Source organism: Monodelphis domestica, chromosome 6 (genome assembly GCF_027887165.1).
Source record: "Monodelphis domestica isolate mMonDom1 chromosome 6, mMonDom1.pri, whole genome shotgun sequence".
Taxonomy (NCBI): Eukaryota; Metazoa; Chordata; class Mammalia; order Didelphimorphia; family Didelphidae; genus Monodelphis; species Monodelphis domestica.
The window spans coordinates 43920688-44064866 of NC_077232.1; the positions used below are offsets into that span (position 1 = coordinate 43920688).

General features: G+C 41.5%; 1 protein-coding gene and 1 long non-coding RNA gene across 2 annotated transcripts; one reads left to right on the top strand and one right to left on the bottom strand.

The window, feature by feature from the left end:
* Nucleotides 1–13140: 13140 nt before the first annotated feature.
* LOC103093884 (uncharacterized) lies at nucleotides 13141–21898 on the bottom strand. Its single transcript, XR_469454.3, has 2 exons — nucleotides 21673–21898; nucleotides 13141–13778 (listed from the first exon to the last, which is right to left on the bottom strand). It is a non-coding gene; the product is annotated as an uncharacterized LOC103093884 (long non-coding RNA).
* Nucleotides 21899–46215: 24317 nt separating this feature from the next.
* WT1 (WT1 transcription factor) lies at nucleotides 46216–110403 on the top strand. The gene is made up of 13 exons (XM_056803788.1): nucleotides 46216–46273; nucleotides 46331–46519; nucleotides 46618–46854; nucleotides 47132–47971; nucleotides 56361–56483; nucleotides 57572–57674; nucleotides 74645–74722; nucleotides 75645–75695; nucleotides 91760–91856; nucleotides 97268–97418; nucleotides 102330–102419; nucleotides 103000–103083; nucleotides 108981–110403. Exons 1-13 carry the CDS (start codon nucleotides 46216–46218, stop codon nucleotides 109100–109102), a joined length of 2223 nt encoding a protein of 740 aa, XP_056659766.1. The 3' UTR covers nucleotides 109103–110403.
* Nucleotides 110404–144179: the final 33776 nt, after the last annotated feature.

Genomic DNA, 144179 nt, shown 5'->3' on the forward strand with positions numbered 1-144179 from the left:
CAGTGAACTAATGCCAGAGAAAGATCTCAGGAATCCTGACTCCTGGGGCAGTGTTCTCTTGGCCGATGGGCCAATAAAACTTGGGATGCGACATAACCTGGCCCAACCAGCCACAAACTGACCTTCCTTGAGTTCTGGCCTGCCAGCTTGAGCTGAAATTTGAATTAGGGCTACTATTTTCCTGTGTGGGTACATGATGATCATTGCCTCTCTTCTCTTCTGTTCCTTAATAATTCAAGGCATTTAAAGATCCATTTGCTTTGCAGACCACTATCACCATCTTTTCGCCCTTCTTCCAGTGATGACACCTGGTTGAAAGAAATGGGATGCTCTTCTCCAGGGATGGGAATGGGAAGATTGCCAAGAGGGCAACAGAGAAGAGCATGGTAGGGATGAGAGGGATGTAATAGAAAAGCAGAATTAGAGTCAGAAGAACTGAATTTGGATTCCGGCTCTGCCTCTTATGTCTGGATGACTTTGGTCAAAGGTTTTCATTTCTCTGAGCCTTTCCCCACCCCTCAAAGGTGAGGGCTAAGGGAGATGGTCTGTAAAATCTCTTTATGAGACTTTGAGGCAACTAGGTTGCTGTAGCAGATAGTTGTGGAGCTAGAGTTAGGAAGACTCATCTTCCCGAGTTCAAATCCAGGCTCAGACACTCCCTCGCTATGTGACTCTAGACAAGTCACTTCACCTCTGTTTGCCTCAGTTTCCTCAACTACAAAGTGGAGATAATAATAACACCCACTTCCCAGGGTAGTTGTGAGAATCAAATGATATATTTGTAAAAGAAAGACAGTGCCTGACACCTAGCAGGAATTTTAAAAATGCTTGTTCCCTTTGAGTTCAAGTACCATAAAAGACACAAAACAGTAGAAAAGAATGTTCTTGAAGGACAGATTGTTTCCTTTTTTCCTTGGGTCCTCAGGGTCTTCCACATTTGTTGTTGCTGCCCGGTCTTGTACATAATAGACACTTAATCACATAATTGACACTTAATCAATGACTCTAAGTTGCTGAATTGAATGTGTAGAATTAATTTCAATAAAGAAAAAAAAACATGGAATGATAGAAGGAAGACTGGGTTTCACATCCTGCTGCTGATATGTACTAATTGCATGACTGTTGGCAAGGCACTTAAATTTCCCACTTTAAGTCACTTAAATTTATATCATTTAATTAACTCTCCAAGACCACGTTATAGAACAATCTTCCATCTGCATTGTTGGAGGAAGTTTCCACACTGGGAGTTCTAAAAAAATAGCTGAACCCCCTAAAAACAATATAGGATTTTTATTCCCTTTAGGGAGAGCAATATAAAAGTTAATTTTACCTTATTTCTTGTTCTTAATTTTAAAAATTGATTCAATCATCATTAAAATAAAAAATTATATACATTGACTAAGTAATATATCTATGGCACTGGACTTGGAGAAAGATATAATAGGCCTGAAGTCAGGAAGACCTGAGTTCAAATTCAGCCTCAGGCTCTTACAAGCTACCTGATTCTGCACAAGTCATTTAACCCCATTTGCCTCAGTTTCCTCATCTGTGAAAAGAGCTGGAGAATGAAATGGCAAGCAACACCAGCATCTTTGTAAAGAAAACCCTAAATGGGAGTAGAAACACAGAAGAAAAACAATGGCTTGAATACATGGGTCAAGGGGAAATGGCTAGGGAGGTAGACTCTAAATGAACATCCTAGTGCAAACACCAACAACATGGAAATGGGTTCTGATCAAGGACACAAGTAATAGCCAATGAAATTGTGTGTTGGCTGCAGGAAGGGTGGGTGGAGGGGAGGGAGGGAAATAATGTGATTATTGTAACCAAGGAATAATGTTCTAAATTGACTAATTAAACTAATTCAGATAAAAAAAAAAAAGAAAACCCTAAATGGAGTCATAAAGAATCAGACATGACTGAAGATGATAGAACAACAATTTTACTTTATTTCCTATTGCTAATTTAAAAAATTGATTCAATCACTAAAAATGTAAAAAGTAATCTTCAGTTATATACTTTGACTAAGTAATATATGTGTGGCACTGGACTTGAAGAAAGATATAATAGGCCTGGAGTCAGAAAGAACTGAGTTCAAATTCAGCTTCAGGGACTTACAAGTTACCTGACTCTGCACAAGTCATTTAACCCCATTTGCCTCAGTTTCCTCATCTGTCAAATGAGCTAGAGAAGGAACTAGCAACCACTCTAGCGTCTTTGCCAAGAAAACCCTAAATGGAGTCATAAAGAGTCAGATATGATTAAAGATGGCTGAACAACAATTTTGCTTTATTTTCCATTGCTAGTTTAAAAAATTGATTCAATCATTAGAAGTTAATCTTCAGTTAAACTCAGCCACTATATTTGTGGCATGGGACTTGGAGAAGGATCCAATGGGAGAAATAGAGAGGAAGAGCACTTAAGAAAGAAAAAGTGTTAGAATCAAGGAGAAGAGATAGGGAGGGGAAGTTAATTCTAATGAACTTCCTATTGTTCCCAGCTCTTTAATTTCTCTGATCCTGAAATCATTAGAGGCTTCACTTAGGCCAAAATGACCCTTGCAGACCCTGGAAATAATCTTATGAGTTTAATTGAGGTCTAGAAAAGATTCCCCACCCAGGTACAGCCCATATAAAGACTTAGAAAAACAAAGCATTCTTGGGAAATTTATTGTTCTCCAAACCATTAGTGGCCCAAGTTGGCTAACAGTCACATATATGTAATAACTGCTGGACAGAACATTTTCAGTTTCTCCTACTTTGAGGCTTCCTTTTTGCTGCAATCCCATTTGACGCTTCCTTCCAGGCAGATTTATGCAACATTTGAATAGGCTCTTGCATTCCATAAGTTACAATTTACACATTCCTTCTGGGGTCAAGGAGGGGAATGCCATGCATGCTAATAACTGGATTTTCTATATGACCTCAGATGTCACAAGATCTCTATTTGAAGTCCATCTATGCTTTCAACCTGGCTTTTATAGACGATTGTTTTTAAAGCCATAAAATAGAGACGACAATCAGACTTGCTAATATGGGCTGTCATGAGATCCCAAGTCAAGAAAAGATACCTGGAGATGGAGTGCCTTGTTTTGGCTCTCCATCTTGAGGTTGAAATTACCTTAACCATACTAGCAGATCTCCAGGAAATAAGTTTATTTGTCTGTAAAATGAGGGGAGGAGTTGGCGTACATGATCTCCGAGGCTCCTTCCAGCTCTAGAATCTATGATTCATTGAGTGTCCTTGGTGAGAGTCTCTCTAAGTTGAGGGCGGAATTCTTACTTGTCTCAAAACGATGGGGAAAAAAAAAACAAATGAAATCTATGACTTTTGTTTGAAGGAAAATATGTTTCCTCCTTTGTTTTGGTTTTAGATTACCTCCATTTAGGAATCGATCTCTCGCAGCTCCTGCACCCAGTGAACTACCCTTTGGAACAAAGATTTTAAAAGAAAGAGAAAAAACGAGCCAGTCAGCAAAACCAATGAACTGCAATGCAATCTCCATGCTTTCAAAGAAGCAGCATGATTTAGTAGGACAAGTGTTGGAGTCAGGAGAGACCTGGGTCCATGCCAGAGTTTTGAGTTCATGCCATTTGAGAATTGCTTGGAGGAAGTCAAGATGTTTAGCCTGGAGAAGAGAAGACTCAGGGGGATCAGTATTTGAAGGGCTGTCACACAGAAGAGGGATTAAATTTGTTCTATTTGGCCCCAGAGGGCAGAGCCAGGATTGATGGGTGGAAACTAGAAAGATGGAAATATAGATTCAAAGGAAACGGAACAATTAGAAGTGATAGTGCTGCCTAGAGAGGCAGTGGTTTCCCCCTTATTTTATATCTTCAAGAAAAAACTAGATGGGGCAGCTAGGTAGCACAGCGAATTGAACACCAGGCTTAGAGTTGGGAGGACCTGCATTCAAATCTGGTCTCAGGACCCTTCCTAGCTGTGTGACCCTGGGCAAGTCATTTAACCCCAACTACCTAGTCTTTACCGCCCTTCTGACTTGGAATAGTCTTAGTATTAATAGTAAGGAAATGATAATATCCATAGCACTGTACTTCCCAAAACAAGATTAGCAGAGGGGAAGTGAGGCATGGATGAAGGGGGCACAGTCAGGCAAGATAACGTATGTGCCGCATGGGTTTCAAAGCCTGGTGGTGCTACTGGAATAGATGCTGATTAGATGAGACTTTTCATTGGCGGAAAGAATCATTACTTGACCCTACAATAATAAATTGTGTACAATTTATTATAAATACAAATATTATAAATACAATGATAAATTGAAGCAAAGGGTTCTTTCTTGCTTGTGGTTTCAGAACCTCTTGGTGGGGGGGGGGGGGACTTGGAGAGAAAAGGATTGGCTCTTGGATATGTCCTTGGTTTCTCACTTGCCTAGCAAGAGACTTTGGGGAATTTCCCCTTGGATGACTCTTGGTTGACCCAGGATATCTCTCTCCAGCAGATAAATGCATTCATATCACTCATATGCATTATCAGTCTTGGGATTCACCTCATCAGTATTTCCCTGCTCCTGGGACCCCTCCAATTGAGGGCTCCTCTGAAAACCTGCATTTAAGGAGGGGTCCAGTCAACTATGTCATCATTTCCCACCAGGCTGCACTCCTTTGAGTTTCTTTATCATGTCCCAGCACCGTGTAACTTCCTCTCCTACTCCAACCCTTATTTCCCCCTCCCCACCCCTATCCCCACTTTTTTAGTTTCCTTTTAGATATTGTCTTCCTCCATTAGATGGGAAGCTCCTTGAGGGCAAGGACTATCTTTCTTTTCTTATTTGTAACTCTAGGACTTAGCATAACATCTGGTATACAGTAGGCTCTTCATAAATGCTTATTGAGTATAGTCTTATTTGTATAAATTTTCTAATGTTTGCTTAGTGAATGGACTTATTTACTACTTGCTATTTGGGATGGTCTTTTATGTAACTAGCATTTGGTGGGAAGGGATCAGACCCTATAAGCAGGGTTCTCATTCATCTTTAAGGGATAGTGACCAGGGAAGCAGCTTGAATCTGAAGGTAGCTAGGTGGCTCAGTGGATAGAGCACTGAACCTGGACTCAGGAAAACTTAAGTTCAAATCTGGCTGCAGATATTAACTAGCCATGTGACCCTGGGCAAGCACTCAACTCTTGTTTGCCTCAGTTCCCTCATTTGTAAAATAGGGTAATAATAACACCTACTTCCCCTAGTTGCAATTAAAATCCTATCTCCTAAAGGAAGCCATCGCAAACTCTTTTTCTTCTTCTTGTTTTTTTTTAAACTTTTACCTTCTGTTTTAGAATTGATAATAATTATTGGTTCCACAGCAGAAATGCAGTAAGGGCTAGGCAACCGGGGTTAAGTGACTTGCTCAGTCATATAGCTAAGAAGTATCTGAGACAAGATTTGAACCCAGGAACTCCTATCTCTAGTCCTGACTCTCTATCCACTAGCCACCTAGTTGCTCCATTGAAACCATTCTTTTTTTTTTTTAACATCTCAAGTATTTTTTTAGTTTAATTAATTAATTAAGAATATTTTTCCATGTTTACATGAATCATGCTCCTTCCCTCCCCTCCTCCAGTAGCCAACGAGCAATTCCACTGGGCATTGAAACCATTCTTAATGCCAGTGCCTTTCCTCTGTTGTTTCCTATTTATTCTGTATATAGCTTGCATGTATGTATTTATTTGCAGGTTGTCTTCTCTACTAGCTTGTAAGCTCCTTAAGAACCGGCTCCGTCTTTTGTCTCTTTGTATCCCCAAGCTCAGCACAGTGCCTGACTTGGTATAGGGATTTAATACATGTTTATTGAATTGAACTGAGATGAGATAATAAGTGTAAAGTGCTCAGCACAGTGCCTGGGACATATTAAGCCCTATATAAATATTAGTTATTGTTATTATTATCAAAAATAATTTTCCCCTAGTCTAACAAGATTTGTGTGGACAGATAGATATATTTCTAGCCTTGTGCCCCCTCTCTGAGGAAAAAAGAGCAAAGCAGACAGCCGTGGGGCCCCAATCTTTGACTCCTCTCCAGGCAGGAATCAAAGTCTCCCTTGGAGAGAAGGGGTAATATTTCAGAGGAATTTGTTCATTCTTCCTTGAGAACAACATTTAGGTAACCCATGGGGACATAAATATAACCTATGGTCAGCACACATACCTTACATCTAGAAAGTGCCTCGCAGGCCTTAAAATGGTGTCTAAATGACAGTTCCTAGTCTGGCTCTGTAAGCTCCCAAAATGGTACTGCTTTGCCAGAAAATAGTCCCCAGCCTTTCATAACCCAAGCAGCCCTTAGGCATTTGGTCAGCCCATTTGTCACCCTGGTGAAAACCTCCATGGGGTGGTACCACTTCTTGCCAAGGCAGTCTGGCCAACATTTTTCTTCCTTCTCTTTAATCTACTTTTTGACCAGCACAATCTGTCTACCTTCTCTCTTAGTTACATCCGTCAAAACACATTGTTCTTTCTCCTCACCATGGCAGCTCCATTCCATTTGTTAACCAAAAGTCAGAGCGGTCTAGTGCTGACCGCTATGGGGTTTATTGACTCTAGAAGGTTGAACTCGTAGCCAAGAGTGTCTCTCAGCTCCCTCTGTCAGGGCACAATACACCTTGGGAATTGTAGTGTGCCAACCCATTTCAGTGCCAGCAGGAGATCAGAACTCACAGAGGAGTTGCCTTCATCAATCCCATTGCCATTGGCAGTTCTGTGCTGGGGCTCTTGCCCTTGAGAGAGGATCTTTAGAACATTGCAATCTCTTTTCCTTGTAATGATGCCCTGTGGATGGGGGGAAGTAACAAATTGGCTAAGCCACAGGGAAAGAACAGGATGTATTATTTTCCTGAGAAGAACCATCAAGGCTGCTTTTTAAAGTATCTAGCATTGTCAGTGAATGATACATAGCCTCCACCTCTATCTCTGAGCTTTCATGAAGCCATCCCCAAACCTGATTTTTAAAAAAAAAACTTCTACCCTCTGTCTTAGAATTGATACTAATTATTGGTTCAGCCCTCAGAGAATCATCATGGCATGGTGGCAGGAACCCTGACCCTGAGATTAGGGACCTTGGGTTTAAATCTTACCTCTGATGCTTATTCTCTCTATCACCTTGGTCAAGTCACTTACTCTCCTTTAGTTACTCATTTGTAATATGAAGATTTGAATGAAATGGCTATTCAGGTCCCTTCTGACACTTTAAAGTTTAGGATTCTAGGATACTATGACCCTATGGATCAGAATGCTGGGAGCCATCAGGTTACTCGGTGGCCTCCTTAGCTACCACATGTGACTCTGTCAAGGTGTCATGGCCTGATAGCTCCCAACACCAGAAGGTTCTTTACAGAGGACAAAACAGATCAATAACTTGGGTACATTTTTGAGTAGAGATTATTAACCCTTTTTTGTATCATGGACCCTTTTGGATTTCTAGTGAACCCTCTGGATTCTTTTCATAGTAAATAAGTATCTAATATGTAAATATTATATAGTTATATAATATTTATGTAATTTAATATACTATTTATGATTATATACCATTATATATAAATTATACAACACACTATATTTAGGTATTATATCATGTATAAAAATAAATATATAGAATAAGATCAATAGCATGATAAAAGAAACCAATATATTGAAACAAGGTAATGTTTTCCTATCCAAATTCAAGAATCTCCTAAAATATATCTATAGACTCTTTATGGGGCTGTGAATCCCAAGTAAAGAACTGTGGAAGAGAGAAATGCTGAAGTGAATGCAAGGATTGGATTTGCAAGGTTATCTCATGAAAAAAAGAGATAGAACTCTGGCTGCCAACAGGGGATGGGAATAGAACATCCACTTAAGAAAAGGAGTGGAACAGTTGGAGATTTCTGGCTTTTCCTTTTTTTAATTGAAGAGGGAAGGAGCAAAATCCTGACTGAGCCTACTTAGCTACAAATCCCTTCTTGAGCAGAAAAACATCCAGATTAATCATCTGTGTTACAGTGATTTGATAGAAACTCCTTTCCCTCTGGGGAAGGCAATAGTTTATCCTTCAGAAGATTCCTTCAAAGTTATATCTCTGTGAAAAGATATACCATCATCTTGAACCTACAAAGATACTCAGATCATCTGGGACTTAGCCCCTAGACTTGAGCCTCAAAACCCTGAAGAAAACTATAGGAGGAAGATAGTTCAGGGACTTCCTGTTTCCTCTTTCCTAATTTTTTATACCCAACCCCTTATCTAATAAATACATATTTTAAACTTACTGAGAACTCAGACATCTTAAATGTACTAAAGGGGGATCATAAATATAATCAACTAAAGAAGAAAGAGATTGAAGGGGATTTTCTCTCACCCTTCAGCTCTGGTCAGATGTAACTCCATTTCCCAGACAGATCTGGTTGGGGGGAGGGAAGAAGTGGTGTTCCTCTTTATCTGTTCCCTCTCTCTCAATTACCTGTCAAAACTTTGGTTCCTGATTTCCCACTAGTACAGAACCCCTGTTATAGCTACAATATTCTTCTAATGATTGTTTATAGCCTAACTAAGACAGTGCATGTCATTCTATATCTGGCACATTCCCACTTCTGTGGTCACTTAAGTAGCCAAGATGCTTCTAGAACCATGATGGTGAACCTATGACATGAATGTCAGCACTGATACATGTAGCCATTTTTGATAACATGCGGATGCATGTGGGCTCAGCACACCTCAGAGCCTGGAAGCTGCCTGGGGAGCTTCCTGCCCACAGCCGTGGCCTTGGCCATACCCCAGCCTGGCCCAGGGGGAGGTCTGCTCCATGCATTGGCCTTGGGGGCAGGGGATGAGGGGCAAGCGGCAAGAGGTGGGCAAGTTGTGCTAGGCTGCTGGGGCATGTGGGGCTTCCATGGAGGCAGGGAGGAGGAGCCCATGTGCAGAAGGAGTGTACACAGGCAGGCAGGCTTGCAGGAAGCAGCTGCTGCTCTTGAGGCATCCCTGGGCCAGCTGACTGGGGAGGTGAAAGGTGGGGCAGGGCTGGGCCAGCTGAAGACTGGGAGGGGGGATCTCTGGATCACATACAATGGAAGAGTGCCTAGAAATGATTACCAGACACTTTTAGCACCCTGAAAAATATAGCAATGGCTTTACTCACAGTTTTTCTCTCTACATACTTTTGTGAGACCTTATTCTCAGTGCTAAATAATATCAAGGTCAACAAAAGAAATAGATTGACAGATGAAGTTAGTAGTGCTTTCTTGGGCTTGAAGTGTACAAAAATACCAACCTTCAATTGAAGATTTAGCCAATGAAATTCAGCAACAAAAAAGTCACTAATAGGCAGGTTAGTTAAAGAATTACCCCTCCCCCTCACTTATCTTAGTTCACAGCACCCCATACAAGTTAAATAATATCAAGACCAACAAAAGAAACTAACTGACAGATGAACAAAGAAGTCACTAAGCAAATTAGTTAAATAATTAGTTTTTTATTTATTAAATTAAGTTATATAATTATACATTTTTATTATTAAACTGTGAATATCACAAAATTATGGTTTTTTTCTCAAAGTGACACACCACCCAAGTTATGCTTGGGTTTTTGTTGAATTTTGACACACCAAGCTCAAAAGGTTGCCCATTACTGTCCTAGAGGGTTGTTCTGTCTGAGTCCATGGTCCAATTAGCATGGCTGAGTTGGTAGAGAACATAGTAGATTTGGCCATTACCATGAAGACCAATCAAGACAGGATGGAGGAAGTAAGATCAAGCAGCTATCATAAAAGACTAAAGTTTTCAGGAGAGCGGTTGAGTTAGTCAAGCAATCAGTTCCCATCACTCCAGAATCTTCTTTCCTTTTCTGGTGCCACCTTGCTGGCCTGAATCTCTGCTAATACAACTGGTTTTCCCATGGCTTTCAACCTTTTGATTTTAGCCCTCTGCACAATCCTGATGCCAGCTTGATTTGAATATTGGGTTTATACTCTCTTGGATCCTGATTTGGTCTCTGCCTCTTTCCTCCACAAGAGTACTGCTACTCCCCAGATGAAATGCTTCCCCTATTTACTCACAGGCATTATGTACCCCTTTGTCCCCCACCCCAAGCTGGAATATAACATCTTCTTTTCCCATGGACTCCATCTTGAGTTACAATATCTTGTACCAAAGACCTGATTTAATTTTCTATTTCAGAATATCCTGTGCACCATCCTTCAAAAGAAAAAAAGAACACTTCTCTATAACAATGTGCCATAATGGAAAGAGAGCTAGAAATGGGGTTAGTGACCTGGATTCAAATTTTCAACTCCAATATTTATTAGCATTGCAATCCTGAGGAAATCACTTAAACTTGTTCATCCTCATTTTGTTCACAATTTATTCAAGATTGTTGTGGGGAAAAACCTCAGGAAGCCTGAAAACACTACAGAAATGTGGATTGTTGCTAGTAACAATTATAACACTATCAACTGTCAGACCATCTTATCTGAGGATGAGCAAAATGAGATTTATGATTTAAAAAGCATTTAAGAAGATATTGAGTGGAAGTGCTATAACTAGAAATAACTGTACAATATTTCAATTCAATTTTACCAATGGTTTAAATGGGCATTACGTATTATATCCTATGCTACACTTTGGGAATATGAAGACTAAAACAAAGCAGTGAGAGAATCAGAGGTGGGAGGGATTCTACAGATCATTGGGTCCAACTCCCTTATTTAACGATTGAAGAAACTGAGATCCAAAGAAGAAAAGTGAATGACCCATAGTCACATAGTGAGTATATGTTTGAAGCAGGATTAGAATCCAGGTCTTTGTGATTCCAGACACAAAATGCTAGCCATTGCACCATGCTGACCCCAAAGAGTTTATATGCTATTGCTGGAGGAGGAAAGGAATAATAACCTATACACAGATGAGCAAATGAAAAGTATGAATGAAATATTTCCAGGAGAGGCAAGAAACAACAATAATAATAGGAGTGGAGAGGTTTGGGAAATTCTCCCTAGCCTCAAGAAGATGTCAATCATATCGTTTAAAGGATATAGTTAAAAGTTTGTGATTAAAAATTAAAAGGATGCAATTAAAATTAAACTATGTAATAAAAAGAAAACAATAATGATAACTGTTCACATTTATAAAGTGTTTTAAGTTTTCAAATCCCTTTCTCAAAACACAAAATGAGACTGGCACTAGACTTAGCATTCAATTAGACAATCTAGCCCAATTAACATGTTGTTGTTGTGTTTAGCTCTTCTTGGGTTTTCTTGGCAAAGATACTGGAGTAAAGATACTGTCATTTCCTTCTCCAGCTCACTTTATAGATGAAGAAACTGAGGCAAAAAGGATTAAGCAACTTGACCAGCAAGGGTGAGGCCAGGCAGAGGAATTACCAATTTAGAAAGATCAATAAAGGCTTCATGGAATGGGTGACAGTTGAGACTTTAAAGAGGAAGTAGGGATTCAAGAGATAAAGGATGGGGGAAGGAAAGATGCCATGCTAAACACACAGAGCAGTATGTGCAAAAGGGAATGCATGTCAAATTTTTTGAGCAGAGGATAGTTAAGTCTTAGTCCAGGGAGGAAGACTATTTTAAAATAACTCTGGATTTATTGGAATGTTAGACTTTTAATGTTACCCTTTAGGCACTAGGGAGCCACTTAAGATTTTGAAGCAAAGGAGCGACACAACCACCAGGTCTAAGAGATAGTTTGATAATGTGTTGCTGCTGAGAACAGGCAGTTTTCTGCAACCCACAGGGGAGATACCTATCTCAAATGCAATGAAAATCCAATAACATTAGGTCATAAGATAGTGATTGACAATGTGTCCATCCTGAGACCTGAATTGAACCAAAATTGAAAGTAGAAGTGAGGCAAATGGATTTCAGAGATGGAAATTTTTGTCAGATTTCAGCACTGTCCAGTGGAGAGAGACATCTGGTGGATGTTGATATCCAGCTGCTAAAAAAATGGTTTCCAAGTGGAATAGGATTAGGTTTCATTGGTCTACTACAGTCTGAATGAATTTAAAGTTAGTAGGATTCAGTCCCCTTGATAACAATTTCAGGTAGCCTTCAGTTAATTTCCAACTACAAGAGGAATTCAGGACAGGAGTAAAAGTTAAGGAAGAAAGGATATGTTCCTGAAGTGAATAGGAATATCCTCCCCTTCCTTTCTTCCTTCTTCTCTGATATTCTCTTAACATGCCACCCTAGAAAAGGTGAACACACTGAATTCTCCCAGGATACAAGAAAAGGAAACAGATCAGTTGAGTTTGTTTTTTTAAGACGCTGTCATTGCATGAAATTCTCAAATCTCATGTATTAGAACTACAGAACCACAGAATGTTAGAGCTGGAAGGGACCTTAGCATCTAGAACATTAGAATGAAAAGGGACTTCAGAACCTAGAAAGTTAGAGTTGTAAGGGACTTTAGAACACAGAACAATGAATGTGAGAGTTGGGAGAGACTTTATTATATAGAATATGGAATAAGAAAAGACTATAGAATATAGAACTTAGAACATGCACATGACGTTGGGCCTTTCTTACAAGAAATACTTCCTGTTTCTACATCCAAAATAGGAAAATGGAAGAAAATTTGTTTTTCTTAAAAAAATTAATTGGACAATTATTACAAAGGATGGTTCTCCTATAAAGGGATATATTGGGGATTGATGTGGAATAGGGGAAAGATTTAGAAATTGTTCTTGCTCTGATATAGAGATATTCTTCTATGGTCAACAATCTTAGATCAGCCCAATAGGCAACCTTTGATTATACATAAAGCAAAGATCTGGAATTAGAGAACCTAGACTCATCTAACTGCACATCTGTTGTATAAACAATAGACACGTGGAATAGCTCTGGGCTGGAAGTTAGGAGAGAAGAACTCAAATTTTGCTTACCATATTTACTAGCTATTTTACCATGACAAGTTATAGAACAGCTCTGTACCTCAATTTTCTCATCTGTAAAATGGGGATAGTAATAAGCAAGGAGGGACAGAGGTGACCCTGGGGTTTAAGAGCACCTCTTCTGTACACCTTCCTCTATATATTCTTATATGCTATCACCCTATAGGAAGGCAAATACATATTTTTTTATTCTAAACTTAAACACCAAATAAAACTAACTCTATATGCAAAATAGAACAGAAATAGATTTCGCATGAAATCATGAATTTTTATTATAGGCAACCTGTTTTCCCTCTTAAGCATACAATTAAGCCAATGTGATACTTCCAAAGCTATGTTGATTGTCTGTGTATCTTTCTGGGACTTCCATTTGATCTCTCTGTGCATTGAAAAAAGTGCTTTGATGACTCTTTTTTCCAGTCTTATCACAGAATCCCATCAATTTCTTCAAAATATTCATCAAATTGAAAAAAAAAAAACATTGAACAAATATCCATAGTTTAAAAAAAAGCTAATCCCCACATTGACTATGTCTAAAAATGCAAGAAACTCACATTTAATTCCCTCCATATAATTAGGAGGAAACAGAAACTTCATTCTGGAGCATGACTTACTCAAACCACTTACTTCATAGGGCTTGTTGTCATGATCAGTTGAGATAATACATAGAAAAATTGGTCTGCAAGCCTTTAAGTATGGGATAAATGTCAACTCTTATTTATGGACATTTTTCATTCATTTGGATTTTCCTGTCTAGATTGTTGACTCAACACTTCTGAATGGTTGTAGATCTTAGTGATGAGGTGTTGTCCTACCCTTGGGGCTTAACACAAAGGGTACAGTATCATCTATAAACAGGAGCTTGCTGCTTAATTTTTAAGATATCTGAAAAATAAGAAGATAGCAAATGATTATTTAAAAACATAGATATTATTGACTTTTAAAAAATGATCAAGAAGAGATCAATAATCATGGACCCATATGCCCATTTTCATCTCTATACAATCTGTGCAATTATGAGATTAATCTCTATATATCAAATATATTTTTTATTTTAAAAATTAAAAGGGAACAATCAGGAAAACTTTAGAAACACATTTCTAGGAACTACATCTTTTCTCCAAATTATCTATCTCTCTTATCTATCTATCTACCTATCTATCTATCTATCTATCTATCTATCTATCTATCTATCTATCTAAAACACACAGTTATCTTTTTCACATCTTGACTTTTCTCATCATGGTTTCATTATATCAAAAGGCAGAGAAATTAAATGAGAATTTGGGGGGGTGGAGTTTTGTGGAAGCCATAGGTGATATGTGAAGGCCCGTAGATACCATAGAAAAGTTTAAAACCCAGAAATGCATACTTAATCTAAAATTTATAATAAGGTACTATAAATGCCCCATAAAAGAAAAAAATATTCAGACTTCTTTTCTGGTATGAAAGGATGACCAGAAGATTTTATGTGGATTTTCTAGATCTTAGGGGCTCCATGCTCTTGACCCCTACAATGTGGAAGGAATAACTACATATATTTGTAGTAAGTAAACTCTTTGAGGACAGGGACTATTGACATTTGTCCTTCACCTAACACAGTGCCTGGTGCATTGTAGGCATTTAATAAAAATACTTGATTGATTCATTTATTGAATTATTTCCACTTTACACGTGCTGCTGCCTAGTTTCAACTCAAAGAAAGAAGATGCCCCTTCCAGGAGAAGCTCATCACTTCTAAACTCACTTCCATGCTGCTTACTCATGTCAGAGTTCTTCTCCCCTCTGTTTGGAGGGCTGGAGGCAAGCTCCTCCCAATGCCTTTCTTTATAGAGCGCAGACACTGGATTCCATTCACTTGACTTTGCATCTGCAACTCTGTCTGTTTTTGACTCCATGGAACAACATGCTCCCATGCTGAGTACCACTGGCATCCACTCCCCCACCCCATTCCTTCAACTTTTTGGCTACTTTTGTGTGTTGTCTCTTTCCTGTTAGATTGTAAACTCCTTGAACGTAGGCACTATCTTTCCTTTTATTAATTATCTTTCTAGCCCTAGAGACACAGTGTCTGATACAAAGTAGATGCCCAATAAATCTTTATCATAATGTATTAAAAGCTATAGAGAAGACGAGATTTTGCTGTTTTTAATAAACTGACAAAATTAATTGAACAAAATGCAGCCTCAAAGACTATCCTTTACCAAGGCATCTAATGTTACAACAGTGAGAGTTTTCTTGATAAACACAATCTGCCAAATGTTCTCCAACCATTATTATTAGACAGCATATCAATAGGGTTATTCAAGTCTACTAAACATGTTCGCTACTGATCAGAGAGGGAGTGAGGATGTCCTCCAGTGACCATGATCATAATAACTAGCATATGTCAGAGGAAGGACTTCAACCAAGGCATATTTAAACCAAGGTATTTGTCTCCAAGGAGAGCCCTGTTTCCACTAGGCAGCACTGCCTTTCATCATTCCAAACATTTATTAAGTGCTTACAATGTGCCAAGCCTGTTGGACCCTGGGGCACAAAGAAAAAAATGAAAGTGGCTCTGCTCTCAAGGAGCTTACCTTCTCTCATCACATGAAAATGTTTATGATACTGGAGGAAAAAGATAGTAGACTTAAGAAGGGAGATGCTGAGACTGGTCCTATGAAGTTTGCATTGCTCAAAGAGAAATATTGTCTTTATTAAGTCCACATAGGCAGTAAAGATTGGTTGCTGGCAGCTGCTTGGGAGTTTTGCCTGAAATCCCGAGTACTATCATCATGATGGTCATTGTCAGAGATAAAAGAAAACATTGACCGACAAGCCTTTCAGACCAGCTCTGGATTTTCCATGTTCTCATAAATATCATATCAACGATATATGGTTGTTTTCCTGAAGCATTCAAGCAGGCAAAACTATTTGAGTTCTTCTAGCTTTGATTTTTTTTTCTGAATGAGACATTTGACCCCTCTCTCCTAACAGCCATCTGCGGGGAAGCCTACGGTCAACTTCCAGGCTGTTCCCTTTGCAGTTTTGTCCTGGTGGCAGCTATTGCTTTATGCCAAATAGAATATATTTCATTGACAAATATGGTAAACACAGAGAAGCATAAAAAGACTTACATGAATTGATGCAAAGTGAAGTAAGCAGAGACAAGACATCGATGTAAACCATGACTACAATAATGCTTTAAAGGAGAGAATAGAACAATACCAAACAGTGTAAATGAAAAGAGCCACACCACCAAACAATGGAAAATGAATGAAATTTTGTCACAAAGGAGAAGATAAGAGAACACACTTCCTTTCCTTCTTACCTATTTAGGAGATTCATAGGTATGGAATATTATATATATTACCAGATTTTTCAATGTATTGTTAAATTTTGCTAATTTTTTGCTCTTTTAAAAAAATTATTCTTTGTTACATAAAATGCTTCTGTGGGAAGGGGGAAGGACCAGGGAAAATGTGGATGATGTAAAAACAAAAAAAGTTTATAAAATTTTATTTTGTAACAAAAACATTTTCCCTCTGCCCTGACTGTCCCAACATGCCTGAAATACTCTTCCTTCTCATTTCCATTACTAAGAGAGGTGTAATGAAGTGAGAAAACATAGCCTCTACATTTTCTCTTCTAATCACAATGTCCTGTGATTCCTTGTTCCTATGCTTGGATCAGCTTAACCAAGGAAGAAATCCCTGGCCCAGGAAAGATATCACTTTGTTTGGGTGTAAACTAAGCTGTATCCATGTGTGTATAAACACACACACATTTACATTTACACTTATATTTATTTATACATAAATGTATTTTATATATATATTATATTGTCATGTGTAATATATATTATACATATTGATATATAGAAAATATTATACATATATTAGCATATCATCTTGGGTAAGAAAACTGTCTGATCAGCACCTTCTTTGAAATTTATAATCTAGAGAATGGCCTCAAGCACTGAGTTAGTTCAGTGATTTGTCTTATACCACACAGCCAGTATGTTGCAGAAATAAGGACTTGAGTCCACGTCTTCCTTTCTTTGAGGTGAACTCTGTCCATTATAGCACACTGCCTTTTCCTTACTTATGCAGAGCAACCATAAAGAGAAATATGTGTATATATATTTTAATTACTTTCATTTTTGCATCACTCTGCCCTAACCTCTGCCCCCTTCAGTAGAACCCTTTATTGTAATAAAGAAAGATAACTAAGTCAAAGCAAAATACTTCTTGGTCATGGATGACAAAATACGCCTCATCCCAGACCCCTCGTCTTAAACCTAGAGGCAGAAGGTATGCTTCAGTGTGAGATTTCAGGGAAATCGCCACTTGGTCAGGGCATCCTTCAGTGCCCTGATGCCTTTAAGTTCGGTTTTCCTTTTCCAGTGTGTGCATGCGTTCATTTTCCAATGGATTCTAAGTACTTAACTTTAAATGCCATTAAATAAGTTGCATCATTTTTTATGAGTTTCTTTGTTTCTGAGCCCCTGCATTTCATTTGGTTTTAAATGAACAAAAATTTCGGTCTGACATCAAAAAGGATGTCAGCTGTTTTGTCTTTTTTTTTTTCTTTTGCAGGCCCTTCTATATCCTTGGTTACTGTTGTTTAATAATCACAGGGTCACTCAAAGTGCTTTTGTTCTAGGGACCTTTCAAAGCAAGCCAAGGCAGCCGTTTAGAGAACCTCTCTTGTTTGTAGACAAAAATACATTAAAACAACCAAGGGAGCTATTACTCTTCTGGATAATTATTTTTAATGTCTCGTTGGACATGTATGAAATGCCTTTCAGGCCCTAGGGAGACAAATTAGAAGAAATGCTTTGTTTTGTTTTAAATCTTGGAACTTGGTCTTTGTTACATTTATTTCTGTTCGGTTTGAGGTTGCGTAACTCTCCCTCCCAAAGATGCTGCTACATTATGGCTGATTCGAGGGAGCAGTGAGAATATGGAGAGGGTACAGGTGATAAGCAATGTCTTTGTGGATGTCCCACTATCTTCCGTTGGGCAAGGGTTCTTATTCCAGTGCAACCCCAGTTAACTACTATCCTGGACTGAAGTTGACCTTTTGCCTGATTCAGGTAAGCTGGTTCAAATACTTCTCCCAGCAGGCATCTGGCCCATCCATCTTGGACTCATTTTTCCATCCTCAGACTTCTGACCTTTCTCTTCAGGACACAGAGAGCTGGGTAGGGGCAGAGAGAGTTGAGAAGACCAGTTGAATCCATCCAACAAGCACTTGTTAATGGACAAGATAAAGTGGCGGTGTGGTACATAACGGATAGAAGGTTGGTCAGTGCTATTTCTGACACATATAGGTTCTGAGGTCATAGACATTAAACTCTTTGGTCCATCGTTGATTCCCTAAGACAGCAAACTGAAGACTAGTATTGGTGGAGGGAGATTCCACACAAGGATTTTTCTTTACACTTACAAAATCAGGATTTCACACTACCTCTCCTTCCCCAATTATACAAAGAACTGGAATACAAAGAGGAAACAGAATAAAACAAATACCAAAATCCAGCCTCACTAAAAACTTATATTCACCTTCATTCAGTGTAAACAACATTAGAGCCAAGTTTGAATCCTGATCTGACTATTTCCTACTTTTGTGACCTTGGATTTATCCCTTCATCTCTCTAGGCTTCAATTCCCTCATCTTTAAAAGGAAGGGATTATGACATGAATGAGAAAATCCATTCCAGATCTAGAACCTATGGTTGATGATCATCTCCTAGTTATTATAAACTCTTGGTGTTCATTCTCTATTTTCGGTATCTTTCTCCTGTAATGTCCTCTGTGAAGCATGTAGGTGGTCATTTAATTTTACAAACATTGAGAGTGATGTAACAGAGAGGGTGCCAGCTTTGGAGATGAGAAGCCAGGCTCAAATTCCCCTTCTGATGACTACTAAATATGTGATTGGGGCAAGTCAATAAGTCCTCAGAACATTGGGGATCATAATATTGGATGTCCTCTTCCTCCTGATGTTAGAATGAAGAAATTCCCAATTATAAGCAAAAAAAAGTGGCTAAAATGTCCATATGCAAAGGTCTCAGGGATTTTACTCCTGGGTATATACCCCAAGGAAGCCAATGATAACAAAGAAAGACTCCATATATAGACTGTTCTAAACTCCTGTGCAGTTTTAAGCTTTGTATTTATAGAAAAAATTTTTAGGCAGCAAAAAATTGAAAACAAATGAATGCCAATGAACTGGGGAGGTGGTTAAACAAACAGTGGCATATGAATGTAACAGAATATTATTGTGCCATAAGAAAGGTTGTATGGGAAAAGCACAAAGAAGCCTGGAATGACTTCAATGAACCGATGCAAGATAAAGTCAGCAGAGTCAAGAAAACATATGTAGACATATGACTACAACAATGGAAATAGAAAAAAGCAACCAACATAAAAAAAATTGAAAAGAACATTGTAAAATTACAAGCGTGGCTCCCTGCCAAATGAACAAGAATTTATAAAACACCTATTATTTGCCTAGGTACAGCTAGGTGGTACAGTGTGCAGATTTCAAGACCAGAAGCCAGGAAGACTCATCTTTCTGAATTCAAATCTGGCCTCAGACACTTATTAGTTGTGTGAAGCTGGGCAAGTCCTTTCACCCTGTTTGTCTCAGTTTCCTCCTCTGCCAAGTGGGCTGGAAATGGCAAACCCTTCCAGGATCTTTGCCAAGAATACCCCCAATGGGATACCAAAGAATTGGACATGACTGAAATGACTGAACAATAACAGCAATATGTTCAGCTCTGAGAATACAATGAAAGGCAAAGAAGCCTGCTCTCGAGTAGCTTATAGTCTAATGGGGAAACAACACGTAAACATAATGTATAAAGAAGATATAGACAGGATAAATTGGAGATAATCTCAAAGGGAAGGCACTAAGGAAGATTGGGAAGGCTTCTTGAAGGTTGAACTCTAGCCAAGAATTCAAGCAACCCAAGAAATCTAAGGAACCCAGGAAGTGAAGATAAGGAAAGATAAAGTTCAAGACATCAAGGACAACCAGGGGGAATACCCAAGTCAAGAGACTGAGGGTCTTTTTTTTTTTTTTTGAGGAACATCACAGAGATCCAATGTTACGAAATTGAAAAGTGGAGGGGAGCAAGATGTAAGAAGACTGGAAAAGTAGGAAGAAGTCAGGTTATAAGGGGTTTTGAACACCAAACAGAGGATTTGATAATTTGGTCCTGGTAGTGATAAGGAGTCGCTGGAGTCTATTGAATAGCAAGGTGACACAGTCAGACATGTGCTTTAAGTTTAGCGGCTCTGTAGAGGATGGGGAGACACTTTGGCAGAGAAGACCAGTCAGCAGGAATGAAGTGATGATGGCTTGAATCAGGATGGTAACAATGTCAGGAGTGATATATGAGAGATACTACAAAATTAGAAATGAAAGGGGACTTGGGCACTAATCAGATATAGGGGGAAGTGAGAGTGAGGAGCTGAAGAGGATTCCTAGGTTGAGAATCCCAGTGTCAGGGAAGATAACAGTGTCCACCATTGCTATTGCCATATAGGGAAGTTATTTGAGAGGGAAAGATAATGAGTTCAGCCCCAACAAAGAGATATGAGAAAAGATCTCCCCTCACTCTTTTGTAGTCAGGCAGTCAGTCAATAAGCATTTATTAAGCACCCCCTATATGCCAGCCAATATGCTAAGTTCTGGGGATACAAAGAAAAATAAAAGATGGCCATGCTTTCAAGGATCTCATGGTCTAATGGGAAAGACAATGTACAAAAATTTATAGGCAAACAAACTACATATATACAAGATAAATGAGAATTAATTAGCATTAAGGGAGATGGTATGGGGTGCTCAGGGAGGAGTAGTATCTCTGGTCTTGTCGTGCCCTCCTAGGGCAGCTCTCCAACCTCTGACCCTCACCTGACACCCAGCTCTCACTTGTGGCTCCCAGTAGCTGCAAGCATGCAGCAGCAGCCACACCCTGGGCAACAGCTTCAACAGGCCGGCTAAATCTTGTGAGGGTAGCCATCAGGTCATAGACCCCTGATGAACTAAGGCTTTGCTCACCCAGCATGTGAAGACTGCTTTGGTTGAACAGATGGAAGAAACCAACAAGAAGGTTCAACGGCTGAGAGGGCGACACAGCAAAGCACTGTGGAGTGCTTAGGGCGTGTTGGAGCACAAAAGACAACACAGCCATGCAGCTGAGTAACGATTTTTCGTGCCACTGGACCCAGGCTTCCAACGCTGAGAGAGTGGGACTGTCTCTGTGCATTGACTTTTCCACTTAAATCTTAATCCACTAAATCCACTTAAAAAAAAAAGTGTTTTTGTGCACACTCATCTACATCACAGATGAAAGCGCACAAAGACAATCGTCATCCTCAGTTACCAAGAGACTACTACTAAGGGAGATGGAGAAAGGCTCCTTGGAAAAGGCAGGATTTTAGCTGAAACTTGAAGGAAGATAAGGAAGTCAGGAGAAGAGGAGAAGGGAGAAAATCCAGGCATTAGGGACAGCCAGAGAAAATGCCTGGAGTATGGAAATGGAGTGACTTGTTTAAGAAATCAGCAATGGTGCTAAACAAATCTGTAATACTTCATATATAGTAAGCTTTTTAAAAATATACTAATCAATTTTGTGGATCTTTCTCTTTTTTCTTTTCTTTCTTCTTTCTTTTCTCTTCCTAAGGGACTCCAACATTCTTTACAAATTTGAGGGTCTAAGATTCTTTGATGCTATCATTGTCATCCAACATCATCCAACTTCATCCAACTCGGGCTTACTTACCCTTGAAGGAGCTCACCTGAGCCACTTCATCTCTTAAGGAGGAATCCTTTATATAGTAGACAGTCTTATAGGTAGGTCCTGTGCATTGAAATTTTGAAGTCCTTGAATGAGACAAAAAGAAAATTATACTGACTCAGACTGAAAATAGGGCAAAATATTCTTTATTTAGGACCTGAAAGGACCTTAGAGGTCATTTGGTCTAATGATCTTATTTCATAGATGAGAAAACTGAGTCTCTATGAACTCAAGGGCCTCAAGTTCCCCTAGATAAAAATGAGCAAAGCCAGGAACTGAATTCATGTTCTTTGGCTCCAAACTCTGATCTAGTTCTATTCTACTATTTGATCTGTTATATTTGGTCAGATCAAGGTGTTAACTAGAAGGGTCAAGCCAGATTTGGAAACTGGGGAGGGTGGAATAGATACACTCAGTGAGAGTCATTTAAGTACCTCTTCTCTTATAAGAATAATTTAAAGAATCTCAGTTTTATCTGAGGCTTTACCGACTCCATTCCTTGGAAATTACCATGTTGTCAGTGACCACAATAGTGGCTTTCTTTTTTAAAATTTATTTTTTTCAATTAACAAACATTTCTTTTCTCTCCCCATCATCAACATCCCTCTCTCCATTGGAAAAAGAAAAAGAGAATTCTTATAACAAATAAGAATAGTTGGGGACTAAACATATCCAAAAATGTATATTTTGTTCCGCATCTTGAGTCCATCACTTCTCTGTTGGAAGATAGTGCATCGTTGGTCCTCTGTAACCAGAGGACCACAAAAACGCAAAGAAAAACCAACACTGAAAGGCTTCAGAACTTTGAAGTCTTTGGTGATCTATCATGACCTCAGAGGACTGCCAGCAAAATATGCCTTTGGTCTCTTAGCAGAGAGGTGGTGGTCTATAGGGGCAGAAAGAGACATACATTTTCAGACATGGCTACTATGCTGGTTTGTTTGCTTGCCTTTATTGATTCATTACCCTATATTGAGAGCAGGCAAACCAAAGAGAAGAAAAGAGCATCAATAAAATGGTGTTTGGTTCAGGTTTTTCCTTTTTTAATTAAGTGGTTTGAAACCAAACAATTTTTCTTTTGGAGTCTTCATGAGGGAATGGTTTGGACAGGAACTCTTTTGATATAAGAGCTGAATAACGAAATCATTCCTTAAGAGGGTCGATGGCAAAAGGATCCCTTAGGGGTATCAAGCACCCTATTACTAGGTCCTCCGAGATTGAGGTTATTAGGTCTGTATTTCGATAATACCATTGTCTTCAAGGGAATAACACAATTGACCTAACAGATGTTTGAGCTTATCCAATAATAATACACTGTGTTCATTTGGAACATAACGAAACTGTTCATGCTGACTTCGATGTCCAACTGCAAAATCTGGGATTCAGATCCTGGGGATTTATCACACCCACTGGAGGACGTTGGCTTTAGAAGCCTCTGAATGGATGAGCCGTCTCCGTTAATGTAGGCTCCGTCCTCTCCAAAAGATAACATCTTGTTTCTCCAGCCTACATTTTCTGTAACTTCTTTCATAACACAATTTGGGGGTGGTGGGGGTGGTGTGGAAACAACAATGTGTGAGAACGCATCAAGCTGGGAAAGGCTCAGAGGGGATGTTGCAATAAATATGTCAGGTATCCGGAATAGCGGGTGATATTTATTTGGTCTTTGAGCAGAAATTATTGGACTGTGAGAAACTGAAGTCATTTCTCAAGATCTCAGATTTCCTGGTAGTGCATATATGTTGGCAGGCAGCTGGGGTTCATGCTAATTTATTTCTAAATCACCGAGAAAGGAGGATCAAATAATCTCTCCAATCAGACGTGCTAATGAGAAAGCTGAATTGGAGGACACAAGTATCTTCCAGTTCTTTTAAGAAATAATTTAGTGTGTTGGATGAACCCGTCAGTCAATAAACATTTATGAAGTGCCTACTACGTATCAAAGACAGTGCTAAGTCCTGGAGGTACAAAGAAAGGCAAAAGATAGTTCCCATTTTCAAGGAGCTGAGTCTAATGGAGCAAATGACATAGAAAAAAATATAAACAGACCAGCTGTATATAAGAGAAACTAGAATTAATCAGAAGAGAAAAGACATGAGCATTGAGAGAGAAAGGGAAACTTCTTGGAGTAGGTAGAAATTTGGATAAGTCTTGAAGGAAGTCAGGAAGTGGAGAAAAGGAGAGAGAATTCTAGGCATGGGGAAGGCAGGAGGTGGAGTGTCTTTCATAAGGATGAGCCATCAGTTAATGCCATTATTAAGTGTAGTGTGGGGGCTAGTGGAGTCTAGCTCATTTCTAGGACATCTACAGTCCAATTAGAGCTCCAGGATTGGGATTTGCTCTGAGACAGAAAAAACCCCAGAAAGAATACCCATGTTTTATTCCCATCTCCAAATAGAATACGAGCTCAATTCCTAATTGGTTTCCTAACCAGCTGATTAATAATTAATACATTTCTGCTGGATTGGAGTGTTTTGGATTTAAGATGGAAACTCCCATCTGAACTAAAATATCCACTGAGGCATATGTTACTGAAACAACAGGAATCCATCAATTAGGAGCTCCTAAGCAAACTGTGGTAAATAAATGCCATGGAATATTATTACACTACTAAAAAAAGAGACAAGTATAAGGAATTCAGAGAACTATCTGGGAGACTAGACATGAACTGATGCAGAATAAAGAAAAGAACCTGGAGAAATATAGACCACGATGAAAATAATGTAAAATATTAAAAGACAACAGAAGCCAAGATAAAGGAATTGGCCAATATTAGTTTCAGTTGATGAAGAAGCACAAGACTTTTCTTCTCTCTTTAGTGAAGTGGTGGATCCCAGGTATGGAATGCTACATAAGCTGTCATGTGTAACCACTGGGATGGTTTATTTTTTATGATTGTGATTTTTTTGTCACAAGGGAAGCTTCTGAATTTTCAAGGGAGGAACAATGGTCTTGGCATGAGGGAAATTGATGAGAGAAATTCCTCTAGTTTGTCAACTATAATCTCCTCCTATGCAGAATAGAGGTGGAAGTATATTACTTCTCTAAGTGTGAGCCAAGTGGCACCTTGTTGACAGCCTGGAGATGGCTCCTGATTGAATTTCTCTTTTTTTTTCTTTCTTTCTTTCTTTCTTTCTTTCTTTCTTTCTTTCTTTCTTTCTTTCTTTCTTTCTTTCTTTCTTTCTTTCTTTCTTTCTTTCTTTCTTTCTTTCTTTCTTTCTTTCTTTCTTTCTTTCTTTCTTTCTTTCTCTCTCTCTCTCTCTCTTTCTTTCTTTCTTTCTTTCTTTTTTTCTCTCTCTTTCTTTCTTTCTTTCTCTTTCTCTCTCTCTTTCCTTCCTTCCTTCCTTCCTTCTTTCCTTCCTTCCTTCCTTCCTTCCTTCCTTCCTTCCTTCCTTCCTTCCTTCCTTCCTTCCTTCCTTCCTTCCTTCCTTCCTTCCTTCCTTCCTTCCTTCCTTCCTTCCTTCCTTTCCCCTTACCTCCCATTTTGAAATTAGTACTGTGTATTGGTTCCAAGGCAGAAGAGTGGTAAGGGCTAGGCAATTGGGGTTAAGTGACTTGCCCACGGACACACAGCTAAGAAGTGTCTGAGGCCACATTTGAACCCAGGACCTCCCATATCTGCCCTAGCTCTCAATCCACTGAGTCACTTAGCTGTCACCTCCCTACTCCACCAGATTGAATGTCAAAGACTGGGGCTATCTCAGAGTTGATTGACTAGATCAACTTTTGCCTTTTCTCTTGTACCTGTCTTCCAAAGTGCAATTTAGGATGGATAGGGCAGGGAGAAGAGAAACAGTTTATAGTGTCTTGGGTTAGAGCTGAAGTATGTGGAAAAAGCAGATGTATTTGCCCATGTGGTTTGAGAGAAGAGTTCCTGAAAATAGGCATTCCTATAACAAGATAGCAACAGACAAGGCAATGATAGAGTGTGCTTATCCTCTTAGCTGAAGAAAGGAATTAATGAGATCATAGCTATAGAGCTGTCAAAGATCTTAGTGACCACATATTCCCACTTAAAATTTTTTTTTCTGATCAGGAAACCAAGTCCCATTGAAATTACATGATTTGTTTTAGGCCATTAAGGTAGATAGCATCAGAGGAGGAATTTGAATCCAGATGTTCTTATGCCACAATCCATGCTTTTTCTACTGTTCCAAAAGTTCATGGCCAATGTTTCTGAATCTAAATCTCCTGTATAGATTGAGGGGCATTTCAGTTTCCTAGGTATTGAGGCCCCGTGTTCTAGCCCTTTAGCCTTCCAATATTTCTTAAGAATCATCTGTCTTGAGAGTTACCTTGAGAGTAATCCTTCCAGAAAGAGCAGAAGAATTCTTGATGAAGCTTGTCTCTTGGACAAAGAAGGCTCCATATGGATCCAGTAAGAATAGCAATGGTTAAAGCCATTTAAAACAAGAGATCAAATTTTCTACCATACTCACTACCCCTTTTATTATAGTGAATCTACAGTGTAGATCTTATGAGAAGTGAGTTGTCTATTTAGCAGCCTAAGAATAATTTTGCCTCATAGGGGGATTCTAAACCACAGAGAGGCACAAAGAGGAGACTGTGGAGACTCTGTGGGAGAAAGAGATTTCATTATAATATAAAAAAGTTGCTCTGATGGTCACTGAAGTTCAGTTCACTTATAGAGGAAACTTTTGTGCTCTCCTGAGCTTTGTGTGTTTTCAGTATTTGTTTATAGGTGACTTGGAGTACTTTTCACCTTCAGCATTTTCTATGTGATGAAAAATGTTTTTCCCTACTCATATGCATCTACTACCTTTAGTGCTTGTATGGGAATTAGTTATCCCTTTTATTCATATTTGTGAAATATGGTGGCTCAAACTACATGAGGAAATTTTGCTAGAGTTAAACTTTAGTAGGGGCCAGCAAGGCAAAAAGAAAAATGACTCTTCTTTAGGTCATCGCCTTAGACCATATACCTGTAAGACTCTAGGGATTTGGGCAACTTTGGGTCATGAGTTATAGATCTAAAAAAAGGGCATCAACAAATATGTTCTGATCTCTACAATGGAGCAGCATCCATAAAACTACGATTACTGGGAAGACAGAGACAGAAAGTACAGTTTCCATTTACTATAGTTCATTTATTCATTAAATCACCACATATTTATTAAGCATGTGAAATGTATAGGCTACCCTTTGTGTAAAGGAACTGGGATGGGGAGATTCAAGGAAAACTAAGAATGGGTCTTGACTTCTCAAATATTCTGTCTGTGCTATCTTCAGTCTCAGAAGTTCCCTATACTCAAATTCCATGACAGATCTGGGATTTCACCATTATGGGAAATCCCACTAATGACACATCTGTGCCTGGCCTTCCCATGGGACTCTTGGTCATGTCCTCTCATGAGTTACCCTCAGAGGACCCTTCCCAATGTGCTGAGAACCTTCTCTGCTTTATTCTGATATTCCCAGGATACCAGTGGAGCATGTCAGTTATCTGTCATCTCTTGCTCTTGCTTATATTTCTTTGATGACTACCCATTTTGCTTTGATAATTCTCTATTCCTCTCATGCCATCAGCCTCTCCACTGTTGTTTGAAGGATTGTTATTTTCAATTCTTCAGACTGGTTTGATGACATCACCAGAATGATGTTTAAAAAAAAAGGTGGGTCTTTGTTTCAGGGAGAAGTTTGGGGAAAAAATGTGTTTAATGTATGCAAAACCCACTTTTATATTGGTCGTTGTTGGAAGAACAAACTCATACATAATCAAACTCCCAAAATGCAACCATAAATACATTGATGTGAAAGACGACTCCCACAGTTCTTTCTCTGGCATTGGATAGCATTCTTCATAAAAGTCTTTAGGATTTATCCTAGATCTGTGGTGGCAAACCTATAGCACGTATGACAGAGAGGAGACACTCAGAGCCCTCTCTCTGGGCACATACATTATCCCCCCAGCACAGTTTGTTACTAGAAAGTCAGAGGGATGGAGGGCTGGACTGCTCCCTTCCCTCTTGCATGAGGACATTTCTCATATCACCTAAAAGGTTTGCCATCACTGTCCCAGATCATTGCATTGCTGAAAGTAGCCAGAATCCTGGGGTCCTTAAGTTAGCTTTGCAATTGCCCAAAGGCAATCCAATCCATTCTTTTCCTTTGTTCAATTTGGGGATCACCTCCCTGACCATTTAGAATGTTTTAATAAGATACCTATTAAATATATATATATATACATATATATACATATGGCTATAGATAGATATAGCTATTTATGTATGTATACACACACATAGATATCTTGTACATCTACACATAGAGTAGGAAGGGGTTCAGAAATTGCCCTCTCAATTGGCGAATTGAGGCACAGCACAGTTGATGGCACCATGTCCCTTCTAATAATATTTGGGAGAATGTCATCACACTTCCTAAAAGACAACAGAGTTTAGACAAGTAATGAACATTTTATAGTCTCTGTTATCTGTTTCTTCTTTTCTGTGGTTGAACGAGCTAGGCTGGGCAGGGACCAAACCAAGTCCCCTCTCCCAACTAGGTAAGTAGGAGGATAAACTCAATGAGTGGTTCATCCAATGGCATAACACCATCTGCACAACAGATGTTCTTCATCCAATTGCTTTCCCCAGCTCTGTGGATATTTAAGGTAGCCTTCCTTGCTTGGCCCTTCCAGGTTCTGTTCCTGACTCTCAGAACTTCTTTTTACATCATATCATAACAGGTTTTTCCCTGGGGAAGCAATGGAGACTCCTTCCTTGGTACTTTCTCACCCTGGAAGAACCTTCTGCCCCAGGAGCCTCTTCCCTTGGTTGGTCAGTTCCTCGTAGGCTCTCCATTAAGATGGCCTTGGTCAGCCATGTTCACTCCTTCATTCCTCTCTGTCACTCCTGTCTCTTAGAACTTTTTTCTTCACCATTTCCCCTCTTGGGTGCCTTCTCTATGTGTTTTCAGCTCCCTTTTCCATGGTATCTTCTCTCCCCCATTAGAATGTGAAGTCCTTAAGGGCAGCGCCATTTTTTTTAATCCACGTTTTTGTATTAATAATGGTTAACCCAGTGCATGGCACTGAGTAAGCACCTAAAATGCTTCTTGAATTGACTTTATTATCCAAGAGATTCTGCAATATCTTTGGTCTTGAGGCAATAAGCCCGTTGTTATTTGTTACTGAGAATCCAAAAACAGCTTTTCAAAAAATGCCTAATCAAAGTTAAGGAATGACTTACCAGAACTTTGCCCTAAAGTGGGCTTCTCTCTCATTGCACTACAACACGAGTCTTCAGTTCCAGCCAAACTGACTTACCCATAGTCTGAATACTGCTCAAGCTTTCCAGCCTCATCACTTTTGCCCTGGCCATTCTACTTACCTATAATGTCTTCCCTACTTGACCTTCAAAGCTCAGTTGTTGCTAATTTCTTTCTGAAACTTGCCCTGACCACCCCAGTGAAAGTGAGCTCTTCCTTCTGTAAACTTAACAACTCTGAGTAAATTCAGTCTACTAAACTTAGTAAAGATGACGTATTCCCTCCTCCTTATTCCAGTGAGCTCCACAAGAGGCAGTGTTGTATAGGGAAGACCAGCTGGTTTTATAATCCCAAAGATCTGAGTTCAAATTCTCCACAATGCTAGTGGAGTATCTTTGATACTTACTATCACTGTAACTATGAGCAAGAAATTGAATTTCTCTGAGCATTTTCCACACCGATAAACTGGAGATAATACTAGCTGAGAGAGTTGCTATGAGGATTAAAGTAGGAAAATCATAGATAATCATTAAAATGTTATATAAATTTCAGCTTTAATTATGTGGGCACAGACCACATAATTAAAAAGGCTACAATAAGCCTTTTTTTAGGATGTAAAAGAAACTGTAGTGGGTGCTAAGGATACAAATACAAAAGTGAGATTGTCCCTGCCCTTAGGAGCTTCCATTCTATTCAGGGGCAGCATTTAGAATAAGGTCTTAACTATAATCTGTACTCTATAAATATTTGTAGAATATATGAATGAAAATTACTATTTCAAAACACATTGTTATGTATTTTCTTAAATAACCCTTACCTTCCATCTTAGAATCAATATTAAGTATTGGTTCTAAGTCAAAAGAGAGGTAAGGGCTAGGCAATGAGGATTAAGTGACTTGTCCAGGGTCACTTGGCTAGGAAGGGTCTGAGGCCAGATTTGAAGCCAAGACCTCCCCTCTCCAAGTCTGTCTATTTATTGAGCCACCTACTTATCCTCTTAAGAGATTAATATTAAAAAAGAACAAAAACACATTAAGAGGAAACTATGAGTAATATATCTGATGTTTATAGAGCATTTCCAAGTATCCAGATGGTTTTTTCATATATATTTTTTCATTTGAACATTATAATTACTCTTGATACCACTGAGGTTATCCCCATTTCACAGATGAGGAAAATGAGGCATATAGAGGTCAAATAAAGCTACCCATAGTTGCATAGATAAGAAGTGTCAGAGTCAGGATTAGAATCCACCTTCTCACTTCCTAACTGTGTGACCCTGGCCAAGTCACTTAACTCTGATTGAATATACCTTGCCCCTCTTCTGTTTTAGAATTAGATAGAATGCAAAAGTTATTTTTTAAGGCATCCAATTCCTCTTGACCAGATTGCCTCTCTATAGTAGAAAATGTTGGAGAATAAGCAAGATGCCAAGCATGTACATTTCTTCCATCACTGGACTGGTACACTGATGGAGGCTCGGTTATTGCTCTAAATTTAGAATAAAATATAACTAACATTCTTCTGTTTATCTATGAATGAATCAAAAATACCATAGCTGCTTCTCTAGCCAGGGCTAATTAAAGTTCATACTTGGGATCTCTTGGGAAGCTTTGTAATTAGCCTTTCTATCAGTAGACACATAATTTGGGCTTTCTGTGAGTCAAATAAAGAAGGAAGAGGGAAACAAATCCCACCCCTTAGATCTGGAACAGTGATCACAATGGACTGTTCATTTGTGTGTGATTTATGAAAGCTGGAATTAATGGACGATTGACCAGCATCAGATTTCTGGGGACTTTATCTTGTTTTTTCTAGGCAACTTCTCATAAACTTGGTAGTATCGAAAGTAGCAAGATGATACTGTGCATAAGTCTGTTTACAGAGCTATTAATAAATGCCATGGGGCAACTCCAGAAAGAGGGTCAACTCAAACTGCTTTTCCTTATCATTTGCTGAAAACAATCCCCAACTTAATTGGGAAAAAAGTCCAGAGTTACCAGCTCTGAGAGTCAGAGGTGAGTTTAGCAAATTGATCCAGTGAGGTGAAGGGAAAATGAAAATGATCCCCTCAAAAGACAAATGACATAAATAAGGACACTGCAGAAAAATTACAATCAGTGCTTTGTCTGGGAAAGAATTTTCTTTTTCCTGGGGGGGGAGTTCTTTTTTATGGCGTACTAAAATAGCAAGGCTTTGATAAGATATTGGCAATTAAAAAAAAGAAAATGGAAACTTTTTTGTATATGTGCTCAGAGTCAAGCTTTCAGTCTGGAGTCCTGGATTGACTGAGAGTTGGGAGAAGAGCTGTAACTATGGCAGGGCAACATGGGCTATGCATCAGGGCACTGAAAATTATAAGGCAAAAAACTTTTTAGAACTATATTTCTTTTTTCAGAGACAATAGTAGGTAGCATTTAATTAGCAAGAATAACAAATTAAGAGGCTTCTAAATAGCATATTGTTTAAAACACTCAGCATAATATGGGTTACTCTTTTTGTTGTTGTCTTTTGAGAACTTCATAATCATCAAAATCCTCAAAAATTTCAAGATACAAAGAATAGGGAAGGAAATTATCAGAAGCTGAGAAACTGCGAACTTAACTGTTGGGAAAACTGGAAATCAGTCTGGCAGAAATTAGGTTTAGACCAGTATCTCAAAGCATATAGCACAACAATCTCCAAATAAATATATGACCTAGCTATAAGGAGAGAGAGAGAGAGAGAGAGAGAGAGAGAGAGAGAGAGAGAGAGAGAGAGAGAGAGAGAGAGAGAGAGAGAGAGAGAGAGAGAGAATAAGAATATTTTCTGTGTAGCACAAGAGAATAGTTAACCTTGAAACCAAGAAGATATGGCATCAGGACAGGATCCCAACTGACACATACTGACTGAGTGACCTTGGGCAAATCACTTAATCACTCAATGCTCTAGATAATTTACTGTAACTGTAAGTTTCAGGAAATGGGTAAACCTGGATTGGGAGACAAGAGTTTCCTTTCATAGAGAGTCCCATATACCAATGAAATCATAGGTCTAGTGTCTATTCCTACTCAAAATCCTAAACAAATTCCTTCAATGAAGGAGATGTGCTTGACAATTATGTATGGGGGAGGAGTTCTTGAACAAATTAGAGATAGTGATGGAGAGCACTGATAGAGATAAAATGAATAATTTTTAAATACATAAAACCAAAAACATTTATTTAAATCTTATTTTAGTTTTGGCTACAAGTTTTCTCCCTCCTTCCTATCACCCCCAAATTGAAAACTTTTTAAAGAAACAAAATCATGCCACTGTTATAGAAAATCTTTGTAGCAAATATCTTTGATAATTAAGATATGTAGAGAATTGATCTAAATATATAAAAATAAGGGTTATTCCCTAATATATAAATAGTAGATAAATAGAAGAATAAGTAAATTATTTTTCTTAGAACAAGACAGATAAGCTATCCAAAAAACCCAAATAAAAATGCTCCAAACCACTAATAATCAGAGAAATGATAGGGGAATCTAAATTACTCTCTAATGCTCTAAATTACATTTCTCTTATTATTAATTACAGAGTATTGTTTGAAACCCTTACCTTCTGTCTTGGAATCAATACTGCGTATTGGTTCCAAGGCAGAAAGTGGTAAGGGTTAGGCAATGGGGGTTCAATGACTTGCCCAGGGTCATACAGCTAGGAAGTATCTGAGGCCAGATTGGAACCCAGGACCTACCTTCTCAAGATCTGGTTCTCAGTCCCCTATTCCTCAATTCTCTTCAATTCTGTGCTCCCACAGTTTCCTAAGAACTCTAGGTTTAGATCCAGAAGAACTGGATTTAAACCCCAGATTTACCATTTGCTGGTATGACTTTGATAAGTCACATCCCTCCTCTGAGCCTCAGTTTCCTCACTTGTAAAATGAGGAGTTTGAACTAAATGACTTCTGAGGTTCCTTCCAGTCACATTACCCTACACTCACAGTATCAAAAGGTCCTTCTGGGGACCAGAAATCACATGTAAGAGTCAGGCTTCATGTGTATGTCTGCAAAGGGACAGAAATGGGAAATGGAATTCTGAACTTGGGAAATAGGTAGTAGACTAATTCATAGATAAAATGTACTTTACAAAGCCTGTGGACTTCTATTTTCAGTCATTAAACTATTCAAAGAGGAGTAACATGAAATAAACCCAGAAAGGCATGTTATTGCCAGAGTGGATTTCTTATAAAATATCAAGCTGAATATGGTTTTTTCTCCTGGAAGTAAAGAAGAGTCACTGAAGATCTGTGAGTGGAGGAGTGATGTGGTCATTCACATGTAGGAGGAATATGATTTTGACAGCAGTGCAGAGGAGAAATTATAGAGGGGAGATATGGGAAACAAGAAGATGAAATATGAGGGTATTACAATAGCCCAAGTAATAGTTCATAAGAGCCTGAATGAAGGTAGCAACCCTGTGAGGCTCTTAATGACTCAGTTGTTCTATCTGTAAAATGGGAACATACTTGTAATATCTTTTCGTTAAGAAGTGCAGACAAGATGATGTAAATGAAGATCTCACCTAAATATATAAACTATCATATATTTCAGTCCTTATCCGATAAGTATTTTGGGGGGATCCCACTTTTCTCTTTTTATTATTTCATATTTTATTCCCCTATTACATCTAATAATAATTTTAAACATACATTTTCTGAAATCATGGGATCCAAATTATCTCCCTTCCTCCCTTCCCATACCTTTTCTTGAGATGATAAGCAATTCGACATGTATGACCAGGGAAAACATATTTCCATTTTGTTATGAGAGAATATTCATATAAAACTAAAATCCCCAAATTTAAAAAAGTGGAAAATTGTACACTTTGATCTGCCTTCAGACTCCATCAGTTCGTTCTCTGGAGGTGGATAGAGTTTTGTTGTCAGAAGTCTTTCAGAATTGGGGAGATCCATTTTCCACAAACCAATCAGACATCTTTAAGACTTCAAAGGCATGCTTGGAATGTAGCTTCTGGGTTGAGATGCTATGGGGCTTGCACACTCACAAATGCTGCCCTGATTGGACCCAAGAGGTTTATTTTGCTGTCCAGAGCTGGATGAAATTCTGCACAAAGAATGGCACAGGGATCCAGTCAAAAGACAATGGGAAATTTTCTTTTTTTTTGTATTTTTAATATGATTTATTGATATATTCTATTTCTTATAAAATCACAGTTTTTCCAAGTTACCTTTCCTCTCCCCCAATGAGAATACTGCCGACACAAATAAAGGGAAAGAAAACCCCAACCCCTGCCCTCAAGGAGCTCAAAGTCTAATTGGGACAGTGTGTGATGGAAACAACACGCTAATGACTATGTACAAACAAGACAGATACAGAATAGATTTGGAGATAATCTCAGAGGGGAGGCACTAGCATTGATTTTCTTTTTTCTCTAGTAAGAGAAACACACATAAAGGAGAAAAAACTAGAAAGATATCTAGTTTCAACTTATCTTAATGAAAATATTTCAACAAGCCAAATATCAAATTCCATTGACATCACATGGGTTTTTTCGCACTTTTGTTTCCCATTGATATTGTGTTTATCTTTACATATGTTTCAGGATTGTGAAGTTCATATGCTTTCTATACAGTCTAATCATGATTATAACCTAGAGCCAGCCAGCCAAAGCAGGGAAGGATTTTGAGACTCTCTACTCCCCTCCAATGAAAAGATTGCCCTTCAGTTTTCCCATATCCCCTTAAAAATAATTAAAAAGATAGCCTTTCATTTGTAAAAAGAAATAACCAACTGGGTCTGTGATCTCATCAATTTTGGAGTTCCCTCTAACCATTGAGCAAATCATCCATCCTGGCTGAACCCCAGGGACTCTTTTCTATAAGGTAATCATGGTGGGTAGCGAGTCTGCCCAATCTGCTCAAAGTCTTTCTTCCTTTCTTCTGACATTTCATGGAACCAACAAAGTACTTTCTCTGTTCATCCATCATCCCTCATTTTTGCCATATGATTTGTCTGACTTTTCTTCCTATCATACAATTCCTTGATGATGTCATCTATTATTATTCTTTGGAGTTCTTGATGAGTTTTATGTTGTAAACTGCTCATAAATACCACTTTTAACTTTTTGGAGGCAGTTATATTCCAAGGGTTGATGCCATAGAGTGTTGACAAACTACAATCCATGGACCAAATCTATCTTCTGTCTGATTTTGTATGACCCATGAATTAAGAATGGTTTTAAAATGTGAAAATGCACACCCACATTTTTAGTTCCTGATGGACAATAAAAGGGTGACAGGCTGGACATGACTTGAAGGTTCTGGTTTGCTTACGTCTTAGTGTAGAAAAGATGGGTCTTCTCATTTCTTAAATATGAAGAGAACTGAGTCAAATTTATAAGAATGCAGGTTATTTCCCAATTCACAAATGGGCAAAGGATGTGAACAGGTAGTTTTCAGGAGAAATCAGAGCTATTTATAATCAGATGAAAAAATGCTCCAATCACTATTGATTAGAGACATGCAAATTAAAATAACTCTGAGGAATCACTTCATACCTACAAGATTGGCTAATATGACAGAAAATGAAAAGTGCTGGAGGGGATATGGAAAATTGGGACACTAACATACTGTGTAGGTGAAGTTGTGAATTGATCCAACCACTCTGGAGAGCAATTTGGAACTATGTCCAAAGAGCTATAAAACTGCATAGCTTTTGATCCAGCAATATCACTACTAGGTCTGTATTCCAAAGAAATAATAAAAAATGGAAAGGGCCTTCTGCGGACAAGAATATTTATAGCAGCTCTTTTTGTGGTGGCAAAGAACTGAAATAGAGGGTATGTACATCAATTGGGAAATGGTTAAATAAATTATGGTATATGATTGTGATGGAATATTATCATGCTATGAGAAATGATAAGCAGGACTTTCATAAAATCCTGGGAAGACTTACATGAATTGATTCAAAGGGAAGTGAACAGAACCAGGTGAATACTATACAAAGTAACAACAATTTTGTGTGATGATCAGTTGTGAATGACAGCTATTCTGAACAATATCATGATCTAAGACAATTTCAAAGGACTTGTGATGAAAAAATGTCATATATCTCCAGAGAAATAACTGATGGAGTCTGAATGCAAATTGAAACCTACATTTTAAAACCTCCTTTATTTTTCTTGTATTTTTTTTATTTGAGTTTCTTTCACAACATGACTTATATAGAGTATGTTTTGCATGACTGCACGTATATAACCTGTATCAAATTGCTTGTCATCTCAATGAAGAGAGAAGGGTGGAAGAGAATCTGAAACTCGGTGTGGTGAAAAACAAAGATTAAAATTGTTTTTACATGTAATTGGAAAAAAGTATTTTTTAAAGTAAAGATAGGTCTTTTCTTTCATAGGCAGTTTAGGAGCAGGAAAAGAGACTTTCTATTCCCTGTTTAGCCTGTGCTTCTAGTTGACTCTGGGCCCAATTTGTTATTCATTTTTACTGTCTGTCCAGATATACATCTTGTTGAACAAATATTCATCCAAACGCTTATTTAAATATGGGCTACAAGGGGAATTAGTGGCAACTACCTAGCTACTGCCCCAGTGGATAGAGAGCTAGTCCTAGAAATTGGAGGTCTTGGGTTCAAATTTGACCTCAGACACTTCCTAGCTGTGTGGTTCTGGGAAAGTCACTTAACCCCAATTGCATAGCATTTGGTGCTCTTTTACTTTGGAATTAATACTCAGTATCGATTTTAAGACAGAAAGTAAGGGTCTAAAAAATAAAAAGAAATCAGGGCTATATACATTCTTCATCCATTTGGTCTTTCTCGTGTGGATGAACAGACGATCCTTCTTTTTGTGCTTACAGATAGATCTTTTCCATGAGTCTCCACAATACTCTGAGGCTTGATAATCAACACAATGTCAGAAAAATAGGAGCATCCAAAAGACTTTACCATCCACAAGAAATCCTTCTTTTAACTTACATTCTTTCCTAGATCTATCAAAGCATACATTTAATACTGTATGCCTCAACTAAAGTTTATTGTTATAACAATACTAAACAGCATTTTATCTGTTGTATATCTTCTAAAGAATATTGAATCATCTTGATATATAGAAGAGATTCCTTATGTTAAAAGAGATGCTATGGTAATAATTTTTTTTATTGATCTGATGTCTTTTTGTAATCAATAAACAACCATCCTAATGATATCTGACATTCCATCCATCTTTCAGCTCATTGTGAAATGGTAGAGATATTGTCTATCATTAAATATCACTTGTAAAAGCTGTCTATTTTCCACCAATATCCTCATAAAGGATTTTTGTAAAGATCGTATGTAGGTAGGAAAATAGACAGATGGGTAAGAAGTTTTTAATTTAATTTTTTAATTTAATTTTTAATTTTTAATTAAGTTTTTTTTTCTCTTTCATATTTTTGGTATTAATACATCCTGAGTTTTCCCATATCTCTTATTTTTCTTCTTTCAGATAACATATATATTAGTTGCTCAGCACCCTCATAATTTTACCTTCTCTAGCATGGATCTACTTTACATATTATTGGTCCAAAATGACTGCTTTTCTCATCTTTCTTTTATTTGGTTCTACTCCTATTCTGGTATGAGCACTTCTTGGACTGTGATTTTAAGATCCAGGTGTGGTAGTTCCAGTATCTTTAAGAGAAACATGATTTGTTAAATTGACTTTTACCATTTTCATTCTGTGCATGGTTCTTCCATTTTTATCCTTGAATGCCCCTATATGGCTTTGCCAAGTTGGATGTCTTGTTAAGCTTTTAAAAATCTGGTTTTGCCTTCCATGGTTTCTCTCTGCTTTATAAGATATTGCACATAACTGTCCATTATCCTTCTTTGTTAGATTTCACAACAAGTTTATATTCAAGTCCAGTGTTGCCTTTGGCTGGCACCTTTCTGTGTTTTGCAAGTAAACTAGATGTTTGCTGATAGGTTGTGTGGGGGCTCTTTTCATTTATTTTTTTGTGGCAATTCATTCACATTGATTACATTTCTAGTTAAAATTGTCACAATATCAATTCTGTTGCTCATTTCTTATTTTTGGTTTTCAATTACTTGTTTAAATATTTCTAGGACAAGTTGTTTCAAATGTAATATCTTTGTATCATGACAATGTCTTCTTTTTAGTAAATTCTTCTTTTAGTTCTTAGTGGTCTGACTGTACACAGACAACTAATTCAGGGATAATTGACATCAATAATTATTATCTTCCTGGCTATTTAAGTATAATCGATTTTGATCTGCACAGTGTTGTTTGGTGTTTGCCAAATCCAGACCAATGATTTTCTTTGAAAATTATTAATGAGGTAGAGGAGAATTCTCCATAATTTTCAAATCCTTTGCCTCTTTTATTCCCTCTTCTTCTTGAACCAAGCTTTCCAATATATTTCTCCCCATTCTTGCCTTTCCCCTCTCTTACATTAAAGTTAGAACTGATCAAAGTGAACATTAATTTCATTTGGATGGTCTTCTCCCATTCTTCATATAATTTTTCTTCCATTTCATTGTTGCAGCAGATTCTGATGCATAAAACACTGAGTTATTTTTTTTTTAAGATCACAAACCAGGGGGCATCTGGGTGACTCAGTGGATTGAGAGCCAAACCTAGAGATGGGAGGTCCTAGGTTCAAATCTGAACTCAGACACTTCCCAGCTGTGTGACCCTGGGCAAGTCACTTGACCCCCATTGCCTAGCCCTTACCACTCTTCTGCCTTGGAGCCAATACACAGTATTGACTCCACGATGGAAGGTAAGGGTTTAAAAAAAAAAAAGATCTTAAACCCCACAATACATGATGGCCAAAGATCCTATGAAATGATGTTTCTTGTTTCTTTTCAGCAAAATCAATTTAATTCTGCTAAATAACTTTCTTTTTTCCCTTTTTTTCTTTTTTTTTCTTTTTGCTAACTAACTTTCTTTGCTGTTCCAAAGAGTCCCTGTGAACCTTCTTTGCATTTAGGGGCAATTTTCTTCTTTCTTCTTGTTTGGTTGCAAGTGTTGAGGTTAATCTAACAAATCTAATCTAACTTTGTGCCCACTCACAGATCACTGAGCAAGGCTCTGATGTTGGAAGTACCAACAATCAGTTTATTGATGATCTAAAAACTGTGATTCTTCATACCGCCACATCCCCTCTATGCTCATCAGCCATTGTTATTGTAGAAGAGAAGAGATTTCACACAGGACAGAGTGATATTTTTCTCCTTTTTTCATGTATTAATTCCCCCTACCCCACAAAAATAAATTAATAGGAGACCAGATTTTTGATTCAGTATTTCTCTATAATAGTCTGGTTTTAAGAAACATTACATTTATTACCAGGGCCCTACTCAAAGATCATCCAGGGTGATAAGAATAAAATTGTCAAAAATACAGTGAATATGAAGAATTAGGAAAAACAAAGGAAGACTCGTTTTCTATTCCAGCTTTTTTTACAGATGAGGAAACCAGGGCAAACAGGCTTATAATGACTTGCCCAAGATCATGTAGCCAGTAAATGTCTAAGGTCAGATTTGAACTCAGGAAGATGAGTCTTCCTGACTCCAGGCCTGAAGCTCTACCTAATGTACCACCTAGCTGCCCTGCGGGTCCTCAGTTCCACTCTATCTCTTCCATCTCCATGATCCAACTGAAATAGAAAAAACTCTCTCAAGGCATGCCCCTTATATCGAAGAGATGCCAATAGTGATTCATTCTCTGGTATTTTAATATGAATCAAGGTAATGATTCTTGTTTACTTAATACTTGCTATTTTTATAGCTCTTTGAAGTTTATAGTCTTTACATACCCCACCTCATTTGAGACTCAACAGAATCCTGTGAAATAGGTGCTACAGGTATTATAAAATCCATTTTATCAATGAGGAAACTGAGATTCAGAGAGGTTAAATGATTTATCCAAGGTCACACAGTGAGTAAATATCAAAGGCAAGACAGGAATCTCGAACTTCTTGACTGTTCCCAGCACTTCATTTGTTAAAAATCCATGCTGTCTTTTCCCAAGGACCATACATGCCCATATACCCTACTGCTATGTCAGTTATATGCCAAATAGCACCCTAAAAGAAAATTCAGTTAACAAACTGAAGTACTTGGTCTAGACAGCATCCAAGAATCAGTTTGGTTTTTATTTTTTACTTCAGTGATGGAGTGCTTTGATGGTATAGAGACACAATCTGTGAGAAAACTTTTCTCCATACTGCCCATAACTCTTAGAATCTGGAACAAGGAAGGAAGTGGGGAACCCCATTTAGACCTAAAGGCAGGAAAATGGTTTTCAATCCAAGGAAAACATCAATGGGGCTGACCACTGGCAACCACCATAGACTAGAAGCCAGGCCACCTCACAGAATGCCTGGGGGAGGATTTACCAACCTGGCTAGCAGGTCCAGTTTTCACTATGAGTCTATGCTTTGAGCACGTAAGATACACCATCCCTATCAAGACTCCATGGTGGGAGAGTTACATTTACTTTGCTAAATTTAACTTTTTTGTCCTTGTATTCCTGATGCCTAGCACAAGATCTTGCCCATATTAGATACTTAATGTTTTTGTTATTTGAATTCTGCGATCTCAGTGAATTTCCTTAACCTGAAAAAAATTATCTTCTGCCCTCCCCCTCCAAGAAAGATACATGTTACATTCTCCCAGCGCTTGAAAAATGGTCTTTGGAACAATTGTTTCCAAAAGGCAAAAAAAAAAAGTTCTGTCATTTTGCTGAGATTAGGAAGACCCAAGGTTATCTACTATGTAAGCATCAATTGCAATCAATTTTATCTTACTCCTCAAACATTTCCTATGAAGGTTTATTTTTGCCTTGGGGAAATTTAGACCAGGAGCTCTTCTGGCACATCTCAGGACACCTCTCTCTCTCTCTCTCTCTCTCTCTCTCTCTCTCTCTCTCTCTCTCTCTCTCTCTCTGTCTGTCTGTCTGTCTGTCTGTCTCTCTCTCTCTCCTGCCCATCCCCTTCTTTATTCATTCATCTTTTCCATCCCTTCCTCTCTTTCCAGCTCTGGCTAACTTACAGGCATATCCTTCTCCTACAGACTAGATGTATATCCGGACTTAGAGACAGACATCCAGGTGGTTGTTCACTAATGTCTGATTTGGTTATCTATGGGGAAAACTGGTACCACTACACTTTGTTTAAATAGTTTGTGAAGTTAGAGGTATCTCTGAAAAAGAAGTTTGCAAAACTCTCTCCTTTCTCCCTCTTTCTGTCTCTCTCTTTCTCCTCATTCTCTTACTCTTTCTCTCTTTCTTTTTCTTCCTCCCACCCTCTCTTTTCTCTTTCTTTCTCTCCCTACTCCCTCCTTTTCTCTCTCTCTCCTTTCTCTCCCTCCCTCCTTCATTTTCTCTCTCTCTTTCTTTCTCTCCCTCCTCCCTCCCTTTCTCTCTCTCCTTTCTCTCCATCCCTCCTTCCCTTTCTCTCTCTCTCCTTCTTTCCCTCCCTCTCTCCCTCCCTCTTTCTTTTCTCTTCCCCCCCTCTTTCTGTCTTGACACCGCCTGTCTGTCTCTCCCAGCTGTCTCTCTCCTTGTCTCCCCTCTTTCTATCCTCTCTCTTTTTTCATTCTCTCTCCCTCAGCAATAATTCCACAAAAAAACTGTTTTCAGCATCTCTTCAAAAATCATTTCTGAACCATCCCCACAAAATGCTCAATGTTGCTGTTTTTCTCCAAGAAGGCGACATTTGGTTAGCTCCATTGCACGTACCCCCCTCTCTCTAACCAAACAATTTTGGATGCTTTTACAATAACGCACACATCCGGTATGAAAGATAATACGGATACCTTGTTTTATATGAACTTTTATACACCGGGATCTTGGCGAGGGGACTGGCTTCATTGAGATATTTTATGGCTTAATACATCGGGATGATTTATATTTACATTTTGTTTAAGCATTGCACCAATAAATTTAACCGGTTCCCCCGTACTGCCCTGGGGTTCGTTTTCTTCAGGGGGTCTGAGCAAGAGAAAAACGAAAGCAACAAGTTCTGAGGAAGAGGAAGAGGAAGAAATTGGCCCAACTGCGTTGGATCACAAATGAAAATGACGGACTTTCAGGGAAACTGAAAGCAGCCATCCACACCCCCAAGTTTCTCGTTCTAGAGAGATTCCTGCGATTAAGCTCTCTCTCACAGGGGGACTCTGGGACATGCTAAAATATGCTGCACGCCCATTTGCTTGGAGAGTATCTGCGGTGTCCTACATAATTAAATCCAACACACAGAGGCGCTGACCGTTATTAAACCCTCTCTAGCCGGGTGGAGAGACGGTGCCGAGATAAAATCCGGCCCGTAAAAGACGTGTCTTTTTAAAAACGCAGGCACACCGACACCCTCTTCCCCCAACATTTGGAAAGAATTTTATAACATCAGAGAGATTCAGAGATTGAGGATTCCTCCCCCCCCCCTCCGCCCCCTTTTCTTTTACAGGTGCAGAATAAGTAACTGTGTTTGGTTCTTTGCAAAGTTGAATTTGGGGTCAGGAGTTCTAATTGTAACCTCAGACTGGAATTCCAGATGGCGTGTTCAGGACTGGAAGCAGCTCTCAGTTCATCAATTTCACGAGCTGGAGGATCTGTTCTGGTTATGGCCTCGACTCCATTCCCAATGTGGCATTAATGCAGAACAAATTGAGACATATCCTCTATGTAATTAGTTCCAGAATTTACAAGATTTACGGTAAAATAATAGCCTGGACTGCCTGATTCTTTTATTTAGGGTTTCTCCCCGGGACCCGGGAGCGTCTTGGGGTGGCAGGACTGCAGCTTAGGAAGCCGGGGTGGCACTGACTTAAGACCCGGAAGGTTAACTCGGAGGCCTGGCTAAGAATTTTGCATCTCTCGCAAGATCCGGGGAACAATTCTCCCCTTCTATTCTGCTTCATCTCCTGCACCCCGTTAGGGCTGTCAGTTCCGCAGGGACGTGTGTGTGCGCGCGCGCGCAGCGATGTCTGGGAGCGATGGGCTCAGTCAAGAGATGGGCACAAGCATCTGGCTGGGCAGGCAGAGCCAGGGCACTGAAGCCCTTCAGCCACCTCAAAGAATAGATTGCTTTTTGCTCAGGGCTGCATTGCACCGAGCCTGGAGGAATAGTTAATTCTTTTCTAGGGGGCAGGAAGTCACTCCAGCGCTCTCTCGCTCCCAGTCTGTCTGTCTTCCCGCAGCGCGTCCCATGGTCCTGACCCTGGTGGACTCCATCCCTAGCAGGGCTGGAAGTGGGGGTGGGGTAGGGACCTCGGGGCACGGTGAGGTGGGAGCAGAAGTGGAGGCGCAGCGGTTTGGAGCCTCCCACAGCCCAAGACGCGTCGCAGCACCCAGGGCTGCCCTTTCCCTCGGCTAGGTGCTAGAAGGAGCGATTGAGCGCCGGCTCCTCAGGAGCTTTCCTTGGGGGGCAAAAGAAGGTCAAGCCCACTATTTATTACGGGCTTCAGCTCTCCGGGGCAGAAGGACAAGGTTCTTGACAGATTGCTGGGCTCCTGCGTGTTTGTTCAGTTGTCCGCCGCTCAGGAGGTTACGGAGGGAGCCGGGCCACGGCGGCTCGAGGAGGGCCGGGTTATTCCCTGGTGCCCAAGGGGCTAAGCTGGCCCTGCCCGCTCTCCGCTAGATGTGGCTGACAGCGGGTCAGAGTGGAAGGCAGGAGTCTGGGGGAGCGGGAGTTCCATCTCCCAGGAATCCTGCTCCTTTTGATCACACGATAATATATCTGTATCTATATGTATATGTGTATATATGTATATATATATGTATACACACACATATTTACGCACACGCATATATCAACACATCCCGGGTCCGAGAAGCGCTTTATCAAAGACTTTTTTGGCAGTTTTTTCCCCTGAGTTGCTCCCCGCCCCACTCCACTCCTTCCTCCTCCCCCTCTCAGTGTCGCCACTCTGGCTCCACTGAGCTCCTAGAGTACCCAGTGGAGGGGGGAGGTACCCCCAGGCTGTCCCCTCCTTCGACCCCGCTCTTTCCCATCCCTACCCCCAGAGGCTTTCTCCCACTTCAGGTTTACTTGGAGAAAGAAAGGCCGAGACCGCCAGAATGCGACTTCGGTGCTGCGTTCTGGAGGATGCGAACTAGAAGGGAGAGGGAAGTTGGCTCATTGGCCTCCTCTCCTTTCCAGACCCATGGGCACTGCTGACTCCTCGAAATCCCTAGTCCAGAAGACACAGGAGGGAGTGGAGGAGGCCCCCTAGGGAGCCTTGACTCTCTGGGTTTAGGACCCCGGGCTAGAACCGGGCCCCTGAAGAGAACCTTCTTCCTTCATCTCCCCACCGGGGCAGTGAGGGGGAGGGAGAGAAGAAGGGACCAGGGAGAGGAAGCTTGTGCGTCCGTTTCGGTGTTTTCCCCGAGGGCCTAGTTGGGGTGGAGTGGAGAAGGTCCCACACAGTAGAAGGAGGAGGAGCCTGGAATTCACCCCCAAACGTCTAATCTTGGAGGAAACAAAGCAGGTGGATATGTGGAGAGGAGTGTGGGTTGCCATAGGACTTGGGTTGCTTCTAGCCCCAGTGCTGGAAGCTAAGAAAATCTATAAGAAGAGAACCGAGCAGGCTAGACTCGTAATTAACCAACAAAATTCTCCCACGCAAAACAAAACAAAACAACAAATTCCTAACCAAACCCAAACCAAACAGCAGCAATAAAAGCCACCCTCCAAACCGGAAATCTGCGAAGGCACGGAAAATCGCAGCAATCAGGACGCATTCGTTTAGAAATTGTAATCCCCGGGTTTCCTCTCCTTTCTCTCCCACAAAGTCTTGCTCCGCTATGCACACTCCCACCTTCTGCAAAAGCAAACGAATCCTCAACCTGGGTATAGAAAGAGAGGGCGAGAAACCCCGACCCGGTGCTTCCCGGCAGAGTTAAGCTCACTAACCAGGGGACAGTTTTCTATTTTCCTCTAGAAGAACGAAACCTGTTGCCAAATCCACCCTAAGAGGAGGCAAGAGACTAATTTAGTCCAAACTAACAAACTTTAAAGATTTCAATCTGGGGCGAGGAAAGGAGGAAAGGACTGGGGGGTCTGAAGGGTGGAGATTACTGGGAAATAGGAGCTTTGAAAACGTTGCTCTTTAATAACCTAAATGGGATTGGGGAGGGAGGTGGGAGGTTGCTGCACAATGCATGTTAAAGGTGATGTACATTTATCAGAGGCTTGGGGGTGTAAGTGGGGAAGGATCCTCTGAAATAGAAAGAGGGGACGACGAGATGCGGGATTTGGGGGGGGGGTTAGTTAAATAAAAATTTCCTTTCAGGCTCCTCTGCAGAAAGGAATTAACACAATCTTTGAAAATAAAGTGATTTGCTGCACTCATTCATTCATTTATTCACTCAACAAAAACGGAGAGCTCTGCACCTAATCTGTGTTTCTGGATGTAAGAATTGACCCATCCTGACTCGCACCCCAGAGCCACTGTGATGCTTTTTTTTTTTAATTTTAATTTTTTTTGTTTTTATAAACGGATTATGTCTGTGTAAAATTATATTTCTCTAACTTTTGCGTTAAGAAACAAAATCCAGTAAACCCTCCAGGGCTCCTTAGCTAAGTGAAAAGCAACCAGGCCCTTACTTTGAGTTATTTCTCTGAAAAACCAGGTGGCTACTGCCAGTCTTGCATGGAGATACCAGGGCAGCGGGCAACCATTTCACAGATTCCCACCCAGCGGTCCTGATGGCGCCTTTCCTCCCATACAATTGCAGCAATCTTAGGGAAAGCAAGAAGCGGAAGGGGCAAGGGCTCTTCTGCCCAGGGTTGCTTTCCCAAACTGGACTTTGGCAGACCCAAAGAAATCTGTGCTCTCCCCAGGAAGCCAACAAGGAGTCTATAGGGACCAGTTGAGGAATTATGCATTAGAGAGTGGTAAAGGCGGGATACTTCTGCTTCGACTTCAACCTCAGTACAATGGGTTTCCCGGGCCCCCGAGAACGCTGTTGAGCCTCTGAGAGCACTATATTTAATCTCGCGGGTTGAACTCTGCTGGGACTTCCTCTGGGATCTTCCTACTTCATTCCTTTCTCCACCTCCCCTGACCCCCATTCCCCTCCCACAACTCCCTGGCTTGGAATTGGAACTAGTAAGAACGCTTTGGGTGTTATAGGGCGTCAATGAGTGGTGTTGGGGCGGCGTAGGTAGACGTGAGGGACAGGAAGAGAGACACCTTGTAGGGTTCATAAATTCTCAGAATCCGGGAGCGCCCCTCTCCCTGGTAAGCCACTGCCGAGGGTCTTTATTTTCCTTATTGTACCCTCAGGTGCAGGTGCAGGATGTTCCCAAGTGGAGGTGCCACCGTTACGGATTTTCGGGGGACAGGGATGAAGGAAGGCGATCATCAAAACACAGCAGATTTATTATGAGTGATATACTCTCTCACTATTCTAGGCATCTGCTCGCCTCCCGGGATCGACTCCCTCCAGCTAGCCCATCACCCAGGCCAGATTAGGTGCTTAACTGTCTACAGCCCTGATCTCCCAACTCCAGAACGCAAGCAGTGCTCAGACCCCTTCTGGTCCCTTGTTGGGGAGATCCAGAGCTACCCTCTCCCGCCCCCGCAGCAGGTGCCTCCTGCCGGTAAACCCAGAATTAACATGTCGCACTCCACCTCTCTTGATTCGGTAACGGAGCCAGAATCGCGAGCAAGGTGCTTGAGGGTTTCACGCTCCTTCCAGAGCGAAGTTTCCCAAAGTCCCGCCTCCCTTCAACCCACCCCACTTTGGCTCCCACGTCCTTCTTTACTGCATTGCTTGTTCCTCCTAGTCTCTGTGGAAACACGGCTTACCTGGAGCTCCTTTCTCTCTCTCTGGGAGACCCCGACACCCGCAAAATCTCAGAGGGGAAGCCCAAGTTTGGGGGCAGGGAGGCGGGGGTCCTCATCACCGAACAGTTGACCTCGAGCGGTGTGAAGAGTTGGGGCGGGGGATGGGGTGGGGTGTGGCGGGGAGGAGGGCGACGGTGTCTCTGTGCGAGATCCTCCCCCAAGTCCGCCCCACCCCGCCCCCGGGTAGCTCTCTCCTCCCCTCCCCGCACTCAGGTCGCCCCGGGAAGCAGCCCCTGATGCTTGGTAGGGCTCGAGCTGCGGTGTGAATGGAGCAGCTGGATATCCTAGCTCCTCCTCCTCCCCCGCCGCCAGCCCCTCTTATTTGAGCTTTGGGAAGCCGGGGGCAGCCAGGCAGCCGGGGTAAGGAGTTCAAGGCAGAGTCCACACCCAGGGGGCTCTCTCTAGCCGGACAATCAGCTCCCTCCTCTCCTCCTCCCTGCCCTCCCACCCACCCACTCATCTGCCCACCCACCCACCCACTCATCCACCCAGGACAGCAGCCCATGAGCTGGGGCCCCGCTACTGCTGCCTCCGCCTCCTTCCCGCCGCGACCCTGGACTTCCTACTGCCGCCGGAGCCGGCTTCCACGTGTGCCCCGGAGCCGGCGTCTCCCCGTGCGCTCCGCTCTGGGCCTTGGTGCCTGCAACAGGCCGAGCAGTCGGGAGCGCGGGGCCCAGGTGGCACCTGGAGCAAGTTCGCTTCGGTCGGGCAGGGAGGCGAGCGCCTTCAGGGGCGGCGGAGCCGGGGGCCGGCCAGCGGGGAACAGCCCATGGGCTCCGACGTGCGGGATCTGAACGCGCTGCTGCCCGCTGTCCCCTCTCTGGGTGGCGGCGGCGGCTGCGCCCTGCCCGTGAGCGGCGCAGCTCAGTGGGCTCCAGTGCTGGACTTTGCGCCCCCGGGAGCCTCAGCCTATGGCTCCCTGAGCGCCCCTGCGCCCCCGCCTGCCCCGCCACCGCCTCCGCCGCCTCACTCCTTTATCAAGCAGGAGCCGAGCTGGGGCGGCGCCGAGCCGCACGAGGAGCAATGCCTGAGCGCCTTCACAGTCCATTTCTCAGGCCAGTTTACCGGTACAGCAGGAGCCTGTCGCTATGGCCCCTTCGGGCCGCCTCCGCCCAGCCAGCCGCCCTCCGGCCAGGCCAGGATGTTTCCCAACGCTCCCTACCTGCCCAGCTGCCTAGAAAGCCAGCCGACCATCCGTAACCAGGGTAAGCACCGAGCGCCGCACCTTGGGGGAGTGCAGCGCAGCGCAACCCGACACCCCATTACCGAACTGGGGAAGCTCAGGCAACTGTCGCTCGCTTCTCTCTCCTCTCTCCTCTCCCCCCCCCCCCCCCCCCCACTCCCGTTTGCTATCCTCGCTCCAATTTCTGGTCCTGGCTCCCTGAATTTGATGGGTCCTGTCTAGAATATGAAGGATGAGGGTCCCTGGGGGATCCTAAAGGTGGGAGACCGTAGCGTTGTCCCCCAGGGGTCTCCTTAGGTCTGCTCGGACAGAAAACCTGGGACCAGGGCAGAGACTTCCCGCCCTCCATTTCCCCTAGCCAGGCCGGCTTCGAGAAAGTTTCTGAACTGTTCGCAGGAGCCGGGCGGGGCCAACTGTAGGGCTTTCCTAGACTTCTGCTCTAATGAGGCATCCTAGAAGCCTGGGGAGCGGCGAGCTGGTTAGGAGGGAGCGGAGCGTTGGGGCTGCCCTGGGGAGAGATGCGCAGTCGAGTCGGTAGAAGGTAGCACAGGAGGGATTTTCCCTACCATCTTCAGACCCGAGCCCGGGGCAAGGGAATGGGGAACTCAAGAACTGCCTCTTGGCTCCTCCAATCAGCCGGCTCTGCGCGGGCTCTATAGTGGCAACGATTCGGAGCCATCACAGATTCAAACGTAACTGGCTTCTTGATCGAGTAGTTCTCAGGGGCTTCATCTTCACGGTCCACCCCGACCCCTCTCCCCTTCGAGGTACTTCCGTGTGGGTTTTTAGCACTGAATTGGAGGGGGAAGGCTCGAATGGACCATTATTGGGGATCTTTCTTATGAAAAGCAGACAGGTTTTCGCCTGGTGACGACGTTATTCCAAACCGGGTGTCATTACAAATCGTGCTGTAAGCGTTGGTCCAGACTCGGAGAGCAGCCGGGTAGACGGCAGGCTCAGAACTGAGAATTGAGGCCGCCAACCTTTGGAGGGGAACCGAATTTTAGAGCTGGAAAGGAACTTGGAGGCTTTCTGGTCTAACCCTCTCATTTTACAGAATAGGAAACTGAGGCTCAGAGAGGCTAAAATGACCCCCCTCTCCTCATTGTTAGGAAATCCTTATTTTAAACGTAATTAAACGGGAAATGCCTCATTGTGTTACTGAAAACTGCTCATTGGAAGGACAGAAAAGGGAACTCGAATGAGATTTCGTTGATCTCTTTGTTCATCGAGGGTCGAATTTAGATAACCCGAGGTTAAGCAAGCGTCCTCTGTGGGCTGTATTTGCAAATAATTCCTTTGCCAGTTCTAACGGTAAATCCAGCCAGCTTGGGCTCTAGTCCCCGGGAATTCTGTCCGAAAGAAGCTACTGGTTTTCCAGGCACTGAAATCCCACCTGGGGTTGGAATTTCGTTGTTTCTGGAACTAGTGGGCCGATGGAGGCAGTCTGTGGAATATGCTAAGCTCTAACTGCCGTGTTCTCTTCCAAGCCCGCCGGGCCTGGCTTCCAGTTCCAGCTCTGCAGCCTTGCTGACCCATTAACGCGGGGAATTCTGCGCTCCTGAAACCTTCCTGCTCCACTCCACTACTCAGGCATTCTGAGAAACCGAAACTTCTTTCAGAGCGGGAACCCCAAACTCATTCGTCCTTCCTTTCTTATCCTCAACTGTTCCCCCAAAGTGGGCATGCGGATGCTCTCCCAAGGGTCCTGGGAGCCCGGGACCATCTAAACTTGGCCCTCTTCTCGGGGTGGGTGCAGAAGCCAGGGGAGACCTTCCTGGAAATCTCTTCCTTGCCTTTGGCAAGCTAAACTAGGGCCTTTTCCCCTACCAGGTTGGAGAAGGGTGGAAAGAAAAACCTCTATGCTGAAACCCCACCTGGCCAGCTAATTAGCTGTGGGGCTAGGTACTGAATTTAGTGCCTCAGCTTACTCATTTGTAAAATAAGCTCTTCTTAATGGAAGCTCCATAAACTTGTTTTAGAAAGCATTTTGGTAATTACTAACATAGAAGCGGTTTTCTTTGTAATCTCTGGATTTGATTTTACACATTTATCAGCCTCATTTGGAAAGGGAGTTTATAGGCTTTCCCAGACTGCAAAGGGGCCTTAACCCAAATAGATTAAGAAGCCCTTCACTCACTTAGCTCTAATGTTCTAAATCCTTCCAGATCTGAATCTTATGAAGATGGGAAAGCCTTATTGTGCTCAGGGTTGCCTTTGGGAGTAGGGATAGGTACCTACTCTCTCCCACAACTGAGATCACCCTCCCTTAGCCTGGCACAGTCCTCTAACTCTTTCTTGCTCAATTCATAGGCTGAGGCCTTGGGTCTCACACAATTCCAAGAGGGCCCAGAAGTCCAGGTATGCAGGGCCAGGCAGCCAAAGGCGGATATTTTCCTCCAACCACCTCAGAGTTTCTGAGAACCTGCTGCTCTGGGCTAAGCATTTGTCACAAACTACGGGACCATGGAAGACTTGGAAAAATCTTCTTTTATAGTAGGGGAGAGAGGAGAAAGAGAGGGAGACAGAGAGAGACAAGAAGAGAAGAATAGGGAAGAGAAGAGAAGAGAAGAGAAGAGAAGAGAAGAGAAGAGAAGAGAAGAGAAGAGAAGAGAAGAGAAGAGAAGAGAAGAGAAGAGAAGAGAAGAGAAGAGAAGAAGGGGGAGAAACAGGCAAAGACAGAGACAGAATCATATTTTAGAGGAGCTCCATTCTGATAGTTTTTATAATTAGAATTTAATCCCAGAACATGCATTTTACCTAAAGATGAGTCAACAACCCCCCAATGAATAAAACACAAATATAATGGGTCCTAGATAGAGTCCATTTCAGTTTTATTTTCTGGTAAGATGAGAATGTGAGGTTGGAGACAGGATCTGGATGAAAGAGGGAAGACAGGTGATTCTTTGGGAATGGAGAACATTGGACATCTGTCCCCTTGACAATTTACTTCCAAATTTCCCACAAGAAACCTAGGACAAGCCAACTGGAGCCTTTTCAGTAGCCGGACCTCCTCGAATTTCTCTGGGCCACTCCCAGATTTGCAGGTGTCTAGGAGAATGAGTTGGAGCCAGAGAAAACCTGACCCTCTCCTCAGAAGTCTGTACAAAACCTTCCTTGACTTGGATGGACCCTTTCCGTCAATGTCCCATCCCTGGGTCCCAGCCCTAGGTGCCTGAGTCCAGTGGGAAGGAGGGGGAATTGTTCTCTCTTTAGGGACTAGCTCACACCTCTCCCTCTTCCTTACCAGAACTCCCTTCTGCCATACTTTTTTTTTTCCCTAAGAGAGCTACCCCAGGTCCATGGAAGGGACTGAGCCTTTTCTAAAGTATGTGCCCTTTTCTCCACCTGGAGAGGATCTGTTCAGAATGGGAGATTGTCTCCAGGATGTCAGAACACATCCCCCTGAAGTGGTGGGGCAGGGGCTGGCTAGGAACAGGAATAAGTTCCAAGCTTCTCCCGCTATGCTGCTGTGAGGTTCCCACCGACTCATTCCTCCCCCAGTGGATATCCACAGTTCCTTGCCCTTCTCCAGGGCCAGAAAAGCAGGGCTGTCTACCATCTGGTTGCAGGAAAAAGATTTGTGTTGTCTTCCTTGTTTTTATTTCATGAAATTGCAAATCTTCCAGAGAAGGATGCTTCCCCCCCCCTTCTTGATCAGTTATTGATTATTGAGCAATTGAAGCTTCTTTAGAGATTGAAGAGTCAGGTTCAAGTGTTGCCATTAACTAGCTTTGTTGCCTGGGGCACAGGCCCAGCCTCAGTTTCCTCAACTGTAAAATTATTAAAATGGGAATCATATAGCACAGTAGAGTTAGAAGGGAATTTAGCTATAATCTAGTCCAACACTCCCATCTTGCAGAAAAGGAAATTGAGGCCCAGGGAGTCTGAAGTTTGATGTTCACCGATAGCTTCTTTCTAAATAGAAACCGTTCTTACCGAGTTTCCCCTGGGGCACCAGGTTCTTGGCATCAAACAGCTCCTTCCTCTCTCCCTTCCCCGACACAATGGCAATACGCCCCCCCAAGCCTTTGGGGTTCCCTTGGAGAGGGGGTCCTAAGGGCCAGTCCTGGCTTTTTCTCCCGCAGTAGGAGGGGAGGCGAGTGGAAGATCCACCTCTCATGAAGGCGGTCGAGGCTCCTTGGAGCTTAGAGGCCCATGCTGACCGTGGGAAAGACGCTACCTTGGCCCGCCAGTGCCTCCCTTTCTCGCCAAGAGCTGGAAAACAGAAGCTTTGCCCCTTTCCCTGCGCAGCAGCCTCCCGTTCCCCTTCCAGCTGTTCTCCAGCTCTCCCCCCTCCCCGCCCCACCAACAAAGCCGAGCGAAGGCTGCGGCGGCCGCGGCCCTGGGCTCCTCGGTGGAGTCAGCCCACTTTTGCTCTCCTTGGCTGCAGGCGCCCTCAGAACTGACGCCTCTTGTCGCCCTGGGGGCTCGGGGAAGAGCTCCACCAGGAAGTGGGGGCGTCGGCGCTCAGGATAGGGGGGCGCAGAGAGTGGCAATGGAGACTCCCCGAGTTTTCTCCTGGATCAGTCGACGACTGAAGATTATTCGATGCTCATGGAAGGCCGAGGGGGGAGAGGGAGGCAGTGAAGGGGCCACACGAACTCGGGGTCTCCAGGCCTTTGATCCCCTTCAGGGATCCAGGCCTCGGAGGTTGTGCTTCGGAAGCGGGCGATGGGGGCAGTTGAGACTGAGCTCAGACAGGGGAGGGCGAATTCTGGAGGCATGCCGGGATTTGGCCAGAACAGCCGACCTGCTGCGCGACATTTCAGGGCTGAGGGAACAACCAAAGGGTACAGCGAGGAGACCATCTTGCTCTTAGTTCTTAAAAATAAAATTTAAAAAAAATTAAAGAAAACAGAGGGGCGGGGGAAGGAATAAGAGGATCTCAAAGCTTTCCTCCGTTTCCCTCAAAACTCCGCGTGGCGATGGCCAAATGTTGCTTTGGAAGCTGCGGTCCGTGGCTGCACTTGGCCAGGCCGCTAGCGATAAAGAGAAGGGGGAATTGGGGCAAGGATGATGATGCTAACCGCAGGGCACCTTTGCAAAGCGCTGCGTGTTATTTTATTTGATTAGGACCTTGTCTTGGGATATTTAGCGCCTGCGTTTTATAGACTCGGACCCAGACCTAGAAGGCCCAAATTACTCGCTCGGGGGCATCCGACTACTCTGGGATGCTTTACTCAGGGGTACGAGGTCTCTGTTCGCCTCGAGGCAATTTCCCCCATAATTAGGATCCCTGAACGCCCACCATTCAGAGTTCATTGCAGACTTGAACGCCACGGCAAGTGAGACTTGGCTATTTGAGGCGAAAACCCAGGCTTCTCTTTGCTGATCACACCTGTTTACTGAGAGGGACCGCCACAGGAACGCGGCTGCCCAGGGTGTGGGAAAGCTTTCCGGGTAGAGTACCCCTGACTTGGCTGCTGGGGACTCTCGGGGAGACCCGAGGCTCTGAAGGACGTCCACTGGGGCGCCTCACCTGCCCAGGAGGGTAAGAGGGGGTGCGATAGGGAGGTTGGCGAAGGGTCTTCCAGGTAAACCAAATGGGCTAGCCAGCTGTTGCTTTTTCTCTTCTTGAGAGATGGAGGGAAGATTCCCGAACGTGGAATCAGGAGCCAGGGGTTCAAATCCCCAAGCCTTGGTTTTCCAGCTGTGGGACTGTGCCCAAGTCACGTTACTCCCCCAGGTGTTTTTTTTTCCTCCTCCGTAAAATGGGGACCACCACAGCCATCCTAGCTGCCTATCTCACACGATCATAAGGGGGGGACTTTGTAGGCTGCTCCAGAAGAAAGAATGGTTGCTGTTCTCTTGTCACTGAATTTCCTTAGTGCTTTAGTTAAACCAACATCCTGGCCCCAACAAGGGCCTTTGGTTGGTCAGTCTAGACCTGTTTTGAGGGCGGAGAGAACTGTAGAGTCGGAAGGGGCCTTGGAGATCCATTACTCTAGTCCTCTCATTTTACAGATGATAACACCGGGTCCCCCCAAACTGGGTCCCCAAAGGTCATTTAGTACCAGAACCTGCCATTTGCCCCACCCGTTTGCACACTGGTCCTTAGCGATGCGGTGCACTTTCTCTCGATTGTTTGTGGCCGTCACCCCTTGGCTTCTTTCCCCCTTCTCTATCTATCCATGCCCCCCGATTTCTTTGGTCCCAGATATACACAACGGAGAGACACGGGCGGGAGGGGATATAGCCAGCGGTGTTGTGAGACGGATCCCAGAGCTCCAGCAACCTTGGAAGAATGCCCTCTCTCCCTCCCTACTCCACACCCCTCCTAGATTCAGGAACTCTGGGTGAATTCTCCTATTGTCTCGGATATTCTCCCACTCAGTGTGCCCACACCGCCAACGCACACACAGATCCCCACCAAGAATCCCACAGCTCTTTCTATGGCTCCCGCCTCCCGGAAGAAAGGAAAAGGACAGGCAACCGTTAGGGCCCTCCGTTTTTAAGTGGGGAAACAAGTAATAAAAATAGAAAATAATAAAGAAGTCATAAAGATAGAAATAGCGCTCAGTGGAGAGTGCGAGATCTGGAGAGAGATGACCTCTCCCCCGGGCAAGGCGTTTCCTTTCACTGGGACTCAGTTTCCTTGTGTGGAAGATGAGGCAGTTGAATTAAGCGGCTTCCAGGATCACCTTCCTTTTTAGCTCAAAGCCTGTGCCAGACAAGGATTCTTTTCTCAAGGGTACGACGATCTTCTGGAGTAAACAAATTCGGGAGAGATGTTCTTCTCAAAACAATTCTATGGGGGTGATCAGAATTAAGTATTATTCTCCCCATTTTATCGACGAGAACACTGAATTCCCAAGAGGCACTTGACTTGCTCAGGGTCTGATACAAAATGTCTGGGGGAAATGATGGGGAGCAAAGCCGGGAGTTCTGGTCTCTCGGGCTGTGAGCTCAGGGAAAGATGGCCCCGCCCGGAGTCTACCTCGCTGCAATGGTCTCAAAGTAGAGCTGGGAGGGCCGTTCCCCTAAACAGCTCTTGGACGACAGCTAGTTTGAGGGATCAGGGGTAAACGGTGATGGAGGAGCGACAGATTGAGGAAATTTACTCGATGATTTCAAGGTTTTTGTTGTTGTTTTGTTTTAAGTCGGACTTGTTTAACTAGCTCCGAGTCGTTAATGAAAGTTGGTGCCCGGGCCATTGATTTACGGTTTGGTGTCACCGAGGGGTCAGCAGCGCGGATTCATTTCACTCTCAATCCACTTGGTCCTTGCTAGGGCCTGGCGGTTCAGTTTTGTGGGAGAAAAACTTTCTCCAGAAGGGGAAAGTTGGCTGTTAGTGGCCTACATGCGTTAAGGCTCTTCTGAGTCCTGAAGACCTGGACATCCATTAGGGAATAGATGAGAAATCGATTTTGAGTGTGTGTGTGTGTGTGTGTGTGTGTGTGTGTGTGTGTGTGTGTGTGTGTGTGACTAGGCTTCTCCCTTACTCTCCCCTTCCAGGCTTTCTCCTTCCCTTCCCTTCTCTTTCCTCTCTCATCCCCCCTTCTCTTCCCCTCCCTTCCCTTCTCCTCTCTCTTCCTTTCTACCCTCCCTTTCTTACTCCTCTCCCTTCCTTTTCTCCCTTCCCCTTCTCTCCCCTCCTCTCTTCTCTACCCCTCCCCTCCCCTCTCACTCCTTTCCCTTCCTCTTCTTCCCTTTCTCTCTCATCCCCTTCTTCTCCCCTCCTCTTCTCATTCCTCTCCCTTCCTCTTCTTCCTTCCCCTTCTCTCCCCTCCTCTCTCATCCCCTCTTCTCTACCCCTCCCCTCCCCTCTCACTCCTTTCCCTTCCTCTTCTTCCCTTTCTCTCTCATCCCCTTCTTCTCCCCTCCTCTTCTCATTCCTCTCCCTTCCTCTTCTTCCTTCCCCTTCTCTCCCCTCCTCTCTCATCCCCTCTTCTCTACCCCTCCCCTCCCCTCTCACTCCTTTCCCTTCCTCTTCTTCCCTTTCTCTCTCATCCCCTTCTTCTCCCCTTCCCTTCTCATTCCTCTCCCTTCCTCTTCTTCCTTCCCCTTCTCTCCCCTCCTCTCTCATCCCCTCTTCTCTACCCCTCCCCTCCCCTTTTCACTTCTTCCCCTTCTCCCCTCCCCTTCTCACTCCTTTCCCTTCCTCTTCCCTTTCTCTCTCATCCCCTTCTCACTCCTCTCCCTTCCCCTTCTCTCTCTTCTCCTCTCTCTTCTCTCTCTCCCCTCCCCTCCCCTCTCTTCTTCTTTCTTCTCTTCCCTTCCCAAGACCCCATGCCACTTAATGGGACAGGCATAGGACAAGTTTTGCCCAGGGTTAGTGGGGAGGAAGAGGAGCATCAGGAAGGGGCTGGGGAGGGGAAATTCAGATAGCAGCTCCCCCTAGGATGGCAGCCCCCAAGGGAAGCTGGTCCCCACTCACTAATCCCTGTGTTTCCCCTTGCTTCTCTCAGGATACAGCACTGTCACTTTTGATGGAACACCCAGCTATGGACACACACCCTCTCACCATGCAGCGCAGTTTCCCAATCACTCCTTCAAACACGAGGACCCTATTGGTCAGCAGGGCTCTCTAGGTAAGGACACAGAGAAAAAATGTGCCCCAGGCTGGGTGTGGCTTAGGGAAGGGTGGTGGAATGGGGGCAGAAAGGGGTCACTGGGACCCTTTCACATCCAGAATAGGAGCCAGTTCCTCTATTCTACGGTCCTGCTCCCCACCCTGAGAGCCAGTACCAGATGTAGGCCAGAATGGGGGGGGGCTTAGGAAGTCTCCATTGAAGATCACTGGTTTACAAACAAGTAGGTAACATCCACTGTTGGAAGAGCAGCCTAGCTACAATGTGGAAAGACCCATCATGGGAAGACTAGGCACAGGAATTCATTCCCAAGAAGACTTTGGACTTAGGATCAGGTTGTCCTGAGTTCAAGTCCTATTTCTGACACTAATTCTGTGACCATGAACAATTCACTTAAGCTCTCAATGCTCATGGAACACATGGAAACTTAAAAAAAAAATCTTACCTTGGGCCTTAGATTCAGTACTATGTATTGGTTCCAAGGAGGAAGAGCAGTAAGGGCTAGACAGTGGGAGTTAAGTGACTTGCCCAAGGTCACACAGCTAGGAAGCATCTGAGGCCATATTTGAATTCAGGACCCCTTGTCTCTGGGCCTGGCTTTCAAACCACTGGGCTACCCAGCTGCTCCCACACATGAAACTTTAATTTATCCGTGTCAATGAAGGAGATTTCCCTAAGATGATGAAACCAGAGGTTCCACTTTTTCCCCAAATCCCAACCCAACAAGGTCATGAAGAACCTTCTAGTAAGACATGGGGGCGGGGGGGGGGACGGTTAAAATATGCTGGTGGCAGGAATACCCACTTGTCGAAGTCATGAATGGGTGTCCCTCCCCCATAATGCCCAGCTGCTTATTTTGTATTAAAACAAACCAGGAGCTATTTTCTACAGAGAAGGCTCGAACCATCCGGAGTCGGGAACACCGGGTTGGGTGGTGGAGGTGGGGAGGGGGAATGTGAAGGGAAGAGTGCAATTTTCAAGGCCGGAGGGGAACCAGGACAATCTCTACGTCTTGCCTGGGTGAAGGTTCTGACCCGCACCAAAAATCGAGGCTCCGCACCTTATGCAAGCTCCGTTCTCTCCTCCAGGCGAGCAGCAGTACTCTGTGCCTCCTCCGGTCTATGGATGCCACACGCCCACCGACAGCTGCACCGGCAGCCAGGCCCTGCTGCTCCGGACTCCCTACAACAGGTAAGAAGCCTCCTCGCCTTCTCACCCTAGCAGACAGAGAAAGAACCTCTCGGCTTTCCGTCCCCAGAGTGCCCCGAGGGCAAGAGGGACCCGCGCGCTGTCCTGGGTCCTGGGACTCAACCAGGGCGGGTCTCCTGAGCAGCGCCCCGAGTGGCAGCTCCTCCGGGGAAATGCTTGGGGCGCATCCCCTAGGGGAGAGAGGGAGGAGGGCTCAGCTTATTGGCACATGTCTTTAGCGAAAACTCCGAGGCCCAAAGCAACCCGGGCCAGGCACTGGTCCACGAATGCACCCTTTTCTTCCAATTCCTACTGCCAGGCTCTCCCCCCTTTTTTTCTTAGCGTCCCCCGTTAGGTTGTTCTAAACACTGACAAGGACTAAGAACACGACGGCAGGCTAAACCTTAATATTAAGAACAGCTGCAACTATTTTTAAAGAACCGCCATCAGTGAGAACGAGAGAAAGCTAACAAAAAAGTAACGAGATGATGGCGATGGTGATGCTGATGACACTATTGAGGCAGTCTGGAGAATTGAGCCGGTCTTAGTGTCAGGAAGGTCTGTGTTCAAGTCCTTTCTCCAAAAGGCTAAGCGATCCTGGACAAGTCACTTAATCCCCAATTGCTCCTCCAGTCAGAGTTGCAGAGAAATTGCTGATGGGTACTGATAGAGAAAATGTTCTCCAATACCAATGGCAACATAGGTTTGGTCCCCCCCTTAACAACAACAACAACAACAACAATAATAACGACACTGATGAATAGGACACAGCATTGTGCAGTGGAATCTGTTTTTGATTTAGAGTCAGCAAGATCTCCTTCGATTTCTGATACTGTGTGACCTTCTGCAAGTCACTTAACCTCTTTGAAAAAGTTTCCTCATCCATAAAATGGGACAAATAATAGGAATATGTGCACACACACACACATATCTGTCCCTCTGATTGTAGTGGAAAGTGCTTGGCAAAATCAAAGCCTTTAGAAGAATGTAAGCTTGTTATTTTTAAGCGAGTCTGCTGTGAAAAGTTACAGGTTTTCAATAGAAAGGGCTAATTATCAATTGGATGGAGGGACATGGGGAACCTTGGCTGTGTCTTCTCTTACTAATAGCTATTTTCCGGAGGGCTGGAGTTCTCAGATTGGAGCCCACAGAACATATTTCAGGGGGTTGGGAAGTTGAAGAAATATCTTTATTTTGATATCATTAGTCTCCTTTGTCATGTCATGGATTTTCTTGTATGCATTTAAGAACATAATTCTGAGAAGGGGCCCAGAAGCTCCCGGACACAAGGCAGTGCGTTTTTATTATCATCATTTGATAAAAGTGGAAACTGAGTTCTGGAGGAGGAAAAGGCTGGCCCAGAGATAAAGCTAGTAAACAGGAGAGGTCTGAGAGTTGTCTCCCTTTGAGGGTGACTTTTCTGGCGATATTCTACAGAGGCAGCGGAGTGTAATGGAAAGCGCTTGGATTTTGAGGAAGAGGTTCTTCTTGGGCCTCAGTTTCCTCACCTCAGGAATCCTTAAGATTCCACCCATCTCTAAATCTGCTGATTGTTCATCTTCTTGGGCTTCTGCCCTTTTCTTTCCCTTCTGGATACCTCAGAAGCCCATTGGCAATCGGGCACTCGTGGCCAGGCAGGTCTCGGCACCCAGCTGCGCTTTCTGCCCCAGCGCCGCCTCGCAGGGACACGGCGGGCAGAGCTGACGCGACCGGCCGAAAGTAGAATCGGCCTTGTAGCCGCTGCCGCCGCCGCCGCAGTCGCGGGGAGGCAGCCCCAGCTTGGGCCCTTTGTCCTGCTCTCGGGAGCTGCGAGAGAAGCTTTGCTTCCCTCCTCCGCACCTCCCTCCCCCCCCACCTCCCCTCCCCAAAATTTATTTTCAACTTTTGGTGAACTTGGCCTCAGTCCCGCGACTCCGATAGGGTTGCTTAGTAACTCGGGCGCAGACAGCGGGCGCAGCCGGGGCCTGGAGGGGTGGGGGTGGGGAGAGGGATGCAATGGGGTGGGGGGGAAGCAGAGAGGAAGAGGGGAAGTGGCCACGGCGTTTTCCGGCTCCCCATTGGCCTCTCATTACCTCACGTCCTACTCCCCCGCCTGGGGGGGGGGATCCTGACACTTCCTATCACCCCCACCCCCATCCCAACTTCTCTCCCTTCGGTGCTGGGGGAGGGGGGCAGGGCTGACGTCAAAGGGAAGGAGGCAGTGAGGTAATGAAGGAAGGAAAAAGGTCTGTCAGGAGAGATTGGGTGGGTGGGGGTGGGGGTGGGGATGACAGAGACTGGTCCTCGGATCCCTCGGGTGGGGGGAGGAGGGGCTCGAGGCCCCGAGCTAAGTGCACCTGAGAGCCGCCCGTTCGGGCTTGTGCTCAATCCGCTTCGGGCTTCGCGACGGACTACTCTTTCTTGACCTGTCTTGAAATGGGGCCCGATCTCTGGTGGCAGGCCATTCCCCCTGGTGGGTCCAAAAGACAGTGCAGGTCGGCGCACCCTGGATAACGGGTTGGAGGGAAAATGGGGCACCCGCAGCGGGGCTCGTCCGCTGCCACCAGATGCCCTCGGGGCCTGCCTTAACACCCTCGCTGCCGCTCCGAGGGCGCCCTCAGTTCCATCGGATGCTAGGCTCTTCTGAAGCAGACCTGGAGTCGAGGTGGGACTCCTTGTCCCCTAGATCAGGCCCGTCTGCCCTTGGTAAAGGCGCAGGACCAGGATGCAGGGCGGGGTGGGGTGGGGTGGGGTGGGTACGGAGGAGCCAGGATCCTGCCAGCACAGGGAGAGTTTTTGACTGCAGCTCCCTTAGCCCAGGGAGGCCCCAGGTCTAGGCTCACACTTTCAGGAGCCTGTTTTAGGACCTTTCCAGGCCTCGGGCACCGAGCATAACCTCTCTGTCCCTGCCCCACCCCAATCCCGGCACTCTTGGTACACGAGCAGCATCCCTTTGCCTTCTTCGAAGGAGCGAGACTCCAAGCCTAGGTTGGGGAGTGGGAGCGCTCGCTCTGGGGAAGAGGCGGGATGGGGGGGAGGGGAGGAGAGAGGGGACGTCCGGACGTCTCTGGGGACTCCAGGAAAAGAGAAGGGACTGGAACAGGAAATCGGGCTCGGGGGAGCTGGAGGAATCTGGCGAGCCTCTGGGAAGTGTGGCTGCGACCCACTAACACACACACCCTTCCCTCCCCTCCTCCAGGCCCTGGGACCCCGGGGGAGGGAGGTCACCTCCTCTCTCTCCAGCTCTGAGCCAGATCGCTTTTAATTAAAGTGATCTAGGAGGTGCCTGGGGTTTGAGTTGGCCCTCTTCCAGGCTCGGGGGCGGAAGTCTTGGCTAAGGAGCCCGCAACCGAAGGAAGGGAGGATACCAGTCCCTCCCCCCTAAATCCCCTCAAGGCCAGGCTATGTCCCGAGGCTGTCCGCCTGCGTGTTGGAGGGAGCGTGTCACGCTACTGTCCAAAACTCTGAACGAGAAACTCGACTGTACAAGGCAACTCTTAGGGGTCAGTGGCCCACACAGCTCCCAAGATCGTTCTTTCTACCCCCGCTCCTTGAATCTTCCCTTTCTCCGAAGTATCCGCCTTACTCAGGGGCTGCTCTGGGGGCAATAGGTAAGCGTTAGAGAAGGTCTCTTTTTTACTGGGCGGCTTCCCCGTCCTGGAAAGCCTTAGGTGAACACTGTTTAGCACAGATCATAGATTTTGAGCTGAAAGGGACCTTCAAGTCCACTGAATTCAGTCCTCTCCTTTTAAAACTGAAGAAACTGAGGCTCTAAGAGGTTTTAACTCACAGAAACAAACTCGGGGTTATTTAAAAAAAAAAACTTGCTCCTAATTCAATTCAACAAACAATAAATTCTTTTTATGTGCCACATGCAAGGGACAGTGCATAGTTTCCTGGGAATACAAAGACACAGACTGAATAGATTTGCTTTTCCCATGATGCATAGCTATCCCACATTTTTTCTTCTTCATTTCTTTGTATTCCTAGTGTTGAAAATAGTGACAGGCACTAAGTAGTTACCTGATAAATATTTGTCATTGTTGATGACTATGATAATGATAGCTTAGAAGGGGAAGGGAATAAGTCAGTCTGTCTATCTATCTATCTATCTATCTATCTATCTATCTATCTATCTATCTATCTATCTACCTATCTGTCTTTCTATTCATCTGCCTGTCTACCTATCTGTCTGTCAGTCTATCTGTCTATATGTTTCTATTCATCTGTCTGTCTGTCTATCTATTGATCTATCTAGGTTCTATTTATCTATCTATGTTTCTATTCATCTGTCTATCCATCTCTCTCTCTCTTTCTTGTCAGGCCCTGTGCTAAGCAGATTTTACATTTGATTTACAAATGACCTCATTTGATTTCCACAACAACCCTATGGGAGTAAGGGCTATTATTATCCCCATTTTACAACTAAGGAAACTGAGGCAAGCAATAATTAAGTGATTTTCCCAGTGCCATAAAGCTAATAAGTGTCTGCAGCTGGATTTGAACTCAAGTGTTCCTGACTCCAGTCCTCAGTCCTCTATTCTCTGGGTCACTGGCTGTCTAGCTTAGCATTTATGTAGTACATTAAGGTTTTCAAAGGACTTTCCAAACTTTACCAGGTGTGATGATGACAGGGGCAAAGTACAGATGATTTTCAAATGATTTTTATACAGATATTTTCCCTTTCTTTTTAATATTCTGCCTTTAAGACCCTTCCTGTATAAGTTTTTCCCATAGAAGAATGAAATTTCCCTTACACACACACACACACACACACACACACACACACACACACACACACACACAAGCCAAGTTGGCTAGTAATAAAAAATGAACTGAATAACCAATTTCTAAACAAAATCTTAGATATTAGACTCTTCAACCTCAGTCTTGTTCAATGGCTAATCTCTTCATCTTTAAAGAAAGGGGAAAAGCTATTGAACCTTTTCAATTAAATAATGACAATTGCACAAAAATGGATAATTGAAAAAAGCATTGTTGAGCTTTAAGTTGACTTCTGACATCCTAAAGTAATCAGTTTGGCATAGATACTGGAGTATTTTGCCATTTTCTTTTCTGTGTATTCTATAGATGAGGAAACTGAGGCAAAAAAATTAAATGACTTGCCCAGGGGCACCCAGTTAATGTCTGAGATCAGATTTGAACTCAGGCTTCCTGACTCTATTCAATGGGCCACCTCTGCATATTTAATTATATGCATTTAAAAACATTATCTCAAAAATTTAAAAATAATTTTAGATAAAGACAAAAATTTCAAATGATTTACGTCTGCTTAAAAAATCTGACAAACCCTTTACCTTCTAAATCAATACTAAAAATAAGTTCTAAGGTAGAAGAGTGGTAAGGGTTAGACAGTTGGGGTTAATGACTTGGGGTTACACAACTAGGACTTGATTGAGGTCATATTTGAACCCAGGCCTCCCACTCTATCCACTGTGCCACCTAGCTGCTTCCAAACTCTCCTTTCTTGTTCCTGTTTCAGGAGCCATGCCTTTTGGCTTGTCTTTGTATTTGTGACATCTATCACAGCAAGGACATAATAAATGCTAATTGATTGGCTAATTGACCACAGGTACAGAAAAAAAGCTCTCCTGTCATCCTCCCTTTTGCTCTGAGGAGGACCTCCTATTTTCAAGTACTTCAGCAAACAGATTATTTATCAATTAGCAGTTTAAATGGAATCCCTCCCACTTCCTGTAACCCCTTTATTAGGATTTCCCCCACTTAACATTCCTATAGTAACAGTTCCTGGCCATTCTTACTTTGTAACATTCTTGGAGGTAAGATTAAAATGAACACCTTTCCTTCTGATTTCTGGATGTCTGAGTTATTTTTTAACTTTATCACAGAATGTTAGCACTGGAGGGGGCCTTAGTATATAGAACATAGAATGTCAAAGCTATAATAATATAAATGATTATTAGAATAGAAAAGGGCATTCAGAGAGAGGAAATGACTTCCTAAGGGACGTTGTGGCAGAACTGGAACCAGAACCCAGATCAGTTGATGCCTGGTCAAGAACTCACAGGGTCATCCATTTAGAGACTCATCTGGTCTCTAGGCTTGCTCTCTATCCACTGAGCCACTTAGCCATTCCCACAATGTGTTTTAAAAGGATATACAAACCTTTCCTGGGAGAGTGTGTTGTGAGGTATTTTTGTCCAAATTTATGATTGCATCAGCTTAGAGAATTCCTGGTGGAAATTTCTTTCCATCGTGGGGAAATTGTGAGGTTAAACTATTTCTTTGCATGCCCATGTCTTAGACTGGTCTTCCAACTACCACCCAATATGCCCTCTCTCTTATTTCTTTAACAAAACAATAACCAAAACATCCTGTTTGCTTCTGTATAATTTTCTGACTTTTCTGCTGTTATTATTAACATAATTGAGTATATTATTCATTATTAATCATCGTCTATATTCTGATTCTTCTGAATCGCTTCATATAATACAACACTGAAAGACATCAGAACTCTGACCAGTGTGGTCAATCAATCAGTCAACCAACCAACAAGCAATTATTAAGCATCTTCTGTGTGACTGAAAATGTGTTAGATCCTTTGGCTACAGAGAAAAAAAAAATCAGTCCCTGCCTTCAAGGAATTTCCATTCTCCTAGAGGACAGGTAGTAAAAGGTACCCCTCTTCCCTTGGCAGAGTTCTTGTGGTTTAGCCAATTTGGAATAAGGCATGGTAGCATATGGCCAATGCGTTTGTTTTGCTTAATTATATATTTTTGTTATAAGAGAAGATTATACTATGATCAGGGAGAGAGAAAGAGGTATTATTAGGAAGCCACAGAGCTGTTTAAAAAACAAAAATAATAGCAACTGTTTCTATAGTGCATTAAAGTTTGCAAAGCACTTTACATATAGATTCTCACTTGATCCTTACAACAATCCTGAGAGCTAAGCATTATTATTGTTCCAATTTTTATTCAAGGCTTCTAGCTGGATCCGTGGATTGAGTCCCAATCCCAGAGTCAGGAGGACCTGACTTTAAATATGGCCTCAGCAACTTACTAGATGTATGACTCTGGGCAAGTCACTTAGTCTTGTTTTGCCTTAGTCCTTCGTGTATATAAAAAGAGTCAGAGAAGGAAATGGCATAACTATCCAGTATCTTTGCTAAGAAAACTCTAAATGAGGTATGGAAGAGTTGGACATGACTGAATACCAACACAACTTTCATTTTATTATGAGGAAACCAAGGCAGAAGAAGGTTAAATGATTGGTCCAAGATCCTACAACTAGTACCTGAGTGTCTCAGGCAGGATTTGAACCCAGGTCTTTGTGATTCCAAGTTCAGCATCCTATTTACTATATCACTATGTGTTTCTTAAAATCTATCTCTTTCTATCTCTATCTATCTATCTATCTATCTATCTATCTATCTATCTATCTATCTATCTTTAAGGCACACAGAGGTTAGATTACTGAATCAAAGGTGCTGAAATTTTGTACCTCTTGCTATTTATTTCATGTAGGTTGTTTAGGAGTGAAAACAGGGATGCCTGTTGTTAGAAAGTTTTAGTTTCTTCTGAACTTGACAGGTCAGACTGTTCTAAGTGTATGACCCAGGTTTTAGGTTTATGTCCCTTAACATAAGCATAAAATTGCAACCAGGCCAATCACAAGGGTAGGGGAAATATCCCATTATTCTCTCTCCAAACTGTACAAAAGAGTGCTCATGCATGCATCTCACACCAATGCATATCATAGGCACTGTTTTGCTCCTCAGAGTAAAATACCATGGCCTGTCCTCCTGGGGAATAAATAAATATTCCTGGGAAATAAATAAACCTGTGGGTCTGGGGCATCGAATCCAACTTGTCAACAGAGGTGAAATCAAATGATGACATTCCCTTGGTGTCCTATGGCCTTTGTGTTTGTTAACAGAAACTGAGTCTCTGGTGATGCTTCTGCCAGCTAAGTAAGCAAAAGGGAAAAGTTCTGTAACTTTGAGAAATTGTAAACCTGAGTGGGTTGGGACAGAAGGAAGGCTAAAGGGATATTCCTTAGGAGTCAGCTCCCAAGGAACCATGGAAAGGAAATGTGTGTAAGCAGTTTTTGAGTTAGAAACTTGCTTTTTTTAGTTGTGAAAGAATTTTTCAATGTAATTTAGCACTGTGTTTCTCTCTCTCTCTCTCTCTCTCTCTCTCTCTCTCTCTCTCTCTCTCTCTCTCTCTCTCTGTCTCTCTCTCTTTCTCTGTTTCTCCTCCTCTCTGTCTCTCTCTCTGTGTATCTCTCTCTGTCTTTCTCTCTGTCTCTCACTCTCACTCTCTGTGTTTCTTTCTCTGTCATTCTGTCTCTCTGTGTCTGTCTGTCTGCTTCCTACTCTTTGTGTCTATCTGTCTGTCTCTCACTCTCTGTGTCTATCTCTTACTCTCTCAAACACACACACACTCTCTGTTTCTTTCTCTGTCTCTCTCTCTCACTCACTCTCTGTGTGTCTGTCTTTGTGTGTCTGTCTACCCACCCATCCCTCTCTTTCTTTCTCTTTCTCTCCTTTCCTTTCTCCATCTCTCACTCTCTCTTCATCTCTGACTCTCTTTCTGTCTCTGTTTCTCTCTCTCCCCATCTCTCTCTCTCCTTTTCTCTCTCTCTCTGGGGAGGGGTATGGCTTGGAGAATAGGAATGAGAGTGAGTGATAACAGCGGACTTTTAAAAGGTCAGATTTTGATCCTGGGTGAGTCTTCCAACTCTGCCATGTCATCTGTTCTTTCCCTTGGAGAGCTGGCTACTTTAGTCCAACCTAGCTTACTGCTTCCAGGACTCCATTCTGAGACTCTTCAGCCTGTCTGAGCAAGGACATCCCTTGGAAGTGACAGAGGCAGCCACCAGTTGTGGCTCCTTTCAAGGATGGAAGGGATTTTCCTACCTTGTACTTGCTGGATGTAGTAAACACTGGCAAGGTTCAGCATTTACTGGGAATCAAGCTGGGATTTTAAGAGGGGGGATGGAGGCGTTCCAGCCCAGATTATGGCTGTTTAAAAAAAGTTTTGTGTGGAGGTCGAGAACTTGGTCACCCGGCAGTGTGGGCCAAAACAACCAAATGATCTACTACTGATTTCCTTTTAAGTTCTTTTTTCTTGCTTAGGGCTGACTTCCTTTAGGGCTGAATCCCAGTCCGTAGAAGTGTCTTCCCTCTCTCAGCTGCCCTTCGCTTCAAATATTTCTTACAGAGAAAATGAATAGCTATTCTTTTAGCTGAAAAAGAACTTTAAAAAATTTTGGGGGGGAGTTTATCACCTTGAGCCCCTTTTTAAAAGCTGCCTGTAAAAATTTTCTTATTTTGTTTATTCACATTTAAGGATGGCCTTCTCTTACATATTTGAAATGTGTATTTTTAGCAAATTCTTCTTTCTAAATTTATTTTGTGAACCAGATTATATGTGTGAATAATACATGTGTATATGTATGTATATGCACATATGCACACACCTGTATACAGTGTACTCACACATGTATATATATACATGCGTGTATGTACATGTTTGTATGTCTATGTGTTTTATGCATACATGCCCATACACAGAGAAGCTAAGTGTCTAGGTGGCATAGTAGATAAATAACTGGACTTAGAGACAGGAAGACCTGGATTCAAATCCAGCCTCAGACCCTTACTAGTTGTGTGATTCTGAGCAAATCATTTAACCTCTGTTCGCTTTAGTTTTCTCATCTATAAAATGGAGATAATAATAGGACCTAACTCCCAGGGTACTTGGGTGGGTAGCTAAGCGGCCCAATGGATAGAGTTCCATGTCTGGAGTCAGGAATCCTGAGTTCAACTAGCTGGGTGACCCTGGGCAAGTCACTTCACCCTGTTTGCCTCATCTTTCTTCATCTTCATTCTTCATCTATCAAATGAGCTGGAGAAGGAAATGGCAAACCACTCCAGTATCTCTGCCAAGAAAACTCCAGATGGGGTCAGGAAGAGATGGACACAATTGAGCAACAACAACCATTCAGAGTAGTTGTGGGCATAAAAGGGGATGACATTTGTAAAATACTCCGAAAACCTTCAAGTGCTCCATACACACTGTTGTTATTATATATATTCACATATAACATGCCTATACATGCATATATGGAACTTTCACTAGCACTGCCAATATATCCATTTATCTGTATCTGTATCAGTGTACACACACACGCTCGCACACACATAGAGTATAACTATGCCTTTGGATATTTACTTTGACAAATAGAGGAAGTTGTACGTCAGGGAGTTCCTGATATGGGTGAAACCTCAGGGCACAGTATTTATTGATGTCTTCTGTTTCATGTATCACCACATTTCCCCCCAGCATCGCCTTCCTCTCAGCTTCCCAGAAAGCCATCCTGTATAACAAATAGCATTTTTTTTAAAGACAAGAAGAACAAAATTGGCGTAAGTGATCGATACATCAAAAAAGTCTGCAAAAGTGTGCCATGTGCAACCCCAGTCCAGTTAATTTCTCAGATCCCATCCAGTTCTCCAGTCCTCTGATCCCATGATAGCTTTGGCTTTGCCACTGAAGTCACATCTGGACTGACCCCTTCCCCCAGATCGACTTTCCCTTCTGGGGCCCGGAATTTCTGAACTTCTCTTTTTCTCTGTATCCTGGATTCTTTCTCCATGTGCGCAAGTTTACATTCCTGTGTTCTGGTATGTAGGGAACCCCAGGTTGGGAGTCTAAGGACTCTATCTGTTCTCTGGGACGTATTTGTTATTGTTGCCCCAATATTTGTTAGCAGAGTTTGGTTTCCTTTTAGAAGGATACAGCTTTATTGGTTTCACCCTCAGAGCTCACGCTTGAGTAGGCAGGGTTTTCAGTTCTGTTCAGTTCAGCAAACATGTATTACAGTCCTATGTTATGTACAAGTTGTATTCTTAGTTAGGAATACAAAAAACCCCTCCTCCCTCCCCAAAAGGCAACTAGTCAAGAATTGTACTCATTCTCCTGGCTGGAGAATGAAGCACATATACAGATAAGAAAAAAAATGCAAAGTATATTCAAAATAATCCAGATGATTTTGAGGCAAAAGGATGGTGGGAGTCAATTTTAGAAATGACCTTTGGTATAAGGAAATGGCAAACCACTCTCGTATCTCTGCCTTTCACTGTATTGCGGACTTTTTTCTCAGCAGCAGTTGTTTCTCTGGTTCTGTTTTGCTTGGCAAGGGAACACGATTTGGCACCTGAAAACCTGGGGTTGAATCCTAGCTCTGTGACCTACTGCCTCTGTGACTTGGGCGAGTCCTCCGTTTCTCCATCAGTAAAATGTGAGGGCTGAATGAGGTGATCTCAGAGGGCCCTTCTGGCTCCTGAGGCTCATGTTCCTCCTTGGAGCTGGGAAGGTGGAGTTAGCTTAATAGGCTGAACCTTCAAGAATCCCCTGAGAACTGTTGGGAGGATGTGGTTGAAACTAGCCTGATCCCTATCATCATCACTGGGAAACCAGCCTGGGGTGTATTCTGAGCACCACCCCTCCTGGTCCCCTCCTGGCCTTTCCAGCCTGGAATAATCATTAGGAAGAAGAGGAAGACGAATAGGTCCTCCTACCAGGATCCTCGTGAGATCTCCGTCTCCCAAAGCAAAGCCATTGTGGCAACTTCTGGATAACCCTGGGTGGAAGGCAGAATAAGGAAATTCAGTGAAGATGAAGTAAGGCAGTGATACAGAGCGGTGTCTAAGGTGGGGTACCGGGCTTTTGCCTAGGACAGCATCATTTTAGATGGCACGGATAACACAGCCCTTCAACTGGACTAACACCTACTCACTGAGTTAAAATAGGAAGCTAAAGTCTGATCACACCCAAATTACCCACCACCATCAGCCTTGTTGGTGGCCCCCTGCCCAGAAGGATTTCAGAGTGTCTGTTATCACCCTGTGGTGAAGCTTCCTTGGAAATGCTCCTTCTTCCTCACCACCTCTTTCCTGAAAGTAGTTGTTCCTGAGAAGGCAGGAGATGATTAGCCTTTCCCCATTGCATGCTTGTTGAGTTATTTTAGTCTTGCCCAACCCCTTTGTCTTTTTCTGGGTCTTTTTCTTGGCAGAGCTACTGGAGTGGCTTGCAATTTCCTTCTCCAGCTCATTTGACAGATGAGGAAACTGAGTAAATGGGGTGAAGTGACTTGCCCAGGGTATCACTCAACCAGTAAATGTCTGAGGGCAAGTTTGAACTCAGGAAGATGAGTCTTCCTGACTCCAGACCTGACATTCTTTCCACTTTGCCATCTAACTGCCTCCTATTTTATTTATCATTTACTTGTAGCAGTCATTGGTTCTACCAGAAAACCCACAGGAGATCCTGCCTTCAAAAAGTTTGCATTTTACCCCAATAGCCATTTTAATTTTAAGCTTTTTCTTTGAGGAAGATCATGGCACGACCGGCCGATCTGTAGTTCTTGGGGGGAAAAATCTAGTTACTTGAGTGCCGATAACCTCTGACCTTTTCCTCTTTACCTTGTCCCCCTTGAACCCGAGCTTGCGGCTGCACAAACTGTGAGGACCCCTTAGGTACAAGCCCGCAGAGGTAAAGAAAGCTGGTTCAAGAAGTCAGTTTCCTACAGCTCCTGAGAAATCTCCAGGTTTTTCCTGTGGCATACTAATGAATTAAAATGAAGAAGGATTCAGGGGGATCCTGACAGGCCTAGGAGAACTGTCAGTATGGCTGAGTGATTTTAGTGGGTGAGCAATATTTTTAAAAAGGGGAAAAAATTGTCACAAAAATATACAGCTGCCTGGGGAATACAATGCTTGTTGGCTTAGATTAATGACAAGATGAATAAATGGATTGCCTGATGAAAAGGCGAGGGAGAACAAAAACCAGTTGAAATTGTGGAGGAGGTCTCTTATTAATGAACTGTCAGCCTAAAGAAAGTGAGTGGAGTCTCCTCCTGGAAATGCACTGGGCTGGCGCTTCTAATAAAAATCTGGATCCTGCAGGAATTAATTACACCCGCCTTACAGCAAAGAATTTCTGGAATTGTGCAATGTGGTGGCACGGACCAGCACGGGCTGCTGTTGCCAATGGGGAAACCATAGAAAGTCTAATACTTTCTTTCTTCTTCCTCTTTTTTTTTTTTTGGAGGGGGGATGATATGCAGGATATTATAGTAGCATAATAGCCAGTCGGACATGAGAATGAATGATGGTGTCCAACATCTCTGACAAATGATTCTTTGCATACTTTTAGTTTGAAGTCACTTGACTTTTCATATGCAAAATCTCCTCTTGGAATCTGATTTCCTCCTTATCACAGGGACCTGCCCCGGGGAGTTAAAAAATCATTTTGGACGTGATTACATTAGACTCAGATGTGCTTTGCTTTGATTAATCAAACTACAGAGAAAGCACAGGGCAGCTCTCATTTACTCGGAGTGGCGGCCATGTCCATCATCTCCCCGTGGATGGCTCCTTCCTCAAGGTCCGGCTTTCTGTTGGCCTGACAAGAATATCTTTTTAATTAAAGCTTGGTGCTGCCCATGCCTGATGGAGAAACTCAAGGACATGCCATGTGGAGAAGGCAGATTCTCAGGATTTGTGATCCATTATTGCTTATTAAACATGGCTCGCTATTTCAATGGAATTCTGGGCTGCCACATATGAGTTAGGACTTTCTCCTTTGCTTATTTATGGAGCAGTGGCGTTATGCTGTTGCTAGACTGTGGGGCTTGGAGTCCAGCACTTAGCGCAGTGCCTCTATATAGTAGGGGCTTAATAACTGTTCCCAGACTAACTCAGGCAAGAAGTTGTCGTTGTGGTTGAATCATTTCTGTTATGTCTGACTCTTGGTGACCCCTTTGGGGTTTTCTTGGCAAAGATACTAGAGTGGTTTGCCATTTCCTTCTACAGCTCATTTTATAGATGCAGAGCCTGGGACAAACAATTTCAGTGACTTGTCCAGGGTCACATAGCTACTAAGTGTCTGAGGTCAGATTTGAACTCAGGGAGATGAGTTTTCCTGACTAGCATTCTAGCTATTGTATGACCTAGCTGATCTTCAGTCAAGAAGACCTAGGTCCAAATAGCTTACTTGTTGCGTAACCTTGGTGGAGGGGTTAGGAGTCACTTAATTTACCTGGAAGCTTCTTGAGGGCAGGAGATATGTCTTTGTATCCTCAATGTTTAGTACAGGGCCCTATTCCTAGAAAGCACTTACTAAATGCTTATTGGCTTATTGTATTGACCTCCCTGAGTCTCAGTTTTCTTATCTATAAAATGCCAGCATTGAAAAGATGGCCTTGGAGGTCCATTGAGCTCTTGATCTATGATGGCGTGATCCTACCTCTGGATGTGTCCCTGGGCAATCTTTGAATCTCTTCATTTTTATTTTTTGTAAACCCTTTCTGCCCTGGAACCAATAATGGTAGAGGTACAAGAGTGGAAAGGGCTAGGCAGTGGGGGTTAAGTGACTTGTCCAGGGTCACACAGCTAGGAAGTGTCTGAAGAACCTCATCATTTCTTGAGAGACTTCCTAGGACTCAGAATCTATCTTATCAATAGGTTGTGATTTCCAGCATTTAACCAGGAAGCATTTCTTTGTGTGCTACCATCACTCTTCCCTAACCCTCCCCAACTTCATTTTCTCTTCTTGGGCAAAATATCACCCTCCAGATTGATTTTTGCTTCTGTGCCACATCCACTAGTACTGGCCAACCCATCACTCACTTTCCATTATTTCAGGTCATCATCAACCATGTGGTCTTCCTCTTGGTCCTCTCTTAAAACAGCCTAATGAGTTTGCCCTCCTTAACGCATTAGCTCCAGGCTTTTGTCTTGAACTGGGGTTCTAGAGTCTATGGCGCGTTTGGTGTGCCCAATCTCTCCAGCCTCTTCCTTTAGGCTTTTTAAAGATCGCTCAAAATCTCAAGTGCTTGTTTTCCTAAGAATAGATAAGTGGTCCTTTCTCAGGGTGCTGGAGATGGAGTCTGGGTTCAAATTGGGTTTATAAAATGCCTCTGATTCAAACTAGCTGTGTGACCCTAGAAGAATTGCTCAATGTCCTCTCTGAACCTTACTCTTCTCATCTGTAAAGTGGGGATAGTGATAAATCTATTAACTCCTTCACAAGGGGGTTGTGAAGACCAACTAATATAACGTGAATAAGATGCTCTGAGTACCTTAAAGCTCCCTAAGTGGTTGGTATTATGGCATTTCTGCTGGGCCTTTGAATGATTCCAGTGTCCAGAGCAATGCAATTTGATTGAATGATTCTAATCTCCAGAAAGCAACCTGGATGCATGATTCTATGTCGAGATCAGGTCAACCTGAATGAATGATTCTAACGTCCAGAGCAACACAGCCTGAATGGTGAAGAGCCTTGAACCCATGACATCCAAAGATGAATTGAAGGAACTTGGGTGGATAAAGAAAAGACTGGGGAGAGAGAAGGGACATTAGAGGTATTTCCAAATATTTGAAGGCTGGCATAGGAAAGAGGGATTTGATTCAATCTATTTGAAGGGCAGGACTAGGAATAATGGGCACAGGTTCCAAGGAGGAAAAAATAGGATTGATGTCAGGAAAAACTTCCTAACTAGGAGAGCTGTCCCAAAGTATCATTAAGTACCTACTATGTGCCAGGTGCTGGAAAGGACAGCAATTCCCTACACAAGGTGTCCTCAAAGTCTTGGTGAAGTTTTAATATTTAATAGTTAATTAAAAAAACTTAAATGTGCACTGGGACTGGGGATACTTTGTGTACATACATACAAAATAAATATGAATAAAGTAACTAAATACAAGGGAGTTGGGGGAGGGAGCTAGGTGGTTCCTGATGTAAATTTTAAAAATAAATATTCAATACTCCAAGTATTATATTTAATAATATTTATTAATATTTAACTTGAAGCAAAGAGAAAGTAAAATGCGAGAGAAACTGAGAGAGCTCACCAGCTTTCCATGTGGAAGGCGAGCGAGGGAGGCGTTTCCCACAGCTTAAAATCCATCATGTAAAGGATGCACGTAAACAGAAAAGGAAAAGGGAATTTGGGGACCAGGAAAGAATGCTGGGAGATGAAGTCCAAAGGATAGAAAATTTCCACTTAAACACTGAGTTCAAATGTGACCTCCACTTCTTACTGACAGTGTGATCCTGGGTAAGTTACTTCATGCTGTTTGCCTTAGTTTCTTCATCCATGAAAAGAGCTGGAGAAGGAAATGGCAACCTACTCTAATATCTGTGCCAAGAAAACCCCCAATGGGGTCACAGTGTCAGACATGACTGAAAACAACTAAATAACACCAAGTTAGAGAGGGAGGACTCTAGCGGTCAGGGAGATCACGAAGGTGGTCCTTGGGCCATATCTGAAGGGATGAGCATGATTCTATAAGGAGACAAGAAGGGAGTATAGTCCAGGTTTGAGGGATGGCCCCAGAGAATGGAGATGGAAGTCGAGGGTGAGGAGCAGAGAGGAATTCAGAAGTGGAAAGGATGTTGAGAGCTTAGTAGATCTATCTCTTCAATAGAGGCATTTAAACAGAAGTTGGGAGACCAATTGTAAGGGATGTTGATGTAGGGATTGTTTTCCGGTATGGTTTGAGCGAGGCAGTACCCAAGATTCCTTTGAACTTGGTACATCTGTGACTACTTATTTCATACTCACAATATGGAATGAAGGGCAGAAAATTTTTTCTCTGAAGGAAAATAAAAATGTTGTTACTTTAGGCAAGAAGAATTTCATTTGTTTGGATTCTGATGGGCTTAGAACATGGAGCCTGGAGTCAAGAAAGATCTGAGTTCAAATGTGGCCTCTGACACTTACTAGCTATGTGACCTTGGGCAAGACACTTAAATCTCAGTCTGCCTCAGTTTACTCAACTGTAAAATGAGGAGAATAATAATAATAGCACCCTCCTCTCAAGGTTGTTGTGTGGAACAAATAAAATAATATTTGTAAAGTGAATAACATGTACCTGGCATATAGTTGGCATTTAATAAATTCTCATTTCCTTCCTTCTAACTTGAATTTTTCTCTTACAGTGACAATCTGTACCAAATGACCTCGCAGCTAGAATGCATGACCTGGAACCAGATGAACCTAGGGGCTACACTGAAGGGGTAAGGTTGGACCTGTCATGGTCCTTTCTCAACTGAATGTTCAACCTATACAACTACCAAAAAACTTTTTTTATAGAATTAAAAAAAATCAAATGATTGTTCAGTGATAATAAATTGGACTACATGTCTGAACCAGGTTTACGGTAATGGTGGGCCCAGTGAACAATATCAGGCAATAATTACTGACACCAAATTTCCTTTTCTTTGGTTTTAAAGCATTTTCTTTTTTGTGTGGTTGATGATATTTGTGGTTAATTTTAAGTTCTAACTAACTGCTTTTGGGGGTTTAATGTGCAATATTTTTCCTGTGCTATGTATGGGCTTGGTAACAAAAATTTAACATTCAGTGTGGTCATTTCTTATTAAATGTCTTGGAGTTCTCTAAACTTTTGTTCATTCGACTGATTTCCCCCCATGTTCACATTTTGGAAGAGATGTAATTTACAGATGGTATCCATTATACTTATCAAGACATACTTTAAGTGTACAAAGTCCAGGCCCCAAATTTTTATTTGAGTGATGATGCTTTGGACAGTCGACAGTCAGATCTGCTTGAGAAAAGCCCCACCAACAGGCATCCACCCTGATTGATATTCTACTACAAAAGGGAATGGATTACCTGTCTGATGACAGGCCCTAAGGTCACTTCAGCACCCACAAGAAGACAAGTAATTTGGAGTTGGTTCTAGCTAGCAAGGGAAAGCTCTTTCAAAGCCTTATTCTTCCTTACAACAGATATTAGAACAAGAATATCAGAAATCAGACTTGGCAGGACTGGGGATTTACCTAATTCCTTTAAGATGCCCTATCATCTTTGCATCTCTTAAGAAAAATTAGCTCCCTGTTGGATTTCTAGGTAGGGTGGCTTACCCACCACCATGCATGCGCCATCCCCACCCCACCTCTTCTTCTTCTCTTCTAGACCTGCTGCTGGCAACTCCAGCTCATTGAAATGGACAGAAGGGCAAAGCAAGTGAGTGGCTGATACTCTGGTTTCCAAAAGTAATGGTGTTGCCATTGACATATGGCAAATAGGAGCATTACACAAATCCAAGCTGATGGAAGATGATCAGGGACAGGGCTCTGGGACCACTGGGGATGGTCTTAGGAACAACAGGGCCAAAGCCCAATATCTGGCTCTTTTTTTTTTTTGTGCTCAGCTTAGGATTGTGGTGGAAGAGAATGCAGATGGTCTAAGATCTCAGATAGCTATTCAAAGAATATGACTATGTGCTTTTTTTTAAAGAGTCTAGTAGATTGCTTTCTACTTTTCTTAGTATATATTTCCCAGCTATGCTCATTTTGTGGTGTTCTGTTTGTTCCTCCTAAACCTACCAGCTATGCAGTGTCCGCTGTATGCTACATGTGGAATTCTGTGTTTTTCTCCACTTACTTTTATTCTCCTTTCTTTAAATCTCTTAGGGTGAGCCATTGGGCTCCTGTCTGGTTCTGCCAAAACTTTTTTTATCTTTTAAATTCCAGATGATTGTGTCTTCCTCAGCTCTTGCCCCTAGGTCTATCCCTGTAGGTCATTTTCAGAGCCCTGGGCCATTTCCCCTTTCCTTTTACCCAACTTCATTTTCTGGAGTATCCAACATCTTTCCTAACATCAGGGCTGCCATTTTGGATCTTGGTTCCCCCAATGACTTGCTCCCAAATATTTCTTTACTGCCCAGAGCTGCTCGTGGCCAGTCAGGAACATCCTTACCTCCTCTATCTGTATGTTGGTCGTAATGCTGTCAAGTTTTCCTTTGCCTTTAATACAGCATCCTACCCTCTCCCACTTTCTTCTGGTCTACTGTTGACAATTTCAGAATTCCCTCTTTATTGTCTCTTCTCATCTTGTCTTAGATTTCCCTGCTTCCCAACAATGACCTTTCTTTCTTTTCTTTGGACTCTCTTGGTTGGCTTCTTTCTCTCTCTCCCCCACTGTCCCTTAAACCTAACCTATAGTCCAGGCTAAAGGTCATCATGAAGTGTATTCATGTTTTGTACTTCCCAATAACATTCAGGACAAAAAAAACATAGAAGGGGTTTGGAAGTTTGCAAAGGTAGGTGGTGGGTGGGTGGCTGGATGGGTGGGCAAGGAACAACCCAGAAATTTAATAGCTTAGAGGAAAGTCCTGCCATGATATAATATTTCACTAAGTGGATATAATACCTACTGGAATTATTCATTAGAACTCATCATACATACACATGTACATATATGTGTATGTATGACAAGTCCTACTGCATATGTACATGTGTATGTATGTATGTATATATATACTTAGGATGAAGTACAGGCCAGACAGTTCTTAAGGAACTATGAATGGTTACTGTCATTATGATTGTTATTTGTTAGTCTTTCTTGTTCTTTGCTACCTGGAGGATAAGGCTTAGGGTTAAAAAAATATATATTTCATTGATGCTTTGTCTTTATGCCATGGTTCTTTCCCATAGTTCTCTTTTCTAACTGAACTCATTGGTGAGTTAAGTCCATTTGGAAAAAGGATTGTTGAAATGAAAGATGATTTCTGTATATCCACTGTTCAGAAGTCACAGATTTTTGTTAACAGTGCCCAATAGTAGCAAGAATGACAGCAACAACAGTGACAATAATAGCCAGGATTTATACAAGTGCTTTACAAATATTCTATCCCATTGGCCTCACAACAACTCTGGGAGGTGGGTGCTATTTCCCCCCATTTTATAGATGAGGAAACTGAGGCAAATGGATGTTATGTGATTCGTCCAGGGTAATACAATTAGTATGTGATGTGGGATTTGAACTCAGGTCTTCCTGATTCTGGACCCTGAACTCTGGGCATGGTGACACTACTTAGCAGTTGAGGCTTGTAGCTTAAAGACAGAACTAACAGTTTCTTCCATTATACAGCACTTGGCTTGTATAACCTCATTTGATCCCCACAAATCTCTGTGAGGGAGGTCATTCACTATCCCCAGATTTACAGATGAGGAAAAGAAGGGTCAAAGAAAGAAATAGACTCTAGGAGTCTCGCTACTGAACAGAGGCATCAATGAAAGCATCCCTACCCTCCTAGAATTTATGTTCTGTTGGAGGAGAGACAGCATAAAAATATACACATAAACCAAGCAAACAGAACACAGGCTATGGGAGAGATAGAAGGGATCTTAGAACCCAGATCACTGTATGTCGGAGCTAGAAGGGACCTTATGACATAGAAAAGGAGTGTCAGGGCTGGAAGGAAGCATAACAGCATACAGTGTTGGATTTGAAAGGGACCTTGGAAACCAGAACCCAGAATGTTAGTGCTAGAGGGCTCTAGAACATAGAACTTGGAATGGCAGAGATTGGTGGGATATTAGAATACTGAACATGGACTGTCAGAATAGGAAGCAAATCTTAAAATAAAGAACATAGCAGGTCGGAGCTAAGAGGCACCTTAGACCATAGAATGGCTTAGAGATTCTGTAGCCTTACTTCTTTGGTCATATTGTCGATTTATTAGAGATTCTAGATATAAAAATATATATAGACCCATTATATAATACACATATATGTTGAGATGACACTATATGAATATTTTATATATGCATATCATGGATTGCAGATATTGAATGCAGAAGCCCTTCTCCCTCAGTGCTGCAGAAATATCCTTAGGATAAAAAAATATATATTAGATAATCACAGTGAGAAAAATTGAAGTTCTTGCTTTTAAAAAACAAAGAAAGAGGGGGTAGCTGGGTAGCTCAGTGGATTGAGAGCCAGACCTAGAGAAGGGAGGTCCTAGGTTCAAATCTGACCTCAGACACTTCCCAGCTGTGTGACCCTGGGCAAGTAATTTCACCCCCATTGCATAACTCTTACTGCTCTTCTGCCTTAGAACCAATACACAGTGTTGATTCTAAGATGGAAGATAAGGGTTTAAAAATAAAATAAATTAAATTAAATAAAAAACAAAGAAACTTTATATTGTGTTGTGGGTTTTAAAATAGAAGTTTGAAATATGTAGAATATTTGAAGAGAGAGCAAATCCACTTCAGCCAAGGGAACATGCAATAGGTGGTACTTAAACTAAGCATTAATGGAAGATAAGTGTTCTAACCAGCAGGGATAAGGAAGGATGGAATACACTGTGAGCACCAAATATGGGCTATATGAGTAGACAGAAGAGGCAGAAGACAGCAGGTCAAGTTTGGGGAAGATTTTGGCTAGAACATGGCACGTGTAAGGGGGGATGGCATGAAATCAATTTGTAAATGTAGGTTAGAGCCTAATAATGGCAGCTTTTCAGCGCCAGACTGGGAGTCTGTCTTTTATGCTAGAGACAACAAGGAGTGTCATGGTTACAATGCTTGGCACCCTCCAAGTGCTTGATCCATTTATTGATTCATGGTTAAGCCTATGTTGCCTTTAGAAGTCAGGAACAGGCCTTCCTCAGGGCTGCTAATATAGAGTCTGCTATTTTTGACAGAATTCAAGGATGGAGTTTGATGTTTTAGGAGGCTCTTTGCCTCCCATAGCCCCACCAAAGCGCTGTTAGTTTTTCTAAAGCAGGATTCTAAGGAAAGATGAATTCCAAGAGGACTCTTTTTGTAGCATAAAGCCACCATTATATATAAGCCCCCCCAAGCCCCAAACAACTTTGCTTTTCTGTCGTTTGGAGTTTTAAAAAGGAACCATCTTTCCTACGTGTTCTCTTCATGGTTTCTGGTTTCTAAAGGATTAAAAAACAAAACAAAACCCAGGCTGTTAAACTAGCACTGTTAGACACTGTTTTGTCTTTTTCTGGAGAAAATATCCTGCAAAATGGAGAAACACATCAACCTTGACTGGGGTCCAAGCTATTAAAATGAGGAAGAGGTTATCCTCCAGGGACTTGGGAAGGGGGAGTGGGAAATCGAACACAATGGAAATATGGAAGGAGTATGGAGCAGAACAAATGTTCCCTTGCCTGTCCAAGAAGTTCACAGCCTGTTAGGAGCACAGAATGTTTGACCTGTGGGTACTTTCGAGGAGGAACCCCCCCACCCCCAAATAAGCGATAGAAGGAATCAGGATGAGTGATCTATGGTCAAAACAAAACTGACATTTTGGTAGGGCTAAGACTGTAGAATCTGTAGAAAATCAGTGCTAGACATGGTCTCATCACTGAGAAACTTTGCCAAAAGAGTTATCTGTCTCCTCTGGCCAAGAGTTACAATACACAGCCCAGCACCTCCAGTCTCAGACTCTGTGAACATAAGGTACCCTTCCAAGAGATTTACATCTTGAAAATGAATGGCCTGTTTCTAAGTGGCTCCTGAGGGGCTTTGGGCTTGCGATGCAAGGCAAAGATGGAGAAGAGTTTTCCTCGATGAACATCCACACCCCTGACTCCCCTTTTTCCGCCATTGCCCTTAATTTCTTTCCTAATGCAGTTCTCCTTAGTCTTGGGCTCTTCATTAATTATCTTCTTGTCTTAGGCTTGGCTGAGATCTGTTAGCCACAATGTGGAGAACAAAGGACGAGACTGTTGGGCTTGTGGGATAGGAAATGGCCGGTTATGATTTAATGCCGAGTCCCTTGTTCCTCTCACTTAGACTAGACTAATTCAGTAGCTTCTCCAACCCCAACCTGCCACTTTTCTCTTTTCCATTTCTCCCTCCTGACTCCCCTTTCCCACTCATTTCTTTCTGGGATCTTATTCCATTTTGACTATTTGCCCAATAGTCTATTTGATTATTTGCCCAATTTAGACAGTGTAGCCTAGTGAACCCAAACGTTCTCCTCTTAAATGATCCAACAAGACTCCCAAAGTGTGCTGATGCCTTCTGGGACATTTTCAATCTTATTTACTCTTTTAATTGACCTCAACTTATCCTGCCCCTCTACCTTGCTGAGGTGGGATCACATTTTTACCAGTTCCCAAGATGGGGAATATAGAACTCTTGTGCTGGTGCAAAGGGGCTACGAATGTATTTGTTCAGAAAGGAGGAACTGATCTGGGGAGATCAGCCTGGCAACAGGAGAATAAGTGGTAAGGAGGTGCCCAAAGGAAATTTCTGCTAGAAAAAGAGATTCATAGTGTCCGTAGGTCAACAGAAGAGGCTGTGCTTCATGCAAAAACAAATTTATTAATGAACATAATAATTACATGTTCCAGTATCCTGCCTTGGGAGAAGGGAATACAAGAAGACCATAAGGCATATTCCCTAATATCAAAGACCTTTTTGAAACTCTGTTACCTGTGAAGCTTCAGGGGCAAAAGTGCTAAATTTGGAGTCAAAGGGCTTGGATTCAAATCTCTGCTCAGCTACTTTTTAGCTGTGTGACCTTCATCAAGTCATTTAATTTTTCTAATCTTCATTTCCCTCATCTTTAAAATGAGTGGATTGGAGAAGATGATCTCTAATATTCCACTTGGGTCTAAGTCCTATGAGCTTCAGTGCTTTCTTGATCAGCGTTAAGATATCTATATCTTCCTTTCAAATTTTTCTAAAGACTTATCAGTATGCGTCCTGTTGTACACACTTCAGTGGAATAATTTAAAGTGCAGGTCACCCTTCCAGATCTCAACTTTTCCCATCCTGCTTTTGATAGATCTCAAGAATCGGCATAAGAAATTAAATGGGAATTTTGAAGGAGTTTTGTGGAAGGTATAGACCACACGCTAAGGTCAGCAGATGACACAGAAAAAGTTTGGAAACTCAGAAATGCATAAATAGTATTATATAATATCAAAATATTTTATCTATTAATACCATGAATATTCACAATTTCTTTTACTGTAAATACCCCACCAACAAAAAAAGGAAAAACAGACTTTTCTCATATGAAGGGAGGACAAAAATATTTTATTTGGATTTTCCAGATTGTGGGGTTGCCCCAATTCCTGCAGTGTGGAAAGGAAGCTTGTATTGCTTTTTGCCTCTAGGAACAATGCAAGTAGAGGAGGCATTGAAAAAAAATGGCCCAGCAAATAGATGTTCTGCAGCAGTGGTGTCAAACTCAAATAGAAATTTCACTATACCATATATATATATTTAAAACCCTCACCTTCTGTCTTGGAATCAATACTGTGTATTGGTACCAAGGCAGAAGAGTGGTAAGGGCTAGGCCATAGGGGTTAAGTGATTTGCCTAGGGTCACACAGCTGGGAAGAGTCTGAGGTCAAATTTGAACCCAGGACCTCCCGTCTCTAGACCTGGCTCTCAGTCCACTGAGCTACCCAGCTGCCCCTACCATATATTTTTTTAGATTTCCATATTGTTCCTTTTTATCAGTGAGTAATCTTATAAAGCCAAAACCCCCAAACATAAACCCAAATAAATAAGTGAAAAATCCGATGCTTCCACCTGCGTTCTAACTCTAACAGTTCTTTCTCTGGCATTGGAGAGCATTCTTAGTCATAAGTCCCTCAGAATTGTCACTAGACCATATTTAAGGCTATATACTGACTCAGCAAACCACATATGGGCTCTGTCTAGGTTCCATTATATTTTAATTTATTTTGTTAAATGTTTCCCAATTACATTTTAATCTGGTTGGGGTTGGGGTGGGGAATGTTGCCACATGCTTCAGGCATGCTTGACACCTCTGTACAGAACCACTGTTAAATTGTTTTTACAGCCTTTCCCTCACCCCCATTGCTAAGTAAGCGGGATGTTCATTTGTTCTTTATTTCTAACTTCCTGGTTTAAAGAAATCCATATATACTAGTTCAAAGAACAAGTTGATGAGCTGCAGGGGGAGGGGGAGATTCCTTCCAAATGGCAAGCAGAATCATCACAGAATCTTAGTCAAGGTTCTCCCCTGCCTCCCACCAAAACCAAGGGTTTCCAAAAAATTCCTTGCAGAAAGTACGGGACCCCCCACTTAAATGACTCATTTGAGAACTCCCCCTTGTTGCTTCAGGCAGCTCATAGTCCCACAAGGAGAGCCCCCAAATATCCTTAAAAAGCCGTGAGGTGTGGTAAGACAGAGCAAAGAACATATACATCCTTTACTCTAAGTGCCGTGTCCTCCATCCAGTTCAGTTTCAGAAATGTCAGTTATGTACAAGGCTCTGGGAGGTATTGGGGATACACAAACCAAACCAAAACCAAACAGTGCCAGCACTCAAAGATTTTATTCATTCTATTCTGGAGATACACTGCAACACAAAGTACACAAAGGAATTTCAGGTAGAGGGTAGGGTGTTGTGCTTGGAGGCAGAAGAGTCTCAGTTTCCTTATTTGTAAAATGAAGGAGTTGGACTAGATGGCATCTGTGGTCCTTTCCACCCCCTTATCCAGTCAGCTGCCAAGTCTCATCAGTTCCACTTTAATGACATTTCTCATGTTTATTTCTTTTCTTTCACTCTTCAACCAACCTAGTTAAAGCCTTTATGACTTCTTCCCTGGGCTAGTGCATTAGTCTTCTAATTGGCCTCTTTTCACCTAGCCTCCCTCTGCTGTAATTTATCTTCTCCCCAGATTCTAAATAGACATTTAGAAAGCCCAGGTCTGACCATGCCACTTCCCCACTGAAGAAGAGTCAGGGATTCTCTGTTACCTCTAGGATGAAGTACACATTTTTTCAGTGACTGCAGCCTATTTTTTCCAGGGGGAAAGAGAGAGAGAGAGAGAGAGAGAGAGAGAGAGAGAGAGAATGAGAGAGAGAGAGAGAGAGAGAGAGAGAGAGAGAGAGAGAGAGAGAGAGAGAGAGAGAGAGAGAGAGAGCAAAGGAGTAGAGAGGAAGAAGAAATGAAAGAGAAAAGGGAGGGAGAGAGAGACAAAGACAGAGAGAGGAAGAGAGAGAGAGAAAGAGAGAGAGAGAGAGAGAGAGAGAGAGAGAGAGAGAGAGAGAGAGAGAGAGAGAGAGAGAGAGAGAGAGAGAGAGAGAGAGAGAGAGAGAGAGAGAGAGATATGGACTGACGAAAATATAGAGACAGAGAGATACCCACAGAGATAGAGAAAGAGTAACAGAGATAGAAACAGAGAGACACATATTATTGACTGTTAATCTCTGGACTAGTACCTTAACCACGAAATGCTCTAAGCAACTAAGATCCTAAAGTTGCAAAGGATTTGTGTCTATGAAGGCAGGACCTCCACTGGAACTCCCTACATTGATGGAGAAAGGCAAAAAGGGAGAGGTTTGTACTCTAAATTCCAGTGATAGGGATCCAGAGCCTGAATTCCATTTCCTAGAATGTACCAGAGGCTAGAATTCTCCCAAGGTACTTGCTTTCATCTTGATTAACCTTGGAGACAATAACCAGGTGGAGATAATGTGTCACCACCCGGTGTTTAGGAATGAGAGAACTGAGACTTCCCTAGCCAATAAGAGAAGGTGTGTGAGAGAGGTTGCAGGCCCCAGGTTTTTCCTTTTTGAATATTCATATGAAATGCTAATTGTTTTCAGAAAGTACCATCCCCCCCCCCCCCCCATTTTCCTATTGATCTAGCTGTTGAGCACAGTTCTGCTTTTCCTCCTCTGTAGGTTACATCCACTTCTTTTCTTTTCTTTTCTTTTCTTTTCTTTTCTTTTCTTTTCTTTTCTTTTCTTTTCTTTTCTTTTCTTTTCTTTTCTTTTCTTTTCTTTTCTTTTCTTTTCTTTTCTTTTCTTTTCTTTTTAAAAAGACAAATCTCATGCTCTGTGGAAGATCAAAATCCATCATTTTTTAAAAGGGGCTATTCTCCAGGTATTAAGGTATCCTAGGCTACACTCAGGAGAATGCTCAGAATTCAGTGGCTCAGAGAGATTAGAATTCGAATTATATAGGTGCTGCGTTTACAAACTACAGGGGCAAATTCGGAGGCAAGTTTTCCTTGGCTTATTTTTCAACTGCCTAGGAAAAAATTATGTATAGTCCAAGTTCAGACTATTGTAGGAAATGAAGTCACTAGATGTATGGTGAGCTGATAACTATTCTTGTGCTCTTGTTGCCTTGGTGGGATCAGGAAAAAGTGTTTAGAAAAGACCATGGTCTTTTGGATTACTACTCAAGACAGCTAGGTGGGACACAACTTCTATTTGCCTCAGTTTCTTCATCTGGAAAATGGGGATAATACTAGCACCTGCCTCAAAGGGTTGTTGTGAATATAAAATGAGATAATAACTGTGAAGTGCTTAGCACAGTACCTAGACCATATTAGGTGCTAGAAAGGTTAATTTTTATTATTTAGAAGAATCCTATCCAAGTACTGCTTTGCAAAACCATAACTAGAGTGAGGCAAACTGGTCTTTGTTTCAGAGTGCTGAAATCTAGAGGGCACAAAAATTCAGTGCGTGAATTCTTTTAAATCAGTCTACAAGTATTTATTAAGCACCTCATGTATCCCAGGTGCTATGCTAGATGCTGGGTATAGAAAGATTTTTAAAAATCACTTACTCTCAAGGAGCTTATATTCTATTGGGACTTTAACACTGTAGAAGCCACTAAACTCATTAATTTCCTCTCATACCTAGATGAATTTGACTCAGTTTCTACTTGTGATATTTCCACATTATGAATTGCAGGGTTGATTTAAAGGTTCATTTTGTATTACTTGTGTTGAGCAATGCTTGTAAAAAAGTACCCAACTGACTAAATATTGCTTTGCTGGTTAAGCACAATTTTTATTCATACAAACATAAATATTGAGTCATAGAATGGCAATTTAGACATCCTGTGGAGGGTATGTCATGGAGTTGCCCTGCCAGCCCTGCCCTTCTCCTGCTAGTCCTTTACTACTAACATTCCAAACAAACAAATACAAATCTGGCCTCAGACACTTCCCAGCTGTGTGAGCCTGGGTAAGTCCCTTAACCCCCATTGCCTAGCCCTTACCACTCTTTGACCTTAGAACTAATACATAGTACTGATTCTAAGATGGAAGGTAAGGGTTAAAAAAAAAAACTACACACACTCGCACATGCACAAATATGATTTCTTAAAAGGAAATAAAAAAGTCAGAGAAGCTGATGATGGCCCTGGCACCATGCCCACAAATAGAGAGCAAGGCTAGATTCAGTTCTCAAAACCCTTGTGTGTCATCTCATCTGTCATGGGGCTCTAGCTGCCCCATGTTGCCAACAAAGGCTAACCATTGCCATTGGTGTCTAACCAAGCAACTCTATCATAGTGTAGAGAGTAAGTAAGGTATAGAGTAAATTTAATGGATTAGTTTAAGAGGAAAGGAGGAGAATTTGGATACAAACCCTGGGGTTTACCTTCCCCGAATGGATTTCTGACAGATGGATCTCAGGTAGATGGTTTCTGTACTTCAGGGAAAAAGCAGTCCACTCCAAGGCAAATTCTCAAACCCAGGAATCACTAACCTTTCAACAAGATTAGAATTTCTAAGGGAAAATTACCAGAGCAACGATCCTCCTTCCAGCCAGTCAAAGTCAGATTCAGAGTGACAGTTAATGTCAATAAAAACTCCCAAGATCCTTTTCTCTTTGTCAGAATCTTCTCCCAGAACTTGTATCCAAATTCTACTCCTTTCCTCTTAAAGCTAATCCATGAAATTTACTCTGTCCCAACTTACTTCCTACAATAGTACCTAGAAAGAAGCAGATCTTGGATTTGGGGCCCAGGTCACAAGATTATCCATCAACCAACAACATATTGAATATGTGCTAAACGTTGCACCTTGGCATATAAAGGCAAACAATGAAAGATTTCCTGCCCTCAGAGAGTTTACATTCTGTCAGGTCAGATAACATACACTAACACAAGTAGATCCAGAATAAAAAGACCATCGATTTAAGGTTGGGATAGACCCTGCCCACTGGTTAGCCCAAAGACCCTCAGTTTGCAAATGGAGAATTTAAATGACTTAATTGTGTTATTTGCTTAAAGCAATACAGGTTATAGGAAGGCAATGGCTTAGATGAAAGAAGAAGCCAGGCCTTTTGATTCTGGATCCATTATACTTTACTGTGTACACAATGCCTCATCCTAGTGATGGAATAATCTTCCTAATATGCTGCTCTGACATCATTAAAAAATATTTGCCCTCTGTCCTATCAATTCTGAGACAGAAGAATGGCAAGGGCTAGGCAATGGGAGTTAAGTGACTTGCTCAGAGTCACACAGCTAGGAAATATCTGAGGCCAGATTTGAATCCAGGTCCTCCTGACTCTGAGCCTAGACCTCTATCCACTGAACTACCCAGCTATTTTGCCAAAAAAAAAAAAAAAGCAGCCTCCAATGGACTCCTATTTCCTAGCAAATAAAATGTAAAATCCAGATTCCAGCACTTAAAGTTCTCTCCACCATCTACCTTTAGCCTACCTTCATCTGCTGTTTCCTTCTGTACTCTTTTTTAGCCAAATCTGAATTTAATGTTCTTGTCCTGCCCTCTCCGAACATTTTTTCACCTTATTTCATATCCTTCTGGAACAGATCTCCCTCAATCCAATTTTTTTCTTTCCTTCTTTCAGGGCCCAAACTCAGCTGCTACCTCCTACAGGCAGCTTTCCTTGATTACTACCTCCTCAAATGAAGCAGATTATTCCCAGATTACTTCTCTTACATTGCCTGATCCTTCTGTTTGTATTTCTCAGAGTCTTCCCTGTGGCACAGCTATTCAAGTACATTCTTCCCTTTCTCCCTTCCACTATTATATTATAAACTCCTTGAAAGTAGGAGATGTCTTGTTTATTTTTCATTCACTAATGTCTTACACATATTGGAGGTGCTTAGAGTGAGTTTGGAATGAGCTCTAGCCCTGGAGTCTAGAAGGTCAGTATATGCCTGATAAACTGAAGAGGTAGGAATGAATATTACCATAGTGCAAATAGCATTGACTTTCAAGGTAAGAGGTCTAGTTTTAAATCCTACCTTCATTATTTACTATCTGTGTGATCTTAATCAAGTGAAGCACTTAATCCCCTGGGACCTAGTTTCTTCATCTGTAAAATAGGGGAGGGGAATGGCTTCTGAGTCCCCTTCCAGCTCTAAATCTGTGACTGTACGTTCCTATGACTAACAACCAAGGGGATCAGAAACATTTCCTGGATGAGAAATTCATTTAGTTTATTCATCTGCCAAATGGGGATAAAATACCTTTACTATCAACCTCACAGGACTGTTGTGAGGAAATTTTTTTTGTAAGCCTTAAAACTCCATGGAAATGCAAGTTGTTATTACTCCAATTTTGTTGTGAAAGCATTGCTGGGAAATTCTGAATCATGGTCCTCCAGGAGCTCATCTACCTCACCCAATTCAGAGTGAATAAATCAATCAACAAACATTTGTAAAGCATCTTTAATGTTCTGGGACTGTTCTCAGCATGGGGGTCCCAAAGAAAATATGTGAAAGACACCCTATTTGCAGTAAGCTTACAGACAAATGTCTACTACATAGATTTTAGAAGATTTTTCAGTTTTGTAATTTCACAATTTGGTTTCTTCGCTCTTGATAATGTCCACTGTCATCCACCTTTGAGTATGTCCATTGGGGTGATGCTCCCACTTCCTACAGAATTCTGAACTCAGTAAAGGGGCAGAAAGAACTTCATGGGCCATATCAGTCAAAATCTTTGATTTCATTTCTTTCTTAGCTGTTTCCCATGCACAGTTGGCCAACAATATTAATTTATTTTCCTTATGACATTGTTGTGGCCCCACTAAGTAAGCTGGGTAGTATAGTGGATGGAGCACTAGACCTAGAGTCAGGATCCCCTGAATTGGAATCTTGCTTTAGACACTAGCCATGTGACCCTGGACAAGTCACTTAGCCTGTAGGTGCCCTGATTTCCCCATCTGTAAAACAAGAATAGCCCCCATTTCACAGAGTTGTTGAGATGATCAAATGATTAACGTATAAAGTAAAGCACTATATAAATGCTGGCTATTGTTATTATTATTATTGTAATGTCAGAGATTGGATGTTAATGGTTTCTTTCATGCCTTTTTTTTTTACCATAAAAATCACCTGATATGACACCCCACCTGGCTAGAATATTTAATTGTACAAAGAAAAACAGTTCAACAGAACCAGCGGTGACAGATTTGCCAGCTCATGGAACATCTGGTGCCCAAATCCTCCTACCTCTGTCTCTCTAGAGAGGGAAGAGGTGGCTTTGGGTATTGGTCCTCTGGAACCAATTATTGCTCATGGCTTTTCATTTTATTTTATTATTTTTCTTTAATAACTCTTACCTCCCATCTTGGAATCAATGTTGTGTATTGGTTCCAAGGCAAAAGAGCAGTAAGATCTAGGCAATGGGGGTTAAGTGACTTGCCCAGGGTCACACAGATGGCCTTTCATTTTAGAGCAGTGGCCTTTTAGCCACCTTTTCCTTTATGTTGCTTTGGCCATTGTGTATGTTGTTTTGCTGATTCTACTTTCTTTCCTCAGCATAAATTCACTTGAGATTTCTCATGTTTCTGTAAATTCTTCATATCCAATATAACTATAACATGAGAGAGTTGAATTGGGTGATATTTAAGGCCCATCCTGGCTCAAAATCCTCTCATTTATTCATGGGGCAGAAACAGTAAAGATGACCCATCATCTCTGGATTCTGGGCGCTTTGGAAGGGATGACATATAGACAGTGTGGTATCATGGACTGAGTGCTGAACTTGAAACCTGGGACTGAGTTCAAATCCTGTTCTGCCTCTTACTACTTTTATGACTTTAAATTTCTTTATCTTTTGAGACCTTAATTTTATCATTGTCAAATGAAGACTTAAGTGATGCTTCAAACTCTAGATGATCCTCCAGAATAAACATACTATGAATTTTTAGGGGCTAGGAGGGCTCAAATGGAGAGGTATGGAGTATTTGAGAAGGGAGGACAGTTCGACAGCTTCTAGTTGGAAGGGGTAGGGTGGGGAATCAGGAGTAGCTTCTGGGAGAAGAGGGTATCTGGGCTAGACCTTGAAGGTACTGAAAGATTTCAACAAGTAGATATGTGGGAAGGAGTGGGGCAATCCATTCTTTGAAGTGGGCAATGGGTATATCAGTGTATGAAGTGGGAGGAAAACTTAGCAGCTCCTATAAGACCTCAGGGACTACCTTGTCCAACCCCTCATTTTACAGATAAGGACCTGAAGCCAAAGGAGGTGACATGACTTACCCAAGGCCCTATAGGTAGTCAGTGTTCAAGGCAAGATTCGAACCTAGAGGCAATGTTCTCTTTTCTGTACCACAATTCAAGGGTAACCCTGGTGAACAGAGAGCACCCCTGACTTTAGTTTCAATCTAGAATATGTCAAGGGAAGGTGTGTGAAATCAAGCTGCAAAGATGGGTTGGAGCCGCAATGTGTGGAGGATCTTAAATGCCAGGCTTGAGGAGTTTCCATTTTATTGGTTAAACAATGGGGAGCCATTGAAGGTGTTTGAGTAGATCAGAAGATATTATTCATGAACTTAGAACATGATTTTTGGCTGTGATGTGAAGGGATAGCTTAGAGAAGAGAGAGACTGGAAGGAGAAAGACTAGTTAGGATCCTATTGAAAGGGTCTAGGCAAGGGGTGATGAGGCCCATATTTAAAGGTAATAGTCATGGCAGCGGCAAAGAAAGGACAGTCAAGAGATTTCACTGAGGTAGAGACAATAGGACTGTGGCAACTGATTGAATGTGGGATGTGATGGAGAAGGAAGACATGATTGGGAAAATTAGTCATTAAAATACATCTCTGCATACTTTCCAGATTCTGGTAGTGTGGCCCAATGGTAAAGCCTGGAGGCAGGAAGACCTGGGTTCAAATTTGGCCTCATACACTTGCTTTCTGTGTGACCCATTAACTCTGCCACTTGAATATGTTAAGGACAAGTCACTTAACTGTGTTTGCCTCAGTTTCCTCATTTGGAAAATGAGCTTGTGAAATAATGGCATACCATCCTAGTATCTGCTAAGAAAAACCCAAATGGACACAACTCAAACAACCCAATAATAAGTATAGTTCATAGATTTAGATCCAGATAGGATTGTGGAGACCATCTAGTTCAACCTACTCTTTTTACAGATGAGGAAACTGAGGTTAAGTGATAGCTCCAAGGGCACACCAGTAGTACATAGCTTCTTAGGAAGTTCTATGGTGGAAAGTGATGCTCTTGTCTCCTCTAGGATTGGAAGAGGGGTTGGAATCGAGATTTTCCTGATTCCAAGGTCCACCTTCTACTCCCTATACCATTTTGCTTGACAAGGACTCTGGGTCATTATTGATTTATGGATATTATTCTACCTGCCTGGAGGTGCATAGAGCACGAGTCCATTGTGCCAAGCCATCCTGGGCGGACTGGAGGATGGACATTCCCAGTGGCCTTCTCTTGGAGGGCTTTTATCCCTGGCAGTTCTTATATAAATCAATCACCACCATTTTCTTACTTGTAGATTGCTGGGAGAAATCTTTTCCCTCTCCTTTAAGTGTTTTTCTTAACTCCCCTCGATTTTCCCAGATGCTTTGGTCAGGAGAGCAGTGTTATTGCAATGTTTTTTTTTGGGGGGGGGGGGCATGTCAGGGATTTGTCTTTGGACCCAGTCTGGAGCAGGCACAAAGGGTTAACCTAATCTGGAAAGCTGATCTGGGGGTTAAGTGGAGCTAGGACACTGATTTGTAACCCCCACTTCTCAGGACACAGCATCTATTCTTGTAAATGTCATCACTTTCTTGGTGCTATCTGGTAATATCTGAGTCATGAGGTGCTGACAAAAATCCAGGGTACTTAGAGTTTAACTTGAAGCATTCTGCTCATTCCTCAGATGCTCTCACTCGCCAGGCCTGCCGTTTAGACAGTAAACATCTAGCTGGAAATGCAGTTCTGTCCTCGGGGTGCTCTCTGCTTACCGTGCTGAGGGGCAGACCCTGGGGTTTGGGTGCCAGGGACTGGGGGCTCCTCACACACCCCAAGTCCTGGTTACTGAGGGAGGCAGGAACAGGCCGCAAAGGGGAGGCCAGGGGAAGGAAGGAAGGAGCCATTTGCTCCAGTCATCCAGCTCTGCATTTAAGCTAGTTTGGCTTCTCCTTCCCCTTGCTGGAGGTAAGAGCCAGATCTCTGTTTTGGGGGCTTCAAAAGGAATTGCTCCCCTCTGCATTGGAAGCTTGGCGACTCCAAGAGGAGGCTGGGAATTTCATGAATTCTTTTCTTTTTGTGTTTACAGCCACACTACAGGATACGAGAACGATAATCACACCACGCCAATCCTCTGTGGGGCCCAGTATAGAATACATACTCACGGTGTCTTTAGAGGAATTCAAGTGAGTATTGTGGAAATGGAAGCCACGTCTCCACCCCTTCTTCTTCTGCAAACAGGCTTTTTGGTTTTTCGCGGAGTATTCACTGGGCATCCCCTAATCTGCTGCTAATTATAGGGCTGCTTTGTTGACAGCAAGAACCCCAATTCTCCAGATAAGCTGGTTTCCTACTCGTCTGCAGGCCAACATAAACTCTATGACTCAAACCAAGATCCTTCCTGCCCCTTCCTTCTCCTTGACTTTCCTTTACCTTGAGAAGCTGGAAGAACTGAGTTTGCATCCAGTGCTACCCATGTTGGGTCTCAGTTTTCTTACCTGTAAAGATGGTGATACTAACACCTGCCTCAGTCTCCAAGGTTTAACACCTATGTGACCATGGACAATGCATAGTTAGGTGGTGCACTGGGTAGAGTGAAGGGTCTGGAGACAGGAAGACCTAAGTTCAAATCTGGCCTCAGATCCTTACTCACAAGTTACTTAACCATGCTTGCCTCAGTTTCTTCATCTGTCAAGTGAGCCGGAAAAGGAAATGGTAAACCATTCTAGTATCCCAAATGGGGTTGAAGAATCAGAAATGATTGAATAATACCAAACAACATTGACCAAGGACAAGTTATGAAATCATAAATTTAGAGCTAGAAGGATCTTCAGGGTTTGTCAGGTCTAAACTCCACCATTTAACAGATGAAGAAACTGAGGTTCCAAGTCCAGCTTTGTATCCAGTAGACTAAACATCTCTCTGACCTCCACTTCCCTCATCTATAAAATAGAGATGATTATATTTACAGCCTCAATTTCACGTCAGGGTCAAATGCTCGGATGTATGGAAAGCACTTTGAGATGTTTAAAATGTCAGATATTCTTTATTCAGGGTTATCTCACTATTGGGCTGGCCCGGCATATTGGTTTCCCCCACAGAGCCACCCTACCAAAGGGCTAGTGTAAAGGAAAGACCACCCCAGGGAGCCACAAATCCAAGGAAAAATAAAAGGCAACAAGTTTCTGAGAAATCAGAGACTTGTTGAAGGCCACCTTCCCAGCTCTCTTCGATGGCCCCCAAATGGACACAGTTAACAAAGGCTGCCACTGTAACTGGCTCCTATTGTTACAATTCATATCACATTGACGATGTTTCTTCAAAGTAACCAGAGCCCAAGATTAGCACTAACTGGAATTGGCCAGGGGGCTGCTGGTAGCACAGCTGAGACATCCTGGTTAATGTTTCCATTGAAGTTTCTTTGTAACAGAACACAGTGATCTCACTTTTCTGGGCCTTCCAGTGGGGTGGGATTGGACGGATGTTACAGATAATCCATTCATCTAATATAGAAAACTCCATATACCATTAGGTTGAATTCAATTCAATATAACCAACATTTAGTAAGCCTCTCTTATGTGCAAGGCACTAGGAAGACCACGGGGAAAAAAAGAAAGGAGAAAGAGAAAGAAAAAGAAAATATGAGAATGAGGAGAGGAAAAGAAAGTAAATGAAAGAAAGAAAAAGAAATGGAGAAAGGAAGGAAGGAGTGAAGGAAGGAAAAACATAGGAAGAGAGTGAGAAAAGAAGGGAGGGAAAAAGAAGGGATAAAGAAAGAAAGGAAGGGAGGAATGAAAGACAAAATGAAGGCAAGGAGGAAGGGAGGGACAGAAAGAAAGAAGGGAGAGAGACAGGGAGGGAGGGAGGATGGAATTCCTGTACTTGAGAAGCTACTTGAATCAGATAATCAGTCAAACATAGAATCAATAGACCATAGATTTAAAGATAAAAGATCCAAATCAATAAGAACTTATTATATCTGTGAGGTACGGTACTGTACTAAGTGCAGGGTATGCAAAGAAAAAAGCCACAATAGTTTCTGTTCTCAAGGAACTTCCATTCTTCTGAGGGGACATGTAAACCATACACGAAAAGTTTTTTCTTTGCAAAATTTAAAACATCATATTATTATTACTTGTGGGGATACCACAAAGAAGTAGAACATAATAGATTTTAAAGCTTTATAGGTCTCAAAGGTAATTTAGTCCAACTCCCTTATTTTATAAATGAGGAACTGAGGCCTTGAAGGGTTAAGAGACATGCCCAAGGCCCTTAAAAGACATGGCCAAGGCCATATAAGCAGTATATATTCTCTGATTTCAAACCAGCCTTCCTCCCATTTTCCCCAAGCTTAATAATTATTAATGGGGGAAGCTGGGTGGCTTAGTAGATTGAGAGCCAGGCCTAGAGATGGGAGGTCCTGGGTTTGAAGCTGGCTTCAGATACTTCCCAACTGTGTGACCCTGGGCAAGTCACTTAACCACCATTACTGCTTTTCTATTGATCCCAAGATGGAAGGTAAGTGTTTAAAAAGCATTATTAATAATTGAATGAAATTATGAATAGCACTATGATATAGTAGGTGCTTAAACCTTTTCCTTGCAAGTTCAAGAATGTCTACCTGAGCTCAAGAAAATTTCAGTAGATTACAAAAACTCTCATAGAAAAAAGTCACCTACACCCTTGATGAAGGGCTTCCTTTTTACAGGTGCAGGAATGGACTGGAATGATCGCTTACATCAGAGGTTGAGATGAGCACCTACCTTAATTCTCAATTAGTGGAGGAATAATGTAGGAGACTGTGGCATAGTGGGAAAAGCCACTGGATTTGATATTAGAAACCAGGGTTTGAATTTTTCAAAAGCTGGCTGCTTAATTACTCCAGGCCTTAGTTTCCCTCATCTATAAAATGAAGGAATTAGGTAATTTGAAACTGAAATTCCTTTTCAGCTCTAAAGCTTGCAGTGCTTTAATCCAAGCATTCTTATTGTGTGTATGTCTGTGTATGTATCATTCCATCCTTTGGCAGTCTGGCAAAGCCTATTGACCCCTTCCCAGAATAATATTTTTCAATGGCCAAAATAAAATACAGAAGATTACAAAGGAAACCAATTATGTTGAAACACAGTTATCAAAATCTATTAAAAAAACAACAAATAAACTCCAGATTCAGAATCCTGATGGCAGTAGAAAAATGGAATATTAAAATTGGAAGAGACTGATGGAGAATCTAGTTGAACCCCTTCATTTTCTAGGGGGTTGTTTTGTCCCAAGATCTTACAGTTTAGTTGTCTTTGGGTTGTTTTTCCATAGAAAATTCTTTTGTAATTCTATCACTGTAAGACATTTATTGCAAATTATGGAAAAGGATAGTATTTGCTTTGACTTCCTTTTGGTCTCCTCCAACCTTCCCTGCTTCATTTCAGTGGCCTGTGGTTAGAACTATAAAGGAGAATTGCAGAATAGCATTGTAGCATGTGAGTCAGTGCTGGAAGAGACTTCAGGGGTCGCCCACTCTAACTCCCTAATTTTACAAATGAATAGAATAACGTTGCCATATTTCTTAATTTTTCTATCAAAATTTATACAATTCAAAATGACATTCATGAAACCTCAACTAGTTGTGCCAAGGTCCTGTGGCAGTCAGTCCTCTGATTTCATCTGGTATGTAACAGTTACATTTCTAACAGTACATGGCAGCCTATGAAAATAATGCAGAAGTCAATATGGTGTAGTGGAAAAAAATACTTTGCTGGATTGAAAGAGAACTGGATCCCAGTTCCAGCTCTGCAACTAATTAGCTGGGTAGCCTAGGTGGCACAGGGACCTGGAGTCAGAAAAACTCATCTCCCTCAGTTCATATCTGGCCTCAGACATTTGCTGTTTGCCTCAGTTTCCTCATCTCTAAAATGAGCTGGAGAAGGAAATGGCAAACCCCGTCAGTATCTTTGCCAGGAAAACCCCAAATGGGAATATGAAAAATGGAACACGACTGAAAAATGAGTCAATTAAGTTCTGAGTCTCCATTGCTCATATAAATAGTCTCTAATATTCCTTTCAGCTCTAGCATTTTAAAATTTAAACTCATTCAGTTTTTAAAAGCCTTCTTTCTGCTAGTACGTATTGGTTCTTTCTAAGGCAGAAGAGCAGTAAGGGCTAAGCAATGGAGTAAGTGACTTGTCTAGGGTCACAGAGTTAAGAAATGTCTGGGGTCAGATTTAAACCCAGACCTGGCTCACTATCCTCTGAGTCATCTAGCTGTCCCTCTCTTCCAGTTTTAACGTTCTATGTTCTATGTTCTAAGGTCTCTTTCATCTCTAGCATTCTATGATCTATAGCTCTAAAACTTTCTGGCTTTCTCTGACATTCCATATCCTAAAGCCTTTCCAAGCATCCCAAGATTCTAACATTTTAAAGCACTGTGTGCATTAAGGACATCATTTATTCATTTATTCACTTATTCATTCATCCATCTTTCTATCAAATTTAACAAACACCAACAATATGCAAAATTCTATACCTGGCATCAAAGGAAATAATTTAGATGTCTCCCTAATGGACAAGGTGATCTTTAGGTGTAGGAGAATCTAGAAAACTGTAGCTTGGTACCTTAGTGTTTGTACCTAGAATAAAGAATCTTGAGAAAACTATATGGTCAATTAAAATAATTTAAGAGATGTATGTATGTATGTAATTGAAGATAGACTAAAATGTTATGATAATCAGGACAAAAAGATATAGTTGGCAGTGGGCAATTGGTCTCACAGTCAGGAAGATCTGAGTTCAAGTCTACCAGCTGTGCTACCCTGGGAAAGTCACATAACCTCTTAGCAAGTCTTTAATATTGTGACAGAGAAGGATATGATATGCAAGAGTAGATGATATTCCTAATGAGAGGAGGAATGAGATCACAGTTTTTAAAAAATGGTCAGACTGAGTATGTTTTATACAAATTCCCTTTCCCTCACCTCCTCTTGTTATTACATCCTGGTGTGAAGGAAAGAGTTCTGGATTTAGAGTTAGGAAAAGCACGAGTTTGAATCTTATTTCTGACACTAGTTGGGTGACCCTGAGCAAGTTACTAAATGATTGAGACTGTTTCTTTGGGATAATCATATCCATTCTTATCTATGCCACAGGGTCATCCTGAGAAACCAGTGGGATGGTATACAGAAGGCACTCTGTAAATCTGGCAGCAAAATAGAAACGTTGGCTATTCTTCGTTGGGGCTTATTTCCCAAAGAAGAATCACGAGGTCCAAGAATTTGAGTAACTATAGTTTTTGGAAGCCATGACTTTTTATGTATGACCTCATGGCCTGCCATGGAGGAGGGGAAGGGCAGGGACTGACGATGCACTGAGAGCTTTCTTAGGCCATCATTTTATCAGTTATTTCTTTTCCTTCCATTCTTTTTTTTTAAATATTATTTTATTTGGTCATTTCCAAACATTATTCATTGGAGACAAAGATTTTCCTTCCATTCTTGGTGTAATTACTGTTCATTTCTTCCCAGGGACAGACCTGGGTATTTTTTTATCTATCCTTTACAATTCTATTCCAAGACAGTCCATCTGACCTGTGGCTTTGCCATTGCAGGATGTCCGGCGAGTGCCTGGGGTAGCCCCTACCATCGTGAGATCGGCCACGGAGACCAATGAGAAACGCCCATTCATGTGCGCCTATCCAGGCTGCAACAAGAGATACTTCAAGCTGTCCCACTTACAGATGCATAGCAGAAAACATACTGGTAAGTCACTCCCATCACCTTTCATCCCATGTTTGACAGCAACGAGTTCCTGCCATAAAGGCTTCTTATGCTGGATTTACTTTTAGAACCGTATTTAGAACCTGAATCCAAATGGGGTTCAGGAATGCTGGGAAGGAAGCAAGGGATTTCTGTAGTGGAAAGTAAGGAATGTTTTGAGAAGTTTAAGGATGGGCTAATGGGGGTGAATGGAAGAATAAAGAGATGACAGTTGGGAGCCTATGAAATCCAACCCCTTACAGATGAGAAAATAGGTCCTGACAGGTTCATTTATATAACTAGTGAGTATCTGAAGTAGGATTTGAACTCAGGTCTCTGAAACTCCAAGTTTTGTGCTTTATTCATTTCTCCATACTGCTGTCAGTTCTAAAATCTCTCCTGGTGGTACTATATCTGAAACATTGTGCTCAGTATTTTAGGAAGACTACCAGTAAGCTAGATAGAGAATGACTGCAGAGGAAACAGGACATTGAAGACTTTCAAGTTTACACCATATGAAAATTAGTTGAAAGAATTAAATATATTTAACCTGGAGAAGACAGAATAAAGGGAAAGGAGAGAGGAGAATGCTAGCTGTTCTCAAATATAAAGACTGACACATGGGCAAGGCTTGTTTAGATTTATTAGGTCTTAGATTTACTCAGTCAAATCTGGGAGCAAAGAGGGGGGAAGTTACAAAGAGGTCAGTTTAGGCCAGATGTGGAGGGCAGTGGCTAGTGTCCTAGTCTTGGAATTAGAAAGAAAAATTCATATCCTGCAGTAGACACTTTCTACTGTCTTACCCTACCTTCCATCTTAGCCTTAATTTGAATACAGAAGAGCAGCAAGGGCTAGGCAATCGGGCTTAAGTGACTTGCCCAGGGTCACACAACTAGAAAGTGTCTGAGGCTAGATTTAAACCCAACTCTTTCCATCTCCAGGCAAGGTAAGCTACTAGCTGCCCTTTAGTCATTTAATTTTAACCTATCTGCCTCAGTTTCCTCATTTGTAAGATAGGATAATAGTGGCACCTGTTTCACAGGTTTGTAAAAACAAACCTTCACCCTATAGTAAGGAACAAATGAAATAACACAAGTGAAGTTCTTTGCAAACCTTAGAGCACTACAGAAATGTTAGCTAATAGTAGTAGGAGCAGCAGCAGCAACAGTAGTAGTCTAGTAGTAGTAAGTCAAAATTTCCTAGCAATTCGTGTTATTTGAAAGTGGAATGTGAGACTTTGGGAGGGTAATTTCCAATCACTGGCAAATCTTGAAGGAAAGGCTAGATGGACACTTGTTGGGGATGCTGGAGAGAAATCTTTTTCAGGTACAAGTTGAATTTGATGACCACTGAGCTTCTTTCCAGCTTTGAGATTCAGTGAGTCTTTGCTTCCAAGGCTACTCTCCATCCCATTAGCCAATTGCTTCTTTGAGGGACCAACATCCTGGCCACAACTGAGGAGTAAAGAAGAAATTAAAAATATCAAAGGAAAATTTTGCCATGCAAGTTGCTAGAAATGTTGAGAGGATCGAGAAGGGTAGAGTGTTTTGGGAAATCTTTTTTAAAAATCCTTTAAAAAAGAGTAGTTACATGACTGCATAGAATAAGCCAGGTGATGAGAATAGATCATATTTTTCCTGGTGATGAGGTCAGTTGAGTCTATTCTATTCATGGCCACAAACACTCCAGGGAGATCACAGATGACTTCCTGGAAGAGGAAGCATTGGCTTAGGTCTGTAAAGATCAAGTAGCAATTTAGTGGGAAAAGAAGGGGAAAGTATTCATAGGAAACAATGCAACCAAAAGAATAGAGGGCACAAGGGCACAATCTGAGTTTGAGAGTCAGAGAGAGATGTTCAGCTTGGCCGAAGTATAACGTGCTTAAAGGGGGGGACAGTGGATAGTATACTGAGTCTGGAGTCAGGAAGACCCAAATTCAAATGTTGCCTCAAATACTTAGTATTTATATGATATTGGGCAAACCATGTAACCTTGGTTTATCCCAGTTTCCACAACAGTAAAATGGGGATTATGCATCTATCTTCTAGTGTTGTTATAATGATCAAATGAGATATTTGCTAAAAAAAAGAAAAAGAAAACACTTGGCACAGTGCCTGGCACATGGTAGCTATAGAAGGTTGATTTTCTTCCCCTTCCCCTTCCCCCTTGTTTTCTTGGATAGAATGTGAAGTTTTTGAGGGCAGATACAATTTTATATGTATCTTTGTACTGCCAGTGCCCAATAGAGTATCTGGCATATAGTGCCTAATAAATGCTTGTTGATTTATTGATTTTCAAGAAAAAAAATGTGTCTGTCTGTGCCTCTGTCTGTCTATCCATCTATCCATCTATCTATCTATCTATCTATCTATCTATCTATCTATCTATCTGTCTGTCTGTCTGTCTGTCTGTCTGTCTGTCTGTCTATCTATCTATCTATCTATCCATCTATCTATCTATCTATATCTATCTGTCTGTCTGTCCGTCCATCCATCCGTCCGTCTGCCCGCCCGTCCGCTGCCCGTCCGTCTGTCTGTCATCTATCTATCTATCTATCTATCTATCTATCTATCTATCTATCCATCCATCTATCTTTCTGTCTATCTCTTTATACATGTATATAGATAGAACATGCATATGCATAACACACATATACATTCATGTACATGTTATATATATACATATACATGTGTATGCACACACATTGAGACAATGTGAAATATGGGGATTGTGAACTGACCTTAAAACCAGGAAATCCTGGATTCAAGTCCAGCCTCTCAAACAGTCCTACTACGTGCCAGACAGGGTGCTAAGCCTCTGACAATACTGGTGATGGAATCCTGGGTCAGTCACTGAACTTCCTCTCAGGGGCTGAGGCAGCTTCTAAACTGTGGAGAAGGTGCTCTCCTGCATTGGAAGAGGGAATTTCCTCATCTGGGAGTTCCTTATGCCAATGAAATCTCAGGTGCTGTCCCTATCTCTGCCCTATAGACCAAGGTGCTATTTTCATCTATTGGCCACTTGGGATGCTACAAAGCAGGGGTTCTTTGACAATTCTCTTCTTTGCCATTGCCTTACACATAGTAGTAGGTGCTTAATAAATGTTTATCAGCTGATTTTGGGGGCTCATGGCCCCCTTTGGTAGTCTGGACTGCCTATGGATACCTTCTCGGAATAAAGTTTTTAAGTAATTGAAGGAAATACTAAATTTTCAGTAGAAGTTAGTGAAATTATAGTAATTTTTTTTTCATTCACATTCACAAACCTCCTGAAATTCATCCACAGGACTTCTGGGTCCCCAAGGTCAGAGCCCCTATTGTAGAGGGAGTCCTGTTTCAGACAAGGGGGGCCAAGATGGGCTTGAAGGTCCAGTTCAGATTCCAAATTCCATGAACCTCTGATTTTGCTACTATTGTTAGCAACTCTGCCCTCCCCCCCAATAATGAATTTAAAATGTTGTGAGGACATTTATAGCCTCCTGGAAAATCATAGGTTCCTCCTTTGAGTCTGAGCCCTGGCCATAGCCTATTCCAACTTTCCACCTCTTAGGCTTGGGAATCCCACAAAGAAGCCAGGAGGACCCTGAGGTCACAGATTTGGCCTGTATAGCTTAGTTCCCAGCATTGAGTGTGACTGATTTTTCTGTGGAGGGGGCTTCACTTGCTGAGGCCAGACCTTGCAAAGCAATTTCACAATCCAGTCATCTGATCTTCCCCATGAAAGAAGAAGCCAGAAATGTTTTGTAAGTTCAACTCCCATTTTGATGGCACTTTAAGGATTTTAAATCAGTTTACCTATATTATCTGATTTGATCTTCACAACAACTCTTTGAGATGGGTGCTATCATTGTTCCCATTTTACAGATTTGGAAATTGAGGCTGAGAGAGATATAGTTATGAAGCATCTGATGCAGGATTCCAGCATGGGTCTTCCTGACTATAAATATAACACTGTTGTAGGAGTGCAATGTATCATGGGGATAGAACACTGGAGACGAGAAGGTCTGGGATAGAATCCTTCTTCAGACACTAGCTGTGTTGTGATCCTAAGCAAATCACTTGATCCCTGTCTCAGTTTTTTGCCCCTAAGGAATGAATACTAAAACTACTTGGTTCAGGGAAGCTAGGTGGCTTGGTGGATAGAATGCCAAGCCTAGAGATGGGAGGTCCAGAGTCCAAATTTGGCCTCAGACACTTCCTAGCTGGGTGACCCTGGGTAAGTCACTTAGCTCCAATTGTCTATCCATTATTGCTCTTTTGCCCAGAACTGATAATTAGTATTGATTCTGAAACAGAAGGTAAGAGTTTTTAAAAAATGCTCCTTGGGTGATGAGACTGATTTTGTTTTCCTTATTCTGCCTTTCCTTATTTGCCCAATTCTTAACACCATGCCTAAAACATAGTGTTTAACAAATGTTTGTCGATGGACTGGCACACAGTAGGTACTCAGTAAATCCTTATTGAATTGAATGAAATCCAATATCTTAGTTTCCCAGAATGCACGACTAGATTTGTCTTTGGTGATATTATGTAAGGATGGTTCCAGAAATGGAGATTTGGTACTTTCCATAAGAGAAGACTTTCTCGTTGGTACTCTCCTATCCCAATGGAGGCAGTTGTTCCGTGTCTCTGTGTTCCCAGAGTCTCACATTAGTCTCTCTCTTTTTAAAACAATATTTTATTTGGTCATTTCAAAACATTGTTCATTGGAGACAAAGATAATTTTCTCCCCCCCCCCCAATAGCCGACTTGGGATTCCACTGGGTATCACATGTGTTCTTGATTTGAACCCACTTCCATGTTGTTGGTATTTGCATTAGACTGTTCATTTAGAGTCTCTCCTCAGACATGTCCCCTCAACCTAAGGGTCCCCTTAACCCCCATTATTTCTCACATGGAATCTGTACTCTTAAAGGGGAGAAGCCCTATCAGTGTGACTTCAAGGACTGTGAACGGCGATTCTCTCGATCGGACCAACTCAAAAGACACCAAAGGAGACACACAGGTTTGTAGGTCCAGCTCTTGCCAGGATGTGAAGATTTTCTTGGCTCTCATCAATGCTGAATGCTGCTTGTTGGAATTAGGTCATGAGTCAGTCTTCTGTTTAGTATTTCCACTAAAGTTTCTCATCTGCTTCAAACAAAGAAAACCAAGATACTATTTTAATCACCCCGGTTTCTCCTCCCAGTCACAGAGTAATAGTCTTATTAGCAGTCATCTGAAAGTTATGAGACAGAGACAGAGAGATGGAAAAGAGGAGGCGAGAGGAGAAAGGGATAGTTTGGAGGAATGGGACATTTGTTATATGTGACTCACTTTCCAAACTGACTCAGAAGATATATTTTCGTTTTTATGGACCTGGGGAGAATCTGAACATTTCTGGTTGGGAAACTAGCTCTCAAGAGACAAGAGGGCTGGTCCAGAGAGCCATTTATTTCCCGAGTTTGGAATAGATAGTGATCCTAATGAGGAGTAGGCATTGGCTCTAATAACTGTTGGAAGTAGCTTTTGGGGGGATGTACTTAGCCTCCCTGCTCTGCTCAGAGGGGTTGCAGTGTGGGACTAGACTCTCTCTATCTGTTTAGGTGTGAAACCATTCCAGTGTAAAACCTGTCAGAGAAAGTTCTCCCGGTCCGACCACCTAAAGACTCACACCAGGACTCATACAGGTAAAACAAGTGCGTAAAACTTTTCTTCACATTTATTTTTTCATTATTTTCTTGATGTATGCAGAATGAAATTGTTTATGATAAGAGGGGGTCCAAATCAAGGCAGGCCTAGCCCAACCCAAGGCAAATGCCAATTCATCAAAATGTTCAAGAAAGGAAGAAAGCAAAGAGGGTGAGACAGAGAGAAGAACCCGTGCTCCCACCCCCATGGCATGTTTAAAAAGAAATGATCTCTGGAGGGGTAGAGGAGAGTCTTGTTCAAAACCAAGTTTTGGCCACGATTTATTTTTTAGAGAAGGATCGGCTTCAATGGAAAAGCAACAGGCCACAAAATCACCAAATGACTTCTCTTTCTTGATCTTACTGAGATCATGCTCTCTATTTTGGGAGAGACGAGCCACCTAAGCTCAGTTTTAGAGATCTTGTAGCCATTCTTGTATTCTTGTAGCCAAGAATGATTTTTGCTGGGCTGATGGAACATGTTTGATAGAACCAAAGAATGTTAGAGCCCTAAAGAACCATTTAGCCCAACACTCTTCTAGAAGAGATGAGTCAACTGAGGTCCAGAGGAGTTTAGTGTCTTTCTCAAAGTCAGATACCTCCTTCTGAGGGGCATCATGGTAGAGTGCAAAGAGTACTGGAATTGGAGCTATGACAGTTCAAATCTTGACTCGGATCCTAGCTGTGTGATGCTAGGCTAGGCTTTATTCCTCTCGGAGACTTAGTTTCCATCCTATGATAAACTGGGGGTAATATTTCAAATACCACATACCATCTTCATAGTTGTTGGCAAGAAAGTATATTCTAAACCATAGAGCCTATTGGAAATAGGAGGGAACAGCAGAGATCAAGGAATCAGATAGTTTTAGAACTAGAAGGATCCGTAAAGACCATTTAATCTTCTCTCCTCTTTTTATAGATGAGGTTGTGAGACTTAGAGAGATAACGTGACTTATCTAAGGTCACAACAGGCCCTAAGACTCAGAGCTAGAACTTGAACCCAAATGTGCTGATTTCCAGCCCAATAGCCTTTCCATACCATGACCCAATGGTCAAGAACATGGATTTTATATGATTTCTTATATTCCATTAGGAGGAATGCTTTTCACAAACCAGTATATATATTTTGTTTTGTTTGCCTATAGAAACAATAATGACAGCACTTCTTTTGGGAAAGGAAGGGAGGGGAATAAGCATTTAAATTGCACCTACTAGGTGCCGGGCACTACACTAAGTGCTTTATACATATTATCTCATTTGATCCTCACAACAACTCTGCGAGGTAGGTGCTGCTATTATCATCCCCATTTTACAGTTGAGGAAAATGAGGCAAATAGAGGTTTAGTGACTTGCCCAGAGTCACACAGCTATTAAGTGTCTGAGGCTGAATTTGAACTCAGCTCTTCCAGAGCTCTCTCCACTGTGTCACCTAGCTGCCCTTACATTAGCATTGTACAGTATGATTCTCATACATGATCTCACACAACCCACGCTACTGCTCTTGGTTGCTCACCTTGAAATACATACTGAGCCTGTTTCTCCCCTCCACAATGGTAGGGAGAGTTAGGATTGGCTTTGGCAGAGATGCTAGGGATAACAGGGTCACAGGACTTAGATTTGGAAGGAGCCTTTAAGATCATTTCGTCTGTCCCCCTCATTTTATGGAAAGTCCAAAGAAGGAAATGATGTCCCTGCAGGCCCAGAAGGTCTCTCCATGCTATTTATTTCCTACGTCACCACATCTGGTATGATGATATGTATTGGAGACTCAGATTGCCCTGATGTAGCACAGAGTTCCCAAGGACAAAATCCAACAGCATGTATACAATATTTCACTTGGCTCCTCTTTGTAAATGTAGAGGGCATTGAAAAATTCTTAGTAAAATTTTAAGCATTAATTGCTGAAAATAATAGCACTAAGATTTTTGGGATACTCTCTCCATTTGGGGAAACTTCTGTAGGTAGCTTTCCCTTTTTCTGGGGGAAACCCCCCAGAAACTTCCATACTCCCATATGGTAGGGAAGAAGTCAGCACAGGAAGAGATGAAAAATAACCCAGATGCCTTTAGAAATTGTACCTGTGCTTGATAATTCAGTTGATAATTTCATTTGAAAATAGCTTCAATCAGTGGGATAGGTGACATAAGCAAAGATTCTTTTTGGGAGCCAAAAAGAATCATTTGCTTTGCTGAGTTTTTCCCACATTAAAAGGGGTATAAAATCGAAACAAAAATTGAAAAAAAAATCTAGCATAGTGATGAATGGTGACCCTTTTCTAGAACTGAATTCCCCTCCTCCTCAACATAATAAAAATTAGCACATCAAATCCATGTCCTGGTGGACAGAAAGAATGATACAACTTTCCCAAAGTGCTTAATTCATCCCCATGAGTAACTATGAAGTTGTATGTAGTTACCATAAGCCTTTTACAAATATGAATCAGATGACTGTTGCCATTAGGAAAGAGTCTAGTTAATATGATGATCCCAGCTGTCTCTTCTATGCCATTCTACATGATTGATTCTGGGCATCTTAGGGCCATTGGTGTCTTTCTAAGATCCAGCAGATAGTCTGTAGAGTGATTTCATGTAGTGTTTTTATCAATCATGAAGCCATATCTATTAGTCTATTTCTGTCAATCCATGTCAAGCCAATTTTTAGAAATTGGAAAATAAAGGACTTTATTGCCCTCAAGTAGCCAACTCTTTGGATGGGCACCATGAGATCTTTTTAGTTGGGAGTTTGGTCTAGAGAGTTTTAGGCAAAGATTGATAAAGCAAGACTTCAACAAAGCAGAACTAACTCAACCAGAACCCTCACTGGGACTTTGCTTTTCTGGATAGGAGAGTCAAGTATCTGCCCAGTCTATATGACTCTTCTTCCTGTATAGGTACCTGTATATTCACCTTTTGACAAAGGGAGACACCAGTGTAATCACATAGGCCAGAGATGGCGAACCTTTTAGAGATGGAATGCCATGCCCCCTCCCCCCAGAGAACAAGTACCAGGTGTATCCTGCCCCCCCCCCCACACACACTTACTCCACACAGGGGAGGGAGAAATTATTCCCATTGGGCTGCTGGGTAGAGGGTTGGGTAAAATGAGGAATGTCCTCAGCAAGTGTAGAGGGTGGAGAAAAGTGACCCGAGAGCCCTGCTCCTCTCCAGCTCAGCCTCCTGTGAGCTGCCCACCATATCCCTTATGTGCTCCCTTTGGGCTGCTGGGAAGAGGGGTGGGTGAAGTGAAAAAATGTTATCAGGCATGGTGGAAAGGGGGAGGGAAGCAGCTCTGCCCAAGTACCTCTGCCTCTCTAGTAACAAACTCTGTGGGGGTGGGGAGGGTGACTACATGCCCACAGAGAGCATTCTGTGTGCCATCTTTGGCAACTGTGCCATAGGTTCACCATCACTGAAATGGGCTATCCATCAGTCATCCCCTTCTCTCTCTCTTTCTCTCTCTCTCTCTGAAACTAACACTGAGGATGGAGCTTTTGAGATGTTTCTATTGCAAAATCACATGCATTTATAAAAAAATATATTCATAAGAGGATCAGTAAAGCAGAAGTGCCTAGGACCCATATCTTCTATTCCTTGCTGTGAAAAGTTTTCAGTTACCAAGAAAACATTCACTGAGGTTCATTATTCTCCACTTACTGAGACAAGAAAGAAAACTAGTGGTTTTTACAAAGGGTTTTTTTTTTTAGTTTAAAAATAAAGTTTCCTTCTTCAGATATGAGTTGGCATGTAATCATCATCCCTAAGATTCCTCCAATCTCAAGGACCCTAAGATTTAAGGAATGAAATAAGAGAGATTTTCTGTTTACATTTGAGTGAACCAAAATATTCCATTTACTGAAATGTCTCTATTCCTCAAATCCTCTGACTCATTGAGATTTGATTTTGTTACTTTTGTTTTTTAGGGACTCGATCGGCTTTTAATTAAATATCAAAGGGTAGGAGCTAATGGACCATCCCATATGTCTTATTAATTAGAATATTACAATCTATATATTTCTCCTATAGCAGGGGTTCTTAACTGGGAACCTGGGAACTTAAAAAAAATTATAGTTCAATCTGTTTGATTTTCTTTGTAATACTATGTATTTTATGGATTTATAAATATTATCCTAAGGGCTCCATAGGTGTTATCAGATTGCCAAAGGCATTTAATTATAAATACAAAAAAGCTGAAGAACCCTACCTTATATAATCCTCTTTTAATCTCTCAGTGTTAAGGATCTCTCTAGGAAAACACTAAACCAGAGAATCTCAGAGACAGGAATGACCTCAGAAGTCATCTCCATAACAAGTCCATTCCTTAAGATTCTCCTCTACCTTATCTGTGAAAAGTGGTCACCCTACCTCCTTTGATGGACTTAAGACAGTTCATTCCAATTCTGGATAAATCTGAACACAATTGTTTGGAACTGTCTCCTTATATTGAGCTAAAATCCACCTCTGCTTCTTTGATCTATTGGTCCCACTTCTGAACTCTGAGACTAAGCGAAAACATTTCTCTTTTCCCCATGAAAACTCTTAAGTATTTGTAAATAGAGAGTATGTACCCCCTAAGTCTTCTCTTTTCCAGGGTAAATATCACCAGTGTGGTGCAGTGGAAAGAATGCTGGATTTGGAGTCAGAGGACCTGGGTTCGAATCCCAGCTCTGCTACTTACTACCTGTGTAACCTTGGGCAAGTCACCTCACTTCCTTGGGCCTCAGTTTCCTCATCTGTAAAATGAGGGAGGGGGGGTTGGACTAGATAACAACTGAGGTCCAGGTCTAAGTCTATGCTCCTATGATCACAATTCCTTCCATCTGTTCTCATATGGCATGGCTTTCAGTCCTGTCACCTTCTTGATTACCTGGTCCTGTTTGTCAATATCTTTCCTAAACTGTGGCACCCAGGACTGAACACAATGCTTCAGATGGGTCTTCTGATCAAGGCAGAGGAGAAGGTGGGTGCTCTCACCTCTCTGGTCCTGGAGACTCTATTTCTGTTAATGTTAGCTAAGATGGCATTAGAGCCACATCACACTTCCGATTCATATTAAGCTTGCTTTTTTTCAGGAAAAGAGCCCCAACTAATTTCAAGTTTCAGAATCACAGAACTTCAGAGTTGGAAGGGACCTCAGTGGCCATCTAGTCCAAACCTTAGCTACATGAGAATCAGTGACCTCCAGTATGCTCATTGTGTCAAATGATAATGGCTATAAAGACAATATATTATTATTCTAGTAATCCCCAAATAAGTGTGGTCTATGATATTCAATAACATGGTGAAAGATGGTCATCCATCTTTTTCTTGAAGACCTTCACTGAAAGAGCCTCACTGATAGAGTGGGCTTTGTGGTACAATTGGGGAGAATGTAGGATCTAGAGGCACAGGATAGGAATTCACCACCCAGATCAGCTATTTATTACCTTAGGCAAGTCATTTATGTTTCTGGACCTCAGTTCTCTCATGTATAAAATGAGGAAATTGGAGTATATTACTTCTGAGTGGTGGAAAGAGCTTTAGATACAGGTTCAAATTTCCAGCCCTGGACACTCGATATCTATGTGACCTTAGGTAAGTCATAACTTCCTTAGGTTTTGATGACCTCGTCTGTAAATGAGGGGGTTGGACTTCATCACCTGTAAGGTCCCTTCCAGCTCCAAGTCACTTCCCTTCTCTGAGATTCAGTTCCTTCATCAGTAACATGAGGGCATTGGACTAGCCGAACTCTCGGGTCCCTTCTGGTTCTAAATCCTGTGATCCGATGACTTCCCACGGCAGCTCCTTCTGTTCCTTTATCATGACTTAACCTAAGCCTTTGATCCTGGCCCTGTCTTTGGTACTGTGCATGTGCCCGCTTCCTCAGATACTCGCACCCTTGACTGATTCTTCTATTAACAGGTGAAAAGCCCTTCAGCTGCCGGTGGCCCAGCTGTCAGAAAAAATTTGCCCGTTCAGACGAGTTAGTACGTCACCACAACATGCACCAAAGGAACATGACGAAGCTTCAGCTGACACTGTAAGGGCTCGAGTTCAAGGATGCGTCTATGTTCCAGGCAGGACACTCTATGAACCACTATGGAATTGGGCTTTTAAACTCATCCCCGGCCACCTTTATGATAAGGAAACCACAACCAACCATGAAGACGAGTTACCTGTTGGAGCCAGTTCCAGATTTTTCAGGCAGCAGGGTGGCCGCCATTTCCCCATCTCTTCATTTATTCTCCAGGGCTCAATGTCCCACTTTTAGTAAGACCTGTATTGTCTCTCACCTGGGATTCTCACTGTGAAAGAGAGTTGCCGTTGGTAGGTCTCCTTCCCCACCCCCTTCTCTAAAGTCCCAAGGGAACCCCGAGCTTCTTTCTCTTGGGATGGATTCATGACATTATTTTCCGTTGTGGAATATTTATAGGCTGGGGCATGTCTATGTGTCTGCTAATGTAAACTTTGTCACGGTTTCCATTTACTAACAGCAAGACATAAATCAGAAAACCAGGGCATTTAGGGGGGTGGGGGGTGGGTTTCTCACACTGCCCTCCCTCGGGTCAGACAAGATTCTAACCTGGATGGCAGGAATATCTCTTCCACCAGTTGACTTCAAGAGAAAAACAAACCCATGTTTATAAAGCAGCTAAACAAGAAATCAGAACTAATCCATACCTCTACACTGAATCCATAAGAATCTTATCAGTACGTTAACTTGTTTGTAATACTGTCACAGTCATCTGAAGAAACCGTTCTATGGAGCTGAAATTTTGTTATTATTATTGTCTTTATTTTGATATGAATCGCAGCTTATTTTTAGAGATGTTCGCATCTCCTCACATTAGAGAAACAGAAAATTGTTCTAATCATTTGGGACTTTATTGTTATGGTGAGACCACACTGGTTATGTGGCTTCAAAGTTGTAAAAATTCAGATGGAACTGAGAGAAAAAGGGGGCTGGTCCAGGATCTCCATTGAGAAATTGTTCCTTAGTAACTTAAAAGACTCTGGGTCTGCAAGAATGTGGGGGGAGGGGGGAAGAAAGAGACTTATCAGTGTGAGAAAATATATTGTTTTGGGGGGAGGGTCTTTTTTGTTCTATTTTGAGGGAGGGAGTTTATTATTAACTGTGGCTTGAAATGATTGTGTAAATATCTATCTGATAATGCATTGCTCTTAGCCAATTAAAATTAGAAAGTGTATAAATATTAGATGCCTCACTGTTCAGATGTTACTGTTTTAACATATTGATGATGATAATGATGACGATGATAACACTTAAGAATGTAATCTGCATTTTTCACCTTCAATTTCAATTAAAACCCATTCAAAAAGGAAATGTGAGATTCCAAAATCTGCCTTATGTCACAACAGGTATTAGATTACAAATGTTTTTGTCCACATGGGGCCAATTCCTTCCTTCCTTCCTTCCTTCCTTCCTTCCTTCCTTCCTTCCTTCCTTCCTTCCTTCCTTCCTTCCTTCCTTCCTTCCTTCCTTCCTTCCTTCCTTCCTTCCTTCCTTCCTTCCTTCCTTCCTTCCTTCCTTCCTTCCTTCCCTCCCTCCTCTTTCTCTCCCCTTTCTTTTTTCTTCTTTCTTTTTCAAAAGTACCACCAACATGATGACCACTAGTTAACCTGCTTAGGTCCTGACCACAATCTATCCATCTTAGTTGGGAATTGTCCCAGCAAGGGGAAAGAAATAACAACAGTGTTTGATTTCAGATGGTGTTATAAAGCAGTCGTGCTGCTCTTGTGGGGTGGGAGTTATGGCTGGGGCTGGGCTCTGGGAGCACACTGGGGTGAGGGGTGGGATGGGTGGAACTCAGGGCTGTGGAGCAGCCTTTAAGTTGCTTTTATTTATTGGGTCACAATGGAAGCCATCACTTCTCATTCCAGGTCAGCCCATGAAAATGTAGATCCTAAGTGGTGATCTGCCTTTCTGAGCCATTCACATAGATCTCCTTGGGTTCAGGAGGTGGTATGTTGAACACCGTGTACAGCGTAATTTATGGTCATAGTTTCTCTAAATGCCTTCAGCAGGTTGGAAAGCACTCAGTCTTTCCCAGACAGCCATGCATGAAAGGGAAGCTTGATACTGGCAGTAAACTCTCTGTCTTCCATTGCAAATAAACACATAGATTTGGGGTTACCTAGAGTGGAGCAGTATTTTTGAGTTTGCATGAATTCTCTTCCTATTTATTTTCTTAGAATCCCCAGCCACGGAAAGGTACTTTCAGTATTGAATTCTGGCTGTAACCTGGGACAACATAACAGTCAGTGGTTCAAGTCTGCCCCTCTACCATTTTTTTTCAGATGGATATTTCATCACTGTTAATTATAGCTGAGTTAGTGACTCATTGGTATCCTTCATTTTTATCTTTTCCTGCCAGAAGACAGCATCTCTCTGGAGAAGCTCAGCACTAGCATGGCAAACATCAGATGTGTAGAGCTATCCAGATTTGAAAACAATAACAGAACCACACAGCTCAGACCTCATAATAAAGGTCGGCTCTATTAAAGCTGACCAAGGGTTTGGAGGTATTAAATTAGTGATCATCTAATCCTAACCTCACTCCAATGAAGACAAAGCTATGTTTTCAAGATCACTCAGGTATTATTGACAAGCTCCCTGGGTCTTCAAACTCAAGTCTCCTGATCTGAAGTCCAACATTCTTTTTTTCACAAGTCCACTGGGACTTTCTTCTCCCCAGAGTATCCACTTCGCTCTAAACTCAATTAACTACCATTTATATAGTACTTTAAGGATTACAAAGCACTTTATATATATCTGTGTCTTATTTGATTCTCATAATAATCTGGGGTGATTGATATACTCATTTTACAGATGAAGAAACTGAGTCTGAGAGAATAAGTGACTCACATTGGGGCATTTGCAAAGTGGTACTCACAGTTACTTATAGCTAGTAAATAAGTAGGGCAGGATTTGAACTCAGATCTTCCTGATTCCAAGTAGAATACCATATCCACATAGATGCCTCTTAGATCTATCTGAAGGCCTATTTCTGCAAGCTCCCATTCTTCTTTAGTTAAGGCAACTGAAACTACAGTAGTTCTAAACTGATGGAACTGAAAGACACATTAGAGCCAGAGTAAAGGAGTCCTTGCTAGGCAGCACAATGGCTAGAATGCTGGACTTGGAATCAGGAGGACTCCTCTTTAGGAGTTCAAATCTGGCCTCAGATACTCACTAACTGTGTGACCCTGGATATGCCACTTAAGCTTGTTTGTATCAATTTCCTCATCTGTAAAATGAGCTGGAGAAGGAAATGGCAAACCATTCCAGTATCTTTGACCAGAAAACCCCAAATGGGCTCACGAAAAATTGGAAATGACTGAAAAACCACTGAACAAAAGGAGTCCAGGGGAAGCACAACTGGTGAAAGTCAGAAGTGGGACTTAAGCCCAAGTCTTTCTGCTTCTAATTGCAACATTCTATGTGCAATGCCTTGCCATTCTGCCAAGAAAAGGCTATTTCCTAAAATCCTGTTGGAGCAAGGGTTCTCATTCCCTTAGAATCATCACTGAAGAATTAATGCCTAAAAGTCAGGGACTGTACCTACCACTGAAGAGTCCATTACAAAACTGTGTAGACAATAAACTCCAAGCGTGTCTGGTACACTGAATGACAAACAGCACAAAGATTTATTTGATATTTTTTCATACAGCCCTGCATGCTAGTTACCATGTTAGGTGCCAGGAGAACAGTGACTTTTTCTTTTACTTTTTAAAAATAACTCATTAATTAAAATCTTCCTCCAGTGCGACACGGTGGCAGCAACATGTCCCCAAATTATTAAAAAATTTTTTTCATCTTTTGTCTTTAAATTGCTTTCCTTTCCAAATATGTTGCGCCTGTTCATACCCATCAATCCATCTCAACAAAGAAGAAAATAGAAAGAAAAACAAAAAAGGCAATTCAGCTAAACCATCAACTGAGTCTGACAATATATGCAATATTCCACACCCATAGTCCACCATCTCTACCAAGAAGGGGGAAGGGCTTTTTCTCACTTCTTCTCTAGGGCTCATTTTGATCACCCCATTAAGGTGGGGTTTTTTATTTTTGCCATTTACATTGTTGTAGTTATTGTGAATATCATTCTCTTGCTTCTGCTTATTTCACTTTGTATCTGTTCATAGAATTCTTCCTATTCTTCTCCAAAGGTTTCTCCAAATGCTTCTCATTCATTTCTTTTTTTATGGCACACACACAAAAATCATAATTTGATTAACTATTCACCATCTAGTGACCATCTACTTTGTTTCCAGGACTTTGCTTTCACAATAAAAAATATCACTGCTCTCAATAGTTTGGTGTGTATGGGACCCTTCTTTCTGTCTTTTGACCTCTTGAGATATGCCTAGCTTCCACGATGCTAAATTCTTGAAGGCCATACCTATGGAACACAATTAGGGAAGGCTTTGAGCATCAGTCTAGTGATGGCTTGTTCTTCTGCCTTTTAAGAAGAAATCCAAGATCAGAGAAATGTAGCACCAAGTTGGTCTCTAGTATGTTGGATCTCAGACAGAAAATTGACTATGAAAGTATGGAAGATCTCTAATCTGTCAGGAGAGGGAGCACCCCATTCGCTGCTATTCCAATGGAGTTGTAATTTTATTGATGTAATTATTCTGTCCAATAATGCAAATCACAACCTACCCTGTAAAACTGTTACCCATGTTTCTCTTTAAGTTTGCCCTATGGGATACACCCAATATGAGGGGGACCTCTCTCTGTTCTATATGATACAAAATGTTGAAGGAAGATATAACAATTCACATTCTAGAATTGAACTCCTTGATTTTACACATAAGGAAACTGAGGCTAAGGCAGGTGAAGCAGCTTGCCTCAAGTCACATAGCTAACAAATAGCTAACAAAAGCCAAATTGATTGTTCCCCTTTTCCCTTGGTGCAAACTGAGTGAGGAGGAAGTAAGAATCTATTCTTTCCTTAAAATCATCCCATCAGTTGTCCCCAAACCTGAATTTCCAGCAATTTCCATCCTCTAAGTCTTGTTGATTATGGTACCGCACTACTGGTACCGTCCCCATTTTTCCAATTTGTTGATTAGATGATTACTTTGCTACCTAGGAGCATTGAAGGAAAAAGGGGAACCCTCTTTTGGGACAATCTGCTTCTTCCCTATACTCTCCCCAATGGAAATGTCCAACAGGGCTTTGGAATAATACCATTTGTGGCCTCTGAAAGGGATGGTTTTAAGGATCATGGGGATTCTGACTTTCTCCAGACTAAGCTTTTACCAAGGGGTGAAAAGGAAGACAACACATTTGGTGGTTGTTAGCTTTCCAATTATAAGGAAGAAGCAAGGTTTAGTCGAACACACCCTGGATTTAGGAATCAAAAGAATTCAAATCTGAGCTCTGCTATTCATTAACTATGTGTCTTAAGGTGAGCTATCTTGCTAGGCCTCAGTTTCCCTATGTGTAAAATCGAGAGACTCAACAGCATATTCCTCATGAGTGTTTGAATTATGTTGAACTGATTAGACCATCTTAGAAAAAGTTTGGGGGGATGTTGAATTTCGTATGGTTTGATTCCAAAGGACAGATGGTGAAGCCTCCCAACCATCTCCTGATAGAGGGGCAGCAGGCTCAAGATAAGGAATTTTGGACATGACCAATGGGAGAATTCATTTTACTTGACTGAATTTTTGTCACAAAGGTATTCGCTTGCCCCAATGGGTGGGAAGAGGAGGGAGAGAAAAATTCTTATTTGAAAAAAATAAAATAAAAAAAAGAATTTTATACAATCCCAGGACAGTTTTTTTTTGTTTGTTTGTTTAACTGTCGTTTTACTGACATATAGGTCCAGGGAGAAACTTCTTTTACTCAGCATACCTTGATATCTGCTATAGAACTAGTATCTTTGAAATAATATGGATAATAACAACAATAATAGCTAGCACTGATTGAAAGCCACCTCTTTATGCATTAGGACAAATTGCCTCCAAGGATAATGGGATAATTATTTTCTGAAACTCTGAAGGTGCTAATGTGCTCTATTAAAATTCTCTCAGATCAATTAAGAAAATGTAAAAAATGACGCCAAGTGACCTTGGGAGTTTAGTCCAAGATCTGTCATTTTTATGAGCCTTTGCTTCTCAAGATCCATTTGATTCCTTGCTTTTAGAGGAGTCGTGTTATGAAGGCTTTTTCATGATATGAGAAATTATAAGGAACTGGGAGTTTTCATTGTGAAGATCTCTTCACTGTGGGAGCTCCTCTCACCACTAGGAAAATTGTAAGAAAAAAATAGCTAGCATTTATGTAACAGTTTAAAAAACCACAAATCCCCTTACTTTGTGTCTTAGTAACAACTCCAAGACAAAAGGGTAAAGGCTAAACAAATGGGATTAAGTGACTTGCCCAGGGTCACAGAGCTAGGAAGTGTCTGGGGTCATATTTGAACCCAGGACCTCTTGACTACAGGTCTGGTGCTCTATCCATTGTCCTACCTAGCTGCCTCTATTTATATAGCAGTTTAAAGTATACAAAGTGATTTATATGTTACCTCATTTGATTTTCAAAACTCCGTGAAGGTGTTATTGTTAGCCTAATATTACAGGTGAGGAAACTGAGGTGGAAAGAGTTTAAGTGACTTATATAAGGTCACATTGTTAGCAAGCGTTTGAGGCAGGATGCTAACTCAAGTCTTATGCCAAATCTGATCCTCTACCAACTGTACCATCTAGCTGCCATGACTGAATAGATATGTCCTAGAGAGTTGCCTCAGGCAGACAAAGAGGTAAAATGACTTAGCATAGCAGAATTTGAACTTTGACCTTTCTTTCTCTCTTTCTCTCTCTCCCTCTCTCCCTCTCTTCCTCTCTTCCTTCCTCTCTTCCTTCCTCTCTTCCTTCCTCTCTTTCTTTCTTTCCTTCTTTCCTTCCTTCTTTCCTTCCTTCCTTCTTTCTTTCTTTCTTTCTTTCTTTCTTTCTTTCTTTCTTTCTTTCTTTCTTTCTTTCTTTCTTTCTTTCTTTCTTTCTTTCTTTCTTTCTTTCTTTCTTTCTTTCTTTCTTTCTTTCTTTCTTTCTTTCTTTCTTTCTTTCTTTCTTTCTTTCTTTCTTTCTTTCTTTCTTTCTTTCTTTCTTATCTTCCATCTTATAATCAACACTGTGTATTCATTCCAAGGCATAAGAACAGTAAGGGCAAGGCAATAAGGGTCAAGTGACTTGTTCAGGGTCACACAGCTAGGAAATGTCTGAGTCCATATTTGAACTCAGGACCTCCCATCTCTGGGTCTGGCTCTCAATCCACTGAGCTACCTAGCTGCCCCCGATATTGATTTTCTTGATGCCAAACTTAGAATGGTTATCATTATGACATACTCATGATACTCTCATGTTTTAAATTTTCACAGGAAAGTCATTGGTATGAACCTGAGTCAACCCAATTACTGACATCCCATGGTGGGAACCATAATACTTTGGAGCAGACATCACCCCCAACTAACTACAAGTGGAATCCAAGTAGGGATTCCAGGAAAGAAAATCTGGGTCAACTTATTTCCAGAATGAAAGAAGAGCCCAAAAGACAGAGAGCAGATCTATGAGAACCTGATTGGAAAAAATGATTTTTCCCTCCCAGTAACATTTTATAGAGATTGTTTGCAAGATATGTTTTCCCCCGCTATTTTAGGTTAAATGCCGGAACTTGAGAAATGACATATGTCATCCGTCAGACAAAGATGAAAGAGGAAAATTGAGGAACACATTTGGAAAGTTCAAGGTCAAGGATGATTTTTAAATGGTAGCATCCTGCTTTCCCGAAGAGCCCCAGAGTATGAAGGAAAGGGATGTGTAGGAAGCTGTCTGTTTCAATAGGCAACATGTCGGTATGTGTCCATAGACTTGGACTTTTCAGAACTAGAAGGAACCTTCCAGATCGAATCCAATGCATTCACAGATAGATTTCAGGGGTCTGTGAACTTGGAACTTTTACTTTGTTGATAGCTATATTTTAACATAAGTAAATTCCATTCTAATTCCATTTATTTCATTTTATGCACTTCAAAGCTTTATTCTGAGAAGGGGCCCATAGGTTTCTAAGGACTGCCGGTTTTGGTTCCAGGACTTAAAAAAGCTTCAGACTCCTAATCTAGACCAACCTTTTCATTTTATGGATGAGGAAACTGGACCCCAAAGAGGGGAACAATTTACCCAAATCCATACAGGAAGTGGTAGAGCTGAAATTAGAAGTCAGGTCCCCTGATTCCTGGTTTAGTAGGTTTTCCAAGTGGAAACGGGCAGGGTTTTCCCTCATTCTATTTAGAGAGCCTCTAATTAATCAACTTGTTTAGGTTGGAAAAGGCTCTATGTTGTCATTATATTTATTTAAATTATCTATAGAGTATATCATGTAAAATGTCAGGCTGGATGAATCAAAATTCAGAATGGCGGTTTCCAGGAGAAATATCAATAATCTTAGATATGCAGACAATCCCACTCTGATGGCAGAATGTGAACAATGAATTTAGAAGCCCCTTGATGAGGTTTCGTGAAAGAGGAGAGTGGAGAAAGTGCCTTGAAGTTTAGCACTAAAAGCCCCCAACCACCAAGATCTTGGCAAACAGTACCATCGCCTCCTGGAAAGCAGAGGGAATAGAAATGGAAGCAGAGTCGGATTTTATATTCTCGGGCTCAAAGATCACTGCAGATGGCCATTGCAGCCTTGAAATTAAAAGACACTCGCTCCTTGGAAGAGCAATTTAGGGCATATTTGGAAAGCATAGATAAAAGCAGAGACATCGCCTTGTCAACAAAGGTCTGTATTATCACAGCAGTAGTAATGTATGGCTGCTAGAGTTGGATTTCAGGAACGCTGAGCACCACAGATCGACACGTCCCAGTTGCGATGCTGGAGAAGATTTTTAAGAGTCCCTTGGAGAACGAGGAGATGAAATCCATCAAAAGAGTAGTTCAGATTATTCACTGGATGGCCAAATACTGCAGCTGAAGAGCTTAAATACTTGGACCACATAATGAGAAGACAGGACTCATTGGAAAAGACTTTGATGATGGGACAGATTGAAGATAAAAGAAGGGGAAGGTAGCGGATGAGATGAATAGGGTCACGGAAGCAATGAACGTGAACTTGGATAGACTTTGGGAGATAGTAGAATAGAAAGGCCTGGTATACTATGGTCCGTGGGTTCATAGAGCATCCAACATGGCTGCATGATTGAATAACAACAGCATGGAGGGAGGATAGGCGTATCGTTCTGGGTAATTCTTAGGACAGGCTGTTGGATGGCATCACACCATTCAAATCTGACTGATATCCCTAGAAGGAGCAGAGGGAAAAAGAGTTGGGAGTCAGAACACTAGGGTCCAAGTCTTCTTCCATGACATAATCAGTTGGTAGGTCCCTGGGAAGATCAATATAGAAACTCCTTGAAGGCAGAAGCTGACTTAAAAATAAGGCAGTATTTTTCTGTATGTATGCATTTTCCTACTGCCTGGCACATCGTGGGCACTTAGATGATTGATTATTAGGCATCATTGTAGAGTGGTTAGAAGCCTGGATTTGGAGTTAGAAATGCCTGGGTTTGATCATTGCTTTGCATACTTCCTAAATGGGTAACCCTGGAAGAAGTCACTTCTCTTTGACTCTCAGACTTTCTCATTTGTAAAATGGGTCTGATAATAGCACCAACTTCACCTGATTTTTGTGGGAGTCAAATGAGATGATGAATATAAAGTACTTTATAACTTCTTTTAATATAAATGAAATATAGTTATATAAATCTTTATGAAGTCATTTATTATTATTTAATTGCATCATCTCTTTAAACATCTGGAAAGCTGAGATAATATTACTGACCAGGGGGCAGCTGGGTAGCTCAGTGGATTGAGAGCCAGGCCTAGAGATGGGGAGGTCCTGGGTTCAAATCTGCCCTCAGATACTTCCCAGCTGTGTGACCCTGGGCAAGTCCCTTAACCCTCATTGCCTAGCCCTTACCACTCTTCTGCTTTGGAACCAATACCAACACAGAAGGTAAGGGTTTAAAAAAAAGTAATACTGACCATACCTATCTTACTAGGTTACTGTGCAGAAGGAAGAAGGAACTAGCATGTAGTAAGTGACTATTGTGTGTCAGGCACTGTACTAAGCACTTGACAAATATTCTCATTTGATACTCACAGCAACCCTGAGAAATAGGTGCTATTATTATCCCCATGTCAAGATTGAGGAAATTGAGGTAAACAGAGGTGAAGCTAATTGCCCAGGTCACACAGCTAGTAAGTATCTGAGGTTGGATTTGAACTAAAATCTTATTGACTCTACTTCTACTGTATCCACTGTGCCACAAAAAAGTTGGTAGTTGGGAAGAATGTTGAATATTTTTCATCGCTATTACAATATATTGTTGTTTACTTTTAGACTTTTGGGATCCCATTTTTGGAATTTCCTTGGTTTGTTATTTCTTCCTTCAGCTCATTTTACAGATGAGGAACAGGATTAAGTGACTTACCCAGGGTCACATGACTAATAAGTAGTGTCTGAAGCTAGATTTGAACTTATGAAGATTAGCCTTCCTGATCTCAAGCCTGCTAGTCTATCCAATGAGCCACCTACCTGCTCATTTCTTATTGTGCTATGTGGAATTTCAGAATGAGGGAAGGGATGGTTGCAGGGTTCCCGATTGGGTGGCTGAGATGAGAATCTATTCAACCAAGAGTGGTATGCCTTTCCGCCTAGGCTGTAGACCTGCAGTGTGTGATTTCCATAATACGAGCCACGAGGATTCTGAGATTCTTTAGGGGTCATACTCTACCTCTATCTGAATAAGACTCTTCCCCATACAGAGGCCATCAGTAAGAGGGAATCCTGGCTAGATGTGACCGTGCACCCCTATAGTCCCTGCAGCTCCAGGGGAGGCTGAGGCTGGTGGATCTCTTGAGCTTGGGAGTTCTGAGCTAAAGTAAGGCTAAAGCTGACTGGTTGTCCAAACTAATACGGTAACTCCAATGTGATGAGCAGGATGCTTAGGAGGGAGAAACCAGCCCAAGGTGAGAACAGACTTGTCAAAACAAACTCCCCCATGAATGGACAGTGAGATCAGACTGTGAGTGAGCGCTGCAGTTCCAGCTTGGGTGTAGTAGGGACATCTAGTCTTAAAATAAAAGGAGGAGGCAGGAACCCCCCATTTCCCAAGGCTCTCCTTGTGAGCCTTCTTGACAGGCTCCTGGTTGTCCATCTTCTTTCCAATACGTGGCACACAGAACTGCATTAAAATCTTCCAGATGTGATCTGACCGGGACAGAGCCCAGCAGAGTCTAAAACCGATTTCCCTGGTTCTTGACATTCTGTCCCTCTTATTGCAATGTACTATTCTATTTACCCTTTTGGCTCCCAGCTTGAGCTGTTGACTCATGTTGAGGTTGCTGGTCACTGTTACTCCCAGACATTTCCCACCTGTTGTCTAGCTACTTCTTCCCTCTCCCTTCCACTGCTTATACAGTTGATTCTTTGAGCCTATGGGTGGGATGTGACTTAACATTTGCCTTTATTCATTTTTTGTCGTCTTAGATTCAATATATTGAGATCTTTTTGGATCTTGACTTGACACTTTTTTTAGAAGATTCTGTAAGTCTTTTGAGCAGCTGGGAGGCACAGTGGATAGAGTGCCAGTCCTGGATTTGGAAAGACTCAGCTTCCCAAGTTCAAAACCGACTTCAGACACTTACTAGCTGTGTGACCCTGGGCAAGTCCTTTAGCCCTGTTTGCCTCAGTTTCCTCATCTATAACACGAGCTGGAGAAGGAAATGGTAAATCACTCCTGCATCTTTGCCAAGAAACTCCCAAATGGGGTCATGTGGAGTCAGATATGACTGAAACAACTGACCAACAACATATATGTCTCTTAGAACAGGCAATCATAGTATTTTAGACCTGAATGGGTCTCAGAAGTCACCTTGTTCTAGATAATCAATGCTTTCTTGTGGATGAGTTTGAATCAAGTTCTTCCTTATTTTATGGCAGCAGTGATTCATAGAAGCCCGGAGCTAGAAGAGGCCTTAAAGGCTTTGGAGAGAATAGATTTAACTCCCATCTTTGGCAAATGAAGAAACCAAGGCTTGAAAAGATGATGTGGTCTGATGAAAGACACACAGTTAATGAGGGACAGAACTGGAACCTAAATTCAGACCCTCTAATTCCAAGGACAATGTAGCTCTTGATAAAAAGCACCTTGATCAAGCTGAGTACCTAAAGAATGTACATGCTATTGTCATGTCTGAACTTTTCTTGGCAAAGATGCTGGAGTGGTTTGTTCATTTCCTTCTCCAGATCATTTTACAGATGAGGAAACTGAGACCAACAGGGTCAAGCGACTTGCCTAGAGTTCACAGTTAGCAGATTTGAACTTGGGAAGATGAGTCTTTCTGATTCTGGGGCTGGTGCTGTATCTATTGAGCCCCCTAACTGTCCTACAGAGTATACTTAAGTTCCTCCAAATTTTGAAGCAGAGAAGTGCTTTTACAAAGTCATTAGAACATTGAACCTCAACTTGGTACCTGGTAGCCCTGGAATTAATCTGGGAATTTTTGGTTACATGCACTGGGAGAGTTAACATAATTTTAATTAAAAAAGAAGGATTTTAGCTAAAAAAATAATAATTCAAATTAAAAAATATAATTTCCCACAATGCTTGGCTTTGCAATAAATACTATGATTGCTTTTTAAAAAATATTATCTTCTTAATTATGAACATGTTAAGGAACCCCAAATCTAGATGAAATTGAGAAAAAAATTTAATGTCAATTATCAGATTCTCATCTATATGATATCAAATATCTAGCTATGTGATGAGTATTCAGATCAATAAATATTTCCCCCCTTTGTCCTGATATCAGACATCATTTTTATCATATATATTATATTACACATGTTATTGATATATTATATATTATAGTTTCTGTGTCTGACTTGAGCTGATATTTCCACCTTTTTTTTTGCTTTTTAAGCTTCTTGAGGGCAGAGACTGTGCCTTATTTACCTTTGTACCTCCAGTCCCTTAACATAATACCCTTCCCATTGGGATGCTTAATAAGTGTGTAGTAGATTAAACTCCCTGAGCATGAATTGGCTGGAAGACCATTTAAAACCATGGAAGGATCTAGTCCAACACCTTCAGTTGATGGATGAGAAAACCAAGATCCAAGGACCCAGAGGCCATTTAATTCAATCTCGTCATTTAATTTCGGAAAGTTAAAAATGAGGTCCAAAGAGGAGAGAAGGGACTGCCCAAAGTTAGATGGGTAGTAAGTAACAGAGACAGGATTGGAAACCAGATTCTCTGGCTTTAAAGGATGTTCAACACCTTTTCTACCATTACCCAAAGATAGTACATGGCAGAGATAAGATTCAAACTCAGATCTTGAAGATTCTAAATCTAATGTTTATTTTTATTGTATCATACTGGGATTTGAATCTAGGTCCCAAATCTGTGTCCTTTCCATTGGACACATCACATTGCCTTTGACAATGAAAGAAGACTGAGGTTCAAAAACATGGCGTGGACAATGGACTCAATGATAACTCACATGCAGATGATGGAGAATTGTCTTTCCTAGAGATTTTTCTTTCACTCAGAAGAATTTAAACTCCTCAAGGACTAGGATAGTCTCATTTTTTGTCTCAATGCCTAACATGGTACATAGCAGGTGATTAATAAATGCTTGGTGATTGATGGATTGACAGAGGGGAATTGGGCGGGTTTGGAGATTCTCTGTTTCATTGCCTGCATTCCTCCTCGTCTTTTCCAGCCGGAATTCAAACACCGGGGTGAGTTCCGTACCAAGGCCCAGCCTGCCAAAGAGCATTAATATAAGCATATTTATCTGGGCTGCAGTGCGTTACAAGAATTCATTAGGACAGTCTGTGATATGGTGTTAAAACAGAAGGCCGGCTAACTCAGGCCAAGGATGAGGAAGTCTAGTCCCTGCTGAACTTTTACAACTGATAAAGGCAGTGTCTCCTGGCATATTTCATTTTTCACGGGGCCATCTGTGTCCAGTCAAGGATAACTTGACTTTCTAAAAAAGCCATTTGTCAGCGTCAAACTCCTTCTTGATGAGTCCACCAACAGTAAAGGGAGCAAGATGGTGGACGTAGTTCCCCAGGAGCAAAAGGTCAGAGCCGGTGTAAACAGACCAATGTCATCGTGATATACAGAAGCATTGAAGTGGCCTGGGTGTTTAGACGGGCGATGCCCTATGGGCTTTATCAGCATTGGTTATCGCTTATTTAGTTCTGCTTTAGCTGGCCTATAAATCTTTAGAGCAGTGTTTTTACTTTCTTAATTTTGTCATTCCCGTTATCGGCTTTTATCACCTGTTTATGTCGAGAGCATTTACTCTTCTCTCCCCTTCCACTCTGGTCTCGATTAGTGGCTGCCTAGCTCTTCTCTCTTAGGGCTAGTCCCTTTTCCTTCGCCAGGTCCCAGAAGAGTTGGAAGGCAGGTCTAAACAGTGATGGTATATCCAAAAACTCAGAGAATTGGAGGCAGAAGAACTGAGATCAAATTAGGATTCTGCTTCTAGAATCTGAATGACCTTGGGCAAGACAAGTCATTGTTGTCTCTGTCTCAAGTTTCTTCATCTCTCAATCCATTCTGGTCTTAAAGTCTATGAACCAACGATTTCTCATTCTATGGTTTAGATTTAGCAAGTGTTTATTCAGAATCTACTGCGTATCTGACACTGTGCTCTCTACACTCTGGGGGTACAAAATGAAAAACAAGTCCTGCCCTCAGGGAATTTACATTCTATGGGGGGGGGGAAGCAGCACATATAAAAGTAAATACAGAATATAAATATGAATAAAAGGCATGGATTTGTGTTGTTATTATTTGATTTTTAAGAAATGTTTTATTTTTAATTACATGTAAATTTATTTATCATTATTTGATTCTTCAAAAATATTTTATTTGTTCAATAACATACATTTATCATTATTATTTGTTTTCAAAATTATTTATTTTTTCCAATTACACATAGAGACAATTAAAAAAATTCATTTAAAGATTTTTTGAGATCCAAATTCTCTCCATTCCTTTATTGAGAAGGCATGCAATTTGATATAGTTTATATACATGCAGTCGTTATTATTTGAAAAAATACTTAAGTAAGCAACGTTGGTACCTACTTTAGCATTTGTCCTAATAATCTGAATTGTCATTTCTGTAGTATTTTCAAGTTTGCAAAATAATTTACACACACTATTAAAATACACAAAAAATGGTTGTGCTAAGCACTTTACAAATATCTCAGTTGATTGCAACAACAGCCTGTTGATATGTCTCAGGGATTTGAACCAATCTTCTCATTTATAATTCTTGCTAGCTGGTCATTCAGAAAGACAATGCTACTTCTTTTCCCAGGTCAATAAACCAGCATATCTTTTTTTTTTTTAAACCCTTACCTTCCGTCTTGGAGTCAATACTGTGTATTGGCTCCAAGGCAGAAGAGTGGTAAGGGCTAGGCAATGGGGGTCAAGTGACTTGCCCAGGGTCACACAGCTGGGAAGTGTCTGAGGCCAGATTTGAACCTAGGACCTCCCATCTCTAGGCCTAGCTCTCAATCCACTTAGCTACCCAGTTGCCCCCAACCAGCATATTTTAAATGACTAATACGTACCAGATACTATTAAGCACAGGAAATAGAAAAAATGAGTCTGTCCTCAAGGAGCTTATGGTCCATCTTTTTTATGTATAAAGGTACCAGGCAGCTAGGTGTAGTGCTGTAGACAAAATGCCATACCTAGAGTCAGGAAGACCTGACAAATCCAGTCTCAGACACTTCCTAGCTCTGCAACCCTGGACAAGTAGTTTAATCCTGCTTGCCTCAGTTTCCTCCTCTATAAAAATGAGCTGGAGAAGAAAATGGCAAATCACTTCTCAAAATTTTTCCCAAGAAAACCCCAAATGGAGTCACAAAGAGTTAGACATGATGAACATATGAAGTTACAGAAATAATGCTTGACATGGAGCCAGGTGGTCCTGGGTTTGAATCAAAACTATGGACAAGTGACCTAATCTCTTATTGCCTTGTTTCTCCGTCTTTTAAAGTGAGGAGAGATAATAATGTCTATAGTATCTACCTAAATTGTTATGATCAAAGGAGACAAAGTGTGTGAAGTGTTTTGCAAACCTAACAATGCTCCTTGAGACAGGGGAGTTAGCATTAGGGGTACGGTCTAGCAGTGGGGAGGTTTGGAAAAAGCTCCTGACTTAGAGTTAGAGGAGCTGGTTTCAAATCCTGGCTTTATCTTTAACTCCCTAGGTGACTGTGAGAAAGTAATTGAACCTCGCTGAGCCTCCATATTCTCATCTGTAAAATGAGGGTCTTGAATGAGATGACCTTTTAGGTCAGTTCCAGATCGAAATCCTATGAAAACAGAGACATTAACTAGCCCACATTGGAAGGGGTCAAGGCAAGATCTGAGGACTCTGAGTTAAAAGAGACGTCAGAATGGCCATCCACCATCCACTTGAAGACTTACAGGGAGGGGGAAACTACTCCCTCATTCAAACCCATTTATTAGATATTTGAGTAAGACCCTGTTGCTGGAGGATCCGTTCTCTCCTCTGTAAAATGAGACTATTTAAATAATTTTAAATACTTAATAAAATGAGGAAAAATAATAATGCCTACAGGGTGTTGTGAGGAATGAATGAGATAATATTTCTAAAATGCTCAGTACACAGTAGGTGCTATATAAATGCTCTTTCCCCCTTAGCACTGCACCCTACCTCATATTAATTACGAATGCTAGAATTGAAAGAGTGCTTCGTCTGCTTTCAATCTCTTTGTTGCCAAAGGTCCGGACTCTTCTCCCCTCCCAGAGCATGATGGCCAGAGTAACCTTGGGAAACACTGTGGATACATGAAGATAATTAGGGTTCAGATTTCTGGCATGCCTAAAGGACAAACCTTAGAATGAGGCTGGCGCCGAGTTCCAAGGAACATGGAAACTGTTGCCCAGTGCCTCTGAGCATACTGACTCATCCACTCTAACTGGAGACCAGAATTACTGATAGATGATGGGTCATCCGTCATCCAGGAATCTGGCTGCTGCTCGAAGAATAAAACTATCGGCAAGACTGAGAAAGGAGATGAAGCATTCTCCTTGGCTGGAATGCAACATGGTAGAAGATAAGACAAAGCTGGAAAATTGGCAAAAATGAAATATCAGTTAAAGAAGTGAATGTACTTGGAGCAAATTATTGACCAAATGTAAACTATGTGAGCCTTTTTTTCTCTTTTAATGATGAAGGACTTTTTTCCTTCTCCTTTTACTGAGTGTTTATTTTGGCCATTAGCTAGAAATGACTATTGATATTCTTGACTGTTGAAAAGTGTTGCTACATGGAGCTGGCATTTTTAGGGGCTTTCTGTACTTGATTAAATTAGAAACACTTGGGATATATAAACACATGGAAGGAAGTGATGAGAGATCATCACTTAGTTCTTCACTAGGCCTTCAAGTAACATCATTCCAATCCACCAATGGATACAAGTTAAATTTCACTATCTGTAATATGTGCATGTTATATACTCTCTGACACATATAAAGGTCTTTCGTAAAGAGATTTGGAAACCTCAAAATGCCATAGAAGTGCTAATTATTTTATGATAACAATTATAATGACACTTATTATCTACCTTAATTTATAGATGAAATTTGTATTTCCCTATAAATGCAAACATTTTTTTCAGATTTTTTCAAACTCTCATCTTCCAAGTTGTGACTTAGCCCAGATTTTTTCTTATTTCCAACTCTTGCCAATGGGTTACTGAGAAAGATAATATAGTTCTTTCAATCAATTAATCAATCAAAAACATTTATTAGATGAGTACCATGTGTCAGGGATGCATATCTTAGAATGGTTTGATAATAGGAATATAGCTGTAGAACTGGAAGGAACCTTAGAATTCACTGACTTCAATCTCCTTATTTTACAGAGAAGAGAGTTGAGGCTCAGAAAAGTTAAATGATTTTCCTGGTATCAAAAATCTAGGAAGTGTCTGAGGTAGGATCTGAACCCAGGTCTTCTTTATTCCAGGTTCAATGCCCCGTTTCTTATACTGCCTTCTCTCTTTAATTTCCTATTTCTTTGGTAAAAAGCTTGTTTGTGCATTTTGGTTTGCATGTTGTCTCCCCCATTAGATTGAGAGCTCTTTGAGGGCAGGTATTTTCTTTGGACCCTTTTTGTATTTCTAGTGCTTAGTGTAATGCTTGCTGTAGGGTAGGCACTTAATAAATGTTTATTGACTATTTACTTTTCTACTGGCTAATGGTAAGTATTGTATTAAATGATAAATGTAATTAAAGTTCCATTGCATTACTTCATTTTAAACAATCTTTTTACATAAACTAGCCTAAGTAAGGTTAGACTATAGATATGACACTCTCTTCTTCTACTAACGGTACATTAACTACATTCACATAGATTCTACCAAATGGCTGGCCAGTGTTGCCAACAAGTTCATTTGAAAGTCACCAAATAGAAGAAGAGTAACTTAAGTAGATGACCTGCAATGTACACACCCAGTTATCATGATTTTCAAACAGTCTGACAATTGTTCTGCAGGAATGCAAATGTAATGTAACATCTTGATTAAGTGATTAGACAGCTGATAGGGCATGATTGCAAGATAATAAAGAGAATTAGGGGAGCTATTCTGGCACAATGTTCAGAAAGTGAATGAGGGGATGAGCATGTATCTGACCATCCAGTGAGAATCAGCTTGTGCTTGAATGCTAAAACCTTGTGGTAGTTTGTAAACAATTTGATGGTAGGTTGAGAAACTGCAAACATATATTGTGTTTGGTCAAAAACAGCCAGAGTCTGATGTGATTATAGCACAAACACCAAAATCATTGTGTATATGATCATGACTTTCAAATCTTTGCAGAAACCAACCTATAATGTGCTTCAAGGAAGCGCATGCTTATTGTCACAGAAGAAACCTATATTTGTGACATACTAGGTGGCAGCTAGGTAGTGTTCAGTGGATAGAATGAATACTCATCTCCAAGAGTCCAATTCTGGCCTCAGATACTTACTAGCTGTGTGACTCTGGGCAAGTCACTTAATCCTGTTTGCTTTAGTTCTTTACCTATAAAATGAGCTGGAGAAGGAAATAGCAAACCACTCCGTGTCTCTGCTAAGAAAATCCCAAATGGGGCCACAAAGAGTCAGCAAGACTGAAAAATGACTGAATAAAATATAACTGGGTAATTATTTACTACCTGTGGTACCATTACAGTTTTTTTAAGCACAAATTCTTTGCATCATTATCACAAATTTCTGAAGGTGTTACAAACCACTAAGTGGAAATTACTTTTATAGTGGAAGGAATGTTGAGTGTGGAGCCAAAGATCTGCATTTTAATTGTAGTTCTGTTATTACTGTACTGTGTATACCTTTCACAGATGTGAAAATGTAAGCTAAGGATTATAAATGATTTGCCCATAGTCACGCTATTTTTGAATTACAAATAGCCTTCTCAGTGCCAAGAGGGTTTGTTAACAATGAGAGATGTCTTGTAGGACTGGGAGCAGAGTTTTTTTTGGTCTATTCTTTATGTTATGGATAAGGAGGCCAGAGAAGGGAAATTATTTGCCAAATTTCAAACTAGTTAAATGGAAAAATCTGTATCATCTCCTAGTCTAATACTTAGATGGGAAGACTTCCAATGCTGAGACTAGTAAGACACAGGGGGAGTCAGTCAAAAATCATTTATTAAGTACTTAGGTCAGACATGGTCCTATATACTAGACATACTATGAAAGGCAAAAATAGTTCTTGCCCTCAAGGAGCTCACATTCTAATGGAGGAGACAAAAATGCAAATTATTAGGCACATAAAAGATATATTCAAAGTAGGTGGAAGGTAATCTTAGAGTAGATGGCAATAGCAGCTGGGGGAGAACAGGCAAGGACTCTTAAAGAAGTCTGGTCTTGAGATAGACCTTGAACGAAGTCAGAATAGGCAGCAGTAAGAATAGTGAGTATTTCAGGAAGAAAGGACAGTAAGTGCAAAGACATCTAAATGGGTGATGGAGACATGTCCTCTGACCCCTCATCTTATGCTCTTTCTTTCTTCCTTTCTTCCTTTCTTCCTTCCTTCCTTCCTTCCTTCCTTCCTTCCTTCCTTCCTTCCTTCCTTCCTTCCTTCCTTCCTTCCTTCCTTCCTTCCTTTCTTTCTTTCTTTCTTTTCTTTCTTTCTTTCTTTCTTTCTTTCTTTCTTTCTTTCTTTCTTTCTTTCTTCTTCTTTCTTTCTTTCTTCTCTTCCTTCCTTCCTTCCTTCCTTCCTTCCTTCCTTCCTTCCTTCCTCCTTCCTTCCTTCCTTCCTTCCTTCCTTCCTTCCTTCCTTCCTTCCTTTCTTTCTTTCTTTCTTTCTTTCTTCTTTCTTTCTTTCTTTCTTTCTTTCTTTCTTTCTTTCTTTCTTTCTTTCTTTCTTTCTTTCTTTCTTTCTTTCTTTCTTTCTTTCTTTCTTTCTTTCTTTCTTTCTTTCTTCCTTCCTTCCTTCCTTCCTTCCTTCCTTCCTTCCTTCCTTCCTTCCTTCCTTCCTTCCTTCCTTCCTTCCTTCCTTCCTTCCTTCCTTTCTTTCTTTCTCAATTAAACTTTTAAAAAATTACTAAGCATTAATTTCTCTTCCTCCCACCTCTCTGAAAAAATAAGAGATAAGAAAATCCAAATTTCTATAACAAATACCCATAATTGAGCAAAACAAATTGCCATATTACCCATGCCCCCAAATCTGTTTCATTTTGCACAGCAAATCATTACTTCTCTTTCAGGTGGTAGGCAGCATTCTTTATGAGTGGTACTCTGACGTTATGGTTGGCCATTGCATCGGACCTTCCATTGTGGCACACTGCTTCTAGATGGGCCAATTAAGTAACAAAGATGGGGGATAACTGATGACTAACTCTTGTACTCCATAGGTATCTATATAATGTCAAGAGGGCAGGTGGAATGAACACTGTGTATTGGATAAATAGGGTAGCCATCGTCCATTTACCTGCCTGACTGCTGATTTCCCATTTCCTGCCCAACTAGAAGGAGGAGGCATGAAGATGTGGGAAGGCATTTGACCCATTCCTGTAACCCTTGGCCACAAGGTGGACATCTATTCTTTTAAAGGTCCCTTTGCATTTCTACATTACTGGAAAGTATAGTAAAGTGTATAATATTTGCAATGATTTGTGTCCAAGCTTATACATACATACATGAGAGAATTTCTGTAATGCAAATATAACAGAGACTGGCATATCTACAAAATGAATCACTATGATTGGCTGATGCAAATTCCCTCGGTAGAAGACATTGGGGAGCCCACTTACTGGAGAGCAATGATGGCATTGGAGTCTGAGAAGACGATCTCTTACTACTTCTGGTGTGCTAACTCCTCCAATGTCACATTCCTCCCAAGCCTCCATTTTGAATAATTATAGGGTTCAGCCATGCTCATTCCTCCACTTCACTTCTGGCTGCACTCCCGATTCTCCTGCTTTCTCTACGGTGGTCCCCTAAGGGTCCCTTCTTCTCCCCCATCCCTCATGCTTTTATGTATTATCTTCCCCAGTAGAATATAAGCTCTTTGAGGGCAGGGACTGCTTTTCTTTTTGCTTGTCTTTGTATTCTCAGTGCTTCATGCAGTGCCCGGCACATAGTAAACTGTGGTTCAATCATGTCTGACTCTTCAGGACCCCATGGACCATAGCTAACCATGGGATTTTCTTCCAGTTGAGTGCTGAGGCAATGAGGGGGGCACTGACAAGTGGGGTCCAAGACTGCACTGTGTAACAACAGCCTCTCCAAGGCTCTTCCTCATTACTGGCCTGATTAGCTCTGTTTAAAGCAGCCTGTCCAGCTGCCCTGGGACACTGTGTGCTGGCTGTCTCATTATCCCACATGAAGGATTATACTCCACTTACCAAGGGACTCACATCTTAATTCTCTGTGTAAACCTTTTTCTTCCTTTCTTTCTCTTTTAATCACTAAACAAGCTCTGGCGAGGGCCCGGTCCACTTACAGGTCTCCCTTATCCAGGTCAATGACTAATCCCAGACTTAATCAAGATTTTCTGGCCTAAGCCTCTGTCCTAAGAGTGACAAATTTATGACTCCAGAGTCATTTCATCTTTTTTTCACTTGAACTCAAGGAGAATTTGTGGGAATTAGCTGCCTGATAAGATAAGTCGGGGGAGAGGGGCCAGGGAAGAAGGGCAGGCCATTGTAGCCAGTGTAGCAGAGAGGGCTGTGGAATTTGGGGGGCTACACTGGAGACCCAGCAGAGGCCATTAAGGGATTAGAGGGGCCTTGATTGAGTGGCTGCCTAGTGAGGAGGTTGGTAAATCATTACTGGGTAGACTTGGTAGTCTATGAGGCCATCCTGATGGTTAAGTCCCCATCTCAGAGGAGGATGCCTCTAACGGAGGGTAAACCCTTCAGTTTCAAGTGCTCAGACACGCAGGTTATCTATATTCAGAGTTTTGTCTATATTCTTTGGCATTTAAATAAAAAAAAATTTTAGTTAAAAAAATTAAACCCTTACCTCTTTTCTTAGAATCAATTCTCTGTATGGCTTCTAAGGCTAAAGCCCTAGCAGGGGTCCCCAGACTATGACCCCGAGGGCCACATGTGGCCCCCTGAGGCCATTTGTTCAGCCCCCACTGCACTTATGGAAGGGGCACCTTTTTCATTGGTGGTCAGTGAGAGAGAGCACTGTATGTGGCGGCACCACAAAGTGCAGCGTTGCTCATGTACAGTATTACTTCTGGTGACATAATCCTTTGCATGGCGCCTTGTTCTAAGAGTAACTGAATGAGAACGAGGCGCTGAGCAAAGGATTGTGTGGCTGCCCAATGGAAGATGTCAGCATGGTGAGCAGCGATCTCGGGGAGGGGATTCCACACTGTGTATACTGCTGCTCGGTATAGTGGTGGCAGTGATGGGCCTGTGCAAGGTGTGACAGGCCCATCACAGCCAGCGCTGTAGCCTCTGCTATCCCAGACAGCAGTATACAAATTTGTTCATAGTATTTTTTAATAGTCTGGCCCTCCAAGGGTCTGAGGGACAAAAAGTTTGGGGACCCCTGCCCTAAGGGCTAGGCAGTTGGGGTCAAGTACTTGCCCAAGGTCACACAGGTAGGAAGTATCTGAGGCCACATTGGAAGCCAGGACCAGACCTGGTTAATATTTCACTTTATATATTTATTTTTATATAAAATTAATATATAAATTCTAATATATTTATATAAATTAAAATTAAGATATAAATTTGAATATATATTTATAGAACTTAAAGTTAAGATATAAATTTGAATATATATTTATAGAACTTAAAATTAAGATATAAATCCAAAGATATATTTATAGAAATAAACATTAAGATAAATATTAATATAAATATATAAATAAATAAATATATTAATAAATAATTAACTAATAAGTAAATAAATAATAATAAATAAATTTATATAAATTAAAATTAAGATACAAACAATATATTTAAATAAATCAAAAATTAAGATATAAATCTTAATGCATTTATATAAATTAAAATTAAGTTATAAATCTTAAAATATTTATACAAACACATGCTTACATAATATATTTATATAAATTAAAATTAAATATAAATGTTTACATATCTATATACATGTGTATTTATATAAATTAAAATTAAGATATAAATCTTAATATATTTATATAAATTGAAATGAAGATATAAATCTTAATATATTTACATAAATTGAAATGAAGATATAAATCTTAATATATTTACATAAATTAAAATGAAGATATACTTTTATATAAAATTAGATATATGAAATATATTTAATTATAAACAAATTAAATCTATATTAAAATTAAATGTTAAACAATTATAAGTATATAAATATATATCTTACTGATATTTTTAAAAGAGCATTATGATTTCACAATAAACATCCTTTCTTCAAAACTTTTCTTTGCAACAATGGGGAAATGGGAAGGAAATAAGAATTTATTAAGCACCTACTATGTGTCAAGAATTGTCAACAACTCTTTGAGGTAGATGTTATTATTGGAAGCATTTCATATGAGGAACTGAGGCTCAACAGAGGTTGTGACATAGCTGGAAAGTAGCTGAGGCTGATTTGAACTCGGGTTTTCTGACTCCAGGCACAGTGGTCTATCCACTGGGCTACCAGTAAAAACAGTGAAGCCAACCCGTCAATCATATTGCGTAGTGTTGGGTGCATCCAGCACCCATAGTCCACCACCTTAATATTGAGAGGGAAGAAAAAGGTGACATCATTCATCCTCTGAATCCAGATTGCGCATTGAGCTAATTTGAAATCCATCATTTTCCAAGGATGCCCCACTGTGTACATTATTTTCTTGTCTCTTCAGCAGTTATACAAGTCTTCCCAAATTTCTCTGAATTCTTCACATCCCTGTTTCTCGAGCGCTTGCGTGCGTGTGTGTATGGGTGTTGCTTTGAGCTTGGCATAATGGAGCATATGGATTTATTGGAGTCCCAGAAATTTGGATTAGAGTTCTCCCTCAGAGAGTGCCTTTGAGCAAGCGACACTATCTTTGGAACCTTAGTTTCCTCATCTGTAAAGTGGGACAATAGTAGCCCCAACTCCCAAGGTTGTCGTGAGAATGAAATGCAACAATATTCGTCAAATATGTCGAGAGCACTGAAGAGATGAATGTGGATTGTTATTGTTTTTGCTCTCACCAAAAAAAAGGGGGGGGGCTTTTGGCACAAACTTCTAACCCCCCCTCCCTCCCCCAGACATAGTCGCTCCGTTTTGATTGTCAGCATGTTTTGGTCCAATAGCTCCCAAGCAAACTGGGTTCTTTGTAACACATTGTATTCGCTTTGTGCTGGGTTCCTTTAGGAAAAATGCAGGAACAGAGATAGCATTCATTATTTGATAAGAACAAAGACGTTTCCCTCCGCGGTATTTGTCCACGCGGAGGTTTGGGGAGGGGAGGTTCATTCTAAGTAACTGCTGCTTTTGGGGGAGGAGGCTTGTTTTGCTTAAAGAGAGACTCACTCGCCCCCCCCCCCTTTTTTTAACTCTCCCTAATCAATTTTTTCCAAGGAATTTGGCGAGCCCAGAGAGCGCCAATAAATGAGAATCAAACCTGCATTTTCAGTCCTCGTGCTCCCCTCCCCTCCCCCACAGCAAGTCTTCTTGTCCCCTTCGCCCCCTTTAAAGGCAGTTCTTAATCATCCTGACCACTGAGGCTCAGAGGAGGAAACTGGCCTCGGTGTCCAGTAAGGAATGTTTATTCTCATCAGGGAGACTGAAAAGACAATGGGGACGCAATCGGGATTTTTGCTTTGCTAATAGGAGCGCTCCCCGGACCTAGTGGTGATGGGCAGTCACAGGAGGATGTTCCCCAGTGAACAGAAAATTTTCGGCTTAAGTCAATCAACAATCAAGTGGAAAGCCACTGAGCACTGAGGCCAGAGGAATCCTGCCTTGATGGAGATGGAGAAGAGTCTGGACAAGTCACTTTTCTTTCCCGAGCCTCAGTTTCTTCATCTTTAAAATGGGAATAATAATACCTTTGTCCTGAACCACCTCCCACCCCCACCCCCACCCCACGTGGCGAAGCTCCAATGAGATCACCTTTGGACAGCACTTTGCAAATCTTAGGGTACATTTCAGTATTATAAGGATTAAGATGTTATCACCATCATTTTTTATTAACAGCTAGGTGATAAGTGGATAGAGTATGGGGCCTGGAGTCAGGAAGATTCATCTTCCAGGAGTTCAATCTGGCCTCAGGCACTTACTAGCCCAGTGGCCCTGGGCAAATCATTTAACCCTGTTTGCCTCAGTTTCCCCATCTGTAAAATGAGCTGGAGAAGGAAATGACAAACTGCTCCAGTATCTTTGCTAAGAAAACCCCAAATAGGGTTAATAAGATAGACAGAGATGACTGAAATGACTGAACAGTGAGAAAACATCAAGAAACATTCATTAAGTTATTAAGCACTGGGTTAAGTGCTAGGAACACAAATACAAACACAAACAAAAAGAAGGAAAGTTCCTGACCTCCAGGAGCTTACATTCTAATGAGGGAAGACAGCAGAGTAAAAAGAACAGAAAAGGAGGTGGGAATGGGGGGGGGGGCACTAAATAGAGGGTATGGGACTAAAGTCCTGAGAGCTAGAAACAGAGTTGGGAGAAGAATGAAGGATGCCTAGCCTGGGCAGAACTCAATGAAAAAATAGCAATGACTTTCTCAGGACCACTTGGTTCTGCCTATATAACTGTAGGTCAGGGACCTTGATCTCTACCAATAAGGAGAGTTCCATACTATTGGATGTGAGTTTACACAAGAGAGTAAATTGAATCCCAGAGAGGTTGTAACTGGTCCAAGGTCACAAGAGAGTTAAGTGGCAGAAGTGAATTTGAACACAAGACTTCAGACTCTGAAGTCAAGTATCTTTCCTCCTCAGACATAAGCTCTAGGGACCTTAGATGCTACAGACAAAACCTCCCAGTGATGAGGGGGAGGCAAGGGTTATGATAAATCTCTTTCTGAAATGAACCCTGAAATGTTTATTATTTTCACACTCAGAATCTCACCGTAATTTAGGGCTTGTGACTCAGTCCCCAGATCGCCTTGTCCCCGTTTCCTCCTCTTAAACCCTAGACAAAAGTAACAAAACCCAATCTGGAGAAAACTGAATAGTGACAAACAATTTCTACCCCATGGTCTTATAAAGCAACATTGTATTATCTAAAGTTAGCAGAATGTACAGAAGCAATGTTTTTATTTTTAAAAAGATACAGTCATACTTGAGTCAGCTTCAATTTTGAACTAGGAAGAATCAAAAAATGATAAAAGATAATAATAATAGCAAGCATTTATATTCTGTTTTAAGGTTTGCAAAGTTCTTTACAAATATTATCTCATCCTCACAACTACCCTCCCATTTTATAGATGAGGAAACTGAGGCAAACAGGGTCACATAGCCAGTAAATGTCCGAGACCAGTTTTGAACTCAGGAAGAGATGAGTCTGGAACTCCAGAAGTTGTACCACTTACCAAGACACCTATTTGCCCCCTAGTTAATTAAATATATAAATTGGTTAAGTATGTATTAAATTTATATAATTTAGAATAGATTAGCAAATCAATCTCTACCTCTTTACAAACTCCAATCAGATATTGTAATGGAATCTGCCAAACACTTTGTGCACAATGATCCTGTGAAGTGTTATTATCCCATTTTGTAGATTGGAAGTTCCAAAGGGATAGAGACTGATTTTCATTGGATTCCTTTAATTCCTTTGATTTTTTTTCTATATAAAACACCAATCATATGCTCTTCCAGCAGTGACACAATTCTGCCTTTGTTCCTTTCATGTTTACAACCCAGTGTATTATGTTTTAATGTTCCCCACATGTCAATAGCATAAATGCTGAAATGCCAGTGCTGATCAGGACAAAAAGAATCATGGTCTAGAGTTGGAAGGGATCTCAGGAGTCATTTAGTTCAGTCCCAGCACAGAAGAGGAAACTGAGGCCCAGTAAGTCTTTGTGACTTGACCAAGATTTCACAGGAAGTTAGTGGCATAACCTGGATTTGAACTCATGTTTCGTGACTCCTAGAAACTCTAACCCTATACTTTGTCAAGTGCTACAATGTGTAGGGAACATGATAGGTGTTGAGGAAGAGGCGAAGTTTAGGTAAGACAAGATCTCTCCTTCCTGAAACTTGTGGTTTGGTAAAGAGGTAAGATAGTAATAGTAGTAGTAGTAGTCTCTCGGTAACCGAGGATGGCGATTGTCTTTGTGCGTTTTCATCTATGGTGAATAGATGAGTGTGCACAAAGACACTTGTGCGTGAAGGGGATTTAAGTGGAAAAGTCCCACAGAGACAGTCCCACTCTCTCGGTGTTGGAAATACAGACATCCATAATACATGAGTTATATATACTCAATGTATTAGAGAAGAATAAAACCAAGTCAAATGGAAGTGAAGTCTAGCTGGGGGAGGGATTGTTATGGATTTGTGGGTATCAGGAAAGGGTTAATTGAGAATCTGGTGCTTGAGATGAGCTTTAAAGGATGGAAAATATTAAAAAAAAACAACAACAACCAAAACTCTTATCTTCTGTTGGTTTTAAGACAGAAGAGCAGTAAGGGCTAGACAAGTAAAGTTAAGCTCCTTTCCCAGGGTCACACAGATGGAAAGTGTCTGAGGCCAGATTTGAATCCAGGACCTCCCGTTTCCAGGCCTTGCTCTCTATCTACTGAGCAACCTTGATGCTCCAATGGATAATAATTTTGAAATTAAGAAGGGGAAGTTGAGCATTTTAGACTCAGAGAGTAGGGGGGAAGGAACAAAGACAAGGGGGATAGGAGGCAGCCTGAGAGTAGACCAGTTTGGTTAGAGCTTAGCCAGAATGGAAGGGACCATCATGGAATTCAGGTAGAAAGGTGGGACAGCACCAGACTCCAAAGAGACTTAAATAGTTGTTTAAATTCTATTTGGAAGATAATAGGGAGTCATATAAGGTTTTTTGAACAGAGTAATGGCATGATTAGATTTATCTGAAAATTGCCTATTTATGTCCCTTGCCCATTTATCAATTGGAGAATGGCTTGATTTTTTGTACATTTGATTTCACTCTTTATAAATTTGAGTAATTAGACCTTTGTCAGAGTTTTTTGTTATGAAGGTTTTCCCCCAATTGGTTGCTTCCCTTCTAATTTTAGTTGCATTGGTTTTGTTTGTACAAAACCTTTTTAATTTAATGTAATCAAAATGATTTATTTTACGTTTTGTAATTTTTTCTAACTCTGGGTCTTAAAATCTTTCCTTTCCCAAAGATATGACAAATATACTATTCTATGTTCACCTAATTTACTTAGTTTCCTTCTTTATATTCAAGCATGATTAGATTTATGCAGAAGAAAGACTTTTCTGCCAGCAGCACTGGGAAGGCTAGATTGGAGGCAAAATTAGGATTAAGATGGAAAAATCTATTAGGAGCCTTCTAGGAGGAGTGGACATGGAGTTCTGAACTTGGATTGTGGTAGTGAGAATAGTGAGGGCAGCTAGAAGATACAGTAGATAGAATGCCAGTCCTGAATTCAAGAGGTACTGAGTTCTAATTCAGCCCCAGATACTTGCTGTGTAACCCTGGGCAAATCATCTCTCCTTGTTTGCCTCAGTTTCCTCATGTGAAAAATGAGCCAAAAAAGGAAATGGCAAACCACTTCCAACCTCTTTGCCAAGAAATGGGGTCATGAAGAGTTAGATAAGACTAATTGACCAAAATAACAATAACAAGTGGGAATAGAATGGAAGGGCTAGATATGGGAGATATTGTAGAGGTGTAATCACTAAGATTCAGACATGAGATGTCAGGGTTTTGCCTGTATTTCTTATCTTCAAAGGAGTTATCTTAAAGCTTGATGGTAGTACTTGCTGCTGGTCATGGATGGAAAGTTACTAAAAAAGAGCAGGGCAAGATTTGCCCAATTGGAAAAATGCCCAGTTGGCGCTGATTCCATGATGCTGTATTTTTTCAGTTTGAAGTGACTTGTTAACTTAAATAGTTTCATCAATTTTCATGTCCCTTCGACCTCCCAGAAAAAAGAAAAGGCATCAATGGGCAGCCTCCTGTGATTGAAGGATGAATAATGATAAGCATCTTTCCCATTCTCCAGTGCCAGGAGGGAGGAGCTCCGGGACTTTATTTGAAGTGCTTTCTTAGCTGTAGAACTATGACGACAAAGCACACCAACCTGAATCATTTGGGGAGTTTATCCCACGATGGAGAGTAAACAGGCTACAGTAGGCTCATGACTTTTTCACTGTCACTATGTTTGGGCCTCTACTAATCCTGCTAGAGGAATTTCTTCCTAGTCTGCTGCTTTGTAAAAGGCTCATGACTTAGAAAAATATATGTGAAGGGGAAGGGGATGGGGTAGCTTGAAGAGAAGAACTTTTTGGGGCTTGACCATTAGTCAATGATTCTTTGTGTTAGTTAGAGAGAACCTCAGAGGCTCTCTAGCCCAACAGATACAGAAGTCTCGCTACAGTCTCTCTGTCAACTGGCCTTCCAGCCTTTGCTAGAAGTCCTTCAGTGAGAGGAAGTCCACCTCTTTTTCTCAAAACCCTTCCTTTCTGTTCTAGAAATAACTAAGATGGAAAGGCAAGGTCTAGGCAAATGGGGATTAAAAGACTTGTCCAGGGTCACACAGCTAGGCATTATCTAATGGCAAATTTGAAGCTGGGTCCTCCTGACTGCGAATCTGGTGCTTGATCAACTGCACTAGGCTGTCCCAGTTCTCTACTTTCCAAAGCCATTTCCATTCCATTCCATTCCAAAGCCATTTCCATTTTCAGTTCCATTTGAGATGGCTCTAATTGTTAGGAAGTGTTTCCTGCCTGTCTCAGGCTGCCTCTTTATAGCTTTCCCCCTTTGCTCTTGGGTTAGTCCACTGGGACCAAGTGGTATAAGTCTAATTGAGCTTTCACACACGACAGCCTTTCAGATATTTGAACTCTAACCTGTATAATACCCCTCCCCTCAAGCTTTCTTTGTTCTTGATTTCTTTCAGCCTAGCCTCATAGAGCATGAAATCAAGGGTCTTCACTATCCTGAGAATGCAGGCGCCATCTTGATTTTGCATTGATATTCCTATCACCTACTAGGAACTTAAGAAACTCTTGTTGATTGATGGATATTAGTGCTTGTTCTCCTGTTTGATCTCTGGTTTAATTCATGGCTTATCAATGTCCTTCCTAAATTTTGGAACCCAGATCTACATGTTAAGTGTGTATGCCAAAAGTGATCCATCTGGGGCAGAGTATGGCAGGGCCAACATTATTGGTCCTTGGCCAATAGAAGGCATTCTTGAGTAGTGAGTGAGAAGTTGAGGTTTTGGGGGATCCAAGTAGATGAATTTGACAGTAAGCTTCAGATGAATTATAGCTAGGATGCCCTTATACTGTAAGGTTCTTGGGAATTAGTCATAATTTGAGGATTTTGTTCCCTGATCAAGAGAAAACCAGCTACAGCTGGCACCAATTAACATATTCAAGGTTACAAAAATGGTAATCTCCAAAAGCAGTATTTGAACCCTGGTTCAAATGAAATAATAATCACAAAGAATTTAGTACAACATCTGGCATTTTAAGTTCTATATGAAATATAGCCATTATGTGTTATTATTATTATTATTATTATTATTGTCCTCTTACTCCAGAGCCAACACCTTCTCCACTGTACCACAATTCCCCATCTCAGCTCTAAAACTATCAGTGGCTCCCCATGTCCTGTATGATGAAAATACGAACTTCTTATTCTGATATGAAATACTCTCTTCATTCTGATTCCAATCTATATATTTTTTGGAAACTTTTAACTTCTGTCCTAGTATTAGTCTAAGACAGAAGAGCATCAAGGGCTAGGCAATTTGGGTTAAGTGACTTGCCCAAGATTGTACAATGAGGACTGGTCTGTGTTCAGATTTGAATGCAGGTACTTCTGACTGTTGGCCTGGTTCTCTATCCACTGTACTACTTAGCGGCCCCTCCAACTTATTTTTTCTAGCCGTATTTTATGTCGCTGGTCTTCCCTTCTCACCATCCCTTCTAGCTAAATTAGGCTACTAGTTATTCTTTGGCTTTGTCCTTTCCCTTGCACCTGTGATTGGCCTCAATTCCTAAAATACAATTCCTTCCTCTTGGCTCCTATTGAAATCCTTCTCTTTCTTCCAGTCTCATCTCAGATACCTCCTCCACAAATTCTTCCATGATTGCCCTCCCTGCCCTACTCTCCTGAAGTGATCTGCCTCTCTTCAGATTTCCTTTACCGCATTATGGTCTATCTTAAACCATTGAGTCATACTTCTTTGTTCATAGGATCATAACCTTAGAGTTGGAAGGAACCTGAGAGGTCATGTAGGTCCACCCTTCTTTTTTTATACATAGGGAAACTGAGACCTTGGGAGTGAAATGAGTTGCTAAGGCCACATAGGTAGTAAGTGACAGAGGTGGGATTTGAACCAATACAGTGACTATGTCTGGGATTCTTTCAACTGGGCTCCCTTCCTTAACAGAATATAAATTCCTTGAGGGTAGAAATTGTGTCATTTTCCAACTATGTCTCCAGTAGCTTGCATGTACTTACTGCTTAATAAATATTTGTGGAATTAAAAGTCACTTAGTTGGAGGCAGCGAGGTAGCTCAATGCTTAGAGAGCCAGATTTAGAGATGGGAGGTCCTGGGTTCAGATTTGACCTCAGACATTTCCTGGTTGTGTGACCCTGGGCAAGTCACTTAATCCTCATTGCCTAGCCCTTATTGCTCTTCTACCTTGGAACCGCTACACACAGTATTGATTTTAAATTGGAACTAGTATTGATTTTAAGACAGAAGGCAATGTTAAAAAAAAAGACATTTAGCCATCTCTCTGTATTTTTGTCTTCCTAATGTAGAAGCGGATATTTAGACCTGGAAAGGACCTTAGAGGTCATCTAGTCTAAATCTTCTATTTTATAGTTGAGGAAACTGAGATATGGAAGAACCAGTTGGCTTTTTTTTTTTTTACGGTCACACAGTGCCAGAATCAGAACATGGACATATCTACTGCTGACTTGAAATACACAAATTCTTTTTTCACTCTACACGGCTGTCCCTGCAAACAACAGGACAAAACACAACCGACCCTAAATGAGAACTCCCTAAGTTATTGTAGCTCAGTAAATTCACTGAGTCTCCAGGCAATTAAACTAGGATTTGTGAAGGCGCCCTCTGAAGAAACGGTGTGGCTCATGGGAGGAAACATACTCCGAGCTTTCCAAAGAGAATCCAGGAAGAGTAATGGCGGGCAGATAAGAAAGTGGAAGAAGTCCCCATTTTGGAGGCCATAAGCTGAAGCTGTTAGTTTGATTCATTTCTTTGATATGGGGCCAAGTCCATCTCCACCCACTCCCTGTGCATCCCTCCCATGCGGGGAGCTGTCCTCCACTTCAAAGGCCCAGGGACCATGCAGGAGAATATAAATAAGGTGGCAACGGGTGCTCTGCTTTGGAGTTGTGAGTGGACACTCACGAGGGAGTCCATTTGGGTTGTTTTTTTCCAGATTTACAGCCAAGGATCGTTGCTAAGTCTCCGGGCACAGACAAAGCAGAGACAAAGGTAATTAGTTGTACAGATGTGTGCCTAGTCCCACACTCAGGCTGACCACCTTATTCTTTCCTGGATTGGACCAAAGTAAACCTCAGCCGACCCCAGGAGGCCAGGAAGTAGCGTTAATCTTATCTAAGGAGTGAGCCTAATCACGCCAGAGAAATTAGTTGTCTTATTCTGTAATTATTAATAAATAATATAAGAAGAATATTATGGAATAAGAATTTATAATAAGAATAAATTAATAAATATATTTATTACACATTTATTAATAAATAATATAAGAAGAATATTATGGAATAAGAATTTATAATAAGAATAAATTAATAAATATATTTATTACACATTTATTAATAAACAATATAAGAAGAATATTATGGAATAAGAATTTATAATAAGAATAAATTAATAAATATATTTAATATTTATTTTTATTTTTAAAATTTTATATTTATATTTCTAAGAATAAAATGTAAGTAGAATAACTAGATGGCTCAGTGGATTGAGAGCCAGATCCTGGGTTCAAATTTGGACTCAGACATTTGCTAGTTGTATGACACTCACCTCTATTGCCTACCCTTACCTCTCTTATGCCTGGTTCTAAGATGGAAGGGGAGAGTTTTAGAAAATAAAATATACGGTAAAGAAAAAGTAAAAAAAAAACAAGGGGAAAAATAATAACTATCATCTATGTTGTACTTGAAGATTAACAAAGGACTATATATAAGTTGCCTCATTTGATCCTCACTCTGTAAAATAGGTGCTATTATTATCCCTATTTTACAGATGAGGAAATGAGGAAATCAAGGCTGATAGAAGCTCAGGGTCACAAAACTACTAAGTATCTGAGGCAAGATTTGAATTCAGCTTTTCCAAATCCAGATGGCTAGCTGCCTCAATGTTTTAATGCTTCTTTTCCCTTTATATTCTTGAGCCCTGTCAACAAGGGCTCTTCTTAGTCTAGAGGAGGGGTGATGAACCTCCCAGAGAAGGTTGATTTATACCTTTCTAATGTACATATTAAAGATTATTGTGTACTGTTGCCATAATTTGTGGCCCACTCACAGAGCCAGCTGGGCAGATTACCCAGAGTTCTCCATGTTCCCTTTGGACTTGACTTCAATTTAGACTTCTTGGAAGCAGTCAAGATGGCAGCAGGGGAGAAGGTACCATGTGGCTGTCACACATGGAAGTCCCTGGCTTCTCTGGGACTCTTTATTTTGGATACTTGGAGAATGGAGAGGAGCAGAAAATACTGGAGTTGGTTAGCTTGGGAATGGAGGATGAGGCTGGACTCAGGTTAAGTAGACTGATGTTCCCAGCTGACTCCAGTTGAGGATCAACAAGCTTAAATCAACTTCTTCCTACGACCCAGAGAGCCGAGCACTCCCAACCTCGGAGATGTTATTTGCTCTTATGGATTCTAATGCTGGTAATAGTGAGCCCTGTACAGAAACATTTCCTGGGGATCAAATGACTAGCCTCATTCAGTAAATCATTAATCTGTGGCGGGACAGAGCTATGAGGCCATTTATTTGAGAAACTACTACCTGAACCCCAGGCTTAAGCCTCTAAGGATTTGACCAGTGAATTATTCAAGGTAATTTATAGATTTCTTTAGTTTCCAGGGTTATTTCTTGAAATTATTTGATGTTTGGACAAACTTAGCTATTTGGGTTCACTGAAGGGTCCCATTGCTTCGTAAGAAAATAGCAGTGGGGGTAGCTAGGTGGCTCAGTGGATTGGAAGCCAGGTCCAGAGATAGGAGGTCCTGGATTCAAATCTAGATGTGCGATTCTGGGCAAGTCACTTAAATCCCCATTGCCTAGCCCTTATTGCTCTTCTGCCTTAGAGCCAAAGCAAAGTATTGATTTTTAAGATGAA

What these genes read in the sequence shown, in the direction of transcription:
- WT1 (XM_056803788.1), top strand. Translation starts at nt 46,216, where the DNA reads ATGTTCCCAAGTGGAGGTGCCACCGTTACGGATTTTCGGGGGACAGGG. An exon ending in GGGGACAGGGATGAAGGAAG is followed by an intron (nt 46,274 to 46,330) that starts GCGATCATCAAA and finishes TCACTATTCTAG; the next exon opens with GCATCTGCTCGCCTCCCGGG. An exon ending in ACACCAAAGGAGACACACAG is followed by an intron (nt 102,420 to 102,999) that starts GTTTGTAGGTCC and finishes CTATCTGTTTAG; the next exon opens with GTGTGAAACCATTCCAGTGT.